The 144179-nt window shown below is 36.3% G+C and overlaps 1 long non-coding RNA gene across 1 annotated transcript; it reads left to right on the top strand.

The window, feature by feature from the left end:
- Positions 1 to 50599: 50599 nt before the first annotated feature.
- Positions 50600 to 119478, top strand: LOC114674372 (uncharacterized). Its single transcript, XR_003725424.2, has 4 exons — positions 50600 to 50918; positions 53327 to 53407; positions 80030 to 80101; positions 119012 to 119478. It is a non-coding gene; the product is annotated as an uncharacterized LOC114674372 (long non-coding RNA).
- The last annotated feature ends 24701 nt before the right edge of the window (positions 119479 to 144179 follow it).

The raw sequence follows: 144179 nt of genomic DNA, 5'->3' as shown, positions 1-144179 counted from the left end.
GTTATACACTAGGGACATATTTAGTCCATATAGCAACTCTATAGTATGAGTGTTAACATCTACGATTTAGAGTTGAGGCAAAGAGTTCAATTTATAGAGCCTGAAAGTGGCACATTTGGGATTTCAACCCAGGTCGGTCTGATTCCAAATCTGATGCTCTTTCTACTGAATCAAGCTGCTTCCACAGCAGTTGGAACTTGTCTGCATCTGTTCTATACTTGTTTGCATTTTCCCATTTTGAAGCAGCAGCCACCCCCTGTCCCACCATGCTCAGCAACACTTTGATTTCCATTCCTATGGCTGAGGCAGATCTGCTCACCTCTCTGGCATTCATGAGCAGCTCTGCAGAGTGCTGGAGCATCTGGCAACCCACCCAGCCAGAGTGACTGGGAAGCGCAGAAAATTCCTCCGAGAGCAGGCAACATCTGTTTGATAGGCAATGAAAAATAAACCCGTAATAAACTCATTTTAGGAGCAAAAAATGGCTTCTCGAAGTGCTGATTATTCATTTTATGCAAGCGTAGTAATGTTGGTCTACTTGACAAGCAGAAAAACAGCATGTCCAGAAGCAAATGATCACAGCCAGAGGGTGAGACTGCTCACACCAGGAGCAAGCACAGGCGATGGCAGACGAGGAAGCATTTAGAAAGATGATACAAGAAAGCTAGCACCACCTGTGGCTGGCTCTTGGCACAGAGATGTGACCCAGGTGGTTGGATAGGGTGCATACGTGTCAGGAATGAGTTTCAATTTAGCAGCAGTGACTTCCTCAGTATTTCTGACTGCCAAGTAAGCTGCTGTTCATTCATTTAGCTATCAATGCATTCTTTCCTTTATTCATCCATTCATTGTTCCTTTATTCCAGTCTTTATTACATGCTCCAATGAAAACATTGCTTTTATTACTTGATTATTTTCCTGGATGTTGTAGTTACTATTAGCTGGGTGTTTAATAGAAAGTTGGTGGTAAGAGATTTTCCATTCATTTATTGAATTTAAGTCTCATAAGATATAAATGAATAACACAAAATGTAATGAAGAAGGAAAGAAAATAATGGAAGAATAAAATCATCCTTGGTAATAATTACACTACATAGAAACTAGTCCACTCACTAAGTTGTGACTGCAGACTGAAATAAATAGAAAAAAAAAATCTCCTTTTTTTGTGTATTTGGTTGAAGAGGGACTCACTTAGTCTTTTTGTCAGGCAAAGTCATTATATATAATTGAGAGGACAGAACAGAACCTTGGCTAAAAGCTGTCTATCATTCTTTTATTATCCCTGATGTTTCAGACAAATTTTACCTTTATGCTCCGGTCTATCACGTATAACCTATCTGAATAGAAAGGTCTGGGTCAGAGACAAGGAAAGATGAGAGAGAAAAAGAGGAAAACGGAAACACAGAATCTCCTAGACAAAATAGGTCATGATAGCAACAACCAGAATATGATTACAAGACAATGAAAAATCTACAAAGATAGAGGATTGATAGTGTTGTCCAGCCAACCCCCCACACTTAGTACTCTTGATGTTGAAGACTTAGCATAATTATAGAGGATGGAGAATTGCCCCTGTACTTTATATAGGTGAGAACTGGCATTGATATAAAGACATGTGCAATCATGTTATCCATCCCTTTCTTCTTGCAGCATCAGGAAGGTACTATTTTGTACTGGAAAAGGGATGGCTTTTGGAGCTAGAGAAACTTGGGTTGGATGCTGCCCTCCACTGTTTGCTAGCTCTACATCCCTACACAAGTAACATACTCAGCACCCGCATCTATAAAATAGATATAATAACATTTGCCTGATATGATTGTGGTAAGCATTAAGTGAGATGATATTGATGAAGTACCCAGAGTGAATGATATGCACTAATCATTCCGTAAACAGTAGCTGTTATTCCTATAATTATGACCGTGATTATTTTCTCTGAGCCTGTGCCTTCATCAGTTAAATTTGAATAATGATACATAAGGTTGGAGTAAACAATAAATGATGTGCATTTTATGTACTCTAAGTGATAACAGTGTTCAATCTAGCTTTGAAGAGATAGAGATGAAAATATATTGCTTATCTAGATACGTTTACAAAACTGTATAATCAAATATCAGTGGGCATTTAGATAAATTCTTGTGGCAAGAGAAATTCTCACATGAAGGCACTGAGCTAGATTGTGACATGTTCAAAATGAAAGAGCATCCATATCCCCCAGATTGAAGGAAGGTTTAATAAATAGAGAGACAAATGGAAACAATTTATAAGTCCCAGGTTTAGATGCTCAACAGTTTACATGTTCAGTGTAGGGCCGGTTACTACGAAATATCATGAAAATTAAGCCAATCCTACCAAAAACTGTTCATGTCATTGATTTGCAGAGGTGCTATACCTCATCTCATGAATAATGCTTTCTTATTAGGATTGTGCTGATAGTGTTTTTCCATGCAGGGGGATACTGCTAGGACCTTTCCTAGGCTAGTCTCACAGGCTGAGTGGCTCTCCTCTCTCATTTCTCTCAGTTCTACATCTTCACATCTTCATAAACCAGCTAATCTCATTCATACACTTTTCACTCCATAATTAGTCTATAGTTCTTCTCATCTGCTATTTTGTATTATCCTATGGTTAACTTCCAAAAACGCTTGCTCTACTTCTTTGTATTTCATTTTCTTAAATCTATCTATCCATTGAATTGTGAGCTCTTTAAGAGATAAATACAGTTGCCTTACCTTTTTTATTTCTTCAGTGTATGTATTACCAGCTACTGTAATATTTTACTTTGGCTCATAGGTTTTGTATCTACCTTCTGAAAATGTTTGCTACATGTTAGCAGAGTGATTGTCTCTCTGTTCTCTGCCATGGTCCTAGAAACTAGAATTTTCTTGGCACATAGTAGGCACTACATGTATATTTGTAGAATATATAAATGAAGGAGTCATAGCTATAGAAATTATCATAGTGCCTGGTTATGGTAGTTATTCGGAAAAGTTCTGTTGAATTCAACAACTGAAATAAATCATGATGGAATAATATTAGCTATTCTTTAGATCTATGCAGTTTGCATTGATATGCAATAGTAGTTATCAGAGTAGTTATACAAATGGTTTTTTATACATTGTCATTATATATTACACAATGCTTTTTAAACATTGTCACAGTGAACATTCTCTCACATACGCATGATCACATATCCTGGTGTATTTATCTAATAACTACTTTAGGAGAAATGCTTAAAACTGGATTTGCTCACTCCAAAATTAGTAGTTATACTAGTTATACAAAGACAAATCTCAGAGATGGTGAAAGGTGGTAAAGGAAGTTCACATGGAGAGAACAACTTGCTGCAAAGGCATGGGGGCATGGAAGAGCAAGGCCTGCCAGGGATGTGTAGCAAATCATGCAAGATGAAGACAGTTCTTAAAAAATTCAGAGGCAGTGAGAAAGTGCAAGCACTGCTGTGCTGTATTATCAAGTTTATAGTTGAGACTTGAGTAACACAGCCGTAGTAGTTTTTGATCAGTCAATTAGGAGACTTTGTTTATGCTCTGATCAGAGGATTGGCTATGGTCTGTTCTCCTCTTCTTTGGTAAACAAAATCAGCTTCTCTGAACTTACAGGCACCATAATGAGGTGCAAAGAGGAACTAGGGAATATTGGATGGCAAATCACAGAAATCACAGCTTTGGAATGACCTTGAAAGGAACCACACGTGTTGTTGCTTTCTGGGTGCTTGGGGTCACCTAAACATCATCTGATAATGTTGTTTATTCCCAGCAAGGAATAAATAATTTTCTTATATTCATACAGTTCCTATGCCTCAAAGCCAAAAACTCACAAATAAAATCCCTCTTTGTAATTACAATAAAGACTGATTAAAGATTATTAGAATCTTTAGTCTAGTGATGGTCTTAAAAAATAGGGTTTGGCAGCCAGGTGCAGTGGCTCACTCCTATAATCCCAGCAATTTGGGAGGCTGAGGGAGGTAGATTACCTGAGTTCAGGAGTTTGAGACTAGCCTGGTCAACATGGTGAAACCCCGTCTTTACTAAAAACACACAAAAAATTAGCCAGGCGTGGTGGCCGGCACCTGTAATCCCAGCCACTCAGAAGGCTGAGGCAGGTCAATCGCTTGAACTTGGCAATTGGGAAGTGGAGGGTGCAGTGAGCCGAGATCGTGCCATTGCACTCCAGCCTGGGCAACAAAAGTGAGGCTCCATCTCCAAAAAAAAAAAAAAAGGGTTGGCAAATAAGATTTTCTAGAGAAAATGAGTCTGAAATACTTGCCCTTCCCTAGTTGACTAAAATAGATAATTATTATAAAAACTCCCAATTAAATTCAGCTCCACATACTCTTCTGAACTATATTCTTTTATTTGCATATTAGTGTAAGGTACATGAAGAGAAGGAATGGGTATAGTTACATAAATAATTTTTATATTTATATAAGTATACATACATATTTACATAAATATATTAGTTGTATAATTATATATTGTATATGTATTATATATAAAACTTTATGTAAACATTTTATATATAATTTATATGTTATATAGCCATTCTGATAAGAATGTAACTTTTGCCCATTACATAAACATGTATATATTGAATTAGGATAATTAGAATATTACTGTAACATGACTTTGGGTAAAAAAAAAAAATTAACAGTTCAAACATCTTTTATCAGAATAGTATTCAGTTCCCCTTCAAAAGAATTCTGATTCCAACCACAAATACTGAGCAGTATACCAATAAAATAACTAAGGATTCTGTGAAAAATACAAAAGCAGGCAGAGTAGTTGATGGTGGGGGGCAGGAAGCTGGAAAAGAGACTAGCAGAGTAGAGGTAAATGTAAAGTAAATCACGCTTACACACATCATAACAAAACTGCTGAAAACCAAACTATTAAGGGAAAAAGTATTGAAAACAGCCAGAGAAAAGAAACATATTTTATATAAGGAAACGATTTGTGTACTATAAATTTCTCATCAAAAACAATGGAGTAACGATTATGAAGGCTGGGCATGGGGGCTCATGCCTGTAATCCCAGCACTTGGGGAGGCTGAAGAAGGTGGATCACCGGAGGTCAGGAGTTTGAGAGCAGCCTGGCCAACATGACGAAACCCTCTCTCTACTAAAAATTCAAAGATTAGCCAGGCATGCCGATGTGGCCTGTAATCCCAGCTACTCAGGAGGCTGAGGCAGGAGAATCGCTTGAACCCAAGAGGCTGAGGTTGCAGTGATCTGAGATTGTGCATTGCACTCCAGCCTGAGCGAGAGGGCAGGACTCTGTCTCAAAAAACATAAAATAGGCCGGGCGCAGCGGCTCAAGCCTGTAATCTCAGCACTTTGGGAGGCCAAGACGGGCGGATCACGAGGTCAGGATGATCGAGACCATCCTGGCTAACACGGTGCAACCCTGTCTCTACTAAAAATACAAAAAATTAGCCGGGCAAGGTGGCGGGAGCCTGTAGTCCCATCTACTGGGGAAGCTGAGGCAGGAGAATGGCGTGAACCCGGGAGGCGGAGCTTGCAGTGAGTCGAGATCGCGCCACTGCACTCCAGCCTGGGCAACAGAGCGAGACTCTGTCTCAAAAAAAAAAAAAAAAAAGAAAAAAAAAAAGAAACATAAAATAAAATAAATTAAATAAAAAGTAAAGAATATGAGACAGTGCAACAAAATTGCTTTTGCTATTACTATTAATCTTTTTATTTTGAGGTAATTTTATCACTTGTCGAATATAATACACAAAGATTCTAAGGAACCCACGTTGCTATTATCCACTTTTCACCAATGGCAACAGGTTGCAGCTGTACAGTACAATATCACCACTAGCATATTGACACTGATAGAGTCAAGATACAGAATATTTCCATGAGCACAAAGATGCTCTATGTGTACTCTTCCAGCCATACCCGCTTCCCTCCTATCCTCCCTCCCCCATTAAACTCCGGCAACAATGAATCGGTTTTTTTATTCTGTATTTTTGACATTTGTAGATGTTACATAAATGGAATCACAGAGTAGGTCTGAGATTTGGCCTTTTCCACTTAGCATAGTTACGTGAGGTCATCCAGGCTGTTGAGTGTATCAATAGTGTTTGTATTTTTTTAGTAGAGACGGGGTTTCACCGTGTTAGCCAGGATGGTCTCGATCTGACCTCGTGATCCGCCCGTCTCGGCCTCCCAAAGTGCTGGGATTACGGACGTGAGCCAGGTGGCGGGCGCCTATAGTCCCAGCTACTCGGGAGCCTGAGGCAGGAGAATGGCGTGAACCCAGGAGGCGGAGCTTGCAGTGAGCTGAGATCTGGCCACTGCACTCCAGCCTGGGCGACAGAGCGAGACTCCGTCTCAAAAAAAAAAAAAAAAAAAAAAATAGTGTTTGTACCTTTTTGTCAGTGACTAGTGTTCTGTGGTATGATCGGAGTTTATTTACTCATTCACTTATTGAAGAACTTCAGTCATTTCCACGTCTATGCCATTATGAATAAAGCTGATAATGTATAAACATTCATATAAACACTTTGGTGTGAGCATACTTATTTCTCTGGCATAAATGCCCATTAGTGCAATCGTTGGATCACATGGTAGTTGCATATTAACTGTTAAAAAGAAACTTTCAAACATGTACCCTGAGGGGCTACATCATTTTACGTTTCCACCAACAATAGATGAATGGTCTAATTTCTCTTCATGTTCATCAGCATTTTGGATCGCCACTTAAATATTTTTGTTTTCATTTTAGCTATTCTGGTAAGAATGTAGTGATAACTTTTGTGATTTTGATTTTCATGTCCCAAATAGCTGATGATACTGAAAATATTTTCATTTGATTTTTTCCCGTCTATGTCTCCTCTTCAGTGAAATCAGTATTTTCATATCATTTGCCCATTTTTTGAATTGAATTATTTATTGATTTTACTACTCCATTTGGAGAGTTCTTTGTATATTCTAGACATTAGACCTATGTGGTTTGCTAATATATTATCCAACTCTGTAGCTTGCTTTGGAAGCGACAATTGAGTAGGTCTTCTCATTTTTTTTTAAATGTGTGAAAACTCAGGCCTGGGGGAGTATAATACTTGTCAACATACAAGATAAGGAAGTGACTGAGATGTGGTTTGAATTCAGTTTATTGTGCTTTTCACCTCACAGTGCTTCCTTAACCAGAAGTCCTTTATTAAGCAATAGATGCAGAGAATCTACTTTCCATCATAATTCTGAGTAAATCAAGAATATTGAGTACTAACTCCTGCTTGTTTTGATTGAATATATTCTTAATGGTTTCCATTGTTTTCAAAATATCTAAATCAAGAGATCCAATTAAACATTGTATACAAATAATTACTGATACTTTCCAAACTATCCTGATGAAGAGAGTTATTTTCTAACCATTTTGTACCAAAAGTAAGATGCATAACAGTGTACACTATACATTATTTATGTAAATAAAACATACATGTGTACACTGGACTGTGATTCTTCTTTGAAGGAGGATTGTCAAGAAACTTTTTAATGATATTTGCTTTGGGAGAGACACCTTCACTTCTATTCTATTCTGGTTCATGCTTTTTAAATTTTTAAATCTGTACTCATTGACAAGAGGATCATTTGAACCAAGGAGTTCAAGACCAGCCTGGGCAACACAGGGAGACCCCACCTCTACAAAAACAAAACGAAACAAAATAAATAAATAAAAACTAGCTGGACATGGTGGTGTATACCTGTGGTTTCATCTACTTGGAAGGCTGAGGTGGGAGAATCTCTTGAGCCTGGGAGATTGAGACTCCAATGAGCCATAATCCTGTAACTGCACTCCAGTCTGGGAGACAGAGCATGACCTTGTCTCAAAAATAAATAACAAAAATTTAAAAACAAAAATACTCATAAATCACCATTACTTTAACAAATATTAAACATATTAATAAAAAGGTAAAACATTGCATATGTAACAAGCAATAAAGAGAAACTGGTTTTTTGCATCAAAATGGTTTAGCGTAAGTCTTCCAAGATGTGATTTTTTAGATGAAAATTTTAATATGTCTTGGGACAGGAGTTAATGATGAGATCCATAGGATCTGGTATGTTTGATGAAAACTAGACTTTCAATTTATAAATGAAGACACAAGCTCAGAGTGATCAGTTGGATGTCCAAACTCACACATTTAATCAACTACAGAGTCAGAATATGTGCAAAGATTGGAATGATTCCAAAGCCCATGTTTTTTATATTTCCTCTCTTCCATGAGTATTTAACCTCAGATTATCCAGCTGTTTTCAGGTAACTTTACCAAGTGGCCCCATTCCTCAGTTGTCCAAGCTTATGTAACTTGGAAGACGCCGATAAGTTTATTTGAATATGCATCCAGGTTCTGTCGTTTACTTTGGCACCATTTTTTAACAAAAATTTTATCTTGTGTATTAAAAAACTATAATTTTACAATTTAATCTTCTTCAAAGTCACCTTATTCTGATGAAGCTTCAGCAAATATCTTCTTTCTGTAGTCATGCAGACAGAGAATTTATGTATTCCATTGATACAACATGGAGCAATGCAAAAGTTCTGGATTGGATTCTATTTGGGAAATGTACTCTGTTGCTAACAGATGATGGTTCTGGTCTCTAGTCATTTTCAAACCTTTCTCAGGATATAGGATAAAACACTGATGAACTACTGCCTTATTTCATTTCTATAGTTAACTGGTTAATCCTAAAATTCTGTAGGAGTCAGCTTTACAACTTCTTATAAATTAGAAGTTTGCCATTGTTAAACTGACATGTATTATTTTCCTCATTATATAGAAGAGTCAATTCAGAAGGATTAGATGGTTTTGTCAAGACACTTAGGTAGTGTCTAGGAATATGTTCCGGCGCTGTTAATTCCACCTTGAATTTTTTCTCAAGTATGCCATTCAGACTTCGTTGCTTATTAAACATTAAGTTGATAATAAAGCAGTTCAATTTCTGGAATGCATGTTACATATGTGGCATTATTTATTTAGGCTTCTTGGTGTGAACTTTACCTTTGGCTCAACAAGCAGATTACTTTATCAAATGATTTCTATGTGGAAAGTCAGTGTGTCTGATTCAACAAAGGTTTACCATTTACCTGTGTTACAAGCTTAACCTATAGTACATTTTGAAGCTAAACTCATTTTTTAACATCAAAGTAAATTTTAAATTAAAAAAGTATTGCCTTCACATTTCAAGCTCTCTGATATATCAGCATCCCAAATAAAAGAAATTGATTTCAGTTTATAATCTCTTTGACTTCAGTTTAAATTCTCTCTACTTTTACCAGATGGAAATATCACCAGATAAAGATGCTAACCACGTGTGATGTTAGTGTAAGAATGATAGGTTAATTATTGTCTTAAGTGTTCACATGCTAATGGATTATCAGCAGTTACTGATATCATGAAAATATACCTCCAAGAAGAATGATTCATAAATCCCATACTACTCTGGCTGGGATAAGATATACAATGACTTCCAAGGATAAGATATGTCATTGACACTCTGGCCTCTTTGCATGTAAGGACAGGGAATGACACAAATCATGGGAAGATAAGAAATAACACAAACATTTGAAATGCCTCTACAGTATCTATATGCTGTGAGAACCAAATTGGAAAAAAATTTGATAAAATACTCTCAGCTACGTTTCCACTTCTGTCTGCAACATGCACTCCACATAGTTGTTAGAAACATATCCCATATTGGATCCTAGATTGTTGTAGACAGATCATCCTATGAGCTTCAGGACACAGAACTAGATTCACAGATATCTGGCATGAGAAGGAAATTTAAAGATATTCTCCTTCAACTCTGTCATTTGATGAATCACCCTGCACTATAGTTCCATCCTTTAAGCACTCTGAATATATATCAGCATATGCCAGTTCCAGGAACCCAATCCTAAATTTATTGTTTTTAGGGTCGCTGGCAGGCCTTTCTCCTCAACTCTCCTTAGTCTGTTTTATACTGTTATAGGCTCTTCATTTTTGTCTTTTGTGACTCGATTTTTGTCAAATAGTCCTTTTCTGTTATGTGCTCACTAAGGAAAAGAATTACAAATCAGAGCACATCAAATTTGATTTCACAATACTTATTAGGCCATACTTGCCAGCAGATTGGAATATTGATGATTTTTTTTATATCTGCTTCTTCTAGCAGGGAAATGTTTTAGGATCTATTGTTTGTATTTGGGAAATATTACAAGGAGATTTGGATTAGGCTTTATAGTTTAATAATTGTGTCAAAGATTTGCCAATTGTACATCTTTTTAAAATTGTTTTAATTTTAATGGTGGATACATAGTAGGTATATATATTTATCAGGTACATGAGATGTATTGATATGGTAATGCAATATGTAATAATCACATCATAGATAATAATGTATACATCCGGAATTTTTCCTCTGTGTTACAAACAATCTAATTCTACTCTTTTAGTTATTTTAAAATGTACAATTAAGGTACAATTGATTACACTCACCCTGATGTACTATCAAATAGTACATCTTATTCATTTTTTAAAATTACATTTTTGTACCCATTAGCTATCCCCACCTCCCCTCCAAACCCCTACTGCCCTTTCTAGCCTCTGGTAACAATCATTCCACTTACTATGTCCATAGTAAGTGAGAACATGTGGGATTTGTCTTTATGTCCCTGGCTTATTTCACTTAACAGAATGACCTCCAGTTCCATCCATGTTGTTGCAAATGAGAGGATCTCAAATTATTTTTTCTTTTCTGGCTGAATAGCACTCCATTGTGCATATGTACCACATATAATTTATTCAGATTAATTAACATATCCATTAATCTGTTAATAGACATTGAAATTGCTTCTGAATCCTAGCTATTGTGAAAAGTGCTGCAACAAACATAGGAGTGCAGATATGTCTTCGATATACTGATTTCCTTTCTTTTGGGTATATACCCAGCAGAGCAATTGCTGTATAATATAGTAGCTCTATTTTTGTTTTTATTTGTTTTTTTGAGAAACATTCAGACTGCTCTCCATAGTAGATGTACTAATTTACATTCTCACCAACGATGTACAAGGGTACCATTTCCTGCACATTTTCACCAGTATTTGTTATTGCCCATCTTTTGGATATAAGTCATTTTAACTGGGGTGAGGTAATACCTCATTGTAGTTTAGATTTGCATTTCTCTGATGGTAAGTGATGTTAAGCATATTTACATGTCCCTGTTTGTCATGTGTATATCTTCTTTTGAGAAACAGCTATTCAAAATTTTGCCCATTTTTTGATGAGATTATATATTCTTTCATACAGAGTTATTTATCCTCCTTATATGTTCTGGTTATTAATCCCTTGCCAAATGGGTAGTTTGAAAATGTTTTCTCCCGCTCTGTGGGATGTCTTCACTTTGCTGATTGTTTCCTTTATTGTGAATAAGCTTCTCGATAAGATCCCATTTGTCCATTCTTGCATTGGTTGCCTATGCTTGTGGAATATTGCTCAAGAAATTTTTGACCAGACCAACGTCTTAGAGATTTTCCCTAAAGTTTTCTTGTAGTAGTTTCATGGCTTGAGGGCTTAGATTTAAGTCTTCATTCCACTTTGATTTGATTTTTGTATATAGTGAGAGGTAGGGGTCTAGTTTTATTCTTCCACATATGGATATCCAGTTTTCCCGGCACCATTTATTGAAGAAACTGTCTTTTCACCCAATGCATGTTCTTGGAAACTTTGTTGAAAATGAGTTAACTGCAAGCATGTGGATTGGTTTCTAGGTTCTCTATAGGTTCCATTGGTCTATGTGTCTGTGTTTATATGAGTACCATGCTGATTTTTACTATAGCTCTGTAGTAAAATTTGAAGCCAGGTAATATGATTCTTCCAGTTTTGTTCTTTTGCTTAGGATAATTTTGACTACTCTGGATCTTTTCTGGTTCCATATCAATTTGAGGATATGTTTTTCTATTTCTGAGAACAAAGTCATGGTATTTTAATACAAATTATATTGAATCCATAGATTGCTTTGATACTATGGACACTTTACCACTATTGATTCTTCCAATCCATTAACGTTGACTATTTTTCCATTTGTGGTGTCCTCTTCAATTTCTTTCATCAGTGTTTTACAATTTTTATTACACACATCTTTCACTTCTTTGGTTCAGATAATTCCTAGGTATTTAAATTTATGTGTGGCTATTGTAAATGGGATTCCGTTTTTTCTTTTTCATATTGTCTACTCTTGACATAGCGTAATACCACTGATTTTTGTATGTTGATTTTCTTTCCTGAAATTTAACTGAATTTATCAGTTCTAATAGTTTTGTGGGAGTCATTATGTTATTGCAAATGTAAGACTATGTCATCTGCAACAAGGATAATTTGACTTCTTCCATTCCAATGTGGATGCCTTTTCTTTCTCTTGTCTGATTGTTATAGCTAGGGCTTCCACTACCACGTGGAATGACAATAGTTAAAGTTGGCATCCTTGTTGTTCCAGATCTTAGAGGAATTTCTGTGAATTTAAAACAACTCTAAAAAATAAATTCCATAAAATCTTAAAAAGTAATTATAGCAATTTTATGATCTAGTCTTTGTTAGTTAATCCTTAAGAAACTGCACCAGATAGATAATATTTTAATCATAGGAACAGTTTTTTTTTTTCTTCTGAGTATGGCCCAAGGTAAAACAATGTCAGTTTAACTTTCCACACAGAATTGAGCTTTTCAACTCTAGAAATATATTTTCAAAAATCAGCAAGAGAAACCAGAACATGACTCCGTTCTGGTAGACATTTTTGTGGGATGTACATTTTTTGAAATTTCCTTTTGGTTTATTTCTGTTTTTAAAATCATACTGGTTAAGTGTGCTCCTTTCTCATGGGATATATTCCCACCGACTTCCTATTGCAACAGGTTCACTACGAATTAAATCTCATGCTGAGATGTTCCTTCCCACCACTCTACAGAGTGTCTTTTGTATCACCATAGCTTAAACACTGAAATCCCAAAAGTTAACTATGCGCTCAACTATGTCCGTTTCTTTTCCTGACAGTCTCTAAGAGATAGATCCTACATTGAATACACTTCAGAGTTTGGCTCCAGATTTCTAGATAGTCTCCTCCACCTCATTCCCCCTGAGCTGCTACTTACTCTAATCACCAAAGTAAAGACCATTCCTTCTTCACCTCACTCTCTGAATATTCTCTGTGGTCGCCTAGGAAAGAAAGGCTTCCTTAAGGGACCACAGATAATATCATATATTACACAGATAATATTATAAACATATATTTATATTCCAACCTGAAATAACCCATTACCAATTGAATAATATATCTCCCTCATTCCTTTGGGTAAGAAAAAGACTATCATTTCATATAATAGTCTCGGTACTAAACAAGAACATAAACATATTCAAGAACTGGAAATATACAAATTCAAAAGCCCAGCAATCCCACTCTTACATAAGCACTCAATGCAAGCTCATACCTATGTTTACCAAAATAAATATACTAGAATGTTCATAGTAGCACTATTTATAATTATCCAAATTGGAAACTACCCATATATAATCATCAACAGTAGAATGTATACAAAAATCATGTTTTATGTGCACAGTGGAATACTATACAGCAAGGGCAATAGAAACAAAACCAAATGCATTTTAATGGATTGGTATTAAAAGTACTGCTTAGACTGGTACTTGAGTAAAGTAAGGGAAGAAGCAGGATTGGACAGAAGGGGAAGCCCACTTAGTTGAGGCAGTTCTAACAGATTATTCTATCAACACTGCGAAGAGTTTTGAAGAGCATATGGCTGTTAAAGGTTTCTGGAAATGGGGAAAGAGGGCTGATTCTGTCTACCCCTAAGTTCATCAGTCATGATGCTGGCCACCCTGAAGAGTGGCCAAGACCTTAGGTGAGGTTGCATTCCTCAACTGAATCAATTTCAGAAGGGAGCTGACAGCTGAGGGCTGTCTCCTGGCAATGCTCCCAGCAGCAGGGGTAATAAGTCCTTTACTCATAGAAGGGCTTATATGAATGAACCTCAAAAGTACACTACTGAATAAAAGGCTTCAGGCGCAAATGAAAAAGTGCTATACAACTTCACATATATGAAATACAAAAACAGGCAGAAATCACTGTAGAGTGCTAGAATTCAGGATAGTGGTCACTGTTGAAGGTTAATGCACAGAAGGAATTCTTTGTAGTGTTCCCTTTCTTGGTCTAGGTGCTAGGTACTAGGGTGTATGCAGTCAGTGTGAGCACTATTTGAACTGCATACTTGGTATTAGTGAACCCTTCCATGTTCATTTGATAGGGTAAAGATGGGGACACTCTGAGTAGGAAGGCAGAAATGTCTGCTTTTTAAAATCTATGAAACTATCAACCTATCTATCACCTAATGTGCTGTCTATAATGCGTTTATGACTCTATTGGGGATGTGAAGCATAGTATTTATTTCGTTTCTGCTTTTCACTGACACATTTTAAAAAACGAATATTTGCAACAGTTTCTGCACTTTCTGCAGTTTCCATTCTTAGATGCAGCCAAACCAGGATTTTCTGCCCTGCATGTTGTTTTTTTAATCTAAAGTAGGTCAATATAGCAACTGAAAAAAATTATGTAAAATTAGAAGTTCTGGCTCAAATTGAAAAGTTTATCTCCAAAACTCGGAAAGACATTTATCACTGAAGTCCTATCTAGAAGTAAATATGTAAAAGGGAGACTTCTGGATGTTAGAGATATAAATAATATTTTATATTCACTTTCATGAATTCAGGAAATCATTACATACACACCTACACTTATACATACATTCACACACAAACACACACATTATAGAATTTCTGTGTATGCAAGAGAAACAAAGATGAATATGATTTATCGTTTCTGACCTTGAACAGCTCCTATTCCGAAAGGAGAGACAGATAAATAAAGAGATAATTATCGTATCACAGGGAATCTTAATCTAAAGTTGACTGACCCTTAAGTGGAAAAGGGGGCTTTGGCTGACATCAGTGTTTACATCTAAATATAAGTTTTCCAAAAGGTCCTATCATACTGCAAACAATTCATCTCTCTAGAGCATAAATACTTTGCCTCATCTTCTTACCATTGCAGCTGGAACACATACACAAACAAAGGTGAGATTCATTTGAGAAAAATTGCTTCAAATAGGAGAACACTGTGATATATAACTCACAGTTGGCTCACATGTTAACTCATACTTACGGCGTGTTTTCTCTGTTCCTGGCCTACTTCTGAAAGGCTTGCTTAGCTACTATCTGCACACCTCAGCTAACTAAATCCTGTTTCTATTCCAGTAACTAGTTAGGTTTAACGAGCACAAAATCTGTTTACTGGCAATCTTCGTACCAGTACCCATGTTGGATATTGCTAATAATCAAGACACTCTTAGCCACCACAAACATACTTTCAAAATTCTTATCAACCCAATAGTTTAGCCAGGCATAACCAATCGATCAGTGCTGGCTCATAATATGACACATTGTAGCCAGTCCCACCTTCTGGAATTGAGCATGGATTATTTGAGAAAAAATCATAAGTGGATTGTCTGATAGACATATTATTTCCATGGTAGAAATAACAACTTTGGAGTCCATGATGTTTGGGAACATTTTTATCTTTGAGGAATCAGTGTCCTTTACCATTTTCCACAACTGTGCTGTGTGTCAGGCATGGTGTCAGCTCCTGGAGAGATAAAAATGAATGAGGACATTCCCATGACCTTGAAGAACTAACATTCTCACAAGTGAGACAAATAAATTAATTGTGAGATGATATGGGTGTTAGGGTATTGATAGGTGTGTGGTACACAACTAACCTTGTCAACGGGTAAAGATTTTATTGAAATAATTATGAGATACTTTACAGAAGAGGCCCCTAAACTGTCTTGAAAGACATTTGGATTAAAAAATAACCAAAAAGGAAGGAAGGAAGGAAGGAAGGAAGGAAGGAAGGAAGGAAGGAAGGAAGGAAGGAAGGAAGGAAGGAAGGAAGAAAGGAAGGAAGGAGGGAGGCAGGGAGGGAGGGAGGGAGGGAAGGAAGGAAGCAAGGAAGGAAGGAAGGAAGGAAGGAAGCAATGAAGGAAGGAAGGAAGGAAGGAAGGAAGGAAGGAAGGAAGGAAGGGAGGGAGGGAGTCTAGGATACATGTGGAGGCCAGAGTTGAGTAGGATCAGTCAAAAATTCAGGGAAACTTGAATGCAAAAAACTCATTTGAGCTCACGGATTTATATTCAACACAAGACTCCAGAAAAGTCACTCTGTAAGAAGCTCTGATTCCACGTCAAAATCGTATTGCAACTTCCTTCTCCTGGACAAGTGCTATTTTTTTCCAGTTGCTGAAAAATTACATTCTACAGCTTTCTTTCTCCAGTATTGACAAATGGTTAAATGGAAAGGGAGGTCAAAAAAGAAAATCAATGCAATTTTACACAGTCCTCATTACTAGGTCAACCATGTCTTCTCTGTGCATACTCAAGTTGGTTTCCTTGCTCTGAGTAAGGCTTTTAAAAGGTTGCTTGCTGGCTGAACTGTCAGCCCAGGGGGAAAAAAAAAAATTAGTTTAAAAAAAAAAAAAAAAGAGTAAAACCTCGTGTACCACATCTATGATTCTACTTTTAATTATCATCATTAATGCTAAACCAAACAGGAAATGCTTAGTGTCTGGCCATTTCCATTTGAAATAAAAAGCTGTACAGATTTATAGCTGGAAGGGTCTTTAGGGATTATCCACGTCAAACATCCTTTCTCCCTTTGTTTTGTAAAAATGGAAATTGGTGCACAGAGAAGTCAAGTGGCTTGCCCAAGGTGACAAATTAAGCTAATGGCTGAACCTGAGCTTGGTCCCAGTAGAATGTGCTTAGATGCCCAGGCATTTGAATTTGCAGAGGAAGGGTGGGTAGTCTATTTTCAATTACAATTTGTTATTCTGTTAAAAAGAAAGCCTTTTAAATTTTAAGTAAAGTGTTTTAAATGGGCTATATCATTGTGCCTATTTATTTGTGACTATCTCTGTGTTTGAGTGTGTGCTGGAGTGAAAACATCTACTTTTTATTATTATTTTCTAATCAGCATTCTTCAACCCAGTGGTTCTCTAAACTGGCTGCACAGTAAAATGACTCGGGGAACTTTACAAAAAATCGATGTCCAGGCTCCACTCCTTAGAGATTCTAATTTAATTGGTCTAGGATGGGATCCTAGCTTCTATATATTCAATTCAGGACAGAAAACAACTGCTGTGATCTCGCATCATAATCAGGATTCAGTTGTTCATAAACCTCCCCATATGCATATGCTCTCTATGCTGCTAATTATTATTATTTTATTTATTTATTTTGAGATAGGGTCTCGCTCTTTTGCCCAGACTGGAATGCGGTGACACGATCTTGGCTTACTGCAACCTCTGTCTGCCTGTTTCCATCAATCCTCCCACCCTGTCAGCCTCCAGGGTAGCTGGGACTGCAGATGTGCACCACCATGCCTGGTGATTTTTTTTTTTTTTTTTTTTTTTGTAGAGATAGGGTTTCGCCATGTTGCCCAGGTTGGTCTCAAACTCCTGAGCTCAAGCAATCTGCCCTCCTTGGCCTCCAAAAGTGCTGGGATCACAGGCATGAGACATTGTGCTGGCCATAAACTGTTAATTATTCAATGTGTTCCTCCCTTTAGCTAATATTTACCTAAATAAATTTATTTTCAAATAAAATTTATGTGATTACTATAAACTATAAACAATCAACCCTTGTTATAAAATCTGAAATATAAACTAACCAAGACAATATTATTAAAGATTGGCTAAATACAACTGTTTGTCTGAGATTTTGAGCCTGAAGCCGATTTTTTTTTTTTTGCCAAACTTATGAATTAGTACATACTAGGGAAATGGTAAAAATAGCCACATAACATCAAGACATTCTTCTTGAAATAAATGGGTAGATTGATAGGTGAGTATAAGAAAACACTTTTCTAAAATTACCTAGCATTTTAAAATTGAAAATTACCAGTGATAAATATCCCATACTTTGAGAATCTATGCTTTAACCTGAAGTAGGAATCAGAGAATTTTGTCTTCATTTCTAAATCTACAAGCCAACCAGGGCATCCCCTTGTGTCTTGATCCTTCCTGCTGCTCTCAGCTGGGATATGGGTTACCCTTCATGGCCTCAGGAGGGTGACTCCTCCTCCACACTTAATTACCAGTTTTGGTGGCTCCCTCTTTTATGAGGAATCCCATACAAAATAGGGTATGGAGTATCCACTCACCTTACTTCTTTATTTCTCCAGAGTTCCTAAAAGTAGCCCACTAGACTAGTCAGGTCTATGCAAATTGCTCTGCAGTTGGATTTGAAGAATTCCGAGGAGGATTTGAGGGTGGAAAATGAGAAGTCAAGTCTCTAGCAGGTGGCAATATTCTGCAATCTCATAATTGAAGACCTTTAATAAAATAGGTCTTGAATGAGAAGGAGGTGCCACAGACGTGTGTCCTTACTAAGACAGGGACCCAATAAATCACTCACCGTATCTTGAGGTGAGAAATGGCCAAGACATGGCTGATGCCCTGTATGTGGATGTGTTAAGGAGAAGAACAATGTGATCTGCTACACAGAAGGGTGTGCCATGTACATACACATCACAGTCACATTCCTAAAGCTCTTCAGAGGATACATTAATGATTATCTTTTCTACATGAGGAACCCCAGTCAGCCTCGACAATGTAAGATGAGCAGACTTGCCTCTTCGTGGCTATGGCTAATTCGTTTATAACATTAACTATTTTTGCACTGTCTGTGGCATTTCTTTCCTTTTTGTCTGTGTTGTATTTTTTATTTTACCTTTCTTCTCTTCTTTGTTTTCACTTTATCTGTTCAGACTTCATGGCTACCTCTCTCATATACAAGCAAACAATCAACATATGAAATAGCTCTATATTTGAAAACAAAAATGTATAGTCTCACCCCAAAGCCTCTCCATCCCTCAACTCCCACTCTAAGAAAAAAAAATCAAACTTCCCAAATCCTTTCCCCTTTTACTCCCTTGGGAGCAGGTCTGCAGTGTGAATTCTGCTCAGATAGTCTGCAGGTGTGCCTGTGTCTGCAGGACTAATGTTCTCTCCGACTGCAGAAGGAAAGGTGGACAAGGGGCAGCTGGTGTCAGGTTCCACTTATCACGGTGTCTTATCATGTGACCTCACATTTCCTTTTAAGATTCCCACAGGATGAACTAGAGGTCTGCCAGTTCCTCTAAATATTGAACTTATTTAAGTAAATATACTTCACAAGGACACACAGGCTGAACTAATTTTTAAAAAGGGACCAGTCCCACAGTTAGCAAGGTATATGCCTTCTCCTTGGTACCACGTTTCTCAATCTTCATTGCACATTATAACTATCTGAAAACAAACACGAATAACTTAGCAGCACTAGAGATACACAATATTAAATCTGCATATTTAAGACAGCTTAACATGATATGTTTCTAAACCAATATGTGATTTAAATGTGTAACAGGTTTTACATTCACTGTAACTTTAAATTTGTGTGTTAACATTATTATTTAGAGAAGATTTTGTTTTCCTTATTTTTCTGTTTCAGTGTTTCTGGGTAATGTATTGATTACCATTTAATTGGCCTTTAGGATTCTCATAGATTCTCAGTGAAGAACAGGAGGCAACCTATAATATACATATACATAAAAATATACATATATTTTAAAATCCAACAGTCTCCTCTGTTGTTAAAATGTATGATTTTATGTGATGTGCTTATCCAAATTCAACTTGTATTTCTTCCTACTTTCTTCTTGGGTTTCAGACACTTAATCTTATTTAATTTTGCGGAAGAAACAAAGTTCCATATATATTTAAATACTCTGCCTTCATTGCTCCACAGTCTGGAGCACAGCCACACTATCTCTCCCCTCCCCACCATGATGCCTCCACCCACCCCATCTCTGAATATTCAGAGTCATTCTCCAAGTCTCAACCTAAATATTACCTTTTTGAAGAGTCACCACACATCCTGGCTTTTGATACCTCAAAATTTTAAAGCAAGTTTAATATGAGTAACAGCAATGTCCCTCTATCACAAGCACCTCACACAGAAAAGTGGTTTTATAGATCCTTTTTTAAAAAGGAGACAGACAGAGAGACAGAATGAGGGAGAGAGAGAGAGAGAAGGAAAGAAGAAAAGAAGAAAGGAAGAGAAAAAAGACCAAAAAAAAAAAAAAAAGAAAAAAGAAAGGAAAAAAGGGAAAACAAGCAAGGGTATCAGTGAAACAAGCTATTCTCCCTCGAAACAGAACATTCAAAATGTCTTCTCAATACATATGAAAAAAAAATACTTTAATCTCCAAAAAGTCATCCATCCTGAGAACAGAATGTCTGGGGGAGACAATATGATATCTACATAAATATCTACATTCTCACACATTTTAAAAATGCAGAAATAGAGTCTTTTTTATACCAACAATGAACTTGGAAGTACATTTGAATGGTAACTAAACATTTTTTTTTAATTTATTCAATCCTTTATTATTCTTGGTCACCTCACCATAACTATTGCTTCTCTTCCCATCCACCCATCCATTCCATAAAAATATTTTACACTGTACCACATGCCACTCTGTTTATCAGATATTTTGATAACTTTAGCTAACAGTAGCACAACCTGTTAGCAAATTTGGGGAAAATAAGAACAGAGAGCAGAAATGTTTGGATTCCTTTTAGGCGGTTAAATGAAGGTGGTAGCATGCTTGGCTAAAACACAGGCAAAGACAAGCCATTTATGAAATGTTTGCCATGGATCAAATAAAAAATAGAATTCAGATCTTGATGCTGATTCCTAGGCTGGCCAACACACCACTACTGACACATTACTGCAGATGAATAAAAAATGTTTATCGTTTTACAGCAGAGAAAGGTCTATAGCGGATAAAATTGTAAACTAAAATGGGATTGTCCTTACCAGTAAATGAAAAACAAAACAGACACCGCTTTCAAGTATTCGTATGTGGGAAAGGAGAATAATGGCGATTGACCTGTAAGGACCTGCCTTTGGTAGGGGATGCACAGCTATTAATATGGGGCTGCAATTGTGTGACATATTTTCACTTGGAGAAAGGGCAGGTTTGTGGGTACAGAAAAGCAGCTCTATTTCTCGTTTCTTATAAAAAAATTGTACCACTAATGCTCTTTCCTCTTTCCCCTTGTCGTCTGCCTCTGAAATCTCCTTATCCTTTTCTGATAGACAGACACAAATTGAATTACCAAACAAACAAAAAAGTTTTTTTTTTTTTTTTTAAACCTACACACCAAGAACCTGCTATCATCAAACACTGTCTTGCTACTGCCATCTAGTGGCCAGGATACTAACATGCAGTTCTTCTGGCCAAATCAAAGACACAAGGTGTCTTCCAAGGAGTTAGAAGTCAGAAATGTAAACTACAGAGATTCAAAGGAACTGATGTCTTCAAGGAGTTAAGAGTTAGAAAATGAGAAACTGCAGAGATTCAAAGAAACTATGTAGGCCTCTGTTGCCCTCCTTCTACTGAGTGGCATCCCTTGGTCTGGGGGGTGTGTGTGTGTATATATGTTTTATATACATACATATATACATATATATGTATATACATGTATATACATATATGATTTTTATAGATTGAAACAGTATTTAGTTGTAACTTACAAAATGGCACATAGTAGGGTCCCCTGCCTAATAAATTCATGATATGCGCTATGATATAATATACAGTGATACAGTATCATAAATTATTTTAAAAATTCTAAGAGGACATATGCCTAAATATTGCTCATGATAGAGGTAATAAGACCATCTGTGCCTGTTATTTTTCATATGTATAACTGCCCTCCACCTCTCACTTTAGCCTCATCTCAACTTTTCCCTCTTTTCATCCTACCCCTGCATCCACCTATGTATTTATAAATTTGTCAGTTCAAGTTTAACGACCAGTATCTAGCCTAGGGAAAAAAAATGCTGATTCTCTTTTGACAACTGAAAAATATGCATTATTTTTCTTAAAATTCTAAATCCTCCATATAACCTTAACCATGATGCCAAGACTGGCATGCCCTTACACACAGGAGGCTATAGAGCGAGGCTTCTCAACAGGGCCACTATTGACATATGAAGAGAGGTAAGCCTCTACAGCGGTAGCAGTGGTGGTGACGGTGGGGCTAGCATTTGCACTACAAGTGCTAGGGATGGTTGGCAGCATCGCTAGCATCAAACCACTAGATTCCAATGACATTCCCACCCTCACACCAGTGAGACTGTGTCCGGAATTGATTCCTTTCCGTGGTTTCTTGGTCTCGCTGACTTCAAGAACGAAGCCGCAGACCCTCACAATGAGTGTTACAGTTCTTTAAGATGGTGTCTGCGGTTTGCTCCTTCCGATCTTCAGATGGGTACGGAGTTTCTTCCTTCCCGTGCGTTTGTGGTCTCCCCTGACTTCAGGAGTGAAGTTGTAGACCTTCGTAGTGTTACAGCTCTTAAACGTGGAGCTTCTGGAGTTGTTTCTTCCTCCCCGTGGACTCGTGATCTTGTTGACTTCAGGAGTGAAGCTGCAGACTCTCACAGTGAGTGTCACAGCTCTTAAAGGTAGGGTGTCCAGAATTGTTCTTTCTTCCCAGTGGGTTCATGGTTTCTCTGGCTTCACAAGTGAAGCTGCAGACCTTCACAATGAGTGTATAGCTCATAAAGAAAGTGCAAACCCAAAGAGTGAGCACCACCAAGATTTATTACACATAACTAAAGAACAAAGCTTCCACAACCAGCAAAGGAACCTAACCACGTTGCTGCTGCTGGCTCAGGTGGCCAGCTTTTATTCCCTTACTTGGCCTGGCCCACATCCTGCTGATTGGTCCATTTTAGAGAGTACTGATTGGTGCGTTTTTACAGAGTGCTGATTTGTGCATTTACAAACCTTTAGCTAGACACAGAGCACTGATTGGTGCGTGTACAATCCTTTAGCTACACAGAGAAGTTCCCGGAGTCCTCACACCACCAGGGAGCCCAGAGGTTTCACCTCTCAAGACAGCCACACTATGTCACCAGGCGTTACAAAATGACAAAATGCCTTTGGGAAGAGAGAGTGGGGCGATCATTCGTCACTGGTTGAGAACCATTGCTGTTCAGAACCAAACTTCTGGCTATGTTCATAATACATCCCCTTCTGTCTCTTATTTTCCAAACTCTCCTTGACTTTTTGCTCACGTCTTTCTCTCATATTCATTGCAGAAACACTTCAAATTTCTGAAGATCCATAAATGCCCATAGCTCTTTAATAATATTTACTCTTTGATTTTATGTTCTTGGAAAAATTTAACCTCCCTTATTAGACAATCGCTTTTATGTGACCCAAAACAAAGCATTTCCCCCGTTTTTTTTTTTTTTTTTTTTTTTTTTTTTCTCTGTAAAGCTGCATTTCCCAAATATATTCCATGGAGCACTGGCACTAGCTGTTTGATATTTGTAAATGTGGTGTTTGTGCATCTGTGCACACGTGTGCACATGTATTCGTGTATGTGTAAAGATTTTTACAGTGGCTCATGCCTATAATCCCAGCACTTTGGGAGGCCAAGGCGGGTAGATCACCTGAGGTCAGGGGTTCGAGACCAGCCTGACAAACACAGTGAAACCCTCTCTCTACTAAAAATACAAACATTAGCTGGGCGTGGTGGCAGGCACCTATAATCCCAGTTACTGGGGAGGCTGAGGTAGGAGAATCACTTCAACCCGGGAGTCAGAAGTTGAGGTGAGGTGAGCTGAGATCAAGCCATTGCATTCCAGCCTAGGCCACAGAGTAAGACTCTATCTTTGAAAAAAAAAAAAAAAAAAAAATTTTTAGTCAAAGTTGAAAAAGTAGCAAACAATATCCCCAACATGGACTTTCACAATTTACATTAATTAGCATAAAAAAGACTATAGAAGTTCCTTTAATTAACAACAATGTTTAAAAGTTTTTCCCCTCAAATATATTTAACTTTTCTCTTTTTTTTTTTGGAGATGGAATCTCACTCTGTTGCCCAGGCTGCAGTGTAGTGGCAGGATCTCGGCTCACCTCCGCCTCCCAGGTTCAAGCAATTCTCCTGCCTCAGACTCCTGAGTAGCTGGTACTACAGGCACGTGCCACCATACCCGGCTAATTTTTTTGTATTTTTTAGTAAAGACAGTTTCACCCTAGTGGCCAGGCTGGTCTTGAACTCCTGACGTGGTGATCCTCCTGCCTCAGCCTCCCCAAGTGTTGGGATTACAGGCATCAGCCACTGTGCCCGGCCTGATATTTAACTATTTTAATAAATAGAAAAATTGATTGAAGAACTTAGGTATGTCAAAGGGTCTTTCAGGCCGATCCTCCTTCTCTTGGCTTTTGAAGTATAATTATAGGGCCTTTTCGTTTAGGTTCATGTTAATTTCTGTTTGATGACTGTAAGGTTTTACTCAACAAGAAAACTACTGACCTACTTTTGAACTGTGTCTGCAATGTGCAAGGGGGATTCTGGAGTCAGAAGCGAACTGGAAAAAGAGAATAAATGGGATATGAAAGAATAGAGGGCCCCTCACATTGTTTGGTGGTTAAAAAGGACTTGGAACGGTGTCCAGATAAATTGTTGATAATTAAACTCTGTTTAAGTATGAGTTAATATTGGAAAAACACTTTACTTTTCCAGAAAAGTTTCATCAAATATATATTGAATGGTTTGGAATGGTTACTTACTCAACTTTTCTGTGGTTTTATGTTGTCTGACTGTACATTGGATGCTGAGAGGGTTAAGATGGGAATCTAGCATGCTCAAGTGATTTGGGACTTCGTTTTGGTTATATTTTCATGCTTTTGGCCTTCATGAAGCAACAAATGGGTATATTCTGTGCTTGAAATAGACAACTACTTAAATGAAATTAAATATTCCTTGTGAGCCTGTATTAGATTTAGGGGTTGTGGATAGGGGGAGTCACACAGGATAATTCTCAACTGGAAGAATACCTAGAAAACAGCTACTTTTATCTCCTGTTATTTCCATCACTCCATTTAGATGTGCAACCTCCATTTCTTATCAATGCTTATTCTAAAAAGACTATGTTTAACTAATAATATTAAAAGCAAAGATACTAATGCTAGCTTAAAGGAAGACTTTTTCTTAAGTCACATTAAGGCTCAAATTTTAAGCTGCAGGGGAATATTACTTACGGTGAATTCTCAAAATAAATAGGGAAAACATTTTTCCAAGTTAGGAACATTATAATTTAACTTGTCAGAGTAGGAGTTATAACACAGGAAGGAAATATCTCTCTATTTTATGTTTGTTTAAGATCTAACCCTTGTTTTTATTTCCACCCAAGGATTTAGAAAATAGGACACAATACGTTTTTTGTATTATCACATTGCAATTATTACCCTAGTGAATTGCTCATGAGGCAACTCCAGCTCCAAAGTGGCATTTTAAATAAAACCCAAAACTACATCACATCTTCACAAATTGCTTTTATAAATTAACAAACACATACACATGCATACAAAAATGAGAATGTATCCTGCAAACAAGCCCTGAGCAGCCACCATGCATAAACTAAGTTAAGCACTAAAGATGAAGCAAGCAGGAAGTTTTATGGTCTTAGTAGTCACAGAGCTCGTTAGTGCAGGGATAGACATAGGACATCACACTAGATTATTGAAGTAAGGAGAAAAATTATGTTTTAAAGGGATAGGCATAGAACTGGGGGCAAGACAGGTAGAGTCAGAAGAGTGAATGATCAGGTCCCACAGATGGGTCATGCTGGTATTTGAAGGAGTACCAGGATTTTCATAGGCAAAAGAGGAAAAAGAATACCTCAGATAAAGGAAATAGAACAAAAGCAGGCATTTGGAAAAGAGATCGGGAAAAAGGAGACCCTCTCTGTGAGGCCACAGGTTGTCAGAGGTTATTATGAAAGGTAGGGCTAGAGAGTAAGTTTTGACGTTAAAATTACCTGAAAAAATGTTTACAACTTTAGTTAAAAGTGGTCCATATACTTTTGTAACTGAATATTAATAAAAGTCCCTGTCTGAACCAGTTATAAAATAATAAAAGGAGAAATTACAAGAGGTTATTTCTTAACATTTTTAATATTGAGAATCCCTTTGATCACATCTCATTTAACAGATACAAAAAATTAGGTGGACAAGCAAAACTCAGTTCAGGGATCTAGCACAAACTCTTGATAAGACTCTACAGCAGTGCTGGCCAATAGAAATAAAATGCAAGACAATAAACTGAACCATATATGCAATTTTAATTTTTATATTAGCACCATTAAAAGTTTAAAAAGAAGTAAAATTAATTTAGCAGTATAATTTACTTAAAAAAAACTAAAACACTATACATTAAATCAATATAAAAATTATTGAGATATTTCACACTTTTTTTCAATTTCAACTAAATTACTTAAATCCAGAATTTAGTATTTTATACTAAAAGGATGTCTAGATTTGAACTGGTCACATTTCATATATTTAATAACCACATGTGGCTATTGACTACTACATTGAACAGCACAGCTTTAGAGTACTGATTCTCAAAGTTTGGTTCTTATTCCAAGAGGCCCAACATCACCTGAGAACTTTCTAGATGCGAACATCCTTGAGTCGTACTCCAAAATTATCCAATCAGAAGTGGTTGGTGGTGGGAATACAGTTTGGCAATTTCACTTTCAACAAGCTCTCCTGGACTTTCTGATGCACAGTTAATGTTGCAATATATGATGGCAGAACCCGGGAACAGAAAGCGTGGCCCTGGTTCATCAATATCTGTATCACTTGGGAGCTTATTGAAAATGTACAATTTTAAAACCTGGACTTCCTAAATCAGAATGTGTGTTTACTACAAGTCCAGGTGAATTCTTTGTGTACAAAGCCTTACATCAATAGTTCCAAAATCTGAAGATACATTTTAATAAGCTGGGAAGGTTCTAGAAATATAAATGACTCTTACACCAATCAATTTAGAATCAAAGTAGAGCCAATGCCTTCTGTTTTGTTGCATTGTTTGTTGTTGTTGCAGTTGTTTGTAACTCACAAATCATTTTTATGTGCAGTAAAAATGGACCACTGTTCTAGAAACACTCTTTACCAAAATAAAGTACTTCAATTGTAAATGGACAGCTCAATATTTTTATTGGATTATTATTATTATAAACAATTCTAATATATGACAAAATTGAAAGAACATCGATATAATGAGCATGTGTGTACCCAACACCCTTATTCTACTAATTATACTATAATTGCTTTATCATGCACTCATTTTTAAGCCTTTCCTATGTGTTTAAGTTGTGTCTTTAATCATTTTTAAATTGGGCTGTTTGTGTACCTATCATTGAGTTGTAAAAGTACTTTATAATTCAAGATCCAGTTCTGTTTTGATTATTGTTTCAAGTTAAGTTCTTCCATTTCTATTTTCTAAGTTTTGCTTTTTCTGAGAGCAAATCTTACTAATTTTGTTAAAGTCAAATTTTTCATTTTATAAAATGTTTATGTACAGTGATTTCTGTGTTCAACATAAGAAAGCATTCTTTACCTCAAGGTTGCAAGCACATTATATTATGTGTTCTAAAATGTTACATTTAGATGTTGATATCTCAAGCTGTTTTATGATATAAGTAAGCACTCAAAATTATTTATACCTTTACTCACTATTCATTGATCATGTATTTATCTGGACACTATTCTGTAACTCTAAATTATTTGTCTTTCATTACATCAATGCCACATTGTTTTGATTATGGTAGCTTTATTTTAGCCTTGAAATAAGATAATTCAAGGCCTTTTGATTATTTTTTGCAAAATTATTTTTGCTAATCTGGATCTTTGAATTTCCATACAAGTCTTAGAATTGAGTTGTCAATTTTCACAAAACAAACTTCTGGAAATGTAATTTGAATGATGTATAATATATCATTTAAATTTGGGAAGGATTGGCATCTTAATATTGAGACTTTTAAAACACATACATGGTTGGTAACTCAACTTACATACGTCTTCTGCAATTTCTCTCTCTAACAAAAATGTTATTAGTTCCTTTAATTATCTATTAAAACGTATGCTTTCTTTGTAATATATTTTAAATATATTTTAAGTTTAATGTTACTTCCCTATGTTGTTGAATACCTAAATGTACATACATATACACATATATTTACATATATATTTCATGCTTTTCTGTATTGGTATTGCATCCTAGAATTTTGCTAAATTCATTTGTTTCCTATTCATAGCTTTGTATTTTATTAGATTTTTAGATTACTAGATTTTCAATGTAAATTACTAGATACTTGGCAAATAATGTTTTAGTTCTTTTTATGAAGGCCTTGTTTTATCTCTTGCATTATTGAAATGGCTATAAACTTTAGTACAATGCTGAATAGAAATGAAGAAAAATAGCCTTGCCTTGCTTCTGGTAATAGAAAGAAAGTGATCAAAATTAACTGTAGATTATGATTTTGGCTGCAATCATAGTTGCCTTTATATATTTTGAGAAAGTTTCATTCAATTCTATATCTAGTGTGCTGAAAATTTTGTCATAAATTGGTGTTGAATTTTTTAAAATGCTTTTTCTATCTGTTGACTTTTCTCCTTTATTCTCTCTTTTTCTTCCCTGAATGTTTGTTAGAATTTAGCAGTGTGTTATTAAAAATGTGGTAAGAAATTATACCCTCCTTTTCTATATTACAAAAGTATTTGGGTAAATTAAATATTATTTCTTCCATAAATATTTGACATAAATCCCAAATAAATTCAATCTTGGACAGAAACTTTCTTTGTGAAGTTTGTAATAAAAATTTAAGTTATTTAATACTATTATTATCCATTTCATCTTATATTAGTTTTGTTAAATTGGATTTTCAAAGAATACATACATTTAATGTAACTTATCAAATGTAGTACATAGTTTTACATAACATTTTCTTTTTATTCTTTTGCTTTATATAGCACATGTAGTGATATTCCCCTCTATTGTTTTTATATAATTAATTTCTCTTTTATTGCTTCTTGATTATTCAAAATATATATTTATTGCTTTATTTGACCTTTTCAAATAATCAACTTGAAGCTCTGTTGATTTTTCTCTATTGTGTTTTTTCCTGTTACATGAAATTTTTCTTTATCCAAATTATTATATTTTTTCTTATTTTGGAATATGCATAATATCTTTTGATAGTTTCCAAATGTAAAAGCTTAGATTATTATTTTGAACTTTTATCTTTCATGTATAAATATATAGCTATAAATTTTCCTCTAAGGAATGCTTTACCTGGATCATGTTATTTAATATATTGCATTTTAATTTTCATTTACTTCAGAATATATTATTAATATTTATTTATGGTATTTACAGCTCTAATAATTTATTGATTTCCAAGTTATTTATTAGTATCACATTCTGTTTCCTCTATTGGTTATATACACATGCATAAACACATAGAAACATACAAACCATACATTAATATATGCAGATAAAATGCATTTATATTTTATATATTGCACATAGTATACAAATATAAATATTACAAGTTTATGAATATAAAACATATTATATAATTATAATTATATTATACTAATTATGTACACACTTATATATAGAACTTCACATTCCAATTTAGATTGACTGGATTAAATAAGGCTATATATTGAATTCTTCCAAAGAGCAACAATTATTACTACTACTGTATTTATGCACACATGTATATATTTATTCCAACATACTTATATGGATATAATTTTTTTAGTATAATTGGGTACCCTTATAACATAATTGTTCTATTATTGTTTTATGTAATCTACTATTCTATATATGTTAGCTTTGTTTTAAACTGCTAAAAAAATTAAAGAAGTTAAGAAAAGATACAAAAATATAATTTTATATTATCTACATGTTTGTCATTGTTGTGATCTTTCCTTTCAGTAGATCATATTTTCATTTTGGTATCATACCCTTTCAAACCAGAGATTTCCCTTCCCTATTTATTTTCATGTAGGTAGGCCAATGATTTTTTTCCTTTCACTGTGCTTGTAAACCCTTTTATTAAAGCTAGTTTGTCCCCTGTTCCTGTTTGAAGTCTCGCATAAGTCTTGCTCTTCTCTGTTCAATCTTAGTTAATAAGTTAGCTTGTCATTTCCAAGCCTCCACAGCAATAGTTTAACAATTAAAATGTTGACACGAGTGTAATAACCAGCACTCCGGTCTTAATTTATAGTGGTATCTTCTCTACTCTCCCAACTCTGGCTCATGATAGGTAGAAAGTCTGCATTGTGACCTGGGGTTGGGTTTACATTATCTACTTCCTTTGCATTCTTTCCCTATTGCCATCTTCTAAGTTTTTAGTGGCACATTTGTTTTAATTTCACCAGGTTCTGAATATGTATTTGTGTATTGGGAGTAGGGAGGTCATGCATGGTAGTTAAGAAGGCAAAAAAAAAAAAAAAAGATTTAACTTGATTGACACTGCTGCAGTTTTTGTCACCAAAATCTTCCTGGAGGCAAATTTAACATTGACTACGTTTTCCATGGAGTGATCTTTGAAGTCTGTTTTAAACCACCATCACTATGACTATCTCACTTTCATATCAATGTATCAGATGAGAATACACTCTTGGGAAGCCTCTGATTCTCGGTCTCTCGTTCTTAGAGACCCATATGAAACATAATTCCCCTTTTCAGTCCCTCATAGCCTCTCTCAACATCCATTGATCCCTGTAGCATTTTCCCAGCCTCTTCTCTACCATTAAAACTGGAAATATGATGTAGATGGTCAGTGGGCAAAAAATTACTTCCTACATTTTAGTTTGTTATGCTGTTGCTATGGGCTTGCCTTGTAACTCTAGAATTTGAGGGCATAAATTAGAAACCAGATAGTTGTGTTCTCTCACTCCAGGCCATCACTCTAGGTTTGAGTGAGGAAGCATCTACTCTCTCTGTTCCAAAGCCACCTAGTTTCTCATTTAAAAATTACTGTTTAACTCTTTCTGTCATCTTTCTGTGCCACAATGGTGCACATGAATGTCCTGGCCACATGAACATCCTGGCTGATGCTCTCAAGAGCATCAACAATGCCGAAAAGAGAGGCAAATGCCAGTTTCTCATTAGGTTGTGCTCCAAAGTCATCATTCAGTTTCCAACTGTGATGATGAGGCATGGCTACACTGGCAAATCTGAAATCACTGATAGTTGCAGAGCTGGGAAAATTGTCATGACCCTCACAGGCAGGCTAAACAAGTGTGGAGTGATTAGCCCCAAAGTTGATGTAAAACTCAAAGGTCTAGAAAAATGACAGAATAATGCGCTCCCAGTCCGCCAGTTTGGTTTCATTGTACAAACCTCAAGGGGTGTCATGGACCATGAAGAAGCAAGATGAAAACACACAGGAGGAAAAGTCCTGGGATTCTTTTTCTAGAGATGTAATATATGTTTACAAATAAAATGCCTCATGGACTCTGAAAAAAGAATTACCCTTTAAATTACTAACCACCTCAGACTTTCTATACCGTGACATTTGTATTGAGATAAGGATAACAAAACTGGTTTCTGATCAAATGTCAATGATATCTGTGTCTTTGAAATAAGAGTCTAGGCTTTCCAGGGACTATTTCAAATGGGAAAATATTCAGTTGTATATATGAGCTTACAGATTTTAGATAATTTATTCACAGTAGTTATTAGTTATAAACTAATATTAACTGTTTAAGTTATGCTTTTAAATTAGCTTGTAAGATCAAAAATATTACAAAATTGATTATCAGTAATTTGATATTCTCCTTAAGACTTATTTCATTAACAAGAAGGATTTTCATCTCAGGCAACTGTAGCCCTGGTGTGTTCATTGTTACAGACACCAGATGCTCCCCCTTTACTTCTCATAGTCATTTCCCTTCTTTTAAGATTGTCTATCCATCAATATCATCAGACTAAATCACCTTGGACCAGGCCCATCAAAGGCTCTGTTGGCAATGTCACTGGGACCATTTGCAACCTAATTAATCTATCTTTGTGGTGCCTCAAAACAGCACACACACTGCCTTAATTGCTACAACCTCACACCCACTGGGGACCACAAACAGAGAATAAGCAGACTCTGTTACACCCTGCAACTCCTGCATTAGCATCATTTACTGCAAGATTAATGAGAGAAGCTGAGAAAGCCAGAAGTGTGGAGCAAAACCATAGGTTTGGGCTTGAGAAAGCTTCCCATGCCACTTACATAGAGCAACAACTTGACTACTAATGTTAGAGTTAAAAAATGTACACACTTTAGACACATCACTTACTGTCAATAAACTTTACAAAGTTTTAAACCTGATATTGGGGGGGCGGAGCAAGATGGCCGAATAGGAACAGCACCAGTCTCCAACTCCCAGCGCGAGCGACACAGAAGACGGGTGATTTCTGCATTTTCAACTGAGGTACTGGGTTCATCTCACTGGGGAGTGCCGGACGATCGGTGCTGGTCAGCTGCTGCAGCCCGACCAGCGAGAGCTGAAGCAGGGCAAGGCATCGCCTCACCTGGGAAGCACAAGGGGGAAGGGAATCCCTTTTCCTAGCCAGGGGAACTGACACACACAACACCTGGAAAATCGGGTAACTCCCACCCCAATACTGCGCTTTAAGCGAACAGGCACACCAGGAGATCATATCCCACACCTGGCCGGGAGGGTCCCACGCCCACGGAGCCTCCCTCATTGCTAGCACAGCAGTCTGCGATATTGCGGCAAGGCAGCAACGAGGCTGGGGGAGGGGCGCCCGCCATTGCTGAGGCTTAAGTAGGTAAACAAAGCTGCTAGGAAGCTCGAACTGGGTGGAGCTCACAGCAGCTCAAGGAAACCTGCCTGTCTCTGTAGACTCCACCTCTGGGGACAGGGCACAGTAAAAATAACAAAAACAGCAGAAACCTCTGCAGACACAAACGACTCTGTCTGACAGCTTTGAAGAGAGCAGTGGATCTCCCAACACGGAGGTTGAGATCTGAGAAGGGACAGACTGCCTGCTCAAGTGGGTCCCTGACCCCTGAGTAGCCTAACTGGGAGACATCCCCCACTAGGGGCAGTCTGACACCCCACACCTCACAGGGTGGAGTACACCCCTGAGAGGAAGCTTCCAAAGCAAGAATCAGACAGGTACACTCGCTGTTCAGAAATATTCTATCTTCTGCAGCCTCTGCTGCTGATACCCAGGCAAACAGGGTCTGGAGTGGACCTCAAGCAATCTCCAACAGACCTACAGCTGAGGGTCCTGACTGTTAGAAGGAAAACTATCAAACAGGAAGGACACCTACACCAAAACCCCATCAGTACATCACCATCATCAAAGATCAGAGGCAGATAAAACCACAAAGATGGGGAAAAAGCAGGGCAGAAAAGCTGGGAATTCAAAAAATAAGAGCGCATCTCCCCCGGCAAAGGAGCGCAGCTCATCGCCAGCAACGGATCAAAGCTGGACGGAGAATGACTTTGACGAGATGAGAGAAGAAGGCTTCAGTCCATCAAATTTCTCAGAGCTAAAGGAGGAATTACGTACCCAGCGCAAAGAAACTAAAAATCTTGAAAAAAAAGTGGAAGAATTGATGGCTAGAGTAATTAATGCAGAGAAGGTCATAAACGAAATGAAAGAGATGAAAACCATGACACGAGAAATACGTGACAAATGCACAAGCTTCAGTAACCGACTCCATCAACTGGAAGAAAGAGTATCTGCGATTGAGGATCAAATGAATGAAATGAAGCGAGAAGAGAAACCAAAAGAAAAAAGAACAAAAAGAAATGAACAAAGCCTGCAAGAAGTATGGGATTATATAAAAAGACCAAATCTACGTCTGATTGGGGTGCCTGAAAGTGAGGGGGAAGATGAAACCAAGTTGGAAAACACTCTTCAGGAAATCATCCAGGAGAACTTCCCCAACCTAGTAGGGCAGGCCAACATTCAAATCCAGGAAATACAGAGAACGCCACAAAGATACTCCTCGAGAAGAGCAACTCCAAGACACATAATTGCCAGATTCACCAAAGTTGAAATGAAGGAAAAAATCTTAAGTGCAGCCAGAGAGAAAGGTTGGGTTACCCACAAAGGGAAGCCCATCAGACTAACAGCAGATCTCTCGGCAGAAACTCTCCAAGCCAGAAGAGAGTGGGGGCCAATATTCAACATTCTTAAAGAAAAGAATTTTAAACCCAGAATTTCATATCCAGCCAAACTAAGTTTCATAAGTGAAGGAGAAATAAAATCCTTTACAGATAAGCAAATGCTTAGAGATTTTGTCACCACTAGGCCTGCCTTACAAGAGACCCTGAAGGAAGCACTAAACATGGAAAGGAACAACCGGTACCAGCCATTGCAAAAACATGCCAAAATGTAAAGACCATCGAGGCTAGGAAGAAACTGCATCAACTAACGAGCAAAATAACCAGTTAATATCATAATGGCAGGATCAAGTTCACACATAACAATCTTAACCTTAAATGTAAATGGACTAAATGCTCCAATTAAAAGACACAGACTGGCAAACTGGATAAAGAGTCAAGACCCATCAGTCTGCTGTATTCAGGAGACCCATCTCACACGCAGAGACATACATGGGCTCAAAATAAAGGGATGGAGGAAGATTTACCAAGCAAATGGAGAACAAAAAAAAGCAGGGGTTGCAATACTAGTCTCTGATAAAACAGACTTTAAACCATCAAAGATCAAAAGAGACAAAGAAGGCCATTACATAATGGTAAAGGGATCAATTCAACAGGAAGAGCTAACTATCCTAAATATATATGCACCCAATACAGGAGCACCCAGATTCATCAAGCAAGTCCTTAGAGACTTACAAAGAGACTTAGACTCCCATACAATAATAATGGGAGACTTCAACACTCCACTGTCAACATTAGACAGATCAACGAGACAGAAAGTTAACAAGGATATCCAGGAATTGAACTCATCTCTGCAGCAAGCAGACCTAATAGACATCTATAGAACTCTCCACCCCAAATCAACAGAATATACATTCTTCTCAGCACCACATCGTACTTACTCCAAAATCGACCACGTAATTGGAAGTAAAGCACTCCTCAGCAAATGTACAAGAACAGAAATTATAACAAACTGTCTCTCAGACCACAGTGCAATCAAACTAGAACTCAGGACTAAGAAACTCAATCAAAACCGCTCAACTACATGGAAACCGAACAACCTGCTCCTGAATGACTACTGGGTACATAACAAAATGAAGGCAGAAATAAAGATGTTCTTTGAAACCAATGAGAACAAAGATACAACATACCAGAATCACTGGGACACATTTAAAGCAGTGTGTAGAGGGAAATTTATAGCACTAAATGCCCACAAGAGAAAGCAGGAAAGATCTAAAATTGACACTCTAACATCGCAATTAAAAGAACTAGAGAAGCAAGAGCAAACACATTCGAGAGCTAGCAGAAGGCAAGAAATAACTAAGATCAGAGCAGAACTGAAGGAGATAGAGACACAAAAAACCCTCCAAAAAATCAATGAATCCAGGAGTTGGTTTTTTGAAAAGATCAACAAAATTGACAGACCACTAGCAAGACTAATAAAGAAGAAAAGAGAGAAGAATCAAATTGACGCAATTAAAAATGATAAAGGGGATATCACCACCGACCCCACAGAAATACAAACTACCATCAGAGAATACTATAAACACCTCTACGCAAATAAACTGGAAAATCTAGAAGAAATGGATAATTTCCTGGACGCTTACACTCTTCCAAGACTAAACCAGGAAGAAGTTGAATCCCTGAATAGACCAATAGCAGGCTCTGAAATTGAGGCAATAATTAATAGCCTACCAACCAAAAAAAGTCCAGGACCAGATGGATTCACAGCTGAATTCTACCAGAGGTACAAGGAGGAGTTGGTACCATTCCTTCTGAAACTATTCCAATCAATAGAAAAAGAGGGAATCCTCCCTAACTCATTTGATGAGGCCAACATCATCCTGATACCAAAGCCTGGCAGAGACACAACAAAAAAAGAGAATTTTAGACCAATATCCCTGATGAACATTGATGCAAAAATCCTCAATAAAATAGTGGCAAACCAGATTCAGCAACACATCAAAAAGCTTATCCACCATGATCAAGTGGGCTTCATCCCTGGGATGCAAGGCTGGTTCAACATTCACAAATCAATAAACATAATCCAGCATATAAACAGAACCAAAGACAAGAACCACATGATTATCTCAATAGATGCAGAAAAGGCTTTTGACAAAATTCAACAGCCCTTCATGCTAAAAACGCTCAATAAATTCGGTATTGATGGAACGTACCTCAAAATAATAAGAGCTATTTATGACAAACCCACAGCCAATATCATACTGAATGGGCAAAAACTGGAAAAATTCCCTTTGAAAACTGGCACAAGACAGGGATGCCCTCTCTCACCACTCCTATTCAACATAGTGTTGGAAGTTCTGGCTAGGGCAATTAGGCAAGAGAAAGAAATCAAGGGTATTCAGTTAGGAAAAGAAGAAGTCAAATTGTCCCTCTTTGCAGATGACATGATTGTATATTTAGAAAACCCCCTTGTCTCAGCCCAAAATCTCCTTAAGCTGATAAGCAACTTCAGCAAAGTCTCAGGATACAAAATTAATGTGCAAAAATCACAAGCATTCTTATACACCAGTAACAGACAAACAGAGAGCCAAATCATGAATGAACTTCCATTCACAATTGCTTCAAAGAGAATCAAATACCTAGGAATCCAACTTACAAGGGATGTAAAGGACCTCTTCCAGGAGAACTACAAACCACTGCTCAGTGAAATCAAAGAGGACACAAACAAATGGAAGAACATACCATGCTCATGGATAGGAAGAATCAATATCGTGAAAATGGCCATACTGCCCAAGGTAATTTATAGATTCAATGCCATCCCCATCAAGCTACCAATGAGTTTCTTCACAGAATTGGAAAAAACTGCTTTAAAGTTCATATGGAACCAAAAAAGAGCCCGCATCTCCAAGACAATCCTAAGTCAAAAGAACAAAGCTGGAGGCATCACGCTACCTGACTTCAAACTATACTACAAGGCTACAGTAACGAAAACAGCATGGTACTGGTACCAAAACAGAGATATAGACCAATGGAACAGAACAGAGTCCTCAGAAATAATACCACACATCTACAGTCATCTGATCTTTGACAAACCTGAGAGAAACAAGAAATGGGGAAAGGATTCCCTATTTAATAAATGGTGCTGGGAAAATTGGCTAGCCATAAGTAGAAAGCTGAAACTGGATCCTTTCCTTACTCCTTATACGAAAATTAATTCAAGATGGATTAGAGACTTAAATGTTAGACCTAATACCATAAAAATCCTAGAGGAAAACCTAGGTAGTACCATTCAGGACATAGGCATGGGCAAAGACTTCATGTCTAAAACACCAAAAGCAACGGCAGCAAAAGCCAAAATTGACAAATGGGATCTCATTAAACTAAAGAGCTTCTGCACAGCAAAAGAAACTACCATCAGAGTGAACAGGCAACCTACAGAATGGGAGAAAATTTTTGCAATCTACTCATCTGACAAAGGGCTAATATCCAGAACCTACAAAGAACTCAAACAAATTTACAAGAAAAAAAACAAACAACCCCATCAAAAAGTGGGCAAAGGATATGAACAGACATTTCTCAAAAGAAGACATTCATACAGCCAACAGACACATGAAAAAATGCTCATCATCACTGGCCATCAGAGAAATGCAAATCAAAACCACAGTGAGATACCATCTCACACCAGTTAGAATGGCGATCATTAAAAAGTCAGGAAACAACAGGTGCTGGAGAGGATGTGGAGAAATAGGAACACTTTTACACTGTTGGTGGGATTGTAAACTAGTTCAACCATTATGGAAAACAGTATGGCGATTCCTCAAGGATCTAGAACTAGATGTACCATATGACCCAGCCATCCCATTACTGGGTATATACCCAAAGGATTATAAATTATGCTGCTATAAAGACACATGCACACGTATGTTTATTGCGGCACTATTCACAATAGCAAAGACTTGGAATCAACCCAAATGTCCATCAGTGACAGATTGGATTAAGAAAATGTGGCACATATACACCATGGAATACTATGCAGCCATCAAAAAGGATGATTTTGTGTCCTTTGTAGGGACATGGATGCAGCTGGAAACCATCATTCTTAGCAAACTATCACAAGAACAGAAAACCAAACACCGCATGTTCTCACTCATAGGTGGGAACTGAACAATGAGATCACTTGGACTCGGGAAGGGAAACATCACACACCGGGGCCTATCATGGGGAGGGGGGAGGGGGGAGGGATTGCATTGGGAGTTATACCTGATGTAAATGACGAGTTGATGGGTGCTGACGAGTTGATGGGTGCAGCACACCAACATGGCACAAGTATACATATGTAACAAACCTGCACGTTATGCACATGTACCCTAGAACTTAAAGTATAATAATAATAAATTAAAAAAAATAAAAAATAAACCTGATATTACTATTATTCTAAATACCTTCAAAATTAAGACTCTTTTTCTTTAAATGTTTAAATTGTACTTTTATGTGAAGTAATCACATTTTGTACATATTAATTTTGTTGAGGACATAACTTATTATGATTAATGTGTTGGATGTAGTGATTCTGAAAGGAAAAACATGTTTAGACTGTAAACATTTCTAAAAATGACTATATTAAAAAGTATATTCAACCAAAAGCAAAGATAAACAAATATCAACAGCAACAAAAACACAACAGCAAAAATTCATGAGTGCTTGATTTCGAATCATGGTTCTTTGAATTTGAAATCTTCTCATGTTAATATTTTAGACTTGTTATGTAAGATGTATATATAAAATCTTGTATACCCCAAAAACAACATTAATATATGTTTTAATTTTTCTAATTATCAAAAAAGAAATACTCGTATTACATAAGAAAGAACCAACTCATTTCTTGAAATGAAAGAGTCCCTTATTGAAGTGTGATTCAATTTTATCTGCCAAAATTTCATTGACTTGTTAAAAAGTACATGTGTGGAATAAAGTCAAACTCACATTTAGATTGTGGCTTCCTGATGGAGTGGAAAAAACAGAGGATGTGATGCTTGGAGCCATGGGCTTGAGCCTGCAAGTCATCTTCACTTGTGATCACTTCCCTGATATTCAGAGGTAGGGTAGAGAAGAAGGAAATTTTGCCTCACTCAATCCCCGTATCTTCCTAAGAATCACTGGGAGAATGGATGCCAATGTAATTAGAAATCATGGGGTCATTCCCAAGTGGTAATTTATTTTAAAAACCATTTGCTTTCTCAAATATACAGAGAAATAGATTATCCCCATCTATTTTCCAAAGTATCAGATAACATGGATCATTCATAATGATCTTAACATATGAATAAGCTAAGATGGTTCCAGTAGTAAATTTCAAGACACTAATTATTTTTTTATTTGCCATCATAATAATGTGATATCTATCTTCTTTTTCTTTCTCTTTCTTTCTTTCTTTCTTTCTTTCCTTTCTGTATACATCTATACCTATCTATTTAGCTAAGATAGATAGCAAATAATGTGAGAAATACAGAAAGTAATCAGATACATGGAATGTGAAAACCTTGGTGATCAAAGAGAAAGCAAGGTGGATTAGAAGCCAAGATAAAGAAAAAATACCAGCTAGTAGAAAAGAGTTTATGCTATTTAAAATGCGTATCTGTGTGCACATATATAGCCACAAACACACACATACATATAATTACTGGTGAACCAAAGAAGTATGGTGTTAGCCTTAATGGAGATTACAAACTAGTGAGCAAGAAGAGAAAACGAACAAGTGATATAACTGTAAGTGATCTAAAAACACATTAAGATTAGAAAGGGTAAAGTCATCTATATTTTATTAATCTTAAAAGAGAGGCACCATACAAAGAGAAGCACATGTTGTCATAAGCAGGGTAGTAATAATGACATATTTTGGGAAATTGATGGTATGTTCCGCAATAGGCAAGGGCTTTGATGTATCAGGAAAGAAGGGCCTAGAGGAAGGGAGAAGACTGTATGAGTAGCTTAATGTGAAGATGCATAAGGTCTCATGTGATAGCCTATAAGGTTAGTATTCATAGTGAGGGCAAAGGAAACCAGTAAATGATTTCAGGCAGTGACATTCCAACTTCATGTGCGCTAAGATCATTTTTGCCCACCAGGTGGGAAATAATTTGCGGTAATTAAGTTGAGATGTATGAGACCATTAGATGACTATTTCTGTAGTTTGGATAATAAATGATGTTTCTACAACTGATTTCATACAGTGGGATAGAGAGTGACAAAGATATGTGAAGCAGAAGAATGCAGATGACTTAAACAACTGGACATAGGGTAAGAGAGAGATAAATTATTAAATATAACCCCCCTACTCCACTGCTAAAAAGAGTAATTGAAAATACCATATGATTTAAAGGCACACATTAGATTTGGTGATATCCCAACATATAATTCTTGCTAAACAAAGACATTCTTGTTCAATTACACCACTAATTCTACAAAAGTCCTGTGAAAAACTATATTCTCATGCAGGCTTAAGAAGGTAATTTCTCATCTTGTAACTACAAAATTCAAGGCTTTTTTTTAATTGAAATTACTGACCTTTGCCATAATATGTTATAGGAACTAATCAGTACTTTAAACATAAAGAGTTACATTTTTTAAAGTTTTGTTTTGGTTTTTAATGCACCAACTTCTAAGCAAGTACCAGCACAAAAAATATTGTATGTCCGACATAATGTGGGTGTTCTGACAGTTCAGTCAAGTTAGATGAATTGTAATAAACAAAAATTGTCACTAAAGTTCTCAGTTTATACCATCTAATACTGTGTGAATACATTTTATTTCCAAACATTATAAAACAGCCAAGAGTATAATAAATTACTTACCTAAGCCCTTTGAGCATTTTTGCATAATTTACCAAAACAAATTGATTTTAGTGGAAAAGCTGCTAATTTACATGGGTAGGAAGTGTTTTCCTTGGTGTGATGAATTTAATTTCAATTTCCCTGTTTGCATGAATTCACTCCAGTAATTCATCACTGTTAGATTAAACTACAACTATGTTTTGCCTGAGTAGGCCCCTAACATACAATATATATGAATGAAAATAAATTGTCCTCAGAGTATGGCTATATATTTTATATAGTACATGAGTGTTGAGGTATCTTTTTAAAAGAATAAATAATTTTTAATAATAGAAAACATTGACAGGCATACATTTAAAATTTGAGAGAAGTAGTTTTGTACCCTTTCTAAACTTGATTTCAGGGTTTTGTTTTCTGTTTTATGATTTTAAAAAGAAGGTGATATCGATTTATATGATGTTAAATATGCACCGGCTTTTGCCCTGGGTAATTTACATTTGTCATATTATTTTTTCCTTTTGACATTGTTGCTAAATAAATAAATAAAATATAAAGTGTTTATGGCTTGAAACAACTAACATGTATATATTACACAGTTTCTAAGGTTGAGAATCTGGGAGGAGCCTGGTCTAGGGTCTCACAAGGTCACATTTAAGGTGTTGGCTGAGGCTTCAGTCTTCTCAGGGTTTGACAGAAGCTGGATAATTATCTGCTAGGCTCACTCATGTGGTTGTTGGCAGGTGTCAGTTTCTCACTGACTTTTGGCCATAGACCTCTCTTCCTTGCCATGTGAGCCTCTCCATAGGCAGCCTAAGTGTGCTCAAGGCCTGGCAATTTGCTTTGCCAAGAATGTGTAATCTGAGAGAGAGAACTAGCTAGCAAGACAACATCTGAGACGGAAACTACTGTCTTTTATGACCTAATCTTGAAAGTAGCATACTATCACTTTTGCCGTATGCTACTGGTCACACAGCCCAACGTCTTGTACAATATGAGACGAAATTGTACAAAGGCATGGATACTGTGAGGCATTCATAATCTTGAAGGCTGGCTACCGTGAGTATCAAGTTGATACATTTCAACAGCAAAACTAAAATGTCACAGGTAATATAAAAAAAGAGTCTATAAGAAAAAAAAAATCTTGTCTCTAAACTTGGCAATATCATTAGTGGTTCAGAAATGAAGTTGGTCTCTTAACATGTAAGAACTGGACAATTACCATAATGTCACAGTCAAAATAAATGATAATACATAAATGTTATCTGTAGAACAAACTCCTTTTTAAAAAATAGAAAAACAATGACATGTATACATTTAAAATTTGAGAAAAGGCCCCAAAAGATTTATAAGATTCCCAGAAGCTACATTTGAAACTTTTTAGTGACACTAGAAAAGCGTGTCACCAATCACCTCTGCTACATACGGGGTGAGGGTATATGTATGAAATTTCTCCACCCTTTTAAGTGAAGATAGACACAGGATAAGGTGTTTGGAAAATGGGAGCTGAGTCTCCACAACTCCCAGTTGGTCCATCCCTTGAGTAATGATAACTAGAGCACATTTTGATAATTGTGGTGGTACTAAGTCTTGGCTCTTGGACCCCTTCACCAGCATGTCAGTAAAGAATGCTTTCTATTTTAGCTAACATATAAGTAGATTACAGTGTCTTAAACACATAATGGGTTTGGGTTCAGTAAGAACTTGATGTCAAATGCTTCTTCTCTTCAATTATCTTGAACTTTACTCCAATGTTTACATTTTTATAAGAAGCCCATCCTGTGGGTTCCAGCTGCAGGTCTCCATTCCAGATTCACTGTAGCTATTCAAAAGGTGGTGTAGTACCAACCACAACTTTTGATTTTATTAGCAAAGTAAAAGCTTTCTTAATATTAAAGTTGACTTCCAATCCCATCTTCTTTGCCTACATTCACAACAACAACAAAAGTAATGATACTGGCTTTTCCCTTTAGAGCATGTATTACGTGCCAGGTATTTTTCTAAGTACTTCACATATAATAACTCGTGTACATATCTAAGAGGTACCTATTCAGATTATTCCTATTCAACAGGAGAAGGAACTGAGATACAGTGAAGTCATTCTGTGCCCCAAATCACACAGCTGGTAGAGAGATGAGACAGGGTTTAAACTCAAGCATTTGCCTTCAGAATTCATACTGGTAACCATAATACTAGTAAAATATGTCACCAGTTACCTCTGCTGAAGATAGGGTGGGGCTACGTGTATAAAATTTCTCCAGCCTTTTAAGTCAAGGTAGACACAGGATAACATGTTTAGAAAATGAAAGTTGGGCCTGCCAAACTTTTATCTACCACAGTATATTAACCACCATGTATGTGTCTATTAACCTTGTGTAAGGTTAGCTTTCTCCACATATAACACGGTGAAAAAATGCGTCCTTTTTTCTTTGCTTATTTTAGGTCATGCAAGAATTGCTTACTTTTAGGTCAACTGGGAACTGCAAACTCATTTTGTTAATTGTAATAACAGATACAAATTATTCTAAAGTGTTATATTAAGAAGATATAGTAAAAATAATAAGTGAGAGATGATTGTAATTCCTTAGTTGATTGCAAAATACATGAGCTTATAGTTGTATCAGATTTAAAATTTGCAGTCCAACAAAAAAAATGTTGTCATATCTTCTTGTATTTTCTTGTTTGCCTCTTCTCTCTAATGTCAAGCATTTTGGTGTCTACTTGATAGAGACTGTACCAGTGAGGTATAAGGACTGCTTTTCCTCCAGAAGGTTTTTATCTCATGCCCTGGTAACAGGCCAACCACGTGTTTGCTGAGCTCTCATTATAACTGGCAGATAAACATCCCCATCAAAACAAATGTAGCATCACCTTTGCCCATTGAGTATGTATTGGGAGGCATCTTTAATATCTTTCAAACATTGAATGAATGGCTTTTGATAATCTTATTATTACTGGGTCAAGAGAGAAGTTATTGGAATGTGTGTTAAAAACATGAACCAAGATACTGGAAGCTGCAGTTATATATGATGCTCTCTGATCCATATTGTTCGTGTTAATGATCATCCCTTGACACTGAACAGAGAACCTTACATTCACAGACCTGATGTCATTAGAGCTAAGGTGTGATTAAATACTCAATCAAATATACTCAGTAAACAGAAATAGTGACATATAACCGCTTTATCTTACTATTGGACTCATTCATATGTATTATGGCATAGGGGTGAATCCATAGTGGCCTTCAACTAATCAAAGAACATTTAGTGAGCTCCAATTTTATGCAGAACACCGCATTGCAAGAACACTTAAAATATATTTCCAACTCTACCAAGATAATTGAAGAGTTTTCTAATGATTTACTGGTCAGTTGATTGAGAATAAGACTTAACAAATGCAAAGTTCTTTGGGTTACCATTCAGTCAAAACTTCACTGAGTACCACTTTCCCCAGCCCCAAATGCTCAGAGTATAATAAAATATGCAGCTCCTGTCCCAGATGAGTGTTCGGAATCTAATCAGGAGACAAACACATATGCATTTAATATGTCTGAAATGTCTAATACAGGAGCAATTCTTAAACCAGACTCAACTCTAGGAGGAAAAACATCACGGGTGTTACTACTTTCAATTATATCCTCAGTTCCAAACATAAAGGAAGTGTTCAGTGAACAATTATTAAATGGAAGGATTAATAAATGAGTCAAAAGAAGGAGTAGCGTATTATTGGAGCATAGATGTGGGTGTTTATTTTAATAATAGGGACAGAGAAGATATGGAAGAGAAGGGTGATGGTGATGATGCCTTGACAGAGAAGGAAAGGTGCAATGAAGAAGTGTGGAGAAAATAACTGATATGGTTAGGCTCTGTGTCCCCATGCAGTTCTCATGGTGACTGATAATCCCTATAATCTTCATAACCCCTACGTATCAAGGTGAGACCAGGTGGAGGTAATTGGATCATGGGCACGGTTTCCCCCATGCTGTTCTGATGATGGTGAGTTCACATGTGATCTGATGGTTTTATAAGGGGCTCTTTCCCTCTCGCTCTGGACTCTTCTCTCTCCTGTCACCATATAAGAAGGTCCAAGTTTTCTTCCCCTGTGAAGATGTGCCTTCTGCCATGGTTGTAAGTTTTCTGAGGCCTCCCCAGCCATGCAGAACTATGAGTTAATTACACCTCTTTGCTTTATTAAATTACCCAGTCTCAGACAGTTCTTTATAGCCATGTGAGAATGGACTAATACAATAACCAAGGCTGAGAAAATGCATGTACTGGGACATACAGGTGAGCAAGCCTGTGCCAGATTGAAGAAACTGGATGCATTCCAGAAATTAGTGTGTCTGTCCCAGGCTGAAAATAATGGACTAGGTATACCTAATGAAGACAAGCAGAAATAAATAAAAATCCATACATAATGATTAAAATTCACTATTAATGAAAGGGTTCATTTTATATGTGGTTATAAACAGACAGCTATATCATTTTATAATCAGAGGGTAAATAATTTCTATTTCTCTTTCAGTTAACCCTCATTAAATTCACATAGGACACGGCATTTCACTGATGAGAAAAAGGCTGGGCAAGTATGGTAATGTTTAAACTTGTCATCAACAATTTTTAAAATGTAAGGTCAAAAACACATTTCTTTCATCATTTGCATAATTACAGAATCACTTTAATCCTGCTGAATATATTGTCCAATGAATATTTAAATATTTCCCCAAAACAATACCTAATGCAATTTTTATCAATAATATATCTTAGACACTTAGCAATAAAGTTGTCACACAAAGGAACTTTAAATTGCCAACATCTATAATATGCCTATTAAGTTTCAAAGGGATTGGGAAAATGGGCCATAAAAGATGAATAACAATAGGTTTAGAGTGATAAAGAAATCACAATCTGGGGGCAGATGTGGAGACGTCGAGGACAGCACTACAAATTAATGGCAATGTATTATAATAACTGATACCTCCAATAAATGTGTAAAGAGCTGACGTCATAAAGAGTGAGCAACAAACAGTCCCTAACAACAGCAGGGAAAACTTGACAGAAAAAAAAAAATTTAAATTAGTGCAAAAGATGATTAAAATTTCAAGACACAGAGGAAGAAAAGGGCATGTCCATAAAAGACTACCCCTTGTACATAGGATAAAGTCAGAGAAACGCAGATATTCAAGAGTAGTAATATGGCTCAGGTGAACTGTTGAGTGTTAAGATGTCTGAGAACAAGCAGAAAAAGACATTAGTGTTTGTGATATGTGTCCATCTGCCTGTGATGGCTTAGATACAATAACCATAAGGAGTGGTTTAAGGAGGTTCTTTCTGGTCCTTAGAGTTTTTCAGTATCTCACATGTCTGCTTGTTGTTAATATGGAGACAGTATGGCACATTCACTCTCTCAGGATTAAATCAAAATGCTTGGATTGGCACTGAAGGAGAGATAGCAGAGCAACCTGATCTAGTCTTCATAGACAAAAGTATCTACACCATGGACAGGGAACATGCTGGCCATTGGTATTAGTTGCATTAGTTTTATTTAAGAAGGGCACTGCATTTCTCCAAGAGATATTACAGGCTGATATTGACAAAAATCAAATTTGCTAGTATTTTTATACATATAACTAAGCATGAAAATATTTGGGACAAATTTCTAGGTAAAAAGAACTGCCTGCAATAACTTAATCTGCACAGGACTTCTGCATTGATACATAATGAGACGGGAACTTGCAGAACGCTGTGTTTATTTAGCTTTGGCCTTATAAAGAAACAATAATTTGCATATTTCTCTCAAGTATTATACTGACATACTTAATTAAAACTATAAAGGGCACTGACAATATTTCATTCTCTTAATGAAAGAGGAGACATATTATGCAGTTCAGAATGTCTCTGTATTTAATTTTCCCGGCTCTTTTTTTACTGCTCAAATTGTGCTCTTTCTCCAAATGTTGTCAATTAGGATGAAAAGAAGGAAAATTAAAGTCGCTCTTGAAAATGCACTTATGTTTGTTTGTGAAATGTGCGTACGTTCAGAAAGTTGTGATTTGCATATTTCATGTGTAATTAAACCAGGAACACTGGAAAAGCTAGGGCAGTTTCACCCTCTTGCCAGTGTCTTCTTTGTTATTATTGGCGATGCATGTCTAAAGACCTCGTCTCTTCTTCAAAAACATTATATTCATTTCTTTTTTCTCAGAGAAATACTTTAAGGATTCCTTTAAATTCCCACTGCGTATATTTGAATATATTTAAGGGCATATGTAATGTGGCGCTGCTGGAATCATGAGTGCTGAGATAAACACCGTCTAACAAAATATACACTGGATTAGTTTCTGGAAAGATGAGTTTGAATCACAACCCCTCCAGTATATTTATGGAAAGTTCACATGAGCCACACTTATACCATTAACAAAATGAAAATAGTGACACATATTCCACTTACTATATTATAAAACGGAGCGTGCCAAACTCTTCATGTACATGTAAGCACTTTGTAAGCTGTTACACATCAAACAAACAGAATAAAAATATTTTTTTCTGAGACTGAATTTTCCTGAAATGCAAGAAGAAATAAAAAAATTAACGGCCCCTGGCCAAAAGAGACTTACAAGTCTAGTGAGGAAGACAAATGTGTAAGCCACCCCACTTCAAGTTGAATCGAATGTGTAATATACTAGAGAAATAAAGCAAATATATAAATATGACAAATCTGCCTACAGTTCATTTCGCTTCTGTGAGAGGACTTCTTAGAGTAAGACTACTGGGAACAGATCAAGACCAGAAGAATAAAAATACATTTCCAACAAAGAACCAGGAACATTTTAAAGGAATTAACCTTTGATCCCAGCATTGAAGGAAACATGAGATTTTATTATTTCCAGAGAAATACATTGGCTGAGTCACCTGCCAATGATCCAAGTTTCGTTAGCAATGAGTTTCCGCGCACATAGCCAGGCTGCTTCTGGTTCTGTGTCAGCTCCTGTTTGAACTACCATGAGTGGTCAACTATAAAACATTTTCAATTAGCTTCACCAAGAAAGAGGAATATTCTTAGATTATCTCTTTCCAGTTCTTTCTTTCTCTCTCTTTCCTTCATCCCTCCCTCCCGTCAACCACTGACAACCATAAATCTTTTTACTGTCTCTATATTTGTCTTTTACAAAATGTCATATGGTTGGAATCATATAGTATATAGGCTTTTCAGATTGCCTTCTTTTACTTAGTAATGTGCATTTAAATTTCCTCCATGTATTTTTATGGGTTGATAACTCATTTCTTTTTAGCAGAGAATAATATTCCATTGTCTAGATATACCAGAGCTTATTAATACAGTCACCTACTGAAACACATCTTAGTTGCTTTCAAGTTTTTGAAATTATGAATAAACCTTCTATAGACATATTTTCATATTTTTGTATAGATATGTTTTCAATTTCTTTGGGTAAATATCAAGGAGCTCAGTTGCTGGATCATCTGGTAAGACTATGTTTAGTTTTCTAAGGAACTCTCAAAGTGTCTCCAAGGTAGCTGAAATATTTTGCATTCCCACCATCAATAAATGAAAGTTCCTGTTGCTCCACATCCTCATCAGTGTTTGTTGTTATCAAATATATAGTGAAATCTCAGTGTTGTTTAGATTTGCATTTCCCTGATGATGTATGATGTGAATTATCTTTTTATGTGTTTATTTATCATGACCATATTTTCTGTGCTAAGGTGTTTGTTCAGGTTTTGTCCTACTCTTTATTTGGGTTGTTTCTTTACTGTTGAATTTTAGGAGTTCTTTGTATGTTTCTACAACAGTCTGTTATCAGGTATATCTTTTGCCAATATATTCTCCCTGTATTTGACCTTTTTATTCTCTTCCTGGTGTCTCACAAAGCAGAAACTTTTAATTTTAATAAAGCTCAGCTTATCAATTACTGCTTTCATCAATCATGAAAGAACTTAAAACAGAAGTAACATTCGACACAGGAATCCCTGTGTATATAATTACTGGGTATATATCCAAAAGAAAATAAATCATTCTATCAAAAAGACAAATGTACTCATATGTTGATTGAAGCATTATTCACAGTAACAAAAACATGGAATCAAATCAGGTGCCCATCAACTGTGGATTGGATAAATAAAATGTGGTACATATACACCATGGAATACTTCAGAGAAAGAAAAATAAAGAAACCACGTCCTTTGCAGCAACAACAATGCAGTTGCAGACCATTATCCAAAGTGAATTAACACAGGAACAGAAAACCAAATACTGTATGTGCTTACTGATAAATGAGAGCTAAACATGCGGTACTCATAGACATAAAGATGACAAAAATAGACACTGGGGAATACAAAAGGGTGAAGGGAGAGAGGTGGGAAAATGTTGAACAACTAATTATTGGGTGCTATGCACACTACTTGAGTCACAGAATCAATTATACCACAAACCTCAGCATCATGCAATATACCCAGGTAACAAATCTGCACATATATCCCTTGAATCTAAAATAAAAATTCTAATTATATTTTTTAAAGTCATCATGAAGCCCAAAACCATTTGGATTTTCTCCTGTTATCTTCTAGAACTTTTGCAGTTTTGCATTCTACAATTATGTTTGTAATGCATCTTGAGATTTGTTTGAGTATGTTCGTGAAGGGTGTTAATTCTATGTCTAGATACATTTTTTTAAGGTAGATGTCTAGGTGTTCTAGCAACATCTGTTGAAAAGATTATCTTGTCTCCATTGTATCGTATTTGTTCCTTTTGTGACAGATCAGCTGACAATATTTATGTGGGCCTATTTCTGGTCTCTGTTATGTTCTATTTATCTATGTGTCTATTCTTTTTCCAGTACCACACCATTTTGATTATTGTAGCTTTAAAGTAAGTCTTAAAATCTAGCTATGTCAGTTCTCTGAGTTTGCTCTTCTACTTCAGTATCTTTTTGGCGTTAGGTTTTTTCCTTCTCCATGAAAATGTCATGATCACACTAATGTCCAAAAAATAGCTGCTGCAATGTTGATCTGGATTCCATTGAACCAAAAAATCAAGTTGGGAAAAACTGATGTATTAACAATGTTTCATTTTCCTATTCATGAATATGGAATATATAGATTCTGTAGAACTATTTTAAGGTCTCAGTCTTTTACTGAGCCTTTTCTTCTGTACCGTGAGTCTTTTATGTGTTTCTCACTCTCCACTTCTGCACCTTAGGTGGTGTGCTAGTTCATTTGCGTTGCTATAAAGAAAATCCTGAGACTGGGTAATTTATAAAGAAAAAGGTTTATTTTGGCTCACAGTTCTAGAGGCTGTATAGGAAATATGGTGCTGGCATTGGCTTATGGTGAGAGTCTTAAGAAGCTTACAATCATGGTAGAGCATGAGAGAAAACCAATGTGTCACATGGCGAGAGTGGGAGCAAGAGAGAGAGGCAGAGGTGTCAGGCTTTTTAAAACAATCACCTCTCACATGACCTCAATACTGCAGGGAGGGCACCAAACCATTCATGAGACATTCACTCCCATTGCCCAAACACCTCCCACTGGGCCCGACCTCTAACATCGGGGATTGTATTTCAACATGAGATTTGGAAGGACAAACATCCAAACACTGTCAGTTGGACAGGATGACTAGTGTGAGCTGGAGTTGGGAGTTTCCCTTCCACCAAACCAGTTAGAATCTGATAAAAACCCTGCACAGTAGACTCTGGTAAAATAGTTTCTCTTGAGGGCAGACCTTATTAAGAAGAACAGAGTGATCTGTCTTATTTCAAAATAGTTTATTTTCTTCTTCCTTGGACAGAAGCACAAGGGAAGTTTTCTTCACTATTTATTATGAAAGCCTGGTTGAGCTCCTGGGCATACATTTCACAAAAGTGTGGAGATTCCTCTGAAGGTTTTAAAGCTCAGAATTTTCCACATTGAGCCCCCAGCAATTCATCAATTGCAGGTAAGTCTTTCCTACACTGACACTGGTTCCTTTGGAAGTTTCAGCTCTTAGATTTCTGCACCAGTAACTTGAAATTTTCCTTATCTATCTGTCTCTTTCATTTTTGGGGGAGTGGTTTTCCACTTGACCTGAATTCTCTTACAAATCTGAGAAGAGCTGTTTATTTTTCAGTTTGTTCAGCTATTTACTTATTTTTGGGATGGAGTGGTGACTTTCAAGCTCCTTACATGCAAACCAGGACCTAGAAGTCCATCAATCATCTTTTAAGGTCTAAATTTGACATGGTTTTCATTTGTGTTCCTACTCAAATCTCATCTTGAATTGTAATCCCCAGTATGGGAGGAGGGGCCTGGTGGGAGATGATTGGATCATGGGGGTGGATTTCTTCCTTACTGTTCTCATGACAGTGAGTGAGTTCTCATAAGATCTGGTTGTTTAAAAGTGTGTGGCACCTCCCCCGTCTCTCTCTTCCTCCTACTCCAGCCATGTAAGATGTACCTGCTTCCCCTTCATCTTCTGCCATTATTGTAAGTTCCCTGAGGCCTCTCCAGAAGCAGAAGCCTATACAACCTGGAAAACTGGAAGTCAATTAAACGTCTTTTCTTTATAAATTACCCAGTTTCAGGTATTTCTTTATAGTAATGCAAGAAGGGACTAATACAAAGTTCTTATTTTAGAAGAGTGAGATGAGGCAATTATTTACTTAGTGATGAATATAAAGCAACTTCTTAATGCAACAGATTATTTTATCTTTCAATTAATTAATAACTGCAAGGCACTTATTTTATTTGATTAGCACCCATTCTTGTTTTCCCTTAATGAGCATATCTGAGAATTTGACAGGCTTGTAGAATTGACATGAACTTTGAACTGTTGATCTATATATTTTTTTCATACGAAATTTTATGATGATACCTATCACCTTTGGCCCATCACTATGTATGTAATGTAAGTGTGGAATCTTGTCATATCTTTCAAATGAACAATTCTAATTGGGAGCAGGATGGTCTAAGACTGGGGTACTAGACAAAAGAAAAAGAAAAGAGTGCCATAGTTTATAATCTGGGTGTTAAAACTTACAATGTATGAAGACAAGAAGCAGCAACACCAACAATCCAAGGGTGAAGGTTTATCTAACGTATAGGATCAAAAGCATGAGAAGTGGCTGATACTTATGTGTACAGAGGGAAACAAACTTGGGAGACAAACTTGATAGGCACATATCATGAAGATTCTGATTTACCTGTAGCTTTCAACTATATGAGGAATAGCAGCTTAAGGGTCACTGGACCACATCTGTTCTTTGCTGCACCTTGTCCATTATGTGTAATTTGAAATAGCTGGGTTTTTCTAGAAAACTTAAAATTGATTTTCACAAACACTGTGGTCAAATCGCTTTAGATGTTGGGAAAACTTCTCTTAAGCCTCAAAATATGTTCTTATCTTCTTACCTAGGAAAACCTTGCTCTCTAGTCTCAAGGAAGAGTAACACAAAATCAAAGGAGAGATTCTAAGAAATGATGATATTGGGGGTTGGCATTTGAAATTGATTAGATTCCTTGGTTCTTTGGGATTCCACCATAGGCAGCAGGACAATAGTCATTGAGCAACTGCTATGACATAAGTAATGTGCAAAATGTTTTAAATGAAAAGCTCTTTTAATTCTCTCAGAGAATTAATGAAGGAGAGCCCAGAAATGAAACTAGTAGTTTCTAGTTTCATTTCATACATTACCAAACTCAGACTTTGAGATATCTTCCTAGAATCAAGATTTTCCTCAAAGAGTAAGAATCCAGAGCTGAGTCAATATTCTACAATATTATATGGTTGGCTACTTGGTTACCTGATATTTCTGAGAATTTTGATTTAAAAGTCTGTAAAAGATTCTGATAGGACACAGAGCTTTAAACTGCTTCTCATTCCTTCATCCAAACTCCTATTTCATAAGGTGCTACCTGCTTCCTTTGCCTTTTCTGACACCCAAGTTTCTTATGTGACATGGTACCCAGGAGTTCTGAAGGGCATTTCACATTTTCAAGCAATACTCTGTCTGTTAGACAACCTGCAAAGTACACCTCCAAGGTAGTTCACATTTTAAATATTAGATTATATATTTTTATGACATTATGTCTTTATAAGAATGCCACAAAAATAGGAAATGAGGTTGGTGATATAGTTACATTCCAAGGTTTGAAAAATTGTACCTCATTTAATGGGTGCACAAACCCCATTAGTAGTTCATTGTGGTTAGCTAAGAATGAAATTAAAATGTTATATCTTCTTTCAATTCATATGCATTTTTAAAAAAAATGGCCATCAAGTCCTTAGGACAAAAGTACAGTACTTATTAGGTTATTTGAGCCTAACTCTGCAGTAATCTGCATTTTTATGTCTTTCTTTTGGCATAGGGGCACCATGAGATTTCTGACAAAGGGCATTAAAACTGAGAAAGTTTGGGAACCTCTGAAAGCCACTCTGAGTTTCCTGAGGTAGGTGACTGTAAGTTCAAACTCAGGGCCCCAAGTGTCAAGTTATATTAATAGAGAATTAACTGTTTTTTGTTTGTTTGTTTTACTTTTTATGTATTTACCTTTTTTGAGACTTACACATAAGCCCACAAGTCTTCATGAGTGGCGACCAAAGGGCATATGTCACAACAGAGCAAACCTTGGTCAGTAGTAAGTGGCAGGTGGGATGGGGACATGTAGGTCGATTCCTGCTCATTTATCTCTTTTCTGGATCACTTTTTTTTTTGGTAGTCCTTTGAGATAAAGTTCTGCAGATCACATAAGCACATGCAGTAATAGAATGGCTGTGTCTTCTTTAAGCTCTCAGCTTCCTAGCTTTCCTTGACTCGGTTCTCATTCTCATCATCATTACTGTCCTGGTTTTTAATTTTATCAATACAATGTCAGAACTGTAAAATTTTCTCCAGTTCCAATTTCTAAATAAGCCAGACTAACACGGTACCATCATCTACCTCAACCAACAAAAGCATTAATTGATAGTTATGTAAATTAATCCATAGCCATTTGACTATAGGTCCTCAAAAATATATAGATTAAAAAAAGGAGTTTGAATATTGAAAAACGAAATATCATTTCCTGGAATCTTTCCTAAAATGTCCACACATGAGCACACTGACAAATTTTAGTAGTATTAAGCTATGTTCTTAGATATTTCCATTTTATTTTCCTGAAAATCTTGGCAATATAGTCACTATTTGGCTATTTGGTTTAAAATTAGTCAGTTATCAAAATAATCAAGTAAATCAAAGTTAGAGTTATTTTGCCCATCTGATGTTACAAATGAGTCATATTTTAGTCTTGTCAGTATCAGAAATGTCCAATAGAATCAAAGCAGGAAAGCACCTAGCCTTTGTTATGTGTCCAGTTCGGATACCAATGGAAGCACTACAAGTATGTTATTACATTTGATATTCACGTGTCACTTATGAAATAGGTACTGCTACTCCTGTTTTATAGAGGACTGCACTGATATCAGAGTTGGTAAGTTGCATGATCTCTCAACTAAAAAATGAGCAATTTGGTTTTATAGCTGGGTTCATCTATTTCAAAACAGGTTAAAAAATTAGCACTTTGGGGGGTTATCAAAAAGTTACACACTTTAAATTGCTAATAATCTGCTTACACAATGGTTTCTAATAGTGAACTTCAAATGATAAATTAGCTCATTCATTAAATGGGGGTTTGTTCTGCCACAGAGGGCAAAAAAGATACAGATGCCTCCCCTTATTCATTGCTCCCACAACGTTTCTTCACACTGAGCATCCCCACTGACTTCTGAGACACTGAACACTGAAAGCAGTAAAAGGACATGATCAGATCTTGCTTTGCCCCCTGTTGGGCTCATCTGAACTCCCTTGAAACTCCTGGGGATTCAATATGAGCTCAGAGTTCAGTTCAACTTCGCTAAGAGAAAGAATGTGCTAAGAATTTGGATCCCATAAAGGGTTCTTTCCCTATGTCTTCCCATTAGTGTTCATTTACTTAAAAGTTTGAAGTCAATATTTTTGAGTTTGAATCTTCAATCATCAGTCAATCTCTCTTTTCTTTTCTTTAATCTAAACACCCGTCTGAACTGACGTGCTGTTGCAATAGCATCTATCCCCAATTCTTTCAGAAATCTATTTGGTTAATGATTCTGATTCAAAAGTCATACTGTTAACAACTACTGATATTTTCCTTTTCACATCTCAGCTTTCAGAAGTATTTAAATAAAATGCTTTGATTTCCCAAATGACAATAAAAATTCCCTTTACAAATATCAACTGAATTTTCAGAATTTTGTCAGCTGACCTATTGTGATGTATATCATCAAAGTCATTAACACAGTGTTTGAAGTTCATACTCTTTGGGTTGTCAAAGGTGTCAAAATGGGATTTTTGTAGATAATATTCAATAAACTGACACACATTCCTTTTGATTATCATATAAATCACATTGACCATCCTCTATAAGAGCTATATGCTGTCACTGCTCCTCTCTCATATTATTTTTTTCCTAACTATAAGTCTTCCCTTTTCTGCCTTTGATTTCTGGATATGATGACACCAAGACAAAACAGATTAGTTTATTCTCGTGATTAGCACATTGATAAATAGTAGCTATCACAAGTTTCATGAATGAATTAGCTGCTCTATGTATGCACATATGTCTTGATGATTATCATGTCTACTGTTATTCCTTTCTTTCACTTATTTTCTCCTCAAACATAGACGTTGTGCAGGAAGGAACCAGCAAGGAGGATGAATGTATTTTTTAATAGCAAAACAGCCTAATAGGAAAACAGCATGAATTTAAACCAAATTGAAAACTTACCCTTACCACCTCTACCTTGCAGAATTTCATTAACAAAAATTATCTACAGGACTTAAAAGAGAAGTGATATTACTGAAACTAACACTACATGTTTTAGGCTCTTCAAAACATATGTCTGCTGAGATGTGGTCAACCTGATTGTCAGGCCATTGAGGAAGTAAAGGAATAACAAGGAAAGAAAACACAGAGTGTGGGATCATGGAGACCTTGGAATTTATCCCTTGTGGTATTCTTCCAAGGATTCCAGAGTCCCTAGTGACCTCAGGAGTATGTGCAGTTTTCTCTAACACTGAAAACATTAAGAATAAACAGAAGTTTAAGCAAATTCACAAGAAAAAAAAAACCATTAAAAAGTGAGCAAAGGATATGAACACTTCTCAAAAAAAAGACATACATGTGGCCAAAAAACATACAAAAATAGCTCAACATCACTGATGATCGGAGAATGCAAATCAAAACCACAATGAGATACCATCTCATTCCAGTCAGAACGGCAATTATTAAAAAGTCAAGAAACAACAGATGCTGGTGATGTTGCGGATGAATAGAAACGCTTTTATACTGTTGGTGGAAATATAAATTAGTTCAACCTTTGTGGAAGATAGTGTGGTGATTCCTCAAAGATTTAAAACCAGAAATACCATTTGACCCAGCAATCCCATCACTGGGTATGTACTCAAAGAAATATAAATCATTCTATTATAAAGATACATGCACGCATATGTTCATTGCAGTGCTATTCCCAATAGCAAAGATGTGGAACCAGCCCAGTCAGTCAATAATAGATTGGCTAAAGAAAATGTGGTACATATACACAACGGTATGCTCTGCAGCCATAAAAAGGAATGAGATCATATCCTTTGAAGGGACATAGATAAAGCTGGAATACATTATCCTCAACATACTAATGCAGGAACAGCAAGCCAATCATTGCATGTTCTCACTTATGAGTGGGGGCTGAACAATGAGAACACATGGACAAACGGAGGGGAACAACTCTTACTGGGGCCTGTCAGGGGTGGGTGGTCGGGGGAGAGCATTAAGGAAAGAGCTGATACATGCTGGGCTTAATACCTCGGTGATGGGTTGATAGGTGCAGCAAACCATCATGACACACGTTTACCTATGTAACAAACCTGCACATCCTGCACATGTACCCCGAAACTTAAAAAAATCCATAAATAAATAAATTTGAAAAAACAGGAATAAATATTTCAGATCATACTACCAGGTTTCAACCTTACCTTTACCACTGTCTAGATCTGTAAAATGAAGTAAGTTACTCTGTTTTTGAAACTCAATTTTCTCATCTAATAGTGAAAATAACAATAACTCAGAGGTTTATTTAGAGTATTAAATGAAAAGATACATTTGAAATTATTAGTCTATTGAAAGCAACATATTTTGCACTCAGTAAATGTAAGCCTTTTATTATTGTTTTTGTAAATCAGTTTATATTTACATGCCTTTCTATTATTGACTCTTTCTGTTGCTGTGTTTTTCTTCTTTCTGTGACTCCAACGAACAGAATGGTTCAGGGAAAATAAATAAATATTTTTCACTGAATTTCTCATGTTCCCCATAAAGGAGTCCTCGCAGGCAGACTTTGTGTACAAGTCACCTTGTAAGCTTACAATCTGTTTGCCCCACCTTCTGCCTTAGTTACATTATGAAACATTCTCCGCTGAACTGAAGCCATGCTCATAGAGCCACATGGCAGAAAGCATTGTCTCCTGTGTATCAGGTATTGCCTCTGATTATTTCTCTCAGGAGAAAGGACCCAAAATTGGAACTTCACAGATGCCTCCATAACGCAGTCATCAATCCTATTGGATGACAAATATAATTACTGCAGACATTCAACACACTGATTATATTAATGATAAGTTATACAGCCTTCTTCCAGTACTTTTTGTGAAGCCTTACTTAAAACATTTCATCTTAAAAAAAAAAAAAAAGCCAAGATCTATGGGGCATATCCTCAATGGGTTTTGAAGAGGGAGCCCTGGAGGAAACTAATGGTGTAGAAGGAGAAAATGTTACCAAAGATAAAAGTTAGTCTCCCCAAAGGAAACAAACAAACATACAAGCAAAAATGGTCTAGAGCAGAGCCCAAAGTGACCTTTATACAAACAGTCAAGTCAATCTATCAATCAGTGGCTCTCCTGGGACCAGATGAATACCAGGCTAAATATTTGATGACAGACAAAGACTGTGTGTGTGTGTGTGTGTGTGTGTGTGTGTGTGTGTGTGTGTGTGTGAAGGTGATAAAAATGGGTAAAAGGAAAGTTTTCCTGTCGTGTTATCCCTAAAAAATTACTATAGAGCCCAATTACTTTAGACCCTATATTTGTTGGAGAGTATCTATAAAATCATTTTTTAATATAGAAAAAAAAATCTAGCATCCAGGAACTAAGACAAAGACTGAGCATCACATATTGCAAGTAAAAATGAATATCACCCTATCACATACCTAACTCCAAATTTCCCTTACTTGCCTCAGATTGATTTCATTGTCTTTCTATTTCTGTTCATCAAGAATTTTGTAGTTACAAACATCAGGTAAACATGGAGATAGAAAGATAATCATGCATTATTTCTTAAGTCACCAGTAATGTAAAGAAGGGCAGACTTGTAATGATTCAGAATAATTTGATTGAAGAATATAAATTATACTGTGGAAGCACGGTGCAAGATCTCATGTTTGAGATCAGGTGTATTGGTGATGTGCTTGTTTAGATTTGGTTTTCCCAAGAAAACATATTTTTTCATATAGTCTAACTTGGTATTAGTTAGCTTACATGACTTGGGTTGTTCAAAAATGAGCAGTCTTTCATTTGATTACTATCATGTTAAGGACGGTGTAAGTAACCAAAACAGGTTTTAGTACCTTAGCAATTTTAATACATAGACATTGTAGAAGGGAAAAGTTTCTTTTTTTTTTTCTTGGAATGTTAAATGGAGAAGTATTGAAGCTGGAGCTGACAGTGGCAGTCTGAGTGAAATGCAGACAATTTTTTTTTTGGAATAGTAATGTTAGAGGATAAAAAACATATGAAAAGGAGAGAGAGAGAGAGAGAAAGAAAGGAAGAAAGGAAATTTTTACCAAACCATATCTGATTTTCCCATTGATATAAAGTCAATAATACCTCTATTTGCCTAGAACTCTGAGCTGAGTATCAGAAATTATCAATCACAAGTGTTCAGGCTATTAAAGCATTGACACCTTATTATTAACTAAAGTCTAGACTTTCTTGGATATTGTAAGTTTTCTACCAGTGTCTTTTCTATACCAGAATCCAATCCAGACTACCATATTATAATAATTGAGCTTTTAAAGAATACTACAAAATACATTCATACCATACAGGTACAAGATATCACAGTAAAGTAGTATTATTAACACCGCCCATATCCAAAATCTCAGGTTCCTTTCATCACAGAAATACGAGATTTCAGTGCCAAATTATTTGATGCTTGTCAAAGTTTGAGCATAGACATACAATTTTAAAATGTCACATAATTAATTCAATGTCTATTTATTAGTAATTTGTTAGTATTATCAATTGAAATCTGTTCCCATTGGAAATACTTTCTTGAACAGTCAACATCACATTATCAAGTATGAGAAAGTGTGAGAAACCACTTTGGCAAACTTTCTCCTATTCATGATAGAACCCCATAACTCAGATCTTAACAAGAATGGATTTAAATTTGCAGTCATTAAGGCATGTCTCCACTTTGTATGAGGGTTTTAATTTCATATTTGTCATTTAGGAAAACTGATTTGCATTTTAATGGGAAAATCACTAGGCAAACTTTTGGAACATTTCACCTAGAGGTTGACAGGAAAGTCAAAATAAGTGAGTTTACAATTTTCAAAATGAATGATTTGGACTCTATAAACTATAATTGTTTAATTTTTTCAAATTAGATACCCTATTGGAAATTAAACCAGATTTTAAATCTCTCTATATGTAAAGAGCATTATAATGCACTCAAAATGTGATAGGTGGTTACTTTTCCAATCAAATAGACATATGCTTTATTCATATTTAAAATACACATTTTGTAAGTCTTTTCTATCAGTATTACAAACTATATCAAAAATTGACTTTGTCTCATTTTTATAAATATGCTTTTTAAAATTATTTTTTCTACAAGTCATGTATGTGTTGTGTTTCACATCAAGAGTTCAAGAGAATTCCTGTGGTGTAAGTATGCATTTATTGAAATGATTTATTTTTCGGTACGAGTGAGAAATATTTGAGCAACAATAAGAAACATAACAAAGGTAGTTTCAAATGAGTCAGATATAAACTATTGACCAATTTTCTAAAGCAATTTTCTAATACCACGTGAAAACATTGGGTTTTAATATTCATTAGGAGAAAATTAATCATCAGTATAAAAGTAGAAATTAAAAATTTCTTTAATTATCTAAAGTAAGATGTTTCGAAAGAACCTCAGGCACTTGGATGCATTATTTATATATTTCTGTTTCCCCTTAGTATCTATATCTTAAGTCAATCATAAAGATTATCTGGAATGATAGATGTGAAGTGCCTAGCATGACTCCTGGCAAGCATTTAATTATAACAGAAATTATGTGTACATGTTTCTCCATTTTGTGAATATCACTTATTAGGTCAACTACATATATTACATCAGGTCCAGGTGATGCAAAGGACACTACTTCATTCTTAATCTTGACACAACAATCTGCACATTTTCCACTTTTTTGCTAGATACTTATTGTTCCAATAATGTTTTATTATAGCATTGCCCCTCTGATACAGCATATCGTTTAGGGACATGTTTTACATTTAGCTGTGTAGTATGTTTAGATGTATTTTAATCTGAAAGTGATTCTCAGCATTACTGCACCATTCATGACAGTGACACTTTGAAAAGTACAGGTCAATTATCTTACAGACTGTTCCTCAGTTTTGGAGCTGTCTGGTGCTTCTGGGGATGAGATTCAAGTTGTGGATCCCTCTCCATCTTATGGTACAAATGAGCCAGAATCATTTCTCATGTATCACACACATTCAGGAGTAGATGGTATCTGGCTGTCACTCAAAGTGACATTTATCATGATCCTCAAGTCATTGTCAGGCTTCTCCACTGCATACAACTATATTTGCCTTTCGACATAATAAGCAATCTCCAGGGAAACTTTTTGAGATGAGGCCGTACTACCATCATCAACCCTCACTCCCCACGAAAATTACCTGGTACAATTTTAATCATGAGAATTGCACAGTAGCAATTTTCTACCTCCTCTTCTCCCATCACCTTGAAGAGTTGAAATGCCACTGTCAGAATGTGTTCTCTCTTTTTCATTGTTTCCTTTCTTATATGTGATTTATCTATCAATCTTTATATCTATCTGCTTATTGTCAAAGCAAAATCACACATTCCCCTTTTATTTAAGCAGTTAAAATCTGTCATCGTCTTTATCTGTTTTGATGACAAAATTATTCAGATTTGGCTACAGAGGCCCCTTCAAGGCATCTCTTTGTGTCTTTTTGTTATGTCCCCATCATTTCTGGATCCGCTGGCATAACTAGATGTCCCAGGCTCATTTTGCACTTTCGGTGTCCTCGGTCTACAATCTGTTATGTCTTGAGGATTTCTGGTTTCTTTTGGTAGTGATTCTTAGAAACCAACTTCTGAAAACTAGATTTGCTCATTACTACTAGAATTAGGGTTGCTTCTAAGCCACTTCAGTGAATAGGAAAAAAAAAATGCAACATAGATAATTTAAACACATACATAATATATACACACATAATCATGATTTTATGTATTTGTAGACACAGATATTTTCTTCTTCAGTAAGAACCACAGCTTTTAACAATTCTTTAGCTCATTAGTTCAATTGTACAGTACTTGAAGGAAGTTTCCAAATTCCTATACCCCCCAAATTATAAAAATTAAGCATAGTAAGAAAAGTGAACATTTTTTAAATTCATTTTTAAAGAGGATTTTTTCCTCATTAATTTTTACTTTTTTCCCTCTCTTCTTTTATAAAGAAAAGGCAGCATACAATACATAATTTTGAGCACTTTTCTTTCTCAATTGAACAATGCATTTTAGAAAACACTTTATATTAGTAAATAGACATTCTCATTAGTTTCAAAGCAGCACTGTACTATGTAGTGTACAATACATGGTGTATAGAAATAATTTGTTCAACAAATTTCTTATGTTTGGGCATTTAGGTTATTTTCAATGTGTTGCACTCACATATAATACTGCAGATAATAACTGTACACTGTCCTTTTTTATTTTGTATATTGTATTATATGTATTAAAATGTATTATGCTTTATATTACATAAAAATATATATATATTAATTTTGTTTTATATTGCTGCAAGTGTATCTTCAGGATAAATTCTTAGACAGTAGATTGCTTGGGCAAAGGACAAATGAACATGTAACTTTGTTAAATGTTGACAAACTCTTCCTATAAGTGTTTTATCATTTTGCATGTAAGACATGTGGGAGAACAGTGCAGATTCTCATTCTAGACAAGACAGTACATTGTCAAGTTTTTTAGTTTGGCCAAACCAATGGGTGAGATGCAGTATATGAATGTTTTAATTTGCATTTCTCTTATTCTATATGAAGTCTTATCTATTCATATGTTTAATGCTCGTTGTAATATCTTTATCTGAGACTTGTTTGTGTTATTGGCCCACTTTTCTGTATGATTTGTGAGCTATTGATTTCTTAATATTTAACCGTTCTTTATATATTAAGGTTATTCTGTCCTTGTCATTCTCTTCATTTTTTCCCAAGTTTTTAAAAATTTCGCCCTCTGCTGCTCTTTCCTTCCCCGCCACCTTCCCCTCCTCCTCTTAGGTCTCTGATTCATTTAGGGTTTTTTCTTGCACATAATATGAGGAATCGATTGAATTTAATTATTTTTCTAATTGCTCTCCAGCACTATTTTTAAAAGTTCCACTTTGAGTCAGTGCTTTGAGATATTTAGCTATGCTGGATTTTGTAGACCATTATGTATTCTTCTGGATGGTATTCTGTTTCACAGTTTTGTCTGCTTTTGTGAAAATACTACTTTTTTAAAATTTTATTTTATTTTGAACAAGTTATCCAGCAGATTTCAATATGTGACAGGATCCACCATTAATTATTCTATGCAGATTTTTTTTCTAAAAGTTTTTGTGTGCTTATTTCTTCTAAGTGTGGTTTAGTATCAATTTACTACCCTAAAGAAAAAAAAGTATTGATTGTATTTTTAATGGAATCAAAATAAAATTATAAATTAAACCAAATTAGGGAGAGTTAAAATTGTGATGTTTTAAGACATTTCAACCAAGAGCAAGGGGCATATCTTTCCATTGGCTCAAGTCTGCTTTTGTGTATTTCAAGAGTGGTTTATGCTACATACTGCACACGTAGAATATGGAGATATGATATGTGTAATTACCCAATGGACTTATCTTACTCACCACCCAGAAAAGCCAGTGTACCGAGACACTGTTATTGCAATAAAGAAACAGTTTAATAAGTGCAGAGCAGGCTACATGGGAGATTGGAGTTCTATTATTACTCAAGTCAGGCTCCCTGAAAATTCACAGGCTAAGTCTTTCTAAGGGTAGTTTGGTAGGCAAGGCCCTAGAGAATGGGAAGTGTAGAACGGTCTACAAAAGATTGGGTGGCTTGGGGATGAAATCAGAGGGACTCGGAGCTTGTCTTCTTGGGCTGAGTCAGTTCCTGGGTGGAGGCCAGAAGACCAGATGAGCCAGTTAACTGGTCTGAGTGGTACCAGCTGGTCCATCAGAATGCAGGGTCTGAAAATACCTCAAACACCAATGATAGATTTCACAACAATAATGTTATCTACAGGAGCAACTGGGGAGGTTAGGATTCTTGTGGCCTCTGGCTGCTTGACCCCCGAAACATAATTTATAATGTTGTGGTTAATCTGTTTGTTTTTCAAAGGCAGTCTGATCCCCAAGCAAGGAGGGAGTTAGTTTGGGAGAGGGGCTGTTACCATTTTTATTTCAAAGTTAAGCTATAAAGTAACTTCCTCCCATAATTAGCTTGGCCTATGCCCAGGAATGAACAAGGACAGCCTGGAGGTTAGAAACAAGATTGAATCAGTTAGGTCACGTTTCTTTGACTTTCATACTTTTCCTATGTCAGATTTTTCTGTCATGATTTTTGTAAAAGGGGCTTAAATATGTACAAAGTTTTTCTACATCTCTCTCTCAACTACCTCAAATAGGCATTTCCATTACATGTGTCTTTTGTTGTAATGAATAGCACATTGAACTAAGTCTGTGACAGTTCTAGAAAACATTTGATATTGACAAAATATCTACAACCTACCACAAATGTTACCACATCCTTTACATTATTCTAGCCATGATTCTTCCTTTTTGCCATTGGACAAGTCATTTCTAAAATGGAGATGTTATACCAAATAACCTGAGTTCTGTGATGTTAAATGAGAATCCTTCAACACCACAATTCTTGGTAATGTTCTCTTTAGTTCATTATTTACTTAACTTCTCAAATACTTTGGACTAAAAGGCTTACAATATTAGGAAGAGTATTTTTATAATTGTTAAACTATTGCCCATTTTGCTATTGAAATTAGTGGCTAGATTTCAAATGCCTGTTTTCTTTAATTCACTAAGAAGATGGGTGGCATTTTATTTTTTTAATTTATAAAAATGGCCTGTGGGGAAATAGCTAATTATCCTAAAGATCCTTAAAAACTCCCAAAAGGAAATACAGAAAACCCTATTTCAAATGCATCTGTTAGAACAGCTTGAAAGTCTTTTGACAAACTCAAGGTTCATCACAATGGTGGGATTTATTAGGACCCTTTATGGATGTGCGACACAAAGAAAAAGCAGTATTATCCAATGCAGAAACCTGTAGCTGCAAGGGGGGAAAATACCATTTAAATGCAAATCTTCTAATCCAGGAGATTCACTCTCTAAATAGAAGTGAGTCTTCAGGGTGACTCATGAAGTTATATGACCATTCTTATGGGATTACTTATTTTAGGAAATTTAATAATCTGCTTTATTATGTGAGGAAACTACATTTCTACCACTTATCTCCCAGACTTTTCACAGTGACTGTTGCTTATAATATGTGGACTTCCTGGTTATTAAAAGTTTCAGTGGCTCCTTAAGTTATAAATCGGGTACCAAAAAAGCTCCAGTTCTAACTACATTAGTAAATTGTCTATAGTAATTACATAGTGTATATTCTTCAGGCACAATGATTGGAAAAGTGTTGAAGAACAGCATCTCACAAAGACGCATGAGTATGAATATTTGAGATAATAATCTTTCATAAGAACATCTCTGTTACTGGAAAGGGGTCTGAATCCAGACCCCAAGAGAATGCACCCCACTAGGTCTCAGCCTCACTTTATCCAGCCCCTACTCAAGATGGAGTTTTCCGGTTCAAATGCCTTCGACAGTTCCACTGCAAGATATACACCTATGAACTTTTTCCACAGATTACACTGTATATACACTTAAAAATACCCCATTCTATGGCACAGATATCTGTTTGTAAGCTATGTAAGAAAATGTCTTTGAAATCTTAAAGAATCTAAAATTTTTACACTTGACTCTTCTGAAGGAATTTTTCTCTACTCACTGTTTTTCTCAAACAGAGAATAACATGATCTGTACTGTAGAAAGATAACTTTGTTCTAGGAGCAAGTGGAATAAATTATAGAGGGGGAAAAACAATAGTTAGGACACCAATACAATCACTAGGTCATAGATTATGGAGTCTCACCATAGCTGTTGAGATTGGGAAAAATGACTTGAAAAATAAATATGGTGGGATTAAAAGCATTACGCAAATCAGTGTAGACAGAGAGAAATCAGAGACATTTCTTTATAACTTTGAAGACTAGGCAGATAGTAGCATTATTTGCTAAGTTATATGCTCGTTCATTAAAGCTTTTTATTGAGGACCACATGAAAGGTCTGTAGGAGGGGCAGGGAAGTATGGCATGTAAAGGGTCAGGTTCCTACCTGTGTGGAGTAAACCAGCAGGTTAGCAGCCTATCAGAGTTTGTAGGAGAGCAGAGATGTCTGCACCCCTGTCCAGATGACATTATCATCAATTTACAAATCAGAAGATTTTCTGCCTATTATAATTATCTGAAAATATATTTTAAAATGTATACCAATGTCCTGGACATATTTCTAGTGATTCTAAATATGCCCACATGTAAGTCCTTGGTATTTTTCTTATAAATTCCTCATAGTTTCTAATAAATTTCTAATATTATGAATGAGAATCACTGGTATAAACTATAAACAGTAACTGAAGAGAGTAGATACCTGTTTTATTTACTCTCTTTTGCGATCTTCACCTGCATAATTATTTGTTTAACATTTGTCTCCCTTACTATGACACGTAATAACAGCAACCAGATCTAACTTAGACACAGTTTTTTTGTTTGTTTTTTGAGACGCAGTTTTGCTCTTGTTGCCCAAGCTGGAGTGCAATGGCACGATCTTGGCTCACTGCAACCTCCACCTCCTAGGTTCAAGCGATTCTCCTGCCTCAGCCTCCCAAGTAGCTGGGATTACAGGTGCACGCCACAACACCTGGCTAATTTTTTTTTGTATTTTTAGTAGAGGCAGGGTTTCACCATGTTGGTCAGACTGGTCTCAAACTCCTGACCTCAGGTTATCCACCCACCTTGGCCTCCCAAAGTGCTGGGATAGACACAGTTTTATTTTTTGGAATCCATTACTGTGAACCGGTTGGGGTAGACTGCTCACTCTCTTTCTCACTCATTCACTCATAATATCTATTGAGCAAGGCTCGTGGATAACTGCTGGGAAGATGATGGAAAGTAAAATGTTACCCCATCCCTCACCTCACAGTTTACACTTCTTTACCTACAGAAAGAATGAAGGAAGCAATGAAAGAACGCAGGGAGAAAGAAAGAAACTTGAAGTCAATTATCTATTCCACCAAGGTTATGTTCACTTTTATATCTTATGACTTACTACAGGTAACAAGGGATTTCAAACATTATTTAATAAATGAAAGAAGCATTTGAGGAACCAACAACATGTGTGTGTGTATGTGTGTGTGTGTGTGTGTACCTGCAGTTTACTGTAAAATCCACCCATTAGCTCTTTACGTATTTTTTTTTACTTTATGGCTGATCTGACAAGAAGTCTTAATAATCTGAATAAGAGGGTGATGTTAACTAAGATGCATATGTTTAACAGGCAAAATAACTTCTGCTAAGGACACTAATAATCCATGTTTCTCATTGTTTGTTCCCTAGAGGAAGCTGATTATTGTGAAATAGAGCAGAATCCTTTCTGTTTGGAATAGCAAAGTAGGAATGGCTAAATTATCCCTTTCTTAAAAGGTGTAGATGCATATAAGTCATTTTAGAAGGGTAAACCTGCCAACATTTCAAGACTCGTGTTATGTAGAGCATTGGAAAGGATTGGTTCGAGTCAAATTCTATATCTCTAACAACAATGCTTCTTTGGCCAAACTTCAGAATGAACTGTGTGGCATATAGTGTGATGACTACCAAGAGCCTTTTCAGAGCTGGATACGAGGACAATATAAAGTGCATAAAGATTTGGCACATCTTTCAACAGAACAGCAATATAAACGTCTTTGTGTGGATCAGGACCTTAGAAAAAGAATATCTAAATTTAATTGAAAAGTTAAAGAAAATACAGAAAATCAAATTTACAAAAAGTATACTTGAGATCACAGAATCAGCATACTTGCAACCTGAGAAAAGCCTTTGAGAGTTTATCCCTACATGTTCAAGGGGTTTTTTTTAAATACATTTTTTCTATCAGCTTTGTTGAATTTGAATTGACATATCATACAATCCACAATTTCGTTTGTCTCACTTAATAATTTTTAGTGAATATAAAGAGTTCTACAATCATCACCATAGTTAAGTTTTAGAACCTTTCAATCAACCCCAGAGATTCCACATGTGTATTTGCAAACAATTTCCGCACCCAGCCCCAATAACCACTAATCTACCTCTCTCTCTATGGATGTGCCTATTCTGGATATTTTCAATAACGAAATCTTTCAGTGCTTCGTCATTTGAGTGTGGCATCTGTCACTTGGTATAACGAAGTAGGCTCATGTGCAAGTCGTTGTTTTGTTGTTGTCGTTTGCCTCTCTTTTGCCGAATAATATCCAACCACACCAACCCTTTGAATTGAAAGGTGAGGTAACTGAGATTAACAGAGGCAATGTAACTACGTCAAATTCCCACAGCATGTCTGCGGCTCTTATTTTTCCTCTCTGGGTGTGAAACTGTCCTCAGGCACTGGACGCTAGACAAACACCCTGACTTCACCCCAGCTGGCTTTGCTTACCGGGGAGAAACATGTCAATATTAAACATGTTATTTTGTTGTAGTGCAACTGTCACTTTGCTAAGCCAGGAAGCTTGGTACTCCCCATTATGCAGGCTTTTGTTGTAACCTGCCATCCACAGAAAGCCACAGCCCCCTAAACTCGATTTCTTTGGAAGAGTAAGCACATTTACTTTGGTTAATTATTTCAGAATTATTTATCTATTTATTTATGTTTCTTCCACATCTAGCCTATAAGCATTTGAATGCCAAGGACCTGGCCAAGGCCTAGGGTTATAACCGACACACAGAGCTGTTTGGCTACAAATACATTTCTACCCAAATTCTTTGCTTTGTAAATAAAGTAACTCGCCAAGTTTAACTCTTCTAAGTCTCACAGTTTGTAAGTAACAGTGATAAGTAAAGATTTCAGATTTTGTTTATTACATTGATACTAGATTATACTTTCTTTGGGCAGCACACAAAAGCTTGGGAAAAAGCTTATTATCATGCTTCCTAAAGTATAATATACTACAAAATTAAAAATGAAGGCAACATGTAGAACAGGAGAAAATATTTGCTAATCATATATCTGATATATCTGATAAGGGGTTAATATACAGAATATATAAAGAACACCTACATCTCAACAATGACAATATTAATCTGATTAAAATGTGGGTAAAGGAGTGAAATAGACATTTCCTTCATGAAGATACACAAATGACGAAAGGACGTATTAAAAAATGTTCGGCATTACTAATCATCAGGAAAATGCAAGATAAAACCACAGTGAAGTATCACTGGACACCCATTAGGATGGTCAACAAAAACAAATGCCAAAAAAATAACAAGTGTTGGCATAAATGTGGGAAAATTGGAACCTTTGTGAGAATGTAAAATTGTGCAGCCATTATGGAAAGTAGCATGGGGTTTCTTGAAAAAATTAAAAATATAATCACCAATGATCCAGTAATCTTATTTCTGTGTGTGTATCTAAAAGGGCTGAAAACAGGATTTTTTTTTTAAGATGGAGTCTCACTCTGTTGCCCAGGTTGGAGTATAGTCGTGCAATCTCGGCTCACTGCAACCTCCACCTCCTGGGTTCAAGTGATTCTCCCGCCCCTGCCTCCTCAGTAGCTTGGATTACAGGCGCATGTCACCACGCCCAGCTAATTTTTGTATTTTTAGCAGAGATGGGGTTTCACCATGTTGGTCAGGCTGGTCTCGAACTCCTGACCTCATGATTCGCCTGCCTAGGTCTCACTTTAAGTGCTGGGTTTATTACAAGCATGAGCCATCGTGCTCAGCCAAAAATAGGACCTAAAAGTGATATTTCTAAACAGCAGCATTATTTACGATAGCCAAGAAGTAAAAGCAATGTAAATGTCCATCCACAGATGAATGGGTAAAGACAATATGGTACATTAATACAATGAAATATTATCCAGCCTTAAAAAATTAGGAATTCTGCTACAACATGGATGAAACTTGAGGACAATACGCTAAGTAAAATAACCCAGTCCCAAAAGGACAAATACTGCATGATTTCACTTACATGAGATATTTAAAGTAGTCATACTCTTAGGAACATTAAGTAGAATGATGACTGCCAAGGTCTGGAAGAGAGGGAAATGGGGAGTTCATGTTTAGTGGATACAGGGTTTCAATTTTGCACGATGAAAAATTTCCAAAGATATGTTGCACACCAATGAGCATACATTAGCACTACTGAAATGTACACTTAACATGGTTACATTGGTAAATTATGTTTTATAAACTAAAAAAGAGAAAAACATAATCATTATTAAAATGGATTTAAGTATTTGTTTATTCAAAAAGTATAAAATGTAAAACATGTATTTTTGCCAAATAATATGCAATATGGTTTTTTTTTTAAAGAAACCCCATGCTACTTTCCATTATTTATGCCAATAATATGCAATATTGGCCTCCCAGCACTTTGGCAGGCCAAGGTAGGCAGATTATGAGATCAGGAGTTCGAGACCAGCCTTGGCCAATATGGTGAAGCTCCATCTCTACTAAAAATACAGAAATTAGCCAGCCGTGGTGGTGTGCACCCGTAGTTCCAGCTACTCGGGAGGCTGAGGCAGGGAGAATCGCTTGAACCCAGGAGGCAGAGGTTGCAATGAGCCGAGATCACGCCACTGCACTCCAGCCTAGGTAACAGAGTGAGACTTCGTCTCAAAAAAAAAAAAAAAAAAAAAAAATGCAACATATTAAAACAGGTATAATGGCATATGTAAAGATTGGAAATGTGATTTCTTCACTGGTCAAATTTGGAATATGGATTCTTCAATTAAAATATTCCTAAGGATACTATCATTTTAAATGTATCATCAGTTTGTATAACTCATATATTATCTTCCCTCCAATGATGTAAATAATCAGCAGCAGAGAGAATGCACAAGCATATTCTTTGGTTTGCTCATCAGAAAAAAAAAAAACTGAATCATTTTGTTTATCTATTACTCACTACATGAGGATCTTCAGAAGACTCAAATGCCTGGATGTTTCTTAAATGCTAAATTAAGAATTTCTGAAAGAATTATATCTGTGGCTTTGCTACATGCTCATGGAAGTTCTGGGGTTCTAGCTTATTTTTGTTAATCATTCAAAGCAGGGCTGTGTGTAAACGTGTGTAATGTAAATATAATCTCTCTTCGATGGCTTGTTTAGACTCTACTTAGAGTAGACTGAGAGGTGTGTCACATTCCAGGACACCGGTAGGAAGCTATGGAAGGCTCTGTGTGAACAGCCTGTTCTCTGACAACTCCGGCATGCTTCTGTCTTCCTGAGTTCCTCATGTCCCCTTTGGTACATCTAAAAATCCAGCTGGCTTACAACTTTCCGATTCAATCATAGAGTGATTTACTTGAGGAGTGTGGTTCAGAGTGCACAGTCAAGAATTAGATTTCAACTGAAGGCAGAAATAATTTCATAATAAGTGCTTTTCAACTATGCAAGGGAAGTTATTGCAAAGGGTACTGTGAAAATGCTTCTTCAGCAGTCCAAGTAAGATGCAAAGAAATCTCTTAGGGAAGGTGAAGTGTTTGGAGAAACATTTCTTTCATCTTGCAAACCATATTTTACAATAGGGTAGTTTTCCTCTGGTAAAGAAAAAGTTTCTCTCACAGGAGATTAATGACCTCATTTAAAGAAAGTCAGAGAGAGAGAGAGAGAGAGAGAGAAACAAAGAAAGATACAAAAAGACAAAAAAAGACAGATGCACAAAATACCACAATTTTGCTTTTTGTTTTTCCTACGTACACATACATCAGGTAAGTTGTCTTTGACATTTCAAACACAATATAATTATCTGCGTGTCAAATAAGTTAAACGACCCTTAATCACTCATTATTATGCACTCTTTAATATATCACCTAGTCACTCTTTAGTACCAGCAAGATCAATATCTTGAGAGTTTTTGTGCTACTGTACAAAATTTCAAGTTGCTTAAAGATTAGCTATTTTCCTTGCTTGGTAAGTGTTAATTCATATTCCTTAATTAGAAAGTAATAAGTTAATGATTTTAAAACACATCTTCAATATGAATTGATGGAAATGTCACACATAATAGAATACTCATCCCTCTGCCACAAATGTAGAAAATGCAATCATTCACCTTTAGTTGTTATAAACCAGTGTCCTGTCATTCAGCTCAGGTACCCAGAGGTCATTTCATATTTCATAAAGTGACCTCATGATTTATAAACCCTGTGAAAAAAAGAGTCATAATTCTGTTTTGTCTATGTCTCCAACAGCACAAAATCCTCTAATTTCCTACAGTGAATTTGCATACAGTCATACCATGTTTTGGCTGTAAATATGTATACACGCCTCATCAGAATGGGGATCTCGATAAGTGTTACTGGTATTTTTCTCATACAAACAGGTTGCTCTCTTCAGTGCGCTCTTTTCTTTCTCTTGTCAAGGCTTCTGCGAGCATCTGTCATTATTTCAACATCTGGAGGAGCAGATAAGCTGTTCCAATTGGAACATTGCAGTCAGCAACTTTCTCCAGGAAACTAAATTTGTCACTTCTGCAAAGCATTTGTCTCTTGCCAGCTTTTGACTTCCTATCCCCAGGCCAAACCAAAAAAAATCAGGCCTCCAAGTTTGTGAGGCTGCTGTGCTATGGACTAATTCAGCTATGGAATAAAAGATGACAAAGGGTGGAAAGATCATGATTAATTCAAATTAATTTCTATAACAGCAGGAAACCTATCTAAATATGATATAAAGATTTAATCTTAACTTGATGCCTCTCCAGCCATTACACATGACTTTCTTCTTAAAGAAATATTGAATGCTATATATACATTTTCCCCTGACAATTGCTTGTAGACTTATGGTTTCTCTTTGATTTGAGGAACAGGTCGTATTTTCAAATTAACCAGAAAATGGCCAGTTACTCATATGGAGGGTGATATGAAATAAATTCACAAACTAACTACCCATTTCTTATTTTAATCATTCAATTAGAGTGACAATTAAATTGCACAAACATAAAATTATGTTAAAGCAAATCTGATCATATCTCATTCCTTCTCTAATCAATAATCTTCACTGAAGTCCTTTGCCCAGAGAACATCTTGATGCTTTATGAGCTTGTAAAGGTGTGTTATCTTCTGGCTCTTGCTTGATTCTCCAGTCTTGTGTTTTATTCCTACCCTGCCCTCTGACCACTTGAAATTCTCTGTATTATTCCTTCTTGAGAATGTGTAGGTTGTTTACATTTCCAAGATGCTTCAACTGCCCAGGTGTTTCTCAAGATCTCTGTGTGCAAATTAGCGGGGGGAGTCTTGTTAAAAGGCAGATTTGGAGTTAGTAATTGTGGAGTGGAACCTGAGGCTGTGTGTTTATAACAATCTTCTAGGTGATGGGAATACTGCTGAGACCTGTAATACACTTTGAGTAGCATGGTCTCTGAGCTCTGGTTTTCAATCAGTGGGTGATTTTGTTCCCCAGTGTCATTGGGAAATACTTGAAGATACTTTATGTGTCATAACTTTGGTTCTTACTGGCATCTTGTAGATAGAGGCCAGAGATATTGCCAAATATTTCACAATGGCCAGCAGAGTCAACCAGGACAAAGGCTTACTCAGGCCAAAATGTTAACAGTGTGAAAATGAAAATCCTTGATCTAGAAAACATGTAGTTTTCAGAAACCAACTCAGCCATTGCCTCTTCTCTGAAGTCCCTAAACTCACCTAAGCAACCCTGATTGTTCCTGGCTTCCTCTGTCTATTCGACTCCTCACCCCCCACACACCAAATCCAGTATTCTCATTGTTTACCTGCTCTATTATAAATTACTTCTTTATCATGCTTCATTTGCCTTAAATGTGTAAGCATCTTGAGTGCAATTATTGTATGTGTCATAGTAGACAGCAACTTTATTTGTTCCATTGTCAATTTTAGGACACTTATTTATTTGATTCAAATCAGGTGTTTTAAAAAAGATCATTAATGTTTTCAAAATGCAATTTAGCAATGACAACAAGAAGCAAAACAAGGTGTCATTTTGCTTAATCTATTGATATCACAGAAGAATCTACTGTTTCTGTAAGAGTTGAGGAAAATGAGTATTCCAGCTGTTCATAGGAATGTAATCTGGTTCACTATTACTCAGAGGTAAATTGTAAATAGTCTTTAAAACACACTGTTCTTTGACTTCTCTTGAACAGGTTACTTTTCACCAGTAAACTTGGAACCTAATAAGTCTATTGACTTAGAGAAAGAATTCTTATCCATGAGTATGTGCTAGGGACCCTAACTTCAAAAGGGGGAAATAGTGCACCTAATTTAACATTTTTTATGCTTCACGTAGGAAACAAATCATAGAATCATTATCAATACAATTTGCCATTTCTGGCCACCAAAAATATTTTTCAATCTTATTATACTGTTTTAAATACATTGAAATATTACTTATAATAATAAAGAAACTAACGATAATGAAGAAAATAATAATAAGAAAAAAGCTACAAGTATATTTTATTTAATTAATGGGGAAGCACTTTTTTATCATTATAAAAATACTTCAATAATTGTATTTCAACATAATTAACTTTTCTTGTAGTTCTGTTTCTTGACTTGAAAATATTGTTTATTGTTCTAATAGTTGACCCATAGGCTGCAAGGCAAAACAAAATTAAGAGTGAAAACTCTATCCCAATTCAATACTTCAAACCCTATCAGTTTGAATAATTTATATGTCTGAAAACAGTATTTCATGTCTATGCTTTTATTTTTATATAGAAATTTATTAAAATTCTCTGTCATTGGGTATTCAGAAAACACTGTGTAAGGTCTATCCTACAAGACAAGTGAAATACATAACATGCTGTATTCGTTTTCTATTGCCACATAAGAAATTACGCCAAATTTACTAACTGAAATCAACACACATTTATTATCTTACAGTTCTGAAAGTCTGAGGTCTGATTCATACCGCATTGCAATACAATCAACCTGTCAGCAAGCTGCATTCCATTCTGGAGGCTGTAGAGGAGCATCTGTTTCTGGCTTATTGAGCTGTTGGCATAATTCCGTTCTGGAAGGGTGGTGGGAACGAGGTCCACAGTTTTCCTGCTGCTTGTAAGATGAAGGCCATTCACTGCTCTCCTTGGCTAATTGCCCTTCCTCCATTTTCAAAGTGATCAATAGCAAGTCCAGTCTATTTCATATCACATTCTTCTTCTTCCATCATTTTTCCCTTTTAAAAACTCATGTTATTAGGGTAATCTCCCCATCTCCAGATCTGTACACTTCATTTAACTGGAAAGTTCTCTTTTGTCGTAGCATATTTATAGGTTCTGGACATTGGGAAGTGATTATCCTTGGGGAAACAATATTCTGCCTGTAACACAGGTCCTATATATAGATATAACCCTATGTCAAACAGTTTACCAGATTTTACCCATTCTTATCATTAGACAACATTTTGCGAGCAAATTAGTCTGGACACAACTAGCCCAGGTGCCTAGAAATATTTCACAATGACTAGAGCATCCTTTATCTTCAAATTTTATTTATACCTTATAATTATTAAGTGAAGATACCTGAATCATATGTCCACCAATGAAGATTAAGTACATTTTATTGTAAATAAATATAATCTATGTAGAGCTATTATAATCAGCTCTACTGCAAAATTCTCACTGAAAAGAGGATGAAAAAGTCTTTGCCAATATTCTTAAGTTTCCTTTCTAAACCATCTTTTTCTAACTTCCATTAAAAAATTCTATATGCTGCAGGTATCAAATTTTAAGTATGACACTGTTAAGACTTCATGCAAATTGAGTTGTTTTCTCCAAAAATCTCAGAGTGCTATTATTTGCTTCCTTAGGTAGACCTTCTCAGCATGTCAGCCACCCCCCATGCTTTTTTTTTTTTTTTTTTTAAGATGAGGGCTATTTCTCAAGATAGATATGTTGAAGGAGAATATCTTAAAGATGGGATTTTTTGGTAGGTGATAACTACTGAGTCACATATTTTCTTGCACACCTGTGTCAGAAATATTTTAGTTGAAAAAATATAACCTTCAACTATTTTCTTTCTTTCTCTTTGCCTTCATAACTTGGTATAGTACTGAGATTTTTCGTACTGCTTCTTCATATTGATTCATCACTTATAAGACTGCAGCAAAAATGAAAAAAAATGTGGATTTTCAAAGTCAGAAAGATTAGGGCTTAAAATTTAACACTACCAATTACTAGCTTGCACAATTAGTTAAACTGAGAGTCAATTCAATATTATTATCTCTAAATTTGAGATAATATATATTTGTAAGATTTGACAATTGGGGAATATTCAGAACGCCCACAGATACCAAAATTCACAAATGCTCAAGTCTCTTATACAAAAATTATGTATTATTTGCATGTAACTTACATACATCCTCCCATGTACTTTAATTATCTTAGATTATTTATAATACCTACTACAATATAAAGACTATTAATGTTTAATAGCATTTAAAAAACAAATAGTTGTTATGTGTTTATTTGTCTTATTTTTTATTTTTTTCTGAGTATATATTATCTGTGCTCATTGAATTTGTGGATGTAGAACCTGCAAATATGGAAAGTCAACTGAATCTGATAATAGATGTAAATTATGAAGGAGAAGTCAGTTCGGGCCTGGAGTTGATACTCGAGATTATTTAAACTCCAAAATATCGCATTCCATAATGTGTATCTTTTTTTAAAACCAGTTCCACTACAAATTATATTGGCAATACCTTTGCTAATTCTTAAATGCTTTGATCATTTCTCTAATACTTTTTGACTTGGATCAAACTCCTACGGGGTCTGGTCTATGCCTAACATTTCTAAATTTTATTCACAGTCTATTTAAAATTATATTACACAGATATTAGAATTACCAGCTATAAACTTTACAAATAAGCAAACTAAGATTCAGTGAAATGAAGTAACATTTTCCAGGATAGGAAAGCTACTTGCTGGCAAAGCAAGAGCTGAAACACAATTCTAACTCACTGAGAAGTTCCCCTTTGAACACACTATTAAAAAAAAAAAAAAAAATTCAGGCCTGGGCGTGGTGGCTCATGCTTGTAATCCCAGCACTTTGGAAGATTGAGGCGAGTGGATCACGAGGTCAGGAGTTCGAGACCAGCCAGGCCAATATGGTGAAACCCCATCTCCACTAAAAATACAAAAATTAGCTGGGCATGTTGGTGGCGTGCATGCCTGTAAGTCCCAGCTACTCGGGAGGCTGAGGCAGGAGAATCACTTGAACTGGGAAGGCGGGGGTTGCAGTGAGCCGAGATCGCACCATTGAACTCCAGCCTGGGCAACAAGAGAGAAACTCCATCTCAAAAAAATAAAATAAATAAAATAAAATAAATAATTTTATTAGTAATCACATATGGTTATTTTTTTATTTCAAGCAATTTTGAAGATACAAAACCCACAATAGAATAATGAGGCTCATATGAATAGGACATATTGTAGTAGATAATTTGTTTTAAAAAAATTTTTAATCACAACGTAAGATATGTTCCCTGAGTTTTTATCCATCATTAGCACAAAGACATTATTATCATTCCAGCAGTCCTGGGACAAACTGTTAGAGTGATTTTACCTAAAACCAGGACACATAGGAAATGGAGCTTAGTAAACATTTGAGTTACATACCATAATTGAAATAATATATTCTAGATTAAAAGAGATTAATGAAGACAAAAAAAAACTAACAAGTTTTGACAGATCATGAAATAAAGATTAAGCCTAAACAATGTCTGAAGAAAGGATGTGTAAGCAATGATAATAAATAATATTGACAGTAACAATAATCATGGTAACAACCAATACTATATGTAATGCTTACTATGTGTCAATCACTGATATAAAAATATGACTATTTCTATCAGCGCTTACCACTACACTATGAAATAGACAATATTATTATTTTCATTTTATAAACATAGACCAAGACAGTGAAAGACATAGAGAGTACGTACATCGGCCAAAGTTTTGACTAGTTTTAAATAAACGAAATCAACATCATGAGAATTATTACCCTTAATCAGTATGTTCTATGCAATATGAAAAGAATAAAGCCCTATAGCAAGCATGTGCAGTGTTCAGTGTGGAGAGAAAATGAATCTTGGAAACACAAATACCCTCAGCAGAGTTACATGCAGAGTGGTCCAATAGGCCCTAAATACTTTGAATGAATTTTCCATTTCCTTTTGCTCATAAACGCCCGAACACTGAAAAATAGTGAGTAGGTAACAGTTCATATTTAATTGAGAAAATACTACCCTGGCTGTCAATGGCTACCGAGCCAACATAGAGGTAATATATTGATAAACATTTCTTGGGGGTTTTTTTGTTGCCTTTTTTTGGGGGTTTTTTTTTTTTTTTTTTTTTTGGTTTTTTTGAGATGGAGTCTCGCTCTGTCACCCAGGCTGGAGTGCCGTGGCGCAATCTTGGCTCACTGCAAGCTCTGGTTCCCAGTTTCACACCATTCTCCTGCCAAGAAGCTGGGACTACAGGCGCCCACCACCACACCCAGCTAATGTTTTATATTTTTTAGTAGAGGCGGGGTTTCACCATGTTAGCCAGGATGGTCTGGATCTCCTGACCTTGTAATCCACCCTCCTCAGCCTCCCAAGGTGCTGGGATTACAGGCATGAACCGCCACACCCGGTGATAAACATTTCTTGAACACTAATCCAAAGATATATACACATATATATGTGTATGTGTATATATATAGTGTGTGTATATATATGTATAATTTTATGGTTCTTAATGTCTTTGTACATTGTGTGTGTGGTCTTTTTTTTTTTTTTTTTGAGATGGAGCCTTACTCTGTCGCCAGGTTGGAGTGCAGTGGTGCGATCTCAGCTCACTGCAACCTCTGCCTCCAGGGTTCAAGTGATTCTCTCACCTCAGCCTCCCAAGTAGCTGGGGTTACAGGTGCCCACCACCTGCCTGGCTAATTTTTGTATTTTTAGTAGAGATGGGGGTTTCACCATGTTGGCCAGACTGGTCTCGAATTCCTGACCTTCTGACCCACCTGCCTCGGCCTCCCAAAGTGCTGGGATTATAGGAGTGAGTCACCGCGGCTGGTCCTTTTTAAAATATATTGGTATTTATGTACAATGTTGTGGTATGAAAACTTTCTTAGAAGTAAAATTCTGGAAATGGCTTATAAGAGGATTTTATTTTTCAATTTTGAACTGTCCTGATGGAATCCTACAAAATTATATTGGTCAAAGGACACTTGAATAAAGTATCCTCAAAAATTATCTATGTTTATTGGGTGAAGATTGCCCCCCCAAAAAAAATTAGGGACACATACCTACAGAATATGTGGGATATAAAACTTATGTCATTAATAAAACCCTCCTGGTCTACATTTTTGAATACTACTCCTACATGACAAAGTAGATTATTCAGAATGTTATAAGTCTGTGGAATATTTGAGTCACAGTGTACACTAGCCACAGCTTAAGCGGCCAAAAAGAAAAAAAAAATCAGAAAGAAGCCTGTTAAGTCTAGGAGATTCAATTTGTACAAGAATTCCTTCTTGGGGAACCACAGGTAAAAGTAGAAAATGGGCCGGGCGCGGTGGCTCAAGCCTGTAATCCCAGCACTTTGGGAGGCCGAGACGGGTGGATCACGAGGTCAGAAGATCGAGACCATCCTGGCTAACATGGTGAAACCCCGTCTCTACTAAAAATACAAAAAACTAGCCGGGCGAGGTGGCGGGTGCCTGTAGTCCCAGCTACTTGGAGGCTGAGGCGGGAGAATGGCGTAAACCCGGGAGGTGGAGCTTGCAGTGAGCAGAGATCCATCCACTGCACTCCAGCGTGGGCGACACAGCGAGACTCCGTCTCAAAAAAGAAAAAAAAAAAAAAAAAAAAAAGTAGAAAATGAAATAAAATACGAATTACAAAAGGGGAATGCCAAAAGCAGTTTATGACTCGCTGTAGTAAACAGTCCTTTAGCCATGCTCAAATTGTTCCCTTTCTCTTTAGCGTTTTTTAAACCAGCAAAAAAGATTGGTAAAGGAACTTTGGAAGTGAGAGCTGTTTGCACTAATGAGTCTCCTGATGCTGTCCCAGTGATGGGCATGGCAGAATTCCATCAATAAAACATTAAGATAAAGGACCCACGACCCTTCAGGTAGCAGCCAAATCTCATTCCAGGGACTTGCATTTTGTGTCAATTAAAGAATAGACTTCAAGAGGTGAAATTCACTTTACTCAGGCTTGTGGGACACCTCTGGCAAACATTAGCACAACAATCGCCATCTTTTTTGCAATTCTCAGGTCTGTGTGCAATGACCATCTCTCTCATTTCTCACTGGTGTACTGTTGTTCTAATTTACTCACCAGGACTTGCATTTACATCCTAACTGAGCTTGTTGGACACTGAAATGGAGTAAGACACAAGCCATTTTCAAACCTGTAAGTATTTCCTCTCTTTATAAGTAAGCCTCAATTCATTTTTTTTCTTTGCTTCCATCAGGAGAGTTTCAAGACAGCTCTGTGAGGTAAGATAATTTTTTTTTTTTTAATGAAACAATGCTTCTATAAGTAAATTTAAATTCTGGGTGCCTTCCAGGGCAATCTCTTTCTCCAATGTTTGGTTCTTGAATTTCAGGAAAACCAACAGTGTAAAAAGTAGTAGGGCCACCCACTCATTCCGATTTTTTTTTTAATTTGTTACAGCAGCAAATTATTCTATAATGTAAATATTAGAATGGAATTTGCAGTGAACATTGGTATCTTTCTTCATTTCTCATTACACTTAAATTAACTAAAGGGTTTTTGTTTAAAGCATCCCTTCTCTTGAGGAAAATGTAGGTAGAATTATAAAATCTTGTGATTTTACATATGGGACTTTCTTTCACTTAATTTGCATTAAGCTGCCACATTTATGTCTTTAAAGAATAAACAAATTTACATTTTTGCATACAACTTGCCTCATCAGAAAAAGCTTTAATATTCAGATATGTGTAATTTGTCTTTGCTGTCACATTAGTTTAGGATGTGATTTACCTGCCTTTTCTAAGATATTTAAGTTATACCATGATTAAATAAACATGAAGGTGATAGACCAGTGGAACATTTTAATCTCAAGAAGAAAACAGATGCACAAATGTTAGAGAGCACCCCGCTCCCACTCACCCTGCAATATACCAAATTCAAGGATTGCCCATGATAATATTCAACCTCCACCCTGTTCCCCAGAGGCATGGCACTGCCAGGAGCAACCTCTAACTAGCAATAGGTCCTATTACCTCTGACACTTCCAAAGGCCCGGTCACCATAAGCAAGCTCGTGTTTTCTCTCTTGCCTGATTGCTCCAGTTACAAAACAATGTGAGACTTGGGAACTTTAGAGCAAGAAACAGTGCCTTTGTTATCACCTCTATTTTACATGTGATGGAATGCATTTCATCTAAGCACCAAAGATGCCGAGTAATTTATCTGAGTTGAATAGTCATTTGGGGCAGGACCGAGTTTAGAAAATGTATTTCCTAATTTTCAGAATAGAACATCTTCTAATATATTGTTCCGTGTTTTTGAAATTTAGAAAAATGATTAGATTAAATGATTTTTTTGTGAGTGGATTAGAGACCTGAGCAGGATGTAAATAGACAATAAGAATAGAAGGCAATCTGTTAAAGACCCAAAATAGTTCTTCACAAATCAGAAGACAACACCCCTTCAGCCTCTATAATAACAGAATGTGAGGAATCTTTCCATTCAACTTCCTTTTCAGATACTAGGAAACAAAAATTTAGATTCAGGAGAATGACTTCCCCACGTCATGCCTTCAAAAAATGTTGTTTTATTGATTACCCACTCTGGGCCTTGCACATAACATATCCCCCAGTACATTAGGAACCAGAGATATCAATGCCTCATCTGTGTTTTGCTGGGAATATAGCTCTAAACAAAGTAGAAATAATTCTTGTGCTCACAGTATCTTTTGTCTAATTGAAGGAGAGAAAGAGTAAAGATGCATTTATGAGTAAATATCTACTTATGAATTATAGCTATGGTAGGTTTTAAAAAAATAATTACAAGTTGAAATGAGATATGAAGGGGGTTGCCAGAGGAGGCCTAAAGATTATGAAAAGCTAATTTTGAACAACGACAGTTGAACTAAAATTTAAATACACCTAAAAACCTAAAATTTAAATAGATATTGGGTAGGTCAAAACAAAAGAAAAACAAAAACTTGAGTGAATGATAGGAACGTAGTCTAAGCAGAGAGAGAAAGCAATGTCAAACCTGCAAATTGTAAGGAAGACAACATAATTGAAGAAGTGTAAGAAGACAAAGAAAGCTTGAGAGTTTTGAGATAGGTGGATACTATCAGAATATATTGGTAATGAGTGCAAAGGCCAGTCTGTGTAAGACCTTATTTCAAAACTAGGTCCTTTAAGTCCCATTCCGTAGCTATGGTTTGTTAATTCGTAAAACTATTTTTCTTTTTTATGCAACATGCCATAGAAAAAATTTGGAACTCAAAGGTACTTTACATTTTCATGTATTCCACACATCAATCTGGTGCTTTTCTTGCAAACTTTCATTTTGATTGTGTAATCAAAACTATTGGCAGATATGGCCAGCTAAGTAGAGTCAAGGAAATTACACTACATTACATCAAAACATGACGCTCTCAGCCAGCATACAGTCCCTTATCATCAAACAGTTTGCAGTGAGCATATATTTTGCAAGTTTCACCATCTCAATCTGTATTTGCCCTCAAACCTTCCTCAGGCTCTGTCTACACTGTCAAATTCAGAGTTGAGCAATCACCCTGGGAAAGGTATCAGTGGAGACAGTTTAGGTCAAACGAGTCCCCTTTTCCCAGATTCTACTCTATAATAGCCTCATGTCTCCTCTTCAATTTGCCTGCATAAACAGAGCCTTAGGGCAACTGTGAGACTAGCAGGTACTCTAAACGTGCCTCAAATAATATTACAGATTTTGAGGTCTTGTCTACAAAGCATATTTGACCCATAATATTTCAACACTGAAAGAGAGGAAAGAAAGATTCTATCCTAATTTTGTTTTGTTATATTTGAAGAAACTGAGGCTTATTCAATCATTAGTGCTATTACATGGTAGCACAGAGACACTCCTTGGAGGGAGCAGAACTGAATACAAATAGTCTGACCTTGATTCAGAGGGTTTTCCCTGTGCTTCAGTACATTGTGACTGGGATCCATTCATTCCAACAGCCATTTAGCAAGTACTTAATATTTTCCAATACCTGTAGGGCTTCTGCAAGACGAATAATCAAAGCGAATCATAGTTTATTTCAAGCAGGAATTGTGCTCAGTGATTTACATGTAATTCTTCTAATTGTCACAGTATGGTTAGGCAAGAGAAAGGATTATTAACCCCATTCTGTATAAGAAGAGAATGAAGATTTAATGTTTAAATAACTTTTCTTGAAATGACACACCTGTTTGGGTGGAGCATAAAATTTCATCCCTAGCCTGAAGTCTTAAGCATTATGCTATTCTGTTTCACAAGTAATGATTTGGGTGTTATATGGGGAAAATAATTTTAACTTATATATTTAATTTAATCAATATTTTCTGACTCCTGCTATGCATTTGGGATTATGTTTCTTGCTGAGGGTGCTGTGTGGGAAATAATACACATAATTCTAATGTTTATAAAGTGTATCAGTCCAGTAGGTGAGAACTACATTTAAAAATTATTAAGTACTAAGAATACTTTTAATTGTATTTTAATTGTAATCTGAAGTACTAAGGATTAACGGGAGGCACTGTAAAACAGGATAACAACTCAAACAGTGGTGCCCAGGAAATTGTTGTCGAGATCAGGCTTAAGAGTTGACAACATGAAAGCGAAGTGAAGAAAATTAGAGGTAGAAAGAACAAGGGTGGGTGCAAAGGTGTTGGATTGAAAAACAGCTGGATGCATTCCAGGCATAGAAACGATCAATGTGATCCCAATGTATCAAACAAAGGGACCAGTGCTGCAAAATTGGCTGAAGAAAAAGACAAGGCATAGCCACTGAGAGATTTAGGTCCTTCTAGAAAATGTGATGTGACTAAGGGAAATTTTAGTGGGACGGTACCATGACAGGATTTACGTTTTCAGAAGAATATCTTGATTTTTATGCAACAGAGATTATAGAGGTGCAAGAGTGAAACATTCCAAGTGGTGACATTTCATTCACTGACTGCCATATTGGCAACGTGGAGTACAAATAGAGAAGGGCACGCATGTTTGACAAGGCTGCAGAAATCACTGCCATTTAAATATTGTGGAAAGAATGGGGCGTGTTTACTCTTGAAAAAGAGACCAAGGGGAAAGCAGGCCTTTTTAAAGAGAGAATAGAAACAATGAGATGAATTTCCAAGGAGACATATGTCAACTCAGTATGTCAGAGTCATTATTATATGGAGAGATAGTCAACGATATAATAGTCAGTTCTCTGCCCCTGAATATATTCAAGGAGACTTTACATGTTTTTATTTATTGGATATTGTAGAGCTGATGCCATTACTGGAAGGAAGTTTTGGGCAAGGTGTGCTCCTGTAAAATTGAATGCTAAGATCCTTCCTTTGCTTTATAAAGCTGAATTTTGAGCAACCTATTACTAGAGATGAAATAGCATAATTTGTTTCTGTGTATAATTCTGATGAAATTGTTAAATCTTATTTACAATGTGAGGGCCTACCTACCTTCAGAAACTTGCATGAATTTTTTGGCACAAAAGTTATGACTGCTCATGCCTGTAATCCCAGCACTTTGGAAGGCCGAGGTGGGTGGGTCACGAGGTCAGGAGTTCAAGACCAGCCTGGCCAAGATTGTGAAACCCCTGTCTTGACTAAAAACACAAAAATGAGCTGGGCATGGTGGCAGGCGCCTCTAATCCTACCTACTCAGGAGGCTGAGGCAAGAGAATCACTTGAACCCAGGAGGCGGAGGTTGCAGTGAGACCAGATTGTGCCATTGCACTCCAGCCTGGGTGACAGAGTGAGACTCCATCTCAAAAACAAAAAACAAAACAAAACAAAACAAGTCATGACTGACTCAATTCAGCTGGGTATCTGCCTGTAAGTGGTAACCAGCCACATAACAGCATAAACTGTGTGTAAAGAGCTTCCATTTAAAAAGATTTGCCACTCTTTGTTTCTATTCTACCAGTGATTATGCAAATAGCAAGACTGAAAATATTTTTATTATTAGTTGTAAAAATAACATGAAATATTATCTAGAAACTCAAATGCAAAGTAAATGTTTTCTCCCTGTGCTTTGGTTCAGTTTTCATAAGCTCTTTCACTTGGTCTATCACAGACTCACAGACTTCAGTGTGCCCTTCCTTCTCTGTCCCGTTTTCTCTACTATGCCCTACTCCTCCTTCCTCCTTATAACTGCTAGTGTGATCTTTATTATGCATACCTCTCCTGTGCTTTCCACATGTTTAAGATACGCATACACAGTAAATTTGTTTTCATTGCTGCAAAGTAAAGCTTATATAGTTTTACCTTGATATAAATTTTCTTTTATTATTTTAATATCATGTACTTGATCATTCTCCCATACATCCTTTTTTTACTTATTACAATGTATTCAAGTTACTATGAACTGCTTTTTGTTTATTTTTCAAACAAAGAAGCAGTGATTATTATATTTCAGATATGTAGGTTATACATATACTGTAATATGCCTGTATAAATATCTATATTATTATTGATATATCTACATATAGATATATTGTATTCATCATATAGACAGATATTTATATATTATTATTAGTCTCAGTTATGGTAAGAACAATGGCTGACATTTGGGGATCTGACATAAAGCAAGCACTCTAATAGGTAATCTACATATGTGACTTGCAATTTTTAAAATTCATTTATTTATTCAACATATATTTGTTACAGGACACTCTTACGCATTAATCCAGGAATTTGGAATAGTGCAATGAACAGAACAGATAATGTCCTTGTTTCAAGGAACTTATATTCCAGCTAGTCACAATATTAAGTTTTACAGAGATAAGTATTATTCAATATTAATTCCCTCTCTCTTCTACTTTTCTTCTTATTCTAAGTCCTACATAAATATAATTTGCCTTAGGAAAAATAAAGCATAAATAAACACGTTTTCTCCATATGTGCCCCCAATGAAAATTCAATGCTTAAATAAGAAACACATCTTAATATGTCTATTAAGGAATGTTACAGCTGCCAGAACAGAAATGGGTTTCTAACCTTGTTTTGATTCAGTAACCTACATTGTCAAGGAGATATGCCAATTGGACTGTATCTTTGAAGCTTTGCCTCCACCATCTGTATTCACTTTAATGTCATGCCATCAATGTGTCTCTTCAAGTGGAGACCATCTTATTCTTAATATAGTCAGGTAGCAAAGAGTGCTTTTCATTTTGGGAAATGCAAGAAGTGCAAGATGGGGGACTTTCTGGGTTGTGGAAAAAAGTCCAAGGGAAACCCCTGGTGAGCCTGTCAAAGGCAAAATGTAAGGAGATGTGAGAAAGTGTCACATGTTATCCAAAAGGAGGACGAGTGATTGGCAAGGTCAGGCTATTTGCAGAGATAGCATTTGGGCCCAGTTCGATTGAAACTTGAAAGCTGAGATAAGTCAAAGGGCTGTGAGAGTGGGAAATTTAAAAAAGAGTCAAGGTTTTCCTTATGGTAACTTGGTAAGAAAAAGAATCACTTATGTTAAAGGAATTATGCAAGTGGAAAGAGAATTATAAAAGGAATCTTAGTGTATAGTCCCTAGAATACATTAAAAACACAACAAATTATATAAGTTAATAGAAAGATTAATTGTGAATGTGTGCAAGGGTTGGGATTGTATTTCCAAAATATCCAAAGAGAGACTAACCAGTTAATGTTAATAATGGCTTTTTAAAAATCTCACCAGGCAGTGCCTGTCAAACTGTGATCTTTGAACAGTTTCAATCAGAATCACTTGATAAACTTTTAAAACAAAAATGCAGCTCCCCGGCCATTTTCTTGCCTGCTCCACCCACATATGCCGGGGTGGGGCTTGTTTTAGCAAGTTTCCGGGACTGAGGAATGGCCTTCTTCCTTTAATCAAGAGAGGTATTTTTTCCAGAATCTCATCTGTGTCTTCACAGCTTAGTTGTGCTTATTCTTCTCCTCGGCTGCACATGTGCCTCTTGTTGAGTTTCCACTGTAGACTCCACACTCCAGCCACACTGACATGCAGATTGACACCAGACTCTACATCTTCCACCTTCCACGACGTCACATGTTTCTTCTTTGCCTGCAATATGATGCAAATATCTCTCCTTTCCTTTTACCTGACTAATTTCCGTCTTTCTTTCAAACTCAACCTAGAGTCACTTTCTCTGGGAAGTATGTGATGAGTATCCCAGGTGCTATGTTAGGCAGCCTTGTCCTGTGCTTCCCAAGCTTTTGGTGGCTGTAACTATACTTTTCATCTTAGGGTGCACTAATCCATTTACATGTTTTATAAAATTTATTTTGGAATTCCTGTGAAGGGTAGGTTTGGTCTTAGGCAAAATGCTAATCAGTAACCTCATGTAGTGTCTAGTGAGGAAGATCAAGAGCAAACAATTACAATAAAGTGAAATGATTGACATGATAGGAGAAATGCAAGACCCTATAAGACAATACCATGGTATCCCAAATCTGATAGACTTGTCTGTTGCATAGTTCAAAACTTACATGACTGCAGCCCTCCAGAGGCTATTGGTTGCTTGTCTTCCAATTTCTGCATATGGCCTAAATTGAGCATTCTTCCACAATCTCAATAAATTCTGCAGCCATTGCTAGAGTAGTCTCTTCTCCAGTTGAAGGAATTATAGCACCCATCTATTTTGTACTTAGCATTGACTATGTGCTTTCAGTAAGAATGGGCAAAAACAAACAGAAAATACAAAAGCTGTATTGGCCTTGGTCTTGGGTTAATTATGTACACTAATTACGATAATAGCTGCTGAAATACATAGATTATTTAATTTATGTCAGTCAATGCACATAATGTGCATTATGTCACCTGAACCTCCCATCATTCCTATAGAGTAGTTTGTGATATTAATCTCCATTTTACAGATGAGGAAACTAAAGTTCCAATAAATAGACCCATTTGTATATAGTCACAGAGTAATGCAAATATAAAAATGTCAAACTCATAGAATCAGAGTGTAGAATGGAGATTTCCAGGGGCTCCGGGGGGTGTGGAGGTGGGGATGGGAAAATGTTAATCAAGGGTACAAAATTTTAGACAGGATGAATAAATTCTGGAGATCTAGTGTACAGTATGGTGACTATAGTTAATAATTTATTCTATATTTGAATATTGCTAAGACAGTAGATCTTAAATGTTCTTACCACAAAAAATCATAAGTATATAAGCTAATGGAGATGTTAACTTGATTTAACCATTTTACAAATGTATATAGATATTACATCACATTTTATAACATAAATATATACAATTCTTATTTGTCAATGATATCTTAATAAATGTGAAATCCCTTGATTTCAAAACTATGAAGTTTGCCTCCACAACTCATACTCATATCCATTAAACTGTCTTTCTTGCAGTTGGATTCCACTTTAACATCCATTGTGCTTTAGATAGAAGTTTTATTCTAACCCTGTCATTTCTGGAGAGAGGCAACATAGCGGAGGATGTAGGATCAAAATGCTTGGTTTTAAATCTCAGACCCAGTACTTATGAACTAGTAAGGCTTGAGTATATCAGTCAAGCTTTCTGTGCTTTAGTCATTGGCAAAGTGGAAATCATGATAGCACACAATTTATAAAGTTGCCTGTATTAAATAAATTAATACATAATAAATTATTGCAACAGGACTTAGCAAATAGTAAGCACTCAATTTTACTTACCATCCCTACTATTACTACTATTATCATTGCTATTATTATTATTACTACTACTATTAATAGAGCTACTATTACTTCCACCATAGTTGGCTGGTGAGCACTCAATAGATCAATTGTTTTCCCACCTCATAATGGGCATTTAAATCTTTATTGCTCTCCCTACACAATTTCTTTGAGGATGAAAATAAAAAGTGAGTATAACATTATTTCAAGTTCTCTGACTCTAACAAAGTACTTACAAATCCAACCCTTCAATTTTTGCTATTATTAATTTCTTGTTTTGGATGATTCTGAAAGATATATGATAGGACTGGAATAACATCCTAAACTCAGGAGGAAAAAAACCTTCAAATAATCTCATTTGTATCTCCACGACATCAGGTTACTCTTAAGGAGGGAACATAAAATGAAAATAAAGGAACAAGAATAATGTCAAATATTCCTAACGATCAGCATATGAAATATGATGAAGCTGCCTGATCTCTACTTGCCTACCAAAATACACACTGGACCCTGGACCCTAAATATACATTGGGCTCAATGAGAAAGAGGGTGTTACTTTCATTCATTAATGCAATATTTCCATACAGGAACTTTCACCTGCGTGCACTGGTTGTTTTGTTTTGTTTTTTAACCTGTGTTCTCTATAATATTATGAGGTAGAATACATTATCCCTTCTCATCTTTGGCTGACAAATTTTCAGCTCTGAGAGATAAAACAAGTTACATATAGACATATTAATAAATGGAAGAGTTCAATGATTCCAGAGTTCAGGCACTTTCCACTAGGATATGGCACATCCTAAATATGCTGTAAAACAACTAACAAACAAGTTAATTCACCAGCCCGAGAAAATAATGAGTGTTTTAAGAAATGGCATAATTGATGGTTAAATTAATGGACAAATGGTACAGAAAGACAGGTACGAAGAGGATGGCTGGAGATCTGTATATCTATTACATAGACATATAGATAGTTAAAATCCTCAAATCATTCTAGGTTCTAGAGCCTGAAAAAGTGTGGCATTAATTTGGGTGTTCTTACCCTACAGTAAAGTCCCATGTCTCTACGTTCTTAGTTTCATAATCACATATTCTTTTTTTTCCTTTCAATCATTACAAGAATTACAAATGCTCAATATGGCAAATTTTGGAAAAATTTGAGATGGAAGGCAAACTTACAGATTTTCAAAAAATTCATAACCACTGTTACATTTTCAACACTTTATTTTATGAGCTTTTTATTTGCTCTGTTTATTTTTTTATATTTGCATATTTCTATATTCTATTCTTTGTTGATCTAGATATTCCTACATCTGGTCTTTTTTTTTTTTTCCAGTTTAGTGTTTGGCAATTTTATTAAAAAAACTTTTCATTGATAAGATTACAATAAATGTATAATTTTCTATCTTGAATATTGACAGTGATTTAATTCACTTATTACCCTTTTGTTGTTTCCAAATTATAAATAATACGTATTATAATTTAAGTTGTCGTAAAAATACCTTTCTTACTGAAAGCTTCTCTGTATCAATTTTATTACAATAGAATATATTCCTGATAATTGCATATTAAAAAAGCAAATGGACATATTTAATATCTTAATATATATTACTAAATTGCTTTCTGCAAATGCAATAGTCATAGTTGGGAGCCTTCAAGAGAAGGGGCGTTTCAGAGGGAAAGGCAATATGGGAAAGGCAAGGAAAAGACAGGATATAGATTAAGAAATTTGACAGTAAATGTAGGACTAAAGTACAGAAAGACTTAGAAAAATAATTAGAAAATATCCATCAGCATTCATTTTAAATTCATAGCCAGCCAGAATCTAGAGAACATAAAGTGTGTAAGATTTTTAAATTTGAGACATATTTTTTTAAAGAAAGTGAGTGAAAGGATTGCCAACATGGCATTCAACTACAACAGAGAAGAGATCCCTGACAGCCCATGTTTGGCATCCTGTGTTTACTGAGGTGTAGGCTCATGGAATTTCCTGGCTTTCAACCCTTCAACACAGAGGTTACCTGTATGTTTCACTGAGATGCATTTGAAACAGGGCTGAAATTAACTAACAAAATGCTGGCTCATCTCGCACAAGAGGTGTACAAATGACTCCACCAGTGTTCAGGCTGGTTTTGGTAGCTCAGAGCAATCAAACATTCTAATAATTGAACCTTGATGCAATCATCAAAACACTGATTTCTTTACTGTCACAAATGGCCCCAATAAAGATAAAAATGATGGCCTTTAATTATACTTTAATTTTCAAAACTGAAAAACACAAAACAAATAATTAAACAACATAGCGCCAATTATACATTTTTATTTTGGGGAACGGGAGGCATTAAAATGTCTTTCTTTCATTGTGATTTCAATATTGCCCTGAGGGATTTTTTTCTTTTACTTTTTTCCTAAATTTGTATTTATGGTACTCAATTTATCAAAACTAATTATAGATGACAGTCACAGATCAAATTATTTGATTAACAAGTATGACCCTTTAGAAAATCATCTCAATTGTTTAAGAATTACTAGTGGTTGGGCAAACAGAGTTAAATGGACACATTCGTGAACACATTTAACAAGTGATTACCTAGATTAAAATTAGAGAATACAACATTAATTGTATTCTCTGCTTTTGAGAGGCTCACATTCTGATGATAATTACAGGTAGGAATCACATATTCTGCGGTTTTTAAGACTAGTAGGGAAAGGACCTGTGTCTTGTTTTTTCTTCTTGTATGCTATGCAGCTATGATAGTAGAATGTATAGGGTTTTCAAAAACCCCAGAGAAGGCACATCTAGCACAGCCTGGGGAGTTAAAAAAATCAATTTTCAGAGGGCAGGTCATTACTTAGCTGAATTACCCAGGAAATGATGGCAAACCACAATCCAGCAGGATAAAGCATCACTTGCAAAGTCATGGAAGTGTCAAGGAGTTGGAGAGTTGGATAATACAGAGTATCTGAAATTTGAGTTTGAGGTGAAATTCATGAACTAGGCAAGAGACCAAATCACACATGAATGTTATAAATTTGGACTCTGTTGTTAAGTATTGTTGGAAGATTTTACACAAGTAGCAGTCATATGAAAAGTTTAGAAAGATCTCCCTGGTGGAGGGATGGAAATTAAATTTGGAGAGTGTAGGAAATGAGAATGTCATCAGGGTATTTCATTGTTAGACTAGTATAATAGTTCAACTGAGATGTAAAGAGGCCCTTTTCCATGATAATGAATGGAAGAACAGAATAGAAAATATATAAAAGATATTTATTGTCAAGGATGTTGAACATGAGTTTGTTTCAAAAAGCTCAGTTTGTTTTTTGTTTTTTTTTTTGTTTTTGTTTGTTTCACAGATGTACAATTGGGCATCTTTTAAAACAGGGACTGTTAAAATGAGAAAGAATGAAATCTAAATTACCTTCAACTGAGAAGAATTTCTTTTTTAGCTCTAATTTTCCTACGTTTGCTGTGGAATTAGGTATTGAAATCCACTCAAGTTTCTAATTTTCAGCTTCCTTGCACCTACACAGCCTCACAGCTGTGAATTTGCTAATATAATGGATTCCCAGTTAAATGTAACAAGGGGCTCACTAAACAAACATCCTTGCATGGTGTATTTTCATATTAATAAAACTTAGATGAAAATATGGATATGAGTAAACTTAGGGGTCTATATTTTCACAGAATGGTTCTTAAAGCTATTCTAATTAAACATGTACCCATGACAAAGTTGTGACAATTAAATCTAATTTTTTTTTCATGTGATGTTAAGGGATTGCTATTTTAAATACTTGGCACTACAGTGATGTAGCATTGGTGCAGTTCTTAGCTATCACCTAGTCTAAAAATTAAACAGAAGTATTTAAATGAGGAAGTGATTTAAAAAAAAAACAACCAGATACTTCTAATTTATAATCCTGGGATTAGTTGCCTTGATGAGTCCAAATTAGAACATTCCCCTCTTAAAGCCTGAAATGTTGTTCATGTCAATCATGAAACCCAAACAAACATATTAAAATATAATCCATAATCCTACATGTCTAAAGTATTGGGAAACCTGGGGTTTGGAAACTGGGAATCTGTATTACAGTAAAAAAGTAAACCAGGTGTATTAGTACATTTTCACACTGCTATAAAGACATACCCGAGACTGGGTAATAAAAAAAGAGGTTTAATTGACTCACAGTTCTGCATGGCTGGGGAGGCCTCAGGAAACTTACAATCATGGCAGAAGGGGAAGCAGGCACGTCTTACATGGTGGCAGTGAAATGGGAAAAGTTCCTTGTTCCCCCTCACAGGGCATGTGGCAGGGGGCGTTGCTCGCTTTTTCAGTGCCCCACTGATCACACCTCTAGGGGAGCATACAGACGGGCGCGGGCTCTGACCCCACAGCAGTGTCTTGGGCAGGATGTTAACAGCTCCCGAAGCCCCAGTGGGTGTGTGCTACCATGTACTCCTTTAGTTTTGCCATCTATAGGTGGCTTGTGTTAACCAGCTCAATTAGATCCTCTATTCTGTCACAAGAACAGGAGGGCTTTCTGTATCTTGGGTTCTTGCCTTGGTGTACTGAAGAATCAGATCACACCTGGGCTTGGAGAATGAGCGCAAGGTTTTATTGAGTGGAGGTAGCGCTCAGCAGATAGGGGAAGTCAGAAGGGGATGGGGTGGGAAGGTTTTCCCCTGGAGTCGGGCTGCTCAGTGGCCTGGGCTTTCCTCCGACTGCCTCAGCCAAACTCTGCATCCTTCTCTCTGTCGTGGCCTCCTGGCGTGCCAGTGTCTGTTGGTGTGTTCCTCTAGACCTCCAGCCGCTTGTGTGTTTCTCCGCTGATGTGTTCCTCTCCACGTGCAGCTGCCTGTGTGTCTGCCTGCTAGAGTCTCGCGTTTTGTTTTTGTTTTTGTTTTGAGAGGAGTCTCGCTCTCTCGCCAGGCTGGAGTGCAGTGGCGCAATCTCAGCTCACTGCAACCTCCGCCTCCTGGGTTCAATCAATTCTCCTACCTCAGCCTCCAGAGTAGCTGGCATTACAGGCGCCTGCCACCACACTCAGCTAATTTTTATATTTTTAGTAGGGATGGAGCTTCAGCATATTGGCCAGGCTGGTCTCGAACTCCTGACCTCAAGTGATCCGCTCGCTTCAGCCTCCCAAAGTGCTGGGATTACAGGCGTGAGGGTCTCGGGTTTTTTTAGGCACAAGATGGGGGTGTGGCAGGCCAGAATGGTCTTGGGAAGTGCAACATTTGGGCGGGAAAACAAAAATGCCTGTCTTCATCTAGGTCCGTGGGCCCAGGCCCAGGTGTGGAGCCCTAGCCAGGGACCATGCCCTCCTCTACCCAGCACTTCCCTTCCATATCAATAGGTTAGAGACAGCATGTATGAGCACAGGAAAAACTACCATTTATAAAATCCTCAGATCTTGGTGAGAATTCACTCCTAAATTCCTGAGAGTGGCATGGGGGAACTGCCACCATAATCCAATTATTTCTCACCAGGTCTCTCCCTAAACACATTCAAGATGAGATTTGGGTGGGGACACAAAGCGTAACCATATCATTCTACTTCTGGCCTCACCCAAATCTCGTGTCCTCACATTTCGCAAAGCCTAACCATATCACCAGGTAACAATTTTCATGTAGGTCCAAGTTTCCCAAGTTTGATAGTGACTACTCTAAGATTGCAAGAATCTCTATCCCTTTAAAATCATTGGAATACATGATTTCAATGAAAATGTTTTCAACGAGAACAAATATTTGAAAATCCAGTGGCTGCCTTGACAGGTCTGTTCTCACTACCCAGAAACTGTTGAAAAAGATAAGACAGAGGAAGACTTAGACATGTGGTTAGGTCTGGATACATGGGCTGGGGTAGAGGACAGATCATAATATACTCCTGTCTGTATCCCTAGTGCTTTGCCCAAAAGCCTGAGGCATGGCGGGTATCCAGCAAAATGAATGGGAAAAATTAAGGGATTTGGAAATCAGTGACTTTCCTCTCAGTAGAGAAGTAGAGGAGGTAAGGTTTGGCTTCTGAAAGGAAGTCTTTTTTGTTTGTTCGTTCGTTTATTTGAGATAGAGTTTCCCCCTGTCATCCAGGCTGGAGTGCAGTGGCATGATCTCGTCTCACTGCAACTTTTGCCTCCCAGGTACAAGCAATTCTCCTGCCTCAGCCTCTGGAGCAGCTGGGGATACAGGTGCGCGCCACCACACCCGGTTAAGTTTTTGTGTATTTTTAGTAGAGATGGGGTTTCACCATGTTGGTCAGGCTGATCTCGAACTCCTGACCTCAGGTGATCCACCACTCTCTTCCTTCCAAAATGCTGGTATTACAGGCGTGTGTCACTGCTCCCGGACTGAAGTGAAGTCTTGAATGTTGCCAGTAACGAATTCTGCAGTCGTCTCTTAATGGGATTAGAAAGTAATTCCTTTCAGATATCCTGTAAGGGGTTATATATTGAAAAGTGAAGTAATGATTTTGTCATTGATCAAATTAAACAGGTGGGCTTCCTTCTTTTGTTTCTTCCAGGTGCAGGATTCCGGCTCACCTCTAGATGGTGCTGCTGATTCATAGCTAAGCAGTCACAAACTCCAACTCATACCGTGAGTGCAGGGCTCCAACCTGAGGCATCAGCTCCACACTTGTATCTCTGACTCTTGCCAATTTGCAGGAAGCTATATTTTAAAAGGCATTCACTTGGCCAATTCGGATCACTTTTCATTCCTACTCTCCTCTCATTACCTTTGTTTTCAAATTAAGGAACATGTTTAAAAATAGTCTTAATAGCATTTCTAATTATGTTGATGCTCTTTTTATTTGTGATGTGTACAGTGGAAGGGTAGAAATAACTGACCCATGGTTGGGGAAAAAAAGACTGTTTCTAACTGAAAAAATGTCATGTTATACTCCATATATATAGAACTCCATCCTTACATACTCCATAGGTAACTTTCCCCAAGAGGTTTAATCTTTGGGAGTCCAATTTTTGTCATCTTTAAAAGAAACAGCTTAACACTAGAAATATAGCATTATTGAAATAGAAACAGTCAGGACTGAAAAAGATGTAGCATCTGCATAGCTGCTGTGTTCTTTCCTTCCCAGGACAGACACCAGTATTTTTTTTTTCATGATATATTTCTCCCAATTGGCAAAATTTGGGATCAAAATTCATTTCCAATGCAGAAAGGAAGGTGGATGAGTGTCTGCATATACTTTAAACCATGTATTAACCCTGGTCTAGCAAAATTCCGTTGTTTTATGTTAGTTATATGGGACCTAAAGAAGGTAGGTGGCCTGTCCCTATTCCTATGAAATAAGTTTCCGAACTAAAAGTAGATGGTGACTCCAATTAAGATATACACCATGCTGATTAGGCCTATTTTATCTCTAAAAATCCAAGCCAGAGTCCCAGTACCATTAACACGCAGTCTAGGAAACAGACTAAAATTCATTCATTAGTCAATAGAACTTATTCAGTAATTACTATGAGCTCAAAACTTTGCTAAATAAATCATGCCAAAGAGACAAAAGGAAATGTCTCCTGCCCCCAGAAGCTATCATTATTGCAGAGAAAAATACTTATAAAGTATTGTTACATGCAATAGCTGTATCTCACATATTGCTATGTGAAACATGTGACATGAAAGGAATGTGTACCAGATGCAGAGACGGGGGGCATGTGATGTGATAAGTATATATACAAAGACCATAATTAATGCTGTGTTGGTTGACAAAAGCATGACTCAGGCTCAGTTTACTGAAACTGAAAAACATAGTCAACGTCATTTTTTTCCCAATAAGGAGCAGGAAGTTACCAGAAGTACTGGAGGTAGATGAACGCTTTTATTTAGGTGGTAAAAATATGAAAACAATAATGATAGTAGCATATGTGGAGTTGGTATTCCCATGTGATAAGTGTCATTTGATTTCCACACCATTGCCGCTATGCCTACTTGTATGTGATAGCCACTTCCAATTTTATAGATCTCAAAATTGAGACTCAGAGATGTAAAGAGATTGACTTGAAGTCACACAACCAATTGCGGAAGTAGTTTCAAAGCTCATGCCTTTAGCCTCTGCATTAGACAGTCTCTCTTATTTATTTATGTATTTATTTATTTACTGAGATGGAGTCTTGCTCTGCCCCCCAGGCTGGAGTGCAGTAGTGCGATCTCAACTCACTGCAACCTCCGCCTCCCAAGTTCAAGCAATTCTCCTGCCTCAGCCTCCCAAGTAGCTGGGCTTACAGGTGTCCGCAACCACGCCTGGCTAATTTTTGTATTTTTTTAGTAGAGACGGGGTTTCGCCATGTTGGCCAGGCTGGTCTAGAACTCCTGACCTCAGGTGATCCACCCGCCTCGGCCTCCCAAAATCCTGGGATTTACAGGTGTGAACCACCGTGCCCGGCCTAGACAGTCTTTCTGATTGCCTTTCAAACACAATAAAAGAAGAAAGTAATCAAATGCCTGTAGCAGTCCATAACCAAAGTTATATCTTAGTTTCAAAAACAAGACGTGGGATGTTTTCCTAAATCTCAGAGGAAGAGTCATTCACGGAGGATTCTGGGAGGATGTGTTTGTCTGTCTTACTCAGATAGTTTACCTGGACAATAAAAGCAGACCTGTGCCTGAGCAATACTATTCCCAGAGTGTTTAACTCACAAAGAGCACCATGATCAAATTATTTGGTGCAGAATCCTACTTATTAGGTGAGTTATCATGTATCTCTTTCTCTGTCTTCATTTTCTAAATTGAAAGAAAAAATGATATAGTATATTGACATGTGAATTAGCACTTTAAAAACCTTACATGCTAAAGCATATAAATAAGCAAGAAACAGCTCAGCCTGAGCATCCTCAGACCAACAGGATGTCACAGCAATCAGTGCCTGGAGACCCAGCCACTCCATCTGTGTCATGCTCTGTGGGTGTTGGTAACATCACTGATTATTCATTCACAGACCTGTTCATCCCATCACCACTGTACACTGGGCACAATTGCTCATTGTTCTCCACTGATTAGAATGCTGCGATTTATAAGCGGATAATGTAAAAGAAAAATAGACCAAGGCCATTACTTGCAGGTGGATTTTTCTAGTTCCTAGATTCTGGGGTAATCAGTCTTCCATAGAATGTCTCCTGCCTACTTACTGTTGGGTTTTTTAGCAAACATTCTCCATTGGCAACTGCACCAAACTCCAGTATGTCCAATTCTAAAAGGCAGCTTAAATAGTACTTTTTTTCATGACAGTATAAGTATCTAATTTACTCTAATACTGTCCTTTGTGTGAAAACTATAACATGTGAGTCAAAGACTCTAAATGGACAGACTAAAGGGGCTGAGTAGCTAGTGTGGGTATTAACATATCAAGATTGTCACTGCTAAAATACTCAAACTGACTCACGTCCATTAATTGCAGTTGGGCAAAAATTTAGACAGCATAAGTACTATTAAATTAGAGTGTATTTCTATGGACTAGTTTTCAGAGTTGAATCTGTCTTTAAATACTGCCTTATATAATCACCTCCTCTTGACAGGCAAAGAAGACAAAGAAAGGAGAAATCACACAGTTTGAGAGATGGAAAAAAAAGTGTGCTTTCTTAATTTCCATCCTGAGTTTGAACCAAATAATGCTCACACGCTTCTTAGAGGTGGGAAACCTTGCTTTGTGGTTTCCTGGCTCTCTTGTGTGTCTCATGTAGCACACAAACCACTGTCCTGAACAAAGCTTGTACTCATACATAATAATCATAACAATTATAGAATGTATATAGTGTGGAAGAATGAGGGAGGTGGGGATTAATTAAAATCTAAAGAGAAGTGGGACTGTGAGAGAAAGAGAAAGTTGCGTTTATGGTTATAGGTTCCTTATACCTACTTATTTCAGTTGGTGTGAGACTTTATCAGCCCATTTGGCAAACTATCTGAGACTTGGTAGATGAGGTCTTCTCAGATATATATAAACAAATATATCTTTTTTTAAAAAAATCAATAATGGGAAAGATAAATGATTTTTTTTCCTTTTTTGAGAGGGAAGTCTCACTCTATTCACCCAGGCTGGAGTGCAGTGGTGCAATCTCAGCTCATTGCAACCTCTGCCTCCCGGGTTCAACCAATTCTCTTGTCTCAGCCTCCTGAGTAGCTGGAATGACAGGCACATGCCACCATGCCCAGCTAATATTTGTATTTTTTAGTAGAGACGGGGTTTCACCATGTTGGTCAGGCTAGTCTCGAACTCCTGACCTCATGATCCGCCCACCTCAGCCCCCCAAAGTGCTGGGATTACAGGCGTGAGCCACTGCGCCCAGCAGATAAATGATTTTTAATTAAAAATGTAAAAATAATGTGTAAAGTTCAGTGACAAAAACCAATATAACTTCAGCAAAATACGAGGCTGTTTTACAAGATTTTATATATATATATACACACACACACACACGTGTGTGTATATATATGTGTGTGTGCATAAATATATATATATATATATATATTTTGTTTTTTTTCTTCTTCTTCTTCTTTGAGAAGGAGTTTTGTTCTGTAGCCCGGGCTGGAGTGCAATGGCATGATCTCAGCTCACTGCAACCTCCACCTTCCAGGTTCAACCTATTCTCCTGCCTCAGCCTCCTAAGTAGCTGCGATTACAGGTGTCCCCCACCGTGCACTGGTTGCTAACTTTTTGTATTTTTAGTAGAGACAGGGTTTCACCATGTTGGCCAGACTGGTCTTGAACTCCTGACCTCAAGTGATCTGCCTTCCTCGGCCTCCCAAATTGCTGGAATTACAGGCGCAAGCCACATCCAGCCCAATATTATATTTTTTTTCATTGAGTCTCTTGTTGCGTCAATGCAAGTGGGAGGACCAGGAACCTGAGCATGGAGTGAGACACCACGGATTGCTTTTATAAAATGGCACACAAACAATATGAGGAAGACTCACATTTCCCTAAGGCCGAACTAAAGAACACAGAGATGCAACAGAACATCCTATCGACCAAAGAGAACGTTGAGCAGAAGTGGAATGAAATTTTCTAAGAGCCTTGAGGATTCTTCATCCTGTCATCTTCAAGGCCCAGTCATGATGCACCCAACTGCCAGATGACCATGAGCGCCAGCTGGACCAGGAAACTGGACACTCGGCACTTAAGTCCCTGGCCTGTGCATCTCTGAGGCGATCCTCCCATCGGACTGCCACTTTCTCTGATTAGCTCTGGAATATCAGCCCTAGAAGATTATTTGTATAATTAATGAAAATAAAACACACCATTAACACTCATTTCCTGTGCTTTTAAAACTTTGAGCATTTGTTTCTGCAACTAGCAGCATGTACCTGCAAATAGAGGTAAGTGATATACACCTGAATATTAACTTCCACGTGTATCTGGTAATATCAACTTGTTTTCAAAGATACGTTCATATAAATTTGCTTGGCCTTTTCCTCTTCTGTATAATCTAGAAAAATTAAATAGGAGAGTAAGATATAAACCTTCCCATAGAAATTCACTCTATGGGATCACAAGACTTCTTTGACTAGCAGAGACCCCAAGCAGAGACAGTATCAACTTGTTTTCAAAGATACGTTCATATAAATTTGCTTGGCCCTTTCCTCTTCTGTATAATCTAGAAAAATTAATTACAAACCTTATTGAACAAACAAAATTAAGCCATAAACTTTCCCATAGCAATTCACTCTGTGGGATCATAAGACTTCTCTGACTAGCAGAGAACCCAAGTTAGAGTCAGGACTTGCATTCCTGATTCAACCAACTTGCTTTCGAAACCTGATCGTTGTTGCTGCTTGAAGCAAATATGTATAGCACTTCTAGGGGAGTGCTAGAAAAACAGACTAATTATTTGGGAAAAGATTGGAAAAGAGAATCTGAAGGAGGAAGAGCTGAAAGGACCGAGCAAATTCTTACGGATTCATGTAATACCTGATGATTCTAAATTCTATGAACTTGAATTTAAAAGCAGTAGAATTGGCTGGCCACGGTGGCTCATGCCTGTAATCCCAGCACTTTGGGAGGCTGAGGCAGGTGGATCATGAGGTCAGGAGTTCAAGACCAGCCTGGCCAATATGGTGAAAACACATCTCTATTAAAAATACAAAAATTAGCCGGGCGTGGTTGTGGGCACCTGTAATCCCAGCTACTCGGGAGGCTGAGGCAGGGAATTGTATGAACCTAGAGGCGGAGGTTGCAGTGAGTGGAGACCGCGCCACTGCACGCCAGCCTGGGTGACAGAGCGAGCCTCTACCTTAAAAAGAAAAGAAAAAAGGAGTAGAATTTCAAATTTCTAGAACATGGTCCATTATAAACTTTATTTTTAATTTTTGAGCAAAAAAGTAAAATAGCAAGAGGAGTAAGTAGCAAATAAGTAGCTATAGGGAAAGTAAATCTTCTCCTAAATATTAAAAGAAAAAAAAAAAAACAAGAAGAATATGCCAACCATTAACCCATCTTTCAGCTTACTTTCGTACATGCTAATCACCGATGTTCATCACAATAATTGCAGTCCTAGCAAAAGCCCTAAGGATCACAAGAAGATTAAATTTTACTGATTACATTGTCACTAACAAGGCAGGAGAATATCCTGATAGATACAACAATGATTTCCAATAATGTGCTCTGTGACCTTGGAAAATTCACTTAACTGCTCTGAACCTCATTTTTAATATCTGTCAAATTGAGTGATTGAAGGGGATAATCTGATGTTCCTCAGATAATTTAAAGGCAATGATTTTCAGGATGTATTCAAAAAGAAAAAAAAAAATCCTGTATTTCAAAATGTCCTTCCAGTAAGAAAGTTAAATTACTAAGTACTCAGAACAATTAGTAGCTCCCATAAGCCTTCTACATATAAACCTGAAGCATGGCCAAACTTGGGTATCATTGGTCAATACCCACAATATCATTAGCAAAGCAATGGTAGGGAGGCAGACCAGGTAGACAAAGGTCAAACTTCTTAATGACTTATTTCAGCTGGTTCTGAAAACTCATGTGCTGGCCAGAAATCCTACAACAGTGTTCTGGGTTTATGGGAAGTTTTCACTTTGGTAATATGGAAAATGCACTACACATTAAGTACTGAATCAGGGGAAGCCAGAAATGGAGGGAGGAAAAAGAGGAGGGGGTAATGGCACAAAGCTTCTTTGGATAAATGAGAAAGTAAACTCACTTTTATTCTGTACCATAACTGTCTCTTACAGAGAAGTTAAAAAAAACAAACAAAACAAACAAGTGCCTGTTTTTAAAGATGCAAATAATATAGAAGGTGGACTTAAATCTAACGATCCTTACTCTTTCCAACCTCACAGCCCTGGCCCATTCCACTATCATTCTATAGTTAACCAGTTTGATGTCAAATATAAAAAAAAAAACCCAAAACAAATGCAGGAAAAATACAGTACATAAACATGATTGTGCAATCAGTCTCATCAAGCAGTTTGCTTTTCTGGCCATGCCTCAGATGTGTGAGATCTTTATATTCTGACATATGTGGATGTACTTCTTTACTTGTAATGCTGACATAAAATTCCATTTCATGAATACTGGTGAATTAACTATTCCTCTAAAAATTATTCTAGGCTGGGCGCGGTGGCTCAAGCCTGTAATCCCAGCACTTTGGGAGGCCGAGACGGGCAGATCACGAGGTCAGGAGATCGAGGCCATCCTGGCTAACACGGTGAAACCCCGTCTCTACTAAAAAAATGCAAAAAACTAGCCGGGTGTGGTGGCGGGCGCCTGTGGTCCCAGCTGCTCGGGAGGCTGAGGCAGGAGAATGGCGTGAACCCGGGAGGCGGAGCTTGCAGTGAGCTGAGATCCATCCAGCCACTGCACTCCAGCCTGGGCGACAGAGCAAGACTCTGTCTCAAAAAAAAAAAAAAAAAAAAAAAAAAAATTATTCTAGTTAAAGAGTTTTGAAATCTTTGCTATTTTTATAGCCAACATTTTTATTTAATATGCATAGCTTACAATTAGTTTCTGATACTTTTTAGAATTAAAGAGAGTATGACTTTTAGAAGGCCGGGCATAGTGGCTAATGCCTATAACCCCAGCACTTTGGGAGGCTGAAGCGGGAGGATCATTTGAGGTCAGGAATTTGAGACCAGCCTGTTCAACATGGTGAAATCCCGTTTCTACTAAAAATACAAAAAAAAAAAAAGAAAAAAGAAAAAAATTAGCTGGGAGTGGTGGTACATGCTTGTAACCCCAGCTACTTGGGAGGCTAAGGCAGGAGAATCGCTTGAACCCCAGAGATGGAGGTTGTAGTGAGCTGAGACTGTGCCAGTACATTCCAGCTGGGATGATGGAGACTCTTTCTCAAAAAATAAAAAACAATTAAAAATTTAAAACTAAAGAGAGTATGGTTTTTGAATAACAAATATCTCCTCTCTGGATATATCATGTAATATAAAAGAAAAACATATTCTTCATCTTAGACTTTAAGAAGGTGACATAAGTTTAAGTCTTGTTTCATTATTGACTGTACAACATTAGAAAATTGATTTCTCCCGGTATCCATTCCCTCATCTGCAAATGGTTTAATACTTGCGTAAGCACTGTAAACAAAATGAATGTATAAATAAGCTCTCCCAAAATAGCAGTAGCATAGTGAAAGAATGATTTTGAAAAACAAAAGCAAACTCTGCCCATTGGAGTCTTTTTACTGAGTATTCTGGTAGTATCGAGTCAGAATTCTTGTTGTAATTCAGGGAATGTATAGAGTACAATAACGCTCTTCACCTTATACTTAACCCTTGCTATGCCTGATGGTCAAAAGCAAAAGACATACTTCTTTGCAGTATACTCCAAAGAAGATATAGATGGAATAGACAAAGAGAGGGAATATCTCAAATCAGAGGTATTTCAGGGCTTATTGGCAACATTAAACTGTTACAAACGATATGTCTTCCAAGCCACAGAATCTCAACGATAATGTTTTTCCTGGAACATTTTCCAAAGTATTTGCTTCATATCTTCAAATTGGTAGGAATATTTGCAGAGAAGATTTGGTAGAAGTATTTCCAGTATTCAGAAATAAACTGTCTCCAAATATCAAGTACACTCAAAAATACTTATTTATATTAGAAAAATAGCACGGTGGTATGATTTTTAAAAAGAAAGAACAAATGACGTAATCTGACACAATTTATGCCTTAGAAAAATAAAAATAATACAGTTCTTGTTTATTCAGAATGCATTAAGATGCTTTCATTAGATATTTAATGGTGATTCTTTTGATCTGTAAATTTTTTTCATATGTATGTATATATATTCTTTTTTCTTTGATGAGGGGTATTTGCTGTAGACAGAGATATATAGCTGGAAGCGTATATTGGGATATTGCCTCCCCATAAAGATGTTCATATCTTACTGATATAAGTGAACTTTATATACATACCATCATAAATTTTATATTCAGACCATCAGGGATAAATCTGGTTGTTAACTTAAAATCTTTCAACTAATCCAACTCTCACTTATATATGGTATGGAAATTGTGTTATTTTCTACTTCTCATAGCAGCTTGGAAATTGTACAACCTACTTTGGTATTCTTTAGTTTTTAACAAGACTGGGAATTGAGGAATAATCAGTAATGGTTACCTGCCTTTTCCTATTTAAGAACAATAATGGTGCTCACTCATCCCGAACAAGGCCTTTAATTAATCATTGTAGCTATGCAGGTTGAAGTCCCAATGTTATCATCACTGAAGCATAGCAGTAATATCAACTCCTGCTTAAGTGCTTTTGTTCTGTGAAATAAATCTTTGCATTACAACCATTCCTAATCACTTATTAAAAGTATAACACTTTGCTATTATCATACTTGATTGTGATGTTTTTAAGCCATTTATTTGTTTTATCTACTTGCCAGCACAAATTTAATTTGCTAGAATTTTTAAGCACATAGTGGATTTGATGGGAGGGAGCAGGAGATTTCTCTATAAAAATGAACCCTCACAAATACAAATAAAAGTAAAAGCAAAGCTAAATTTACAGAATAGAAAAATTAATCTGAATGCCTAAACTATTTACTCATTGGACATTTGGAATAAATTTTAAAGGTGTTTGTGTTATTGGATTCAGCTATTCAACATGACTAAAAGAAACAACTGATGATAACGAGTTAACTATATTATCTGAAACAAATAGAACTTTCTATTCACTTTAAAGGAAAGTTCTTCTCTAATTTGGAAGTTGAAGTAATAGTCTAATTTGCTTAAATGTTAGTATCTGTGAATAATTTAAGTGAAATTACTACTTTATACTCTCATGGTACTCATAACCCCCGGGAAGACAACTTTTTAAGAGACTTTAACCAGGTGCAAGTGGTTGCTTTTTAACTCATACAACCAACTGAAAAGTCTTATGAGGACTAATCATTTATCAAGAAAGGACACACCTGAATACCTAGGCGGATGCCATGTGCCAGTCCCACCCCCAGAGCGGCCATGCAACAGTACATAATCTCCTGATACTCTTTTTTAAGCACACATTGATTAAATGCCTGAATGGGGTCTAATACAGTTTATGAGGAAACGTAATATCACTAATTGTTAAACAAATAGACCAGAACTTATACAGCCAAATGAGTGTCGCTGTTTTGAAACAGGTGCCTGGGGAGGCTGCAGACTTATTTCAATGTATTACCTCATTTAAACATTTTTCTAGAGTTTTCCTTTAATGTCATTTCAGTGACCCAGCCAATTGGATCATGACATTTTTATCCAAGAGATTGGAGACTTTTTCGCAAACACAGATAGTTTGGGATACATTCACTACCACGTTCTGAAATTAAACTACCTTATTAATCAAAATTGTGTTCACTAATCAATTCTATAATTTACTGCCTGAAAGCCTTCAAGCAGTCATTCTGAGTGTGACCTAATGAATGAAGAGTTGAATAAATTAAGGTATGGCACTTTTACTCCTTAATCAGAAAATCTCTTTGGAAACTGACTCCAAATTTTGAAAATAAAATTGGCTAATGTATTAAAATAATCTTAGTACCAAGAAAACTTACTCCTTCCCTTTCTCATTTAAACATGCCTTGGGTACCTACTCTATGCCATGCATTGCATTAGGCAGAAGAAAGGAAAACATAGGCATTGCCTGTACTCCAAATTTCATTGTCTAACAGAAAAGACAAACAAGTAACCAGAAAACGAGAATACTGTCTGATTCAAGCTAGAACAGAGCAAAGCAGAGGATGTGTGGGACTAATAAGAGAAAGAAAAGGGAAAGTTTAGAAAAGGCTTCCCGGAGAAGAATTTGTGGGCCTGGAAAAATACATACTTGTAATCACACCATCCCACTCTTGTCAGGGGAGAACATTAGGATCCAAATAAAAAAAAAATGAATCTAGCTTTGAATGACTTCTTTCTCACAGGTTTTAAGTGTGAGTTATTTTAACAAAGATCTAAAGAACTAGGGTTCAGTCAATATGAAGAAAATATACACATTCTGCATTATCTAGTATGCTTATTGTCCTGAAGAAATTGTGACAATCCTTTCTTTTACTCTGAAAAGTTATGATAAGTGATAGCAAATTTTATGTGTCAATCAGACTGGGTCACAGAGTGCCAGGAGGTCTTGTTAGTTGTTATTTCTGGCTGTGTCTGTGACAGTGTTTCCAGAAGAGGTTAGCATTTGAACTGGTAGATGTAGTAGGTGAGAGTGACCTTCCCAGTGTGGGAGGGCATCATCCAACCTGTTCGGGGCTCAAATAGAGCAAAACAGTGGAGGAAGGGAAGATTCACTCTCTCTGCCTGTTTGAACTGGGACCTCCATCCTTTGTGTTTAACCCTCCGGGTTCTCAGGCCTTCATAATCAGACTGGAATCTACACCATTAACTGGCTCTCAGGACTTTGAACTACACAACCAGTTTTTCTGGGTCTCCAGCTTGCGGATGGAAGATTGTGGGACTTAGCTTCTGTAATCACATAACCCCATACAAAATTTATTTATGTATATAAATATATAGACAGATATTTATAAATATGTAGATTCATAAATATAGAGTATATATGTCTCATAGTGTGTATATATATATACACCATGCATGCTAATGTTATATATATGAGTATATGTGTATACATATATATGTGCTCTTTATGTTTGGTTTTTAAAAATTTTATTTTATCTTTATTTCCATAGGTTTTTGGATAATAGGTGTTGTTTGGTTACATGAGTAAGTTATTTAGTGGTGATTTGAGAGATTTTGGTGCACCCATCACCCAAGCAGTATACACTGTACCCAATTTGTAGTCTTTTATCCCTCACCCCCCTCCCACCCTTTCCCTCAAGTCCCCAAAGTCCACTGTATCAGTCTTATGCTTTTGCATCCTCATAGTTTAGCTCCCACTTATGAGTGATAACTTATGATGTTTGGGTTTTCCATTATTGAGTTACTTCACTCAGACTAATGGTCTCCAATTCTATTTAGGCTGCTGTGAATGCTATTATTCCATTCCTCTTTATGGCTGAAAAGTATTCCATGGTGTGTGTGTGTGTGTGTGTGTGTGTGTGTGTGTGTGTGTGTGTACCAAAATTTCTTTATCCACTCATTGATTAATGGGCATTTGGGCTGCTTTCATATTTTTGCAATTGCAAATTGTGTTGCTATAAACATGTGTGTGCAAGTATCATTTTGCATAATGACTTTTTTTTCCTCTGGGTAGTTACCCAGTAGTGAGATTGCTGGATCAAACCATAGTTCTACTTTTAATTCTTTAAGGAAACTCCACACTATTTTCCATAGTGGTTGTACTAGTTTATATTCCCACCAGCAGTGTAAAAGTGTTCCCTTTTCACTGCATCCTCACTATCATCTGTTATTTTTGTTTGTTTGTGTTTTGATTATGGCTATTCTTGCAGGAGTAAGGTGGTATCGCATTGGGGTTTCGATTTGCATTTCCCTGACCATTAGTAATATTGAACATTTTTTCATGCTTGCTGACCATTTATGTATCTCCTTTTGATAAATGTTTATTCATGTCCTTAGCCCATTTTCTGATGGGATTGTTTGTTTTTTTCTGGCTAATGTGTTTGAGTTCCTTGTAGATTCTGGATATTAGTCCTTTATCAGATGTATAGATTTTCTCCTACTATCAGATGAAGATTTTCTCCCACTTGTGGGTTATCTGTTTACTCTGCTGACTGTTTCTTTTGCTCTACAGACATATCTTAGTTTAGTTAAATCCCACCTATTTATCATTGTTTTGTTGTATTTGCTTTTGGGTTCTTGTTCATGAAGTCTTTGCCCAAGCCAATGTCTAGAAGAGTTTTTCCAATATCATCTTCCAGAATTTTTATGGTTTCAGATCCTATATTTAAGTCCTTGATCCATCTTGAGTTGATTTTTTTATAAGGTGAGAGATGAGGATCTAGTTTCATTCTTCTACATGTGTCTTGCCAATTATCCCAGAACCATTTGTTGAATAGGGTGTTATTTCCCCACTTTATGTCTTTGTTTGCCTTGCCAAATGTCAGTTGGCTGTAAGTATTTGGCCTTATTTCTGGGTTCTCTATTTTTTTCCATGGCATAGAAGGGATATATCTTAATGTAATAAAAGCCATTTGTCTATGACAAACGCACAGCCAACATAACACTGAATGGGAGGGAAGTTGAAAGCATTCCCTCTGGGAACTGGAACAAGACAAGGATGCCCATTCATCACTTCTATTCAACATAGTAGTAGGAGTCCTAGCCAGAGCAGTCAGATAAGAGAAAGAAATAAATGGCATCCAAATCAGCAAATAGGAAGTCAAACTGTCACTGTTTGCTGATGATATGATTGTATACCTAGGAAACTCTAAAGACTCCTCCAAAAAGCTCCTAGAACTGATAAATGAATTCAGCAAAGTTTCAGGATACAAAATTAATGTACACAATTAAGTAGCTCTGCTGTACACCAACAACAACTAAGCTGAGAACCAAACCAAGAACTCAACCCCTTTTACAATAGCTGCAAAAAATAAAATAAAATAAATATAATATTTAGGAATATACCTAGCTAAGGAGGTGAAAGGACTCTATAAGGAAAACTACAAAACACTGCTAAAAGAAATCATAGATGACACAAATGCATGGAAATACATCCTATGCTCATGGATGGGTAGCATCAACATTGTGAAGATGACCATACTGCCAAAAGCAATCTACAAATTCAATGCAATTCCCGTAAAAACACCAAGATCATTCTTCAAAAACTAGAAAAGACAATCCTACAGTTCATATGGAACTAAAAAAGAGCCTGCATAGCAAAAGCAACTCTAAGCAAAAGAACAAATCTGGAGGCATCGCATTACCTGACTTCAAATACTATATGGCCATAGTCACCAAAACACCATGGTACAGGTATGCCCTATATGTTTATATGCATATATTATGTACATGTTTGTGCATATATATATATGCATATTCAAACGTGTGTGTGTATCCTATAGGTTCTGTTTCTCGTGGGCAAATTATTGAGCCTCAGAGCCTCAATTACCTCATATGCTTAATGAATAGGATGGGAGAATAATGAATGAGGAGGAGAAGAGGGAATGTTTCATTTTGAAGATAGAATATGTTAATGTGTGTGGAATTTGTAGCACTCTGCCTGGCATATATACCAACTACCTATATCTCAGCTACCATTATATTGTTAGCTACTTTTCACCCATTTATCCCTATAGTTACATCCACTGAGAGCAGCAGTGCATATGATTTAAACGCATGGTCTGGAACCAGACTATGTAAATTCTAATCCCGGTTCTTCCAGGTTCTGAACTTAAAAGCTATGAAGTTTTCAGCAAATTACGAAATCTCTTTGTGCCTCAGTTTTCTCATCAGTGAAATAGAGACATTAACAATAACACCTACCTCATATGGTTATTGACAGCATCTCATGTTCATATAAAGAACTCTTTTAAAGTATCCACAGTATAGAAACTAGTGTCACAAATACCATCATTATCATCATCATATTTATTTTAAGGCTAGCATGGGTTAATATTTGAGGTCATTACAAAGACCCCTGAACCTAAAGAAACTATATATTTGTAGTAGGCACTGCTAATAATATTTTTTGTAATTCTCTGTTTGGCATCAATAGCCTATAAATTTCATGTAACTTTTAAATTACAATTTTGCCTTTCATTCTATTGGATCCTCACTAAGTATGCTGAGATTTGGCTTCCTAGTGTGAACTTGATTTTTTTTTCCATCCACCCCTTTCATATTTCACTCCAGTGCTCTTAGGAATTAACAATTAAGAAGGCTGTTGAATATTAAAGTACCAAGAAGCACCCACTCAGTTCATTAATGGTATTTGACATCTGGCAAATGCTCAGAAGTACTGAGAGGAGCAGAAACACCTATTTTTTTAGCATCTCTGTTCTTCCCTCACATCATCATCATTATTATTATTATTATTATTATTATTATTTTTGCCAAATTTACTTGTTCTTTCAATTCTGGTGAAATTGTTAGCTATGATGTAAAATGATACCTGGCACTTGAAAAGGATGACTAAATGAAAAATTAAGTTCTCACAGGAAGCCAAGTCCCAGAATGTGTAATGAAGGCCCAATAATTCTTTTGCTTTTGAAAAGCAAAGAAAACTTCTTTGTCTTCTAACTTCCACTTCCAGTTAGAATTATCCTACTGTCCTCGATGCATAGTTGGAATTATTCATCCTAGTTTTCATCATAGCTGCATGCAGACAGGGTTTCTCTATTCAGTTGTAAGCTATTCAATAATAAACGGACTACTTTTGTTTTACACTTTCGTGTAGTTCTTGATTTACTTTCACTCCATTCTTCAACAGGGTGCTGCAAATTTTAAGAATACAAGAACTATTTGTTAAATAATTAAATGTGTGACCATAAAATAAAATTAATTCTGATGGTTGACCCCAGCACTCCATTACACACCCAGAAACTCTATTTCTATGTGTTTGGGCACATCTATGCATATGTATATCTATAATTCATTATACATAATCGTGTACACAGGATGTATTCCTATGTTTTTGAACAACATTGTTGTTTTATTTCAGTATTGATTTTTCAAATACAACAATATTTGTCCTAAAAGTCAGAATTATTTTAAATTCTCTTTCTTGTGCCCACGTGTACAAGTGCACGCGCGCGCACACACACACACACACACACACACACACACACACACACACACACACACTGAAACCAGCCAATAACACCCCTGTGATGTTGCTTTTGATAGAAAAGCACAAAATAAGTTAGGTGTGCTGAACAGGTGAATATCAAAGGCAAACTTCACCCTGCTGCCATTAACTACATGAAAGCTTCTGGGAGTTATTCTTTTTCTCATTTTAGTGGTTTGTATAATGAGATGAGAAGACAGAAACTCTGGCAACTCTTGGATCCATTTGTAACTGCTAGATAAAGAGAGACGCTCTGCAGAGGAATGATGATTCTATTTGAAAACACTGAACATCCAGATTCCTGAAGTGGCCAACAATCACCCCTGCCTCGCCTGGTATCACACAGTGTCTTGCCTTATGTAGTATGCTTTACTTTTCACTTCTTTCTTTTCAGCTTCATGAGCATAAAAACACCTTCTCTCCATGCTTATTTTGGCTCACTGTGAAATACAGTCTTGAGAGCAGAAAAACTGAAACACACTTAGGCCTCTTAAGAAAGATTGTAGGAAACCAAAGTAATCACACTGCATGCACGCGCGCACACACACACACACACACACACACGACGTAAACAATATCCAACAGCAAGAAATCTGGCCAACTCACTGTGTACATCTTAGACATTCTAGAGTGTCTTTGGAATGCTGACTCAATTTTGAACTTTTATGCCTGTATTTGCCTATCTTTTTTGCCTTTGTCTTGCCATTAAAAATAAATAGCACTTGACTTAGAACCCAATGCCAGGCTTGACTTGACTCGGTGATTTCCGTAAATGCAGTGTTGTATCACCCTCCAGTGCATCTTCTCTATAGTATGGATAACTAATATAGTACTACATCTGATGTCAATACCTGAACAATCCTCTTTTTAGGTAAGACTAGATTATGAAGACCGATGAAGGAAAACAGTTTGTAACTTGACTGATGATACTTCCAATGTATTTAGAGAAGTGTCAAGCAAGAAACAGTTTCAAAGGCATCAATGGGTTCTGATGGTGAGGGGAGTATACTGCAGAAAACATTTATTATTCTAGCCTAAGGGCCAGTAGGACAATAAACTCTCAGAAATGCTGGGTGGGGATTTGGAAGTTCACATATCTATATGAATAGTTCTTGGTATTTGGAAATCTTGTATCCTTAATCCTACTTTGGAAAAAAGTAATTCTCGTATTAGTTTAAATTTACATAATTGGTTGAATTTCCTGGCATTCGTTATTATTATTTTTTTTATCATCCAACATATTCCCTGAATATAAATGTAATATGCGAATTCTCTTCTCTGGGTCAAAATCAGGGTCTTATAACTTTGCAAGCTCACTGGCTTCCGAAAACCTCAGCCCAGGGAAACAATCCTCCAAAAATCCTGTATACAGGCATATCCTGGGGATCAGTCAAAAATTGGGTATCAGACATTCCCTTGATGCATTCCAGCACTGTTCTTTTGAGGGTGTCTACCTTTCCCCACTGATCAATAAAATCCAAATCCATGTCAGTTTTGTTGTCATAATTATTATTAATATCACAGTTTACTGATAAAATTATCCTAATTTTGACAACACATTATATGGGCACTCTAATCACCTCTATATATTTCCTAAAACTATGTTTTTCAAAGTATAGTCCACAGATTAAACTCATTAGTACAGCCTAAAAATACACTTTTACTGTATTTAAAACTTTTTTTTTAAAAAGCAAAATCCTGTATCTCAGTCCCAGAGACTCTGATTTGATTAGGTCTACTTGATGCTCATGAAGTTGTAGTCATACAATTAATATTCATTGAACACATAACCAGATTCTCTTTTCAGGGCTGAAAATAATCAATAAACAGGACAAGTTACTATGCATTGTCAATGATTCTGCTAACTAAAAGAAGATTTTTATAAAAATCTATAGCAAAAATTAATGAAGTCATAATATATGACAGCGGCAAATTATCTCAGCAATTATTAAACCCAATTCTTTCATATTTTAAAGAAAGTAGAATTGAAATATAACCATAATACTAAGAGCAACAACCTAAACTATTATTTATGGAATGATACCCTTGTTATAGGCACTGTCCTAAGATTTTTATAACCATTGTTGCTTTCTAGACTTTCAAAACACCAATGAGGAGGGTACTATCAACTATCCTCATTTCTTAAATGGGGAAACTGAACTCAGAAATTTTAAGGAATTTTATCAAAATCGTAGAAATAATGAGAAGGTGAAGCAACACATTACCCAGGCAACATGACTTCAGAGCCTGTGTTCTTAAACAATAGGGGCAACTCTTTCCCTTTTGCCCTCATCATTCCGTGAACTATGTCTGGATAAGAACCTAGGGTTCTTGATTCTCCAAGACTATTTTCTTTCTGGTCCATCATGTTTCCTCAAGTGAAACCACCTCAAAGTTATTGCTACACCTTACGCCAGGGAACTCCTCCCTTCTGTAAGGGAAAGAATACCTTCTAACACCCTGGCAGCAACAGTTAACCAGTTGACTGAAGTATTTCTAATAATTTATTGATATACCATGCTTCCTGCTTTAAGAAATATAGTGTTTGACTACTATGGTGGATTTGAAAAACAAAAGAAGATACATTGTGAGCAAATGTTGGCAAAGGTTTTAAATGCTATGTGTCTCATTTGGGACAGCAGAAATCTGTCCAAAATCATACAAAAGTAGCTGCTGGGCAAGTCTTGTTGGGGTAGAGGTGATTTTAGTTTAAGGTTTATTGTGTCTTTTGATGTGTTACCTCCATGTTGGCAGTGTGTCTACATTAAGAGGCAATTAGTCTTGCCAAACATACAAGCATAATTTAAATGAGGAGATTGTGAAGTCACTGAAAGATGTATGAAATCATGAAAATACCAGAAATTTCTAGAGTCCTTGACACGTATGTCAGAAAATATGCTTTTGCTTTGTTTTGTTTTCACATTTAGTAAACAGCAATTCATTTATTCATCACACAAATATCTCATTAGCAATTATTGCCAGTTTTTAATATGAGAAAACTGAAGGTCACTCTCCAAAGACACAGGATAATAAATGGTGTCATCGGGATTGGAACCCAGATTTCAAGAAATCCATCTGGTGCACACAATTTTCAATTTATCTTTTTATTCCTTAATAACTTTCAAACTGAAGACTGATGCTTCCATTTATCTGCTTAATTTCTAAGAACTGTCATCTAGAGAGCAGGAAACAGCAGCACAACAGCATGGACTGAGAAAACGAATTATATCTGAAAATGTAGGTCTGTCATCCCTACATATGAGATCATTTTAGAGTTCTAAGAAAATGTTTCAACATTAGAGTCTACAAATTTTCAAATTTTTCATTGTTATATTTTTATTATTAAAACGATGTTAAGCCAGGAGTGTTAATATGCATTGGTTGCTTTCACTGTATTTAAGGAATGTTTTTTTTTTCTGAATTTGAATATAAGTTTTACTACTTAGTATCTGTATAACTGTGTGCAAGATACTTAATTCTGACTTAGTTTTCTCATTTGTAAAATGGGAACAGTGCACATAAAACCTCACAGAGAGTTGAGGAAATGAAGCAAAATTTTATGTATAACATCTAGTGTGAAGCACATAATAAATGTCGGGAAAAAAAAACTATGATTTTGTAAAACTGTGTGTGTGTGTGTGCATATATACATATATATACACACACAAAGTTATTGCTGTACTTTATGCCACTGAACTTCTTACACACACATATATTCATACACATATACATATGCATTTATACACACATGTACATATATTCCCAATCCATATTGATAGTGTGTACATTTAAATTGTACACTAAAACTTAGAAAAATACAAATCTATTGACTTCTTAATGGACTTATATTACACATTTGAAAACAGTTTTAGATACACCTACTCTTCACATGTGTTAATATTACCAATATGTAGATATTCAGTAGCATTATTGATGGTAGAGTCTAAGGAATGTAACCAAGTATTAAAGGATTTTTTCTGTTTACTTAAGTATTTCCCAAACTTTAGGTGTTTGCAAACTGTCATTATGATTTGGGCTACTTCTACATACTATATCAACAATTATTTGTTGACATTTTACAATCAAAACCTTGCTTAACTTGATATGTTTAAAAAGAAATTTTTATCATTACAATAAATGGAAAGCTGCCTCACTTACCTTAAATATAAGATACTAAAATTAAATGAAAGAACAAAATATATACCTTTGTCATGCTCTATTAAACGCTTTGAGCCTGAGATACACTCTATCTTGGTTACAATGGCAGGTGTTGAAGTTGTGTTAAAGACCCATTAGCAACATATTAATTCATTCTCCTTGCTGTATCCAGAGGGAATGAAAGAAAGTTGAGATGAGAATAACTTTCTCACTATAAGATTCAAGGTTAATTATTGCCTTTTCAGCATACTGTCTAAAACCATCTCTTATTTCGATAAAAATCACTCTGATTTACATCCTAGTTTTACATCCCCCATTCAGGCAAATTCTGTACGACTGTAGTCAATATCTACTTCTATTTCAAAGATCCTACCACTCTTTTAGGATGTGTAAGTGTCAAATATTAAAAGAAGTAGAAAGGAAAGTTAATAGTGAAAGTTGTGGGGTTAACTGTAAGTCAAATGGATTGAGTAAAGCCATTGAATAATGTCTTTATAATTGACATGAGAGTGCTGTACAGTTCAGCCCTTAATGCGATTGTCTTGAAAGTTCAAAGACAAGAGACTACTTTTCCCTTTTTGGTACACATATCAAACAGTTTTGTAATAATTCATGTGATGATGGACTGAGATTGTTTTATGATTGATAAACTCAGGGGATATAATGTATCATTTTTGAAGTAGGTGTTATGGTGATTGGTTTAATAATGATAGGAGGTGTCAAAGATTAAAAATATCAAGGGAAATGTCTATATAATATGCAAATGACTGTTAAGTGCAAGCATTTTTAACTAGATGGAGACAGAAAGCACATGCGCCAAAAAGACTTGAACATCATTCTGTCTGGAACCCTCTGCTTCATCCAGACACCTGTAATACTTTAAAGTTCATTGCTGGAGTGAGTTTATCAATCTCTCGGAGAACATTCTCTCTCATAATTCAAAGATATAAATACAACATCACAAAGTTGACAATCTTGTAAAAGTAGTAAGTAGGCAGTGCATTTTTTAGTAATCTCCTTTTTTAAATCAATGCTTCTAATGGAAGAAAAATAAATTCCTAATTAAAAATAGCAATAACAACAAAAAGAGACTGCCTACATGGAGTAATTCTATTTTGCCCCTTTCTCTGTAGTTGAGGGTTGGAGTGGCTATTTATATGTCTATGTCAGAGGGATAGGATAGTTGAATACATCTAAGAAGACATATTATCTCATGCATGGGATATCCGCATCCATGGCAAACTATCCTGTATTCATGAATCTCTGGAGTCCCAAAGGCTTAATAGATGACATGTCAACTGTCAAATCACTTTCCTAACCCTCATCCCCCACTTTGTTAGGGGGAAAGAAGCCCATGTCATATAGTAGGATTTTCAAATATTTTTTGGGAAAAAAGTTCCATGCCAACTAAATAATTTGAATTTGAGAGGGATAAAATATTACAACTTTTAACTCATTTTCTTTATGTACAATTTCCTGAGGAAATCTCAGATAAGTCTGTTGGCCCTAAAGACTCATTGCACTGAGCTGGCTCAATTTGCTCTACATATTTAGAAGCCATCTCATGAGCTCTGAAGGGTACACTTTGATTTATTAAACAAAAGTATCCTTCATGGGGTGAGTTGGTTGAAGGTAAAAATAAGAAAAAAATTATTTAAAAAGTATCCTTGGAGCAAAACTTCCCCGTCTTCTCAATCATCAACACAAATAAAAACTAATAGGTTACCTTCCAAAAATCATTTTTTGTCATCAGTTGGAAACTCTCTAAGAACTAATAGATAATACTATGTTCCTCTGCTGTTTGTATAAGGAAAGATGTCTTATCCTCCGTTGTTCTGATTTATGTAATAGCCACACTCTTCAGGTAGATGACATAGCCAATGTACTTTACTTAAATCAGTGGGATATCAAATTATTCTCTTCCATATGAAACAATCTGTCTTTAACTATCAACAAGCCCTGTCCAAGTTTATTGGATAGGGAAACCACATACTATATTAACTTGTTCTATCTCCCAGGGAGGAAGATCATTTTAAATCCTTAGATTTTGAGTTATCTTAATTTACCAACTGAGACTGTGAAAATTCCTAAGACTTCACTATTTATAAAACATTTTATAACAATAACTATATAAAACTTCTTTTTACAATTAGGAGAAGCCCAAGAAGGCCTCCTCCCAGACTGCAAAGGGGAAGAAGCTTTCCTACTAGTCTCTGCAATGGTTAATGGAACTAGCATTGGTTTACTAAAACGCTAACTTCACAGGCAGAATGGGACAGGAGCAGAAAACTATTAATTATTTATCAGGTTGATTCAGAATAAGATATCAAAGATAAATTTGGCTCAACTGGGGAAAACTGTGATATAAACAGGCCTATACCTCCAGCTTACTTTGTGACCTTGGACCATTTGCTATACCTGGTGATCCTTCATATTCTCCTCTAAAATATAAGTCTTAGAAATGTATTATTTCTAAGGCACACCAAGTGATGAAATTCTGTGTTTTATTCAATGGGGGAATAAAACTCAGGATAATTATATTGGAATTGGGGTAAAATGGATGGTAGCTAATACAGGTATATACTTTAATTTACATTATTCTAACACTCTAAATTGCTGTGAGGAAAGAAATAGATGTTAATTACAGAACTAGGGAAAGAAGACAAATTTCAATATTTGTAGATGGTATGATAATCCTCTTGGAGGATGTCACTGAACCAACTGGAAACCAATTATATTAAGAAAATGAAATTCAGAGTGTTTAGGGTTTATAACACACAGAAAGATAAAGCAATAGCTTTCCTGAGCATCCACAAGGATTGGTTTGGAAACAATAAAAAGACTTTTCTGCAAAAGTAAAACATATATTAAAAATAACAAAGAATATGTAGAGCATGTATAAAGGAAATATAAAATGTGTTTAGGGACCTTAAAATGATTTTAATAAATTGACGGTTACACTATATTTCTTGCTAGATTTGGGGGTAATTAATTGCAATTAAAAGTGTACTCTTCACTATTGATACATGGATTTAATATAATTCCACTGAAAATCACAGAAGGGTTAATGGGATTTGGAAGACACTTGAATACATTGTTACATTTCATATAAATAAAAAGAAAATAGAATACTCAATTTTTAATTGAAATAATGTGATACTAAGACAGGGAAGCTTGCCATGCCAGATATCAAAATATACCATATTAATAGCTAATATTACTCATTATTGTCTATATGGCTGGTCCTCTTCTAGGCACACTACATACGTTAACTCATTTTCACAATTAAGAGAAGCCCAAGGCCTCCTCCCAGACTGCAAAGGGGAAGAAGCTTTCCTACTACTGTCTCTGCAATGGTTAATGGAACTAGCATTGGTTTACTAAAACACTAACTTCACAGGCAGAATGGGACAGGAGAAGAAAACTATTAATTATTTATCAGGTTGATTCAGAATAAGATACCAAAGAGAAATTTGCCTCAACTGGGAAAAACTGTGATATAAACAGGCCTATACCTCCAGCTTACTTTGCGGCCTTGGACCATTTGCTGTACCTTGTGATCCTTCATCTTCTCCTCTAAAATATAAGTCTTAGAAATGTATTATTTCTAACACATGAACTAAGTTTTTAAATTTTGTCAAAAATAGGCAAGATTCTGGTCTTCTGCTTTCTGCCTATTGGAATTTTAAGAATAGATTTTAGAAAATTTGGTGATGTTTTTGTCATGTGTGTATGTGCACACACACACGTTTGCTGCAAAGAGGCAGATTCCTCATTTTAAATTACTGATAGACTTCAAAATAAAATTTGTACCTCTGCTTTGAAAATGGTATGCAGAGGGGTCATTGCATATGTACAAAAGTGGTAGATTTTATTTAATGAGATTTTACTATGGCAAGTGATTCACTAAGAAATTTACATGTGTTGTCTCATCCATATTTCTTACAAAATCTCTTGATATAAGCAGCATTGTTAGCCTTATATTATGTTTTAGGGAAATGGCACACAGATAAGTAATACTCAATTTACACTAGTTTTGATATAGAATTAAAAACAAGGTTTCAGAAACAGAATTTTAACTTTTTTTTCATTTTTAAAACCCATATTCCTAAGCACTGCACTACAGTCTTTGGAAACAGATAATTTAAAAATGCGAGACAACTTTATTAATGACCGGACGAGGGGAGAGGACAAAGACGACTAAGATGGCGCATTTCCGGGTTCTTCATCAACAACTTACTCCCGCGTGGGAAAATGCAGCCCACGCCCGGGAAAAATACAGACCAACTGCGCAGGCGCAACATGGCGTCTGATCGAGGAAACCGAAACTTACCTGGCGGCACCTACCGAACGCCCCCAACACGCCCGTGTCCCACCTATTGCCCTCCCACTCCCAAGCCTTAGACAGAAAAGCTGCTCCCGGCAGGTGCGCGGCGCGAACTTCCTCGGCCCCTCCTCATATGCGGACCTAGGAACCTCGCCCGAGAACGCCGGAGCGACTTCCTCAGCCTCCACCGCCGGAGACCGGTGAACCTCGTCCTTTCTTCCTTCACATTGGCTAGCTAATAAAGTTTCTTTTTACCTTGCCTACTTGCCTTTTCTCTGGCGCCTGCTCTGGTGGTCGCATAAAACAAATCAATTAGTGCCCACAGATGTATGAAGGTGGTACAGAATGTGCTTTGAAATATGCTGGTGGTATAATGGAAGCATGCTTGACTGTGGATGAGGTCTTCAGCATTGTCTTCTGTGGAGGGGAGAGGTTCTTGCTGGAAGTCCACTTTTCAGCATAGGTGATCAATACATGTGGAATTCCCTTCATATTCTGGTTCTGCAATATCTACTTCTTTCTTTGAAGAGTTGTATTGTCTCACATGAGACTAAAGAAGCAAAACAGGGCAAGAGTAGAGAAACCAGCTCTTATCAGTGTGTGGGTTAGAAAGTGGTCAATCCTCTAGGGAAAGTACTCTAGAAGAAATCGTGCTTAGGTATAAGTAAATATTGATACACACGAGGTGAGTGTCTGCCTCCTGAAAACAAAATCATGGATCAAGGCAGATACTACACATAGAATAGCCAAAAATCAACCAACCAACCAAATAAACAAACAAGAAATGGATAGAGAGAGAAAAAACTTACTCAGAACAAAGCAGAATTTTAACAATGGCGACATTTGAGGAAAAAGGAAATACATAAAAAACGCAAAGAAAGAAATAAAAGAGGATTTTCAATGTTAATGGAGTATATTGGTGTGTTGAATTGTTCTGTGTAGAATAATAATTTAGTTTCCAATATCAAAGTGTTTCTTCTTTTATTGAATAAATGTTTCTTGAATGACTATTTTATGTAAAAAATTGCCATAGGTGGTTAGGTCCTTCAATAAAATGTAAAGACAAACAGCTTTGTCTTCTTGTAACTTAAATTTGACTAGCTATGTGAATTGAAGACATAACAGCTATAAATCTAATTAAAAATGAATAAATTATGTGCTATCTTAGAAGTAACTAATGCTGTGGGGAAAAGAGTTGGGAGGGAGGAATATAGAAACGTAAGATACATCGTCTGGTGAGGGGTGAAACAAGAAAAAGTAGAGAAATTAATTGTGGGGGAAGAGAAATTACAGAGAAAATACCATTAAGTAGATAAATTACTTGATAGTTGTTGCCGCATGTTTTCTGCTGATTTCTAAGCACAGGATTATCTAATATTTTAGCTTAACTTCTATTTCTGTGTTGTTGGTTTTTAATGATGTGAATTTTATATCTTCTCCTACAAAAAACTTTGTGGCATTATAAACATTTGTGCAATGAAAAAATTATGTTTCCATCTATTGTTGAAGTTTATGTTTTTGTTGTTGATGTTGTTTCTCTTATTGTTTTACTGTGGAAATCAGGAAAAGGGCATGGGTTCTACCTTTGGATTAATAAAAAGATGGGGAGGCTGAAGACACAAAAGGAGAGGTCGAAGACAAAAAAAAAATAAGAATTCAGTAGAGTTAGGAAATAGGAGTTTTTTGTAATCAGAAGATAAGACTGCTAGAATGCATAGACAACCTCAGAAGAACCTTGGCAATAGTGAGATAAGATGTAGCAGCACTTTTATTTGACATATTTAGGAAAGTATAACCTCAATCAGTGTCTGTATTATAGTTGGGAGGGAGGAGACAGAAGGAGTGACTAAGGTATCATGAGAAAAAATGACATCCATATGATAACATATCTACTTACTGGTTGAGTTAAACATAAATCTAAGGTCCCCTGCATCTAAGACTGATTTGCTTTTTTACTTCTCTGTTGAATTCTTATTAGCTTCTTCCTAGTCATTGTTCATGTATGATGCTCACCTGGTCTTTGTCTTCAAGATATGCATAGTCATATAGCATGATAGAATATTCATTGGCAAAATTATTTTGAGCAGGCAGAAAATAATAATAAACACCAGACCAGAAAGCAAAAAGAACAAATGGGTATCTTGAGCAAATATGTTTACCATCTCGCAATCTGAGTGTAATCTTTACTGAGAAACTTATATTAAATCCAATAAAAAGTATGTCAGAAGCTTTACGACCGAATGTAAGACAAATCATGAATGAGTGCTGCAGCAAGTATGAATGAATTATGTCTGCTGTCCGAGCAATACAGGAGAAGGCAATAAGACATTTTTAGACTCGTGTAAGTTTCAAACTATGACTCTAAAAAGTTCTTGCTAAAGTACATGCATTCTCCCAGTGGCTGCATATGTTTGCCTGACAAAACCCACGGTTGGACAATGAGTCCCAAAGTGTTAGCATTAAATTCCCACTCACATAGTAAGTTCTTCAACTCAAGCGGCTGAGCTGACAGCATTGCAGAATGCTTTTCCATAAACAAATTCCACTCTATAGCCTGTTTTTCTCTTAGTTTCTGAAAAGAATTGTAATAGTGAGCTGAGACTCTTAAATTAACAGAACAGAGATGGAAAGAAAAATCTTTGATTAAACAAAATCCTCAGACAACAGGAGATCTTCCTTTATAATATTGTGTCACCTGAGATTAAACTACAAATCTCCCTTCTTTCATACTAATTGATGAAAACTTTATTAAAATGTTTTTGCACCCCACAGTAATTATAGAAGAAGGAAAACGCTCTTGTTTAACAGTTTGCATAGTATTTAAACACAGAAGGTCTGGATTTAGGCAGATCTGAGTTTAAATATCAGATCAAGCTCTGTGAAATAAGGAAATTTCAACAAAAATGTCGGTAGCAAAGGTTAACCATCCATAAAATGGTACTAATATTTGCACCTAACACAAGGGTGTTTGCAAATTTTGGTCAAGATCTTTCATGTAATACACTTGCCATAGATTTGGCAAACTAAAATTCTCTAAAAACACTAGCTACTATTATAAATATATCACCTTCTAGAACTAGTGGGTACCTATTTAAAACAATCAGACATAATGCTAGTGTCACAATGAACGTAAAATGAGTTAATATATGTAATATCACCCATGTTGATATTTATGCATATAAGGAATTTAGCCTGGGCCAGGTGTGGTTGCTCACACCTGTAGTCCAAGCAGTCTGGGAAGCTGAAGTGAGTGGATCGCTTGAGCCCAGCAGTTCAAGACAAGTTTGGGCAACATCGCAAAACCCCATCTCTACAAAAAAAAGCAAAAATCAGCTGAGCATGGTGGCATAGGCCTGTAGTCCCAGCTACTGAGATTGGTTGGCTGAGGTGGGAGGATCACCTGAGTCTGGGAGAGGGAGGTTGCAGCGTGCCAAGATTGGACCACTGCATTTCAGCCTGAGTGACAGAGAGAAACTCTGTCTCAAGAAAAAAAAAAATTAGCCTGACATTAAATGGTGGTTTCTTCATACAAAGACTGATACTTATTATTAATATGATTTTTTGTATAAATGTATGAAGTACATGAGAAATGTTGTTACATGTACATAATGCATGGTGATGAAGTCAGGGTATTTAATATGATTATTTATTACCAGGCATTAGAAATAGTCTACTACATGCTGGGTATACACATATTTCAATTAGAATCTCAACAATATATCCTCAAATGTCTTGTTAACAAATTATTAAAGAAGAAACTGATGTAAAGATAGGCACAATATCTTTTTCAAAGTTGCACAATTAGTTGCTGAAAGAATTATAATTTTTACTCTAGTTTTTGGGACAAACATACTATTCTTCTTTGAACCAATTATGACTATGTCATTCATAAATTTAGGAATGTGGCATGTGCTATCTAGGGAATAAATATCATTAGGAGGAGTTGTGAAAAGTCGTGTTGGAAAATTTACAAAGTGGTTACACTCAAGATGGCTAATTAGAAGGAGCTGGTGTTCTCTGCTCACAGGAGAGAAGAGTGGCAAGTAAACACCAGCTCTCCAACTGGGTATCCAGGTGGACACATTGGGATTCATCAAAGAAGCAATGTGACCCACAGAGAACAGAGAAGAGCAAGACAGGACAGCTGACCAACCCACCCAGGAATGGCACAGAGCCAGTGGAGGCCCTCCATTATGGAAAAATGGTGAGTGATTGAGACTCCATGGGTACCCACACTTCTGTTGTGGACTTTGCAACCCTGGACTCAGAAGATCCCCAGTGTCCTCCTTCCACCAGGGCCTCCAGACTGACAGAGAGCTATATGAAGTCTGAGCAGAGCCGTCACTCAGGCAAACACAGAGTCCCAGGAACCTTGGATCCCCAGGTATCCCCAGTCCCAGAGGCTGCAGCTCCAGCTATGGCTTCCTCATATGACTCCAAGACGGAGGTGGAATCCACAGGGCTGAGCAATGGACAGATGGCAAGCCTCACCTCCACTGCATCTCACCAGATAAGGTCCACTGGCCTGGGACCCTGTGCAGCTAGCTACCCCAACCCCACCTGAGGTCTCAGGCTGGTAGCAGCTCTGCCCTTCTGTGAGATGGAGCTCCCAGAGGTAGCAGGCGGGCCGCTATTTTTGCTGCCCTAAAGCCCTTGCTCCTCTTGCCCTCAGACTTGGGATGGAGTGCAGTGATTAGGAACTAACAGGGACCCACAGCTGCCTTCAGGAAAAGTGGCCAGACTGTCTTCCACGCAGGTCCCCACCCCCACTACTCCTCTCTGGGCATGGCCTCTCCATCTGGGCCCCTAGCACAACCACTCTGCCCCTGCCCGAACACCTCAGTTGGTGGTAGCTCCACATTTCTTTGAGGAGGAAATCCCAGAGACAACCCATAGCCCTTCTGACATTGTAGCTGCTGTGGTACTGCCCTTACTGCCCTTGGGCTGGGGAAGGAACAAAGCATGGTTGCTATGCTGGCACCTCCAGCATGCTTCAACCACCATGCGGAAGAGCCCAGTATCTCTTGCATTTGAGCTCTCAACCTCTAGCTCTTCACCAAGCAAGACCCTCAGCTCAGGCCAGCATCTCAGCAACCCCACCCCATGGCTGAACATTCCCATTAGCCAAGGCTCTGTGTTTCTCTAAGATGCAGTTCCCAGAGGCAACTGAGAGCCCCTCTGCCACTGCTTACCCTTGCTGCCCTTGTACTGGGAAAGAAACAAACACCCTGAGTGCTTTAGTCACACCTCCAGCAAACCACAGGCACTGTAAGAAGAGGACAGTTTGTCTCCCCAGCAAGCAACTCACCTCTCCTGCTTTTCACCAAGCAGAGCCCTCTGGCTCGGGACCACAACACAGCTGCCCCACTCAAGGCCAGTCGTGCTGATTGGCAGTAGCTCTACATTTCTCTGGAGTGGAGCTCCAGCAGACAAGTGAATGGTCCTCTGTGACAGCCACTGCTAAGGTCCCTTCCCCTGCTGCTTCCACAATGGGGAAGGAACAAAAAGCCTGAGCCTGCCCCAGGGCTGCTGTGTGCAGCCCAGGATTGCCAAGTCAAGATCTGCAGCCAAGACTGTAGTGGGAGAGGAGCTCACACTTTCAGAGCATTCAGAGAGAGCACAGCTACAAATGTGAGGAAATACAGAGGAGCCACATGGCTAAGCAAGAGCTTACCTACAAGCCATTATGCTTAATCTGTGGATCATGGCCGAAACTTCAACACTAAAAAATATTTTGCTAACATACCCTCCTATGAAATCAAGGACATGAATTTGGCTACAAATAAAGACTTGCATAAAGGCTTGGCCCTATGAAAATATCTATAAAAGAAGTCAACTGACTGTATTCAAATTATGCCACAGTTACAAGATCATCAGCCAACACAGATGAGAAAGAACCAATGCAAAACTATGGCATCTCAAAAAAGGCAGAGTGTCCTCTTTCTGCCAAATGACTGTACTAGTTCCTCAGAAAGGGTTCTTAACCAGGCTGAAATGACAGACATAAAAATCAGAATAAGGATAGGAATGAAGATAACTGAGAGTCAGGAGAAAGTCAAAACCTAATCCAAGGAATCTAAGGATTACAGTAATATGATACAGGAGCTGATACACAAAATGGCCATTATAAGAAAGAAATGACCTGGTCTGATGGAGCTGAAATACACACTGCCAGAATTTCCTAACACAATCATAAGAATTAAAAGCAAAATAGACCAAGTTGAGGAAAGAATCTCAGACCTCAAAGATTGGTTGGTTCTCCGAAGTAACTCAGATAAAAATAAAGAAAAAAAGAATAAAAAAGAATAAACAAAATATCTGAGAAATATGGGATTATATAGAGAGACCAAATCTATGACTCATTGAATTCCCTGAAAGAGAGGGAGAGAAAACAAGCAACTTGGAAAATGTATTTGAGGATATTATCCATAAAACTTTCTCCAGTCTCACTAGAGAGGCTAACATTCAAATTCAGGAGATGCAGAGAATGTTTGCATAATCCTCAGATCCCCCAAGGGCGACATGAAAGAAAAAATATTAAAGGCCACTAGAGAGAAAGGACAGGTGGCCTACAAAGGAAAACCCATTAGGCTAATAGTGGGTCATTCAGCAGAAACCCTACAAGCCAGAAGAGAATGCAGCGTGTATGCTACATTCTTACAGAAAAAAATAAAAACAAAAACAAAAACCCACACAGCTCTGAAAAAGAATTTCATATGCAGCAAAACACCAAAGGAGAAAGAAGATCCTTTTCAGATAAGCAAATACTAAAAGAAATTCATCACCACCAGACGTGCCTTACAAGAGGTACTTCAGGGAATGCTGAATATGCACATGAAAGACCACTACCGTACACCACAAAAACACACTTAATGCAGGGCACAGTAGCTCACGCCTGTAATCCCAGCACACTGGGAGACTGAGGCAAGCAGATCACGGGGTCAGGAGTTCAAGACTAGCCTGGCCAACATGGCGAAACCCCATCTCTACTAAAAATTTAAAAATTAGCTGGGTGTGGTGGCAGGCACCTGTAATTTCAGCTACTCAGGAGGCATGAACCTAGGAGGCAGAGGTTACAGTGGGCCAAGATTGTGCCACTGCACTCCAGCCTGGATGACAGAGCAAGACTACATTTAAACACACACACACACACACACACACACACACACACACACTTAAGTATATAGAATATTGATAATATAAAGTAACAGCACAATCAAGTCTGAGTAATAACCAGCTAATAACATGATAACAGGATCAAATCTGCACATGTCAATATTAACTTGAATATAAATGTTTTAATGACCCAAATAAAAGGCACGAATGGCAAGCTGGATAAAGACGCAAGACCCAACTGTGTGGTGCCTTCAAGAGATCCATCTCACATGCAATGGCATCCATAAGTTCAAAGTCAAGGAATGGAGAAAAAATTACCAAACAAATGAAAAACAGGAAAAAAAAAAACAAGGTTCCTACTAGATTGCTATTCTAACTTAAGATGAAACAGACATTAAACCAACAATAATCAAAAAAGACAAAGAAAGTCATTACCTACTAGTAAATGTCAGAAAGAAGACCTAACCATCCTAAATATACATGCACCCAACACAACAGCACCCAGACCCATAATTCAAGTTCTTATAGACTTGTGAAGAGACTTAGATAACCACACAATAATAGTGAGAGACTTCAACAAACCACTGACAGTATTAGATAAATCGTCAAGGCCTAAAATGAACAAAGATATTCAGGACCTGAACTCAACACTTTACCAAATAGGCCTTACAGATATCTACAGAACTCTTCACCCCAAAACAATGGAATATACATTATTCTCATCTACACATGGCATGTATTCTAAAATTGACCACACAATTTGCCATAAAACAATCCTTAGCAAAGTAAAAAAATAAATAAATGAAATTGCAACAAACATACTCTCGGTCCACAGTACAATAAAAACAGATATCAATACTAAGAAAATTGCTCAAAACTATACGATCACATGGAAGTTAAATAAACTTCTCCTAAAGGACTTTTAGATAAACAATGAAATTAAGGCAGAAATCAAGAAATTCTTTAAAAACTGTGAGAACAAACATACAATGTACCAGAATCTCTGGGACACAGCTAACACAGTATTTAGGAGGAAGTTTATAGCACTAAATACTCACATCAAAAAGTTTGAAATATCTCAAATTAACAACTGAATATCACACCTCAAGGAACTAGAAAGACAAGAGCAAACAAATCACAAAGCTAGCAGAAGAAAATAAATAACCAAAATAATAGCTGAACTGAAGAAAATTGAGACACAAAAAAATGGATCAACAAAAACAGAAGTTGGTTTAATGAAGGAAAAAATAAGATGGATAGACCACTAGCTAGATTAATAAAGAAAAAGTGAGAGACAATCTGAATAAACACAATCAGAAATGACAAAGGGGATGTTACTATGGACACCAAAGAAATACCAAAAAACCCTTAGAGGCTACTAAAAACACCTCTCTGCACACAAACTAGAAAAACTAAATAAATGGATAAATTCCTGGAAATATTAAACCAGGAAGAAATTGAAACCCCGAAGAGACAAATAATGAGTTGCAAAATTGAATCAGTACTTAAAAGCCTATCAACCAGAAAAAGGACAGGATTAGATGGATTCACAGTTGAATTCCACCAGATGTATAAAGAAGAGCTGATACTATCCCTCTTGAAACTACTCCCAACAATTGAGGAGGAGGAACACCTGTCGAACTCTTTCTACAAGGCCAGCATCATCCTGACACCAAAACCTAGCAGAGACACAACAACAACAACAACAACAAAAAGAAAACTTCTAGCCAATATCCTTGATGAGCATAGATGCAAAAAAATCTTCCCAACAAAATACAAGCAAACAAAATCCAGCAGCACATCACAAAGCTAATCTGCCACAATCAAGTAGGCTTTATCCCTGAGATGTAAGATTGGTTCAACATACGCAAATAAATAAATGTGATTTATCACATACACAGAACTCAAATAAAAAAAAAAACACATGATCATATCAACAGATGAAAAAAGATTTTTGATAAAATTCAACATTCCTTCATGTTAAAAATCTTCAATAAAACAGGCATTGAAGGAACATACCGCAAAATGATAAGTGCAATCTATGACAAACCCACAGCCAACATCACACGGAATGAGCAAAAGCTGAAAGCATTTCATTTGAAAACTGGATCAAGACAAGGATGCTCACTCTCAGCACTATGCATTATAGTACTGGAAGTCCTAGCCAGAGCAATCAGACAAGAGAAAGAAATAAAGGGTATCAAAATAGGAAAAGAGGAAGTCTATCTCCTTTTGCAGGTATGTTTCTATACTTAGAAAACGCTACAGTAACTGCCCCAAAGGTCCTACTAGATCTGGTTAACTACTTTTGCAAAGTATCAGGATATGAAACCAATGTACAAAAATTAGTAGCATTTTCATACACCAACAACATCCATACTGAGAGCCAAATCAGGAACACAATACCATTCCCAACAGCCACGAAGAGGATAAAATACAGTTAACCAGAGTGGTGAAATAACTGTAAAATGAGAATTACAAAACGCTGCTTGAAGAAATCAAAGATGACATAAACAAATGCAAAAACACTATATGTTCATGAATAGGAACAAACAATATTGTCAAAATGGCCATACTGTCCAAAGCAATTTGCATATTCAATGCTATTCCTATCCAACTACCAATGGCATTCTTCATAGAACTAGAAAAAACTATTTTAAAATTAATATGGAACAAAAAAAGAGCCTGAAGAACCAAGGCAATCTTAAGCAAAAAGAACAAAGCTGAAGCCATCATGTTACCCAACTTCTAACTATACTACCATGTTACCCAACTTCTGACTATACTACAAGTCTACGGTAACCAAAGCAGTATGGTACTGGTACAAAAACAGACACATAGACCATTGGAATAGAATAGAGAGCCCAGAAATAATGACACACACCTACAATCATTTAATCTTCAACAAAGTTGACAAAAATAAGCAAAAAGGAAAGGACTTCCTATTTAATAAGTGGTGCTGGGATAACTGGCTTGCCATATGCAGAAGATTGAAACTGGACCCCTTTGTTTCATCATATACAAAAAAAGTAATTCAAGATGGATTAAACTCTTCAATGTAAAATCTAAAACTATAAAAACCCTGGAAGATACCCTAAGAAATAACATTCTAGACATAGTCCCTGTCAAAGGTTTTATGATAAAGATGTCAAAAGCAATTACAACACAAACAAAAAACAGACAAATGGGACCTAATTAAACTAAAGTGCTTCTGCAGAGCAAAAGAAACTATAAACAGAATGAACAGACAACCTACAGAATGAGAGAAGATATTTACAAAATATGCATCCAACAAAAGTCTAGTATACTGACTCTAATTAGGAAGTTAGCCTAATAAGGAACACACACACACACACTTTAAAAAGTTAGCAAAGGACATGAACACCTTGCAAAAGGAGACATCCATGTGGCTAAGAAGCATATACAAAAACTGCTCAACATTACTAATTAGAGAAATGCAACTCAAAACCACAATGAAATACCATTCCACTCCAGCCATAATGTCTACTAATAAAAAGTCAAAAAATAACAGATGCTGGCAAGGTTGCAGAGAAGAAGGAATGCTATACACTGTTGGTGGGAATGTAAGTTAGCTCAGCCATTGTGGAAAACAATTTGACAATTTCTCCAGGAACTTAAAACAGAAATCTATTATCCTAAACCAACTAGCGACAGGAAAAGAAAACCAAATACCACGTTCTAAATTATAAGTGGGAGCTAAAAAGTGAGAACACATGGACACAAAGAAGGGAACAAAAGACACTGAGGCCAACTTTGAGTGGAGAGGGTGGGAGGAGAGAAAGGTTAGAAAAACTACCTATTTGCTATTATGCTTATTCACTGGGCGACAAAATGATTTGTACACCAAACCCCTGTGACACAAAATTTATGTATATAACAAGCACACACATGTACCCCTGCACCTAAAATAAAAGTATAAAAAAAACTTACAAAACTGAGAAACTGGAAGGATTTACTAACAAAATGAAACAAAAATAAAAATATATAACATATTGATGAATATAATCATTTAATATTATACAAATGCCAGTTATCCTTCATGAAATTATAAATATTTGGAAATCCAGTAAAATTTCTACTGCATTTCTCTGGAAAACCTGTGTTTAAAAAGGCTTATGAAAGCTCAAGGTAATCATAAAAATCATGAGTAAACATAGAAGATTTATTCTATTAGTTTTAAAATATTATCCAAAAGTATAATTAAAACTATTTACTTTCGCTGACAAGACAAATAAATGAACAGGAGACCCAGAACTGCATCTTTCCATGTGTAAAAACTTAGTTTATAATAAATATACATCAAGCTCATGTATGAAAGAACAGATTAGTTTATGAATACATTGATAGAACCTTCATTTATGGAAAATAATAACATAAAAACTTCCAAATGTGCAAAATAAATCATAAAGGTTGGCATACTTAAATATAAAATTTAGAATTATAAAGAGATGATAGAGGAAATGATAGTATACCATTCTTCTTTGAGCTAAAATGTCTTATATTAATTCTTGGAAAATATAAACTATGTAAGAAAAAAATGATGGATTAGACTCCATTGAAACTGAGGATTTGTGTTGGAAAAAGAAAAACAGAGACAAATATAATAGGCAAATGACAAGTTGGGACAAGTTATTTGTTAAACTTAAAACTGCAAATTATTAACAACTTGAATTTTACAAGGTTTTGCTGCAAGTCAAGTAAATGACAGGAAATTAAGCAAAATAGATACATTATATCAATTGGTAAGTCACATAAGGGAATACAAATGTATGACAATTATATAAAAGTAAGTACCCTCAAAGAAATAAAAGTCTACAGAACAGAGGGAGATCAAAGTGCATTGTAATTTATGTATGCTATAAAACAAGATAATGCTTGAGAAAACGTAGGAATGAAAAGCCTCTGAGTGCTTAGATGGCAAGCCACTGTTGCCATTTGAAAAAGCAGTGACCATTAGTACATATATGGCCTTGACTAAGAAAATCACATCCCTGATATATCATCTATGCAACATTGTCACAAATAACTAAGAATTCACATATAAGAATATTCCAAGGGAATTATTCTTACAAATTATGTGAGGTGGAATTTTAACTTAGATGTTTCTCTGTACAGTGAAGTAATTGTCTCATACTTGTTACAAACACTTGATGTATTTGTGATGCCTTCTCTTCATAAACCACATTATCATCTTTGGCAAGCTTGTGATAGGAAGTAGTTGAAGGTAAACAAGATTTTTATCATTAGGATAATCCATAAATTAACTGTGGAGTGTGCATTTGATTAAATAATAAACAGTAATATTTTGAAGCACTATATTGGATTTGCATAGATTGGATTTAAATATAGTACTAGTGCTGTTCATTACACGTGTGCTTTGGCAAGGCTGGGTAATTAACAAACCCTCAGCAATAAAATATTTATCTTTGGTGTAATTATAAAGTAAATGATATTAATTATTTATCCATTTTATCTGCATACAGTCACATATATGAAATTAAAATTCGATATTAAATGAAAAAATATGTAAAAGACATACTTTATGATCCAGAAAAAAAATCACCACAAACACATATTTATGTGTGTATGTGTTTATATATGTGTGTATATACACACATATATGCACCATATACATACAAAAAACTTTTTGCAAATTTCACACAGTATCTAAATAAATTGCAGAGAATGTATATGCATGTGTTTTTATACATGTATGTATGACATGAAATGGATAACAATTATTGAGTACTTATACTGAGCTAGGAATTCTTCTAAGTACTTTACATATACCAAATTTACCCTTTGAGTTAGATGTTACAGTCAAATTCAGTTTACAAAGAAAGAAGCTGAGATACAGAGAGTTTAAATATCTTGCCCAAAGTTACAATTTATAATGGCAAATCTGAAGCTAGGCAATCCAGTCCCAAGGTGCATCTTAGCTATCACAATCTGACAGTGCTGAGTCCCCACTAGTTCCAATAAGGCTTCCTAAGAAAGAAAATCAGAATTGTGTGCCCTGATTTTAACTTAAAAAAAAACCTTAAATATCTATATTTCATGTCTCTCTATATAAATATATAATAAAAATATATTAAATATATTTATATTTCATGTCTATATATTATTTATATAAATATGATATATAATATATACAATGTAATATATATATAGATACATATTATTATATATATTATAATATATAATATTTACAGTTCTAGAGTGCCTACTTGATTTTATTTCAACAGTTTTTGGGACCAGGTGGTTTTTTATTACATGGATAAGTTCTTTAGTGGTAATTTCTGTGACTTTGGTGCACCCATCACTTCAGCAGTATACACTGTACTCAATGTGTAGCTTTTATCCGTCACCCCCCTCCCACCCTTCCCCTGGAGTCTCCAAAGTCCGTTGTATTATTTTTATGCCTTTGCATCCTCATAGCTTAGCTCCCAATTATAAGTGAAAACGTATGATATTTAATTTTCCATTCCTGAGTTACTTCACTTGGAATAATGATCTCCAACTCCATCCAAGTTGCTGTTAATGCCATTATTTCATTCCTTTTTTATGACTGAGTAGTATTTAATGGTGTATATATATCACATTTTCTTTATCCACTCATGGGTTGATGGACGTTTAGGTTGTCAGGACTTTCATTTTTTGAAACTTAGCTCTATAGAAGCAGAAGAAAAGGGAAATTACCTGAACCCTAATGTTCACTCTTCTTTTTTGAGATGGAGTCTAACTCTGTCGCCCAGGCTGGTGCAATCTCGGCTCACTGCAACCTCTACCTCCCTGGTTCATGCAGTTCCCCTGCCTCAGCCTCCCGAGTAACTGGGATTACAGGCGCACGTCACCACACCTGGCTAATATTTTTGTATTTTTAGCAGAGACGGAGTTTCCCCATGTTGGCCAGGCTGGTCTCGAACTCCTGAACTCAGGCAATCCACCCGCCTTGGCCTCCCAAAGCCAATGTTCACTCTTTATGAGGCAGTGATATCGTTTGGCTCTGTGTCCCCACCCAAATCTCATCTTGAATGGTACTCCCATAATTTCCACGTGTTGTGGCAGGGACCTGATGGGAGATAAGTGAATCATGTGGGCAGTTTCTCTCATACTGTTTTGTGATTGTGAATAAGTCTCACAGATCTGATGGTTTTATCAGGGGTTTCTTCTTTTGTGTCTTCATCATTCTCTTTGCCTGCTGCCATCTTTGTAAGATGCGACTTGCTCCTCCTTGCTTTCCACCATGATTATGAGGCTTCCCCAGCTATGTGGAACTGTAAGTCCAATTAAACCTCTTACTTTTGTAAATTGCCCAGCCTCGGGTATGTCTTTATCAGCACCATGAAAACAGACTAATACAGGGAGTTCATGAGTCTCCATAGTAAATGAAACCTTCTGAATCATGGACTCATATACAAATCTATTACATGTTTATTTATTCATTTAATCAATACTGAGTGTCCTCACTCAGTATTACTTACAAAATGTAAGACATTTTGTATATATTGATACAAATACAAATAAGAGATTTAAAAACGTATCTTTTTCCTCTTTTTTTTTCCATTTGAAAAGACAAAACAATGAGAAGAAAGTAGCATAAACAGGTTTGATCAAGTATCTAGCTTGAAAAGTTTCTCATTTACTGTAACATAGTGGGAAAGAGCATAGACTTTGAAATAATAGTAATAATTTTAAAACTAGTTTTGCTACTTAATATGTGATAGTTATTCCTCATGAGCATAACTCTGTTACACTGTAAATAGAAGATTATGATCCAAGTATACAAAAATCTGAAGAGTATTAGAAATATCCTAACTAGAAGACATGCCAAATGGTCTTTGACATGTAAAATACCATAAATATATATTATCTTCTATGTTTTAATTAAAGATTTTGGAATGAGACTAATTGAGCTCCGATCTGTATCAGACATTCATGATCCATCAGTTACATGGGGATGACAAATGTTCCTACTTTGGGAAGTTTCGATGATTTTTTATTATGATAACTCCTATAAAGCATTTAGCACAATGCATGAGTCATCATGTGTCCTTATCAATGTTTAGCTAATATTTCTATTTGTATGTCAGTATTTCTCATGCCAGACCTAATTGAATTAATTCAAAAATTATTTTAGATAAATCAAATCTTGATATCCACATTTCAGTGATGAAAACAAATACATTCTCTGAAATATAAATTAATTTGCATTATGAGAATTATTAAATCTGTGGTCTATGCCAGACATGAGGGGTCTATTTCATGAATCCAGGTACCTAACAAACTGTGTGGTGTTCTGTTTTATTTCATTGGCCCAGAGACCTGAGCGGATGCGTTTCTTGGCCATTGAGTATATTCTTTATAATATTACTTGGACTTCTCATCCCTACCTACTTTGTGACATTCTGTTGTCACTTTTATATCAGAGCATAAAAATTCATATCCAAAGTGATAAATTTGCACCACAAAAGATTTCAATCTGTCCTGTGTCACCGCACATATCCCATCATCTAATATTGGAATCAGGCATTGACTTTTAGAAGTTCCTCCCTATGTTGATGTATCTGTGGATTTACCTTTAGCAAAAGCTCCTTGCAGCCAGGGATCCATGACCAGATAATGGGATCATTCATGCTGCCTGATTTATGTAGTAATTCTTGAACTGTGTCATCATGAAGCTCTTTCATTCCTTCCGCCAAGACCCGGTCAAACAGAAATGACTCAAGCCTTTTGAAGGAACAAGCCTTGAGAAACTATCATTTAAGACAGTGAAAAAGAGACTTTATTCACTAGTTCTTTTTCAACTCTCCCCATAAATAAAGCTACTTGAAACTTTCAAAGGTGGGTTTTATACGGGTCCTTTCCTTTGAATTTCCTGTTCCTATAATACCATAGACTGCTTTTATTACTGGAAGTTGATGTGATGTTTTATAAAAGAATGGAATTCAGAATTAGGCAAATGTAGTCTTAAATCAGAATTCTGTCACACTTAATAACTTCAGTTCCTTAGCAATTTATTTATCCTATTATATACGTGTTTTCTTCATCTTAAAAAATGGGAATGCAAGTATATTTTTACGAAGTCATTTAGAAGATTAAATGTGAACCTGTTTTCCAATGCTTTGCCTGTCACTTTGAACACATTCCACAAATGGTGGCTGAAATTCTTTTGGGAAAACCCTGTGTGTGAGCCAGTTAGTTTTAAAATCTCTTTGGTACTATGAAACAGAGAAATGTTATACTCTGCAAATCTATAAATAAACATAGTCCACCTCCTACTTCCCATCACAGTCCCCACCACACACATAAACCTTATGTTAGAATGGTTATAAAGAGAGGAACATGGATTAGATATTCTCATCACAATGACATAGCAGCAAGAGTAAGATAACAATGGCTTTGAATTCTAAAAGCCTAGGTTTGAATCTAGTTGCTTGAAAGAAAAAGGCATTATCTATGATTGTTCAAATTTCTCCTTTCTCAACTTCAGTATTTCGGAAGTATCACATATAGTTTTCCTTCTATATTTACTCTTTAACATCCCCATTGCCATTTTACATATCTTGGACTCCCTTATAGTTAGCCTGAACTATCTTATACCCTGGTCTTACCTCCCTCAGGTCCTATAGATCAGAATTATCCTACCAACACAAAAATACCATCAAGTTGATTACTGGCTTCCAATTCCTGGAAGATTTCCCATTATCCTAAATGTAAAGACTAAACCTTTTAAAATAGCTTATGAAACCCTTAGTGAAATAGCCCTTCTCTGGATCATTAGATTCATATTTTACCACATACTATCTCCAGTTTTCCTCTCCAGGTATACCAAATGTTTTTCAGTTCCTAAGACATATCTTTGCTTCAGAATGCTTCCAAACACCTTTCTTGTTATGCTCTTCTCATTCCCCCAAATCATACCTTATACATTCAACTGAGTAGTGTTCTAATGTGAACACATGCGCTCTCTCTAGGTAAATGATAGATAAATATACATAATTTTACAGCTATTTTAGATTTATAAAATGATTGTAAAGATAGTAGTGAGACTTTCTGTATACCTTACACCCAATTTTTCTCCTCCCCCTCCCCTTCCCCCTCCTTCTCCTTCGCGTTCCCCTTCCCCTTCTTCTTCTTCCTTAATAGAGGTCAAGCTCTATTGCCCATGCTGGAGTGCAGTGACACAATCATAGCTCACTGCATCCTTGAACGCCTGAGTTCAGGAAATCCTCCCACCTAAGACTCTCAAGCAGCTGGAGCCATAAGCAGGCTCCACCATGCCTGGCTAATTTTTTACCCATTTTTTAAAAAATAGAATAAATCTCATTTCGTTGTCCCGCATGGTCTCAAACTCCTGGCCTCAAACATGCCTCTCTCCTCAGCCTCCTAAGGAGCTGGGATTATAGCCATGAGCCACTGTGCCCTGATCTGTTTTTAAAACCTTATCCTGGTACACTGATCACAATTAATAAAACTGATCTTGATACATTATTTTCAACTTCAGTCCAGTTTATTTGTAATTCCCCAGGGTTTCCCTAATGTTCATTTTATATGCTGAAGCTCCTCTAGAATACATTACATTTAGTAGTTGTATCTTCTGAGGTTCCTATTAGTTATGTAAGTTTCTCACACTTTCCTTATTTTTGAAGACCTTGACATTTTTGAGGATTACTGGGCAACTATCTTATAGAATGCCTTTTAGCTGGTATTTTTATCTCATGGTTTTCTCATGATTAACCTGCGGTAAGGTTTTTTGGGAGGAAGACAGTAGAAATGAGGAAGTGCTGTTTATATCGCCTCTTATAAAAGTGCATGCAATCAGTATAATCACTGTTAATGTTAACCTTAGTCAGCTGGCTTGAGAAATTATTTATCAGGTTGTTTCACTATGAATGTTTTCTCTTTTGTTCTCCCTTTCTATACCACATTATCCAGAAAGACAATCACCATGTATAGTCTATACCTAAGGAATGGCAATTATGGTCTACCTCTTATTGACAGACTATAATTTAAAATCTTTTGAATAATCCTGTAAAGAGAATTCTCCTTATTTATTCAATCATATTTATATTATATAAGTATGGCCTCATGAATATTTATTTTATATTTTGTGTTATAATGCAGCACTACCTGGTTTTGTTATTTTTTCAGCTTTGGTCATTGGAAGATTTCAGTTGACTCCTGTATCCACTTGACAATTGTGCCATCTGCAAGGAGAGATCTTTATTTCCAATCGGTGTACATTTTCTTTCCTTTTCTTATCTTACTGCATTAGTTAGGACTTTCAATAAGATGTTGAATAGGAGTGGTAAAAAACAAAAAACAAACAAACAAAAAAAACATTTTTGGCTGGGCGCGGTGGCTCACATCTGTAATCCCAGCACTTTGGGAGGCTGAGGCAGGCAGATCACGAGGTCAAGAGATTGAGACTATCCTCGCCAACATGTTGAAACCCCGTCTCTACTAAAAATACAAAAATTAGCCGGGAATGGTGGCACATGCCTGTAGTCCCAGCTACTAGGGAGGCTGAGGCAGGAGAATCGCTTGAACCCGGGAGGCAGAGGTTGCAGTGAGCTGAGATTGTGCCACTGCACTCCTGTCTGCTGACAGAGTAAGACTCCATCCCAAAAAAAAAAAAAAAAAAAAAAGAAAAAGAAAAATTTGCTTTACCTGTGCTCTTGCTTTCCAGACTATGGCATCCAGTATTTTAACCTTAAATATGATGTTTTATGTATGTATTTGCAGATGTTCTGTATCAAGTTAAAGAAGTTCTTCACCATTCTGAATTTGCTAAGAATTTTTTTTTTAAATCATACATATTTGTTGGACTTTTTTCCCTTGCTTTTTCTGTTTATACAACCTTTTTCATTTTTAGTTTGTTAATATGGCAGATACATTGTTTGTCTCATAAATGTTGGGAATACTGTGTTCTTGGAATAAATCACAACTGGTTATGTTGTAAAATTCTGTATATCTATTTTTGGATTCAATTTGCTAATATTTCTTGAGGATTTTTATGATTATGTTCATGAGAGATATCAACCTGTAGATTTTTTTTCCTACTTATAATGTGTTCATAATGTTTTGCTTTCTCTATAATGTCAATCTGGTTTGGTATGATTAAGTCTGCCCTCATAGAATTATTTGGAAAGTTTTGCTTTTGCCTATATTTCTGTAAAATATTGTAGAAAACTGGTGTTATCTTACTTAAATGTGGGATATAATTCACCAGTGAAACCATATGCCTATGGTGGTTTCCTTCTCAGAAGGTTATTAATTATTGAATACTCTTCTTTAATAGATGTAGGAATTTGCAAGTTGTCTGTTTCACTTTGTGTGAATTCTGATAGTTTGCATTTCAGTCAGATGCTGTCTTGCTTCCATGGTTTCCGGTTAGAAAGTCACTGTGAAGTTTCCGGTTAGAAAGTCACTGTGAAATTCTTATCCTTGCTCCTCTATATGCAGGGAGTTCTCCCACCCTGCTCTGGTTTCCTTCAAGATGTTTTACTTGTCTTTGTTTTTCTACAGTTTAACTCTGCTACCTACACTCAGTTATAGTTTTTGCTTTTTCTGCTTTGTGAGCTCTGAGCTCTCTAAATCCATAGTTTTGTGACTATAATAAATTTTGGAAAGTTTTTAGTCATTATTACCTGAAATATTTCTTTATCAGTTTTCTCTTTGTTCTTCTGGTGCTCTAATTATGCATTTGTTGCATCTTTTGTATGAGGAATATGGACTTTTAGAATTTTAAATGGGTAACATACATCTTTCCTTCTCGCCCCAGGATTATACTATTAATGCTGTGTATGAGACTCCCTTCATGTCCAAACACAACTCAGAAGTACAGTAAAGTTAATGCCACGGGGACTTAATGTTTGACATGTGAGGGATAAAGCCAGCTCATATGTTTTTTTCTCATGCCGTATCCTGAAAGGACTACTAAATGCAATGCTTAAGCAGATTCTCAGAAAACGATCCCATGATATATTGGCTGTCCCGCCTTCTCTGATTTATTATTCTTTTTGTTGTTCTGCTTCCTTGAATTGTAGTCCCTTTTCATCCAGTTCTAGTTTCTGACTAATGAAGCTAAAACAGGAGTTATCATCCCTATGAGTAGACAGAAAACAATATACAGAAGTTACCAACGCCAGAACTTGTTCTAAGTTTCATGTATATCATATATGATATGCATCATATATAGAGAGACAGAGAAATTTTAGGATAAAATATTTATATATCTATGTATCTATATTTATCTATCTACACATACATGCAGGCATATCTATTTCATTCTTTGAAAAATCCTATGAGATCCTCCTTATTATCCACATTTTACAAAATAAACACGAGAGAAATGACTTGGCATGACTAACAGAAATGTCATGGCATGACTTGACTTTGAGATCATTAGGGCAATAGATGTATGGATCTTAAGTGAATTTAGGTCATCTTAATTTAATACACAGAAATATTGAGATACACAGAGTTAAATATTTGGCCTAATTTAACCCTCATAAACAATTTAGTTACAAATGTTTTACAATGAACACTGACAATTTCTTTTTGGTTGATTACAAAATATGATTATGTATGATTTTCTACATCCTTCATGAGTTCACATAACTTAAGGGCTCTGAAAGATTATTTGATAATTAAATATTATAAAATGCCAGTTGTCCACACTAAGAGAATCATAAGAATTTTAAAACGTTATTCCCAGGGAATCTTTTAACTCAAAAAGAAAATAAGAGATGAGAAAAGCAAAAAGTTAATGCTTATTATGAATTACATAGATATTTATCATTAGCTAAATTTGCTTTTGCTTATACTTGCAAAGCAAAAAAGATCATTTAAGGAGTGAGGCTAAATATCTCATATTTTATTTATATTTTATTTATTCAATTTTATAATTAGCATTTATTGGTCACTTGATATAAATTAAATACCAGACAAATCTTTGAGAGACATAAGATGTAAAATAAGTGTTTTCCATCCTGGACGAACTCACAGCACACAGAAAAATATGTATAATAATTATTATGTGAAACTATGATTAACTTAAACATATATTACTTAGTGAGTCAGAAACACTAAAGAAAGAACACATGGTAACCTGACATACACATGCAGAGAGAAATTCTTAGATAAAATAACAGAGCTTGAAGCTGTTTTGATGGACTTTAATGGGTAAGAGGCACTCACCAAGCAGATAAAGGCCAGGTAAGAAGACATTTTTAGTAATGGTACACATACATGCAAAATCGGTTATTTTTGTCATGCTGATTAAACTCAAGACATGTTCATTTACTCACGAAAAAACACAGGTTATCACCGTCAAAAAAAGAGAGAAATAGTATTTATTGGAAATATTTTAATTATAAACCTTCTTATTACCCACACTATCAAAGTCCTTCTATTTTTGACATGCTCTGTTAGTGATAATTATTTTGCGATAGTGATTTTTTAAATTGTATAAATTTGTATATTTTAGGTAGTGATATTTTTCTTTATATTGTTTCGCATTAATATAATTTACATACCATTGTATTACCTCCATCGTGTAAGTTTTAAACAAATGTCTATTAAAATAGTGAATCAATCTATCAACATAATTGAGTGAAACTGTGGCTCTGTATTATTCTGAACATTTTTATTACACGTGAGAGAACTAAAAATCAGCTCAAGATGAGAGGGACTTTGTTGAATCACAATATTGGAAAGTCCAGTGTCCAGTTTGGGTGTGTCTGAATAGAAGTTCTGAAGTCTGGCAATTGAGAGTCCCCCCTTTTACTATCTTCTCTTCTCTTTTATGTTTTGTTTCTCTTACCTCTTTGTCTCAGTTCTTCTTTCTATTTTCTACTTGGAAACTTCTTAGTTCTGAAAAAAGAGCCTTCAAAAACTTGACCAAAATATTCCTTACAACTAGGGAATTCCCCTCTAAGAACATGACATAATCCATGTTGGTTTTTTTTTTTTTTTTTTTAATCCATATTGTTAAATCCCTCTGTTAACTCTTTGGAAAGAGGATTTGGACCAAATCCACCAGGTTGGTAGGTGAACAAGGCACTTTGATGGATAATCTCAATAGACCACAGGAAAAAGGGGAGCAGTTCCTTAATGGATAGATGAATACTGTGTGTATGTGTGTGTTTTTAATTGTGTGTGTGTGTGTGTGTGATGAAGTTTCGCTCTTATTGCCCAGGATGGAGTGCAATGGCGCGATCTCAGCTCACCACAGCCTCTGCCTCCCGGGTTCATGCGATTCTCCTCTCTCAGCCTCCTGAGTAGCTGGGATTACAGACATGTACCACCATGCCTGCCTAATTTTGTACTTTTAGTAGAGACAGGGTTTCTCCATGTTGGTCAGGTTAGTCTCGAACTCCCGACCTCAGGTGATCTGCCCGCCTCGGCCTCCCAAAGTGATGGGATTATAGGCGTGAGCCACTGTGCCTGGAATACTTATTTTTCTTTATAAGATTGACTCCCTGAGAGATGTAGTGGGTCTGATTATATGAATCTGTGTTATCACAGGAAAATTTATTACCCATTTCTCTAACATGGGAAGGAAAGTTTCTAACTCTTACAAAACAGCTACTGATCATCTACACCCTCACCACCTATGACTGGCCTCTTTCAGATTTAAGCAAACACCCTATGCAGTCATTTTTACTTTTGCCCTAGCACATAAACCATCCATAGACAGAGCCTCAATTCTTTCCGAATGGTCTCTGGTTGTAGAATATTAAACATCAGGAATTTTGAGTTCCTCAGATATAAAAAGTCATCTCAAATGGAGCTGTGAATTTTATGCAGTCCCAGGCTACACAGATGTGGTCTGGATATTTGCATAATCTTGCAGCCTGAGTGAGTGTGAGTATGCAGTTGAGAACACCTCCAGAATGTGTGTGATCTTGCACATCGGTTATTAATTTAGTCTGGCAAACTGTCAGTCAGACCATCAGCCAAATGACCTCTGAGCTAGTGTAGCAGGCAGCTGTGCAACTTGTCATCCCTTTCATCGGACACTTAGTTAGTCAGGAAACCATCTCTGCAGCTAGCCAACCAGTCAGTTAGCGAGTTAACTAGCCAGTCTGCCAGGCAGCTCTCGCCAGCCAGCCAGTGAACCCCTGAGCGAGGGAGGGATGGAGCAAGTGAATAAGTCTCCTCCGTCAGCTTGGCATCCAGGCATATTTCTCTTTGCCAATCAATCATCCATTCTATCAGCCATTCGGTCCTAAATCTGGCACTAGAGGTGGATTGCAGGATAAGGATTTTTTTTTTCTTATTTTTTAAAGGTTTTCTAGGGTTTACTGCTTACTCATCTTAATCTTTTTAGCCATCATGAGCAAATCAAATCATTTCATTATAGATTTTCCAAATAGGATATTTAAGACAGCACAATACCGTGAATTCTAATAATTAGAGCAGATACTGTACCACAGAAAATTAATAGCAGGTTTGCAGAAGCCATCTCAAAATACTTAGAGAGTGCTGCCTTCAGGAAGACTTATTTACTACAAAAATCAAAGTATAGTATCTATAATTACAGAATTATCTTTTTAATACTATAAGTCTCTCTGGCATTCTATGTAGCCAGTATTTATTAAATAATTTAATATTTTGAAAATAAACCAGAAATTTACTTTTCAAATATTATCAGGTTTAAACTTTGACGTCATTAAGATATGCCTTTTCAGTAATTTCAAATGCATGAACTTGCTCTATGGAAAAAGAAAAGTAGATTCAATGTGTGTTTATTATTAAATTTAATCGTTCTACAATCATTTGCGTGCTGTAAAATAGCGTTTAAACCCTCAAATTTTAAAGAGGGAAACAAAGCGGAAAAACAAAAACAAAAAACAGAACAAAATCAGAAAAGCCCCGCCCCAAAGGAGTACATAAATGTTGACATTGGTGAAGACAAATACTTAACTCAGCAAAGGTTCTAATCCCGAAAAAAATACAAATCTTTATGCAATCACCTAGGAGCGTTTCCAGAGGAGGGGATGATGCTGAGCTGAATTTTCAGGAGCAGGAATTGTTAGCTTGTTCATTTGGTGTGTAGAGAGTGAATTCAAGGCAGAAACAGCAAGCCTTCTAGGAAATAGGCTGGGGTCTTTCAGAAAAGTACCCTGTGTTCTGTCTCTGGGGATCCTTCTACGTGAGTATGGAAAATAGAACCCAGGAAATGAGGCTACAGAAATCATTGAGGCCATATTGTGTTCCTATGGGAACTTCATCCCGAGAGTTTCAGAGGAGGCCTGGAACGACTTTGGAGGACAGCAGGAATTCTGTGCTCGTCCACATGTTGATGGTTTCTAGATAGCTACTTTTATGTTCTTAGACAGTGGTCTTCAACATTTTTGTTCGTGTATTTCCAAATGAATTCTGAAAACCTCACTCCTTTTCATATATTTAAATTGACAAATCACATTTCATTTTAAGAGCAGGTAGTTGCAAATGTTATAAAACTTGGCACACTATAAATACTAACATTTTAAATAAGACATTTAAATCATTCCTATAAAGTATATTCAATGAAATGAAATTCCTATAGCAAGTTGATAACCATTATTAATCATTCTATACATTCACAGAAAAATATTTCTTTACCAGGAATTTTATATTCAATTTTTTCTACTTGAGTTATTTCTTTTCGCTATCTTCAAAAACTTTTCCTAATGTAATTGCTTAGTTTTAAAATTATTTTATTTTTAACCATATAGTCAAACTTTACAACATAGATATAAAATCATTATAAATTATTCATGTAAAATATTATTTTCAGATTACAGCATCCTATAGCCAAAAATATCTATTTATAATT

This window comes from Macaca mulatta, chromosome 20, assembly GCF_049350105.2.
Source record: "Macaca mulatta isolate MMU2019108-1 chromosome 20, T2T-MMU8v2.0, whole genome shotgun sequence".
Classification (NCBI taxonomy): domain Eukaryota; kingdom Metazoa; phylum Chordata; class Mammalia; order Primates; family Cercopithecidae; genus Macaca; species Macaca mulatta.
This window is presented reverse-complemented; position numbering and strand designations above follow the sequence as displayed.